This window comes from Bubalus bubalis, chromosome 24 (assembly GCF_019923935.1).
Source record: "Bubalus bubalis isolate 160015118507 breed Murrah chromosome 24, NDDB_SH_1, whole genome shotgun sequence".
Classification (NCBI taxonomy): Eukaryota; Metazoa; Chordata; class Mammalia; order Artiodactyla; family Bovidae; genus Bubalus; species Bubalus bubalis.
The window spans coordinates 32963004-33107182 of record NC_059180.1 but is presented as its reverse complement, the minus strand read 5'-3'; the positions used below and the strand labels follow the sequence as shown (position 1 = coordinate 33107182).

General features: G+C 41.5%; 1 protein-coding gene across 10 annotated transcripts; it reads left to right on the top strand.

The window, feature by feature from the left end:
• Positions 1-32632: 32632 nt before the first annotated feature.
• ATF7IP2 (activating transcription factor 7 interacting protein 2) lies at positions 32633-112477 on the top strand. Of its 10 annotated transcripts, none has more exons than XM_045164232.1 (13): positions 32633-32764; positions 33901-34046; positions 34131-34246; positions 56699-57555; positions 58561-58685; positions 64481-64615; positions 65159-65254; positions 68178-68335; positions 95279-95349; positions 96527-96588; positions 97022-97091; positions 110194-110279; positions 110891-112477. In XM_045164232.1, the coding sequence occupies exons 4-13, from the start codon at positions 56709-56711 to the stop codon at positions 111302-111304; spliced, it is 2064 nt and encodes a 687-aa protein (XP_045020167.1). In that variant the 5' UTR covers positions 32633-32764; positions 33901-34046; positions 34131-34246; positions 56699-56708; the 3' UTR covers positions 111305-112477. The 10 variants fall into 10 exon arrangements, with proteins under 10 accessions (XP_045020167.1, XP_045020165.1, XP_045020174.1 ...); XM_045164234.1 differs by lacking the exon at positions 32633-32764 and adding an exon at positions 32803-33103 and having other exon boundaries at positions 34143-34246; XM_045164231.1 differs by lacking the exon at positions 32633-32764 and adding an exon at positions 32803-33103.
• Positions 112478-144179: the final 31702 nt, after the last annotated feature.

Here is a 144179-nt window from a genome sequence, read left to right as displayed (position 1 = left end):
AATTTGGAAAACTCAGCAGTGGCCACAGGACTGGAAAAGGTCAGTTTTCATTCCAATCCCAAAGAAAGGCAATGCCAAAGAATGCTCAAACTACCGCACAATTGCACTCATCTCACACGCTAGTAAAGTAATGCTCAAAATTCTCCAAGCCAGGCTTCAGCAATACGTGAACCATGAACTTCCTGATGTTCAAGGTGGATTTAGAAAAGGCAGAGGAACCAGAGATCAAATTACCAACATCCACTGGATCATCGAAAAAGCAAGAGAGTTCCAGAAAAACATCTATTTCTACTTTATTGACTATGCCAAAGCCTTTGACTGTGTGGATCACAATAAACTGTGGAAAGTTCTGAAAGAGATGGGAATACCAGACCACCTGACCTGCCTCTTGATAAATCTGTATGCCGGTCAGGAAGCAACAGTTAGAACTGGACATGGAACAACAGACTGGTTCCGAATTGGGAAAGGAGTACATCGAGGCTGTATGTTGCCACCCTGCTTATTTAACTTATATGCAGAGTACATCATGAGAAACTCTGGGCTGAATGAAGCACAAGCTGGAAATAAGATTGCTGGGAGAAATATCAATAACCTCAGATATGCAGATGACACCACCCTTATGGCAGAAAGTGAAGAACTAAAAAACCTCTTGATGAAAGTGAAAGAAGAGAGTGAAAACGCTGGCTTAAAGCTCAACAATCAGAAAACTAAGATCATGGCATCTGGTCCCATCACTTCATGGCAAATAGATGGGGAAACAGTGGAAACCGTGGCTGACTTTATTTTGAGGGGCTCCAAAATCACTGCAAATGGTGACTACAGCCATGAAATTAAAAGACGCTTACTCCTTGGAAGGAAAATTATGACCAACCTAGATAGCATATTGAAAAGCAGAGACATTACTTTGCCAACAAAGGTTCGTCTAGTCAGGGCTATGGTTTTTCCAGTAGTCATATATGGATGTGAGAGTTGAACTACAAAGGAAGATGAGCGCCAAAGAATTGATGCTTTTGAACTGTGGTGTTGGAGAAGACTCTTGAGAGTCCCTTGGACTGCAAGGAGTTCCAACTGGTCCATCCTGGAGGAGATCAATCCTGAGTGTTCATTGGAAGGACTTCTGTTGAAGCTGAAACTCCAATACTTTGGCCACCTGATGCAAAGAACTGACTCACTGGAAAAGACCCTGATGCTAGGAAAGATTGAAGGTGGGAGGAGTAGGTTGGATGGCATCACCGACTGAATGGACATGAGTTTGGGTAAACTCCGGGAGTTGATGATGGACAGGGAGTCCTGGTGTGCTGCAGTCTATGGGGTTGCAAAGAGTGGGACACGACTGAGCCACTGAACTGAACTGAACTGTTTTTCCTCAAGGTTATTTTGATTAGTTAGCTTCTAACAACTGGGGCAAGGAATTCCTAAGACCAGCCAGAGACTGGGACCAGCTGGGAGCTGAATGTAATCAATCTTAATGTTCATTCCTTTCGTCGGGGGAGAAAGTTCTTTATTCTTTATAGAATGGGGGGGGGGGGGGTGAATCCAGATGCGAGTTTTAACTCCAGGCTATTTTTGAGCCATGTAGCTTTTCTTCAGTCCCAATGGCCAGAAAACCGAACTCTTGATTATAATACTCTACGGGACCTCAATAACTTCTGCTGGCGCAATGGCAAGTGGTTAGAAATCCCTTATGTTCAGGCTTTCTTTGCTCTCCACTCTCAAGCCTCCCTCTGTGAATCCTGTTCTACTTCTCAAATACTCTTAGCCCACTCTGGGCCGCATCCTCCTAACACAATGTCTCCGGATTCCTGTTCAGACTTTTCTTCTTCCTTTGACCCTTCGGACCACAGCCCATTCCCTACCGCTCCCAATCCCCTTGCAGCCGCTCCAGATCCACTTCCACAACCTCCACCTTACACCCCCTCCCTCCCTCCTTCTCAAGTGCGGGCAGTCACCACCACCACCACCACCACCTACAGCTCCCAACCCTCCTCCCGGGCTTGTGCCAGAGGCAAGCTCTGAGACCTCAGCTCCACCCTCTACCCGAGGGTCCCAGGGCTTTACCCTGACCTCCCTAGATCCCCTCCCTGTACCAGGTCAGGAACAACTTTAAAACAGGAAACTCCACAACAGGACCCTACTCCTTTCCCAACTCCACCCCTCCCTTTATGGGAAGTAGCCAGAGCAAAATACATTGTTCAGGTTCAAGTCCCATATTCCCTCAACGATCTATGTCAGACTGAACAGCATCTTGGCTCTTTCTCCTCAGACCCAGATAATTATCTAAAAGAATTCAAGTATCTTACCCAGTCTTACAACTTAACCTGGCATGGTATTTACATCATCCTTTCCTCCACTCTTCTCCCAGAAGAGAAGGAACGAGTATGGCAAGTGTCTCAGGCGCATGCTGATGAGATACACAGGACAGAGGACACTAAGCCCGCAGGGGCAACGGCTGTCCACCGAGATGATCTCAACTGGGATTATCAGGCAGGGAGACCTGGATGAGCAGCCTGTAATCATAGGGTTGCTTGCCTTATTGTGGGCCTTCAAAAGGCAGGGCATAAAGCTGCCAACTTTGATAAGCTCCGGGAAATAACAAAGACTAGATGAAAACCCGGCACAATTTCTAGCCAGGTTAACGGAAGCACTACAAAAATATACAAAATTAGACCCCACTTCAGCAGAGGGCACCATTGTCCTTAACACTCATTTTATCTCCCAGTCGTCCCCAGATATCTGAAAGAAACTAAAAAAGGCAGAATAAGGCCCTCAAATCCCTCAACGAGACCTTTTAAATTTAGCCTTCAAGATTTTCAATAACCGGGAAAAACAGGCAAAGCTAGAGAAGGCCCAACGAGATCAGGCCAAAAGCCACCTTTTAGCCACTGCCCAACATGGCTCCAAACCTCCATCAACCAACAAAGAAAGGAAGCCGCCTGGGCCCTGCTTCAAATGCACAAAGAAGGCCAGTGGGCCCATTCATGCCTAGAGTCAAGGCCCCTTCCAGGTCCAGGTCCCAGCTGAGTCATAAAGGGACACTGGAAGGTCAACTGCCCAAATCACCCTCCAGGGATCTGGACATCCCCTCCTGGTCCCGAGCAGGAGTCCTCCAACCCAGCTCTGCCCAGCCTCCTCGGACTCACTGCTGAAGACTGAAGGTGCCCAGGGCCCCAGACCCTGACTCTCATCACCATTACAGGGCCCAGGGTAACTCTTACAGTGGCAGGCAAGTCAATCTCCTGTCTCATTGACACAGGGCCACTGATTCTGCTAATGCCTGCCTACTCCAGAAAAACCAAAGTCTCCCAGATCTCTGTTATGTGGGTTGACAGTTTAATATCTACACCACGAATAACCGAACCTCTACCTTGCACACTTCAAGATACCCCATTTTCCCATTCTTTTCTCATCCTCCCAAAAGGCCCCACTCCTATTCTTGGGAGAGACCTTCTCTTAAAATTCAAAGCCTCTATTACTATCCCAAGCCTACCATCTGATCTAGCCTGGTTACAGTTCCCCAACCCCACCTCCTCTTCCCCTGCCCCATTGTCTTCCTGGTCCGTAAATCCCATAGTTTGGGATACAGATAACCCATCTGTTGCCTCTCACCATGCTCCAATTCATATCCATCTCAGTTCAGTTCAGTTCAGTCGCTTGGTCGTGTCCGACTCTTTGTGACCCCATGAATCACAGCACGCCAGGCCTCCCTGTCCATCACCAACTCTCGGAGTTCACTCAGATTCACATCTATCGAGTCAGTGATGCCATCCAGCCATCTCATCCTCTGTCGTCCCCTTCTCCTCCTGCCCCCAATCCCTCCCAGCATCAGAGTCTTTTCCAATGAGTCAACTCTTCACATGAGGTGGCCAAAGTACTGGAGTTTCAGCTTTAGCATCATTCCCTCCAAAGAAATCCCAGGGCTGATCTCCTTCAGAATGGACTGGTTGGATCTCCTTGCAGTCCAAGGGACTCTCAAGAGTCTTCTCTAACACCACAGTTCAAAAGCATCAATTCTTCGGTGCTCAGCCTTCTTCACAGTCCAACTCTCACATCCATACATGACCATTGGAAAAAACATAGCCTTGACTAGACGGACCTTTGTTGGCAAAGTAATGTCTCTGCTTTTGAATATGCTATCTAGATTGCTCATAACTTTCCTTCCAAGGAGTAAGCGTCTTTTAATTTCATGGCTACAGTCACCATCTGCAGTGATTTTGGAACCCAGAAAAATAAAGTCTAACACTGTTTCCACTGTTTCCCCATCTATTTCCCATGAAGTGATGGGACCAGATGCCATGATCTTCATTTTCTGAATGTTGAGCTTTAAGCCAACTTTTTCACTCTCCACTTTCACTTTCAAGAGGCTTTTGAGTTCCTCTTCACTTTCTGCCATAAGGGTGGTGTCATCTGCATATCTGAGGTTATTGATATTTCTCCCGGCGATCTTGATTCCAGCTTGTGTTTCTTCTAGTCCAGCATTTCTCATTATGTACTCTGCATAGAAGTTAAATAAGCAGGGTGACAATATATAGCCTTGACGTACTCCTTTTCCTATTTGGAACCAGTCTGTTGTTCCATGTCCAGTTCTAACTGTTGCTTCCTGACCTGCATATAGGTTTCTCAAGAGGCAGGTCAGGTAGTATGGTATTCCCATCTCTTTCAGAATTTTCCCCAGTTTATTGTGATCCACACAGTCAAAGACTTTGACATAGTCAATAAAGCAGAAATAGATGTTTTTCTGGAACTCTCTTGCTTTTTCAATGATCCAGCGGATGTTGGCAATTTGATCTCTGGTTCCTCTGCCTTTTCTAAAACCAGCTTGATCATCTGGAAGTTCACCGTTCTCGTATTGCTGAAGCCTGGCTTGGAGAATTTTGAGCATTACTTTACTAGTGTGTGAGATGAGTGCAATTGTGCGGTAGTTTGAGCATTCTTTGGCATTGCCTTTCTTTGGGACTGGAATGAAAACTGACCTTTTCCAGTCCTGTGGCCACTGCTGAGTTTTCCAAATGTGCTGGCATATTGAGTGTAGCACTTTCACAGCATCATCTTTCAGGATTTGGAATAGCTCCACTGGAATTCCATCACCTCCACTAGCTTTGTTTGTAGTGATGCTTTCTAAGGCCCACTTGACTTCACATGCCAGGATGTCTGGCTCTAGGTGAGTGATCACACCATCATGATTATCTGGGTCGTGAAGATCTTTTTTGTACAGTTCTTCTGTGTATTCTTGCCACCTCTTCTTAATATCTTCTGCTTCTGTTAAGTCCATACCATTTCTGTCCTTTATCGAGCCCATCTTTGCATGAAATGTCCCCTTGGTATCTCTAATTTTCTTGAAGAGATCTCTAGTCTTTCCCATTCTGTTGTTTTCTTCTATTTCTTTGCATTGATCACTGAAGAAGGCTTTCTTATCTCTTCTTGCTATTCTTTGGAACTCTGCATTCAGATGCTTATATCAAAGACCCCTCTAAATTCCCCAATCAACTACAACACCCCATCTCCAAAAAACATCAACAAGGATTAAAGCCTATCGTCACTAAACTCCTACATCAGGGTCTCTTGCACCCAACTCACTCTCCCTATTAACACCCATATCCTACCTGTCAAAGAGCCAAATGACTCCTATCACCTGGTCCAGGACCTGAGACTTATCAATGCGGCCATTATCCCCATACACCCAGTAGTTCTAAATCCTTATACTCCTCTCTCTCAGTCCCTCTTCCAGCACCCACTTCACTGTTCTAGACTTCAAAGAGGACATCTTTACTATCCCTTTACACTCACTCTCAAGACCTCTGTGCCTTTACCTAGACCGATCCAGACAATCATTGCTCCCAACAGCTGACAGGGACAGTCCTCCTACAAGGCTTTCATGATAGCTCTCATTTCTTTGGCCAAGCTCTAGCATCAGACCTAACCTCTTTTGATCTTACTCCGAGTACTGTCCTCCAATATGTGGATGATTTCCTCTTTTGTAGTCCTTCACTTACACACTCTCAACAACACACTAGACAACTTCTCAATTTTCTAGGTGATCGAGGCTATTGAGTGTCTCCCACGAAGGTTCAGCTCTCTCTTCCTAGAGTCACCTATCTCAGAGTCCTTTTAACACCAACAAAAAGATATATTATTACCGATAGAAAGTCCCTTATATCCACCCTACCACTCCCTACATCAAAAACTGAGAGCCTGTCCTTCTTGGGGTTAGCTGGATATCTACACCTCTGGATTCCTAATTTTGCCCTCTTGGCATAACCCCTATATCCAGCCACCCGAGGAGATCTTTCAGAACCCCTAGAGCTAAAATCAAACATCCCTTCAGCCTTTAACACCCTTAAGCAAGCCATTGTCTCAGCCCCAGATCTAACACTTCCTGACCTTTCTCACTCCACACTACTAAGAGACAAAGAATTGCCCTAGGAGTTTGGGGACAAAACCAGGGCCCCTCCTTCACCCCTGTCGCTTATCTATCAAAGCAATTAGATTCTACAGTTAGAGGATGGTGGGCCTGCTGACATGCTCTGGCAGCAGCTGTGCGCCTCGCTCAGGAAAGTAAAAATCTGACTTTTGGAGCACCCATTGTCATTTGTTCACCACAAGACTTTCTCACAAATCCATGACCCTTCCTATCTCCTTCACACATCCAACTAATTCATGTCACCCTTCTCGAATCTCCCGAGTTCTCCTTTGAACACTGTCCTACTCTCAATCCTGCCACCCTTATCCCTACTTCTGAGCCCCACATCCATACTTGCAAAGAGGCATTAGAAGACCTGATGCCCTACTTCTCCCACATTTCCTCAACTCCTTTAAATAACCCTGACTTTACTTGGTATATTGATGGCAGTTCCTCTTCGACATCATAAGGAAAAAACGTAGCTGGATAATGTAATTGTCTCTGACACTGAAATTACTGAATCCCAATCTCTCCCCTTGGGAACCTCTTCCCAAAAGGCAGAACTTATTGCACTAACTAGAGCCCTTACCCTCGCAGCTAACAAGAGAGCAAACATATACATTGATTCTAAACATACTTTCCACATCATATACTCACATGCTGCCATCTGGAAGGAATGAGGGCTCCTATCTATTAAAGGCTCTCCTACAACTAATGCCTCACTTGTACTTCGACTTTTAACAGCAGCTAACACGCCAACTGAAGTAGGGATCATTCATTGCCGAGGTCACCAGGTGGCCTCAGGCCCCATTTCCTGGGGCAATGACACCGCAGACAGAGAAGCAAAACAAGCCTCACTTTGATCATCAGCTCAACAACATATAATAATTGCCAACATAAAGCCCCTTTACCTCCCTGAGGGAAAAACACGATTATGACAGAGGGACCACAACCACAAGGAGACTGGTTACAAAAACAGGGCCGCTATGTCCTTCCCCAATCTCAGGCCACACAGATTCTTACAGATATTCATCAGGCCCTACAGGTCAGTTCAGTTCAGTCGTGTCCAACTCTTTGTGACCCCATGAATCGCAGCACACCAGGCCTCCCTGTCCATCACCAACTCCTGGAGTTCACCCAAACTCATGTGCATTGAGTCAGTGATGCCATCCAACCATCTCATCCTCTGTTGTCCCCTTCTACTCCTGCCCCCAATCCCTCCCAGCATCACGGTCTTTTCCAATGAGTCAACACTTCGCATGAGGTGGCCAAAGTATTCGGGTTTCAGCTTCAGCATCAGTCCTTCCAATGAACACCCAGGACTGATCTCCTTTAGAATGGACTGGTTGGATCTCCTTGCAGTCCAAGGGACTCTCAACAGTCTTCTCCAACACCACAGTTCAAAAGCATCAATTCTTTGGCACTCAGCTTTCTTCACAGTCCAACTCTCACATCCATACATGACCACTGGAAAAACCATAGCCTTGACTAGATGGACCTTTGTTGGCAAAGTAATGTCTCTGCTTTTCAATATGCTATCTAGGTTGGTCATAACTTTCCTTCCAAAGAACAAGTGTCTTTTAATTTCATGGCTGCAATCACCATCTGCAGTGATTTTGGAGCCCCTTAAAATAAAGCCTGACACTGTTTCCCCATCTATTTGCCATAAAGTGATGGGACCAGAATCCATGATCTTAGCTTTCTGAATGTTGAGTTTTAAGCCAACTTCTTCACTCTCCTCTTTTACTTTCATCAAGAGGCTTTTGAGTTCCTCTTCACTTTCTGCCATAAGGGTGGTGTCATCTGCATATCTGAGGTTATTGATATTTCTCCTGGCAATCTTGATTCCAGCTTGTGCGTCTTCCAGCCCAATGTTTCTCATGATGTACTCTGCATATAAGTCAAATGATCAGGGTGATAATATACAGCCTTGACGTACTCCTTTTCCTATTTGGAACCAGTCTGTTGTTCCATGTCCAGTTCTAACTGTTGCTTCCTGACCTGCATATAGGTTTCTCAAGAGGCAGGTCAGGTGGTCTGGTATTCCCATCTCTTTCAGAATTTTCCACAGTTTATTGTCATCCACACAGTCAAAGGCTTTGGCATAGTCAATAAAGCAGAAATAGATGTTTTTCTGGAACTCTCTTGCAGTTACAGAAGACTGACCTTCGCCCCTTATCCTAAATCAAAAAAGCTGGTAAGATAGGGCCCCATGGGGGCTCATTGATAAGATGGCTTATTACATTGACCTTGCAAACTAAGAAGAAAATCACAGAGATCCTTGAGACTGACCAAACTGCCCTAAATGACATTCTGTTTTCTCACTGGTGCCTATCTTCTCAAAGCTACAAGACCACCAGATTCCAGACCTCCAGCTACATGACCACAGGACTCAACTACAGGCTAAAAATTAACCACACCTTCAGAGAATTTTTCATTGGTGGGGTATAAGAAAGACCCTGTCAGAAAGGGAGGATGCTGGTTCTCCTTAAAGGCCAGTAACCCTCTCTTTTCCCTCTAATAAATTTCCCTTTTCTTGCCTGACCGCCCGGCTTGCTCTCTTTTTCTCTGCACTCGCCTTACTTTATTTCTACACAGCTGACAGGCCAGGGCCTTCTCACTGGCAGCTGTTCTGGGTGGTTGAGTGGCTAGGATCCAGCTCACTCACTGCCATGGCCTGAATTCAATCTTGGGCTGGGAACTGAAACTCTGCTTCAAGATGCCACAGGTGGAGGTCACCTGTGATCTTATTGGTGCCAAGACTGGGAATTCAAAGTAAACCCAGCTTATTCCATCTGCTCCTTTAGGCCTCTGACTTTTACTCTTGCCCTCTTCCTCTTGCTCGCTGCTTTACCTTCTATTGAAGTCCAACCCCGCAGGCCTTGTCCTGCCCTAGGACCCTTGCCAAAATGCCTGCACACTTTTTTCCCAAGATGGATTCCAAGTCAGAGGACAATGGAGGTGGTGAGGGCTTCACAGCATTTATTATGGGGTGCTGCCCCTCCTCCTTTTTGACCTCCAAGGAGCCTTTCTGCATATGTGCAATGTCTCCCTTGCCCCAAGGATGGGAAATATGTGACCTCTTGATCTCTTGATCCCTTTTGATCTCTTCCATGGCTGTTATCTTAAAGTGTCCTCAAGAGACAAAGCCTGGCTATTGACCTGTTTCTGTTGTTATTTCAAAGAATAGCAAGGAGAGATAAGAAAGCCTTCCTAAGTGATCAGTGCAAAGAAATAGAGGAAAACAACAGAATGGGAAAGACTAGAGATCTCTTCAAGAATATTAGAGATACCAAGGGAACATTTCATGCAAAGATGGGCACAATAAAGGACAGAAATGGTATGGACCTAATAGAAGTGAAGATATTAAGAAGAGGTGGCAAGAATACACAGAACTGTACAAAAAAGATCTTCATGATCCAGATAATCACGATGGTGTGATTACTCAACTAGAGCCAGACATCCTGGAATGGGAAGTCAAGGGGATCTTAAGAAGCATCTCTACAAACAAAGCTTGTGGAGGTTATGGAATTCCAGTTGAGCTATTTCAAATCCTAAAAGATGATGCTGTCAAAGAGCTGTACTCAATATGCCAGCAAATCTGGAAAACTCAGTGATGGCCATAGGACTGGAAAAGGTCAGTTTTCATTCCAATCCCAAAGAAAGGCAATGCCAAAGAATGCTCAAATTACCGCACAACTGCACTCATCTCACATGCTAGCAAAGTGATGCTCAAAGTTCTCCAAGCCGGGCTTCAACTGTGCGTGAACCATGAACTTCCAGATGTTCAAGCTGGATTTAGAAAAGACAGAGGAACCAGAGATCAAATTGCCAACATCCGCTGGATCGTTGAAAAAGCAAGAGAGTTCCAGAAAAACATCTACTTCTGCTTTATTGACTACGCCAAAGCCTTTGACTATGTGGATCACAACACACTATGGGAAATTCTTAAAGTTATGGGAACACCAGACCACCTGACCTGCCTCTGGAGAAACCAGTATGCAGGTCAAGAAGCAACAGTTAGAACCGGACATGGAACAACAGACTGGTTTGAAATTGGGAGTACGTCAGGGCTGTATGTTGTCACCCTGCTTATTTAACTTCTATGCAGAGTACATCATGAGAAATACTGGACTGGATGAAGCACAAGCTGGAATCAAGACTGCGCCGAAGAATTGATGCTTTTGAACTGTGGTGTTGGAGAAGACTCTTGAGAGTCCCTTGGACTTTAAGGAGATCCAACCAGTCCATTCTAAAGGAAATCAGTCCTGAATATTCATTGGAAGGACTGATGTTGAAACTGAAACTTTAATACTTTGGCCACCTGATGTGAAGAACTGACTCCTTGGGAAAGACAGTGATGCTGGGAAAGATTGAAGGCAGGAGAAGGGGAGGACAGGGGATGAGAGGGTTGGATGGTATCACTAGCCTCAATGAACATGAGTCTGAGTAGGCTCTGGGAGTTGGTGATGTTCAGGGAGGACTGGCATGTTGCAGTCCATGAGGTCACAGAGTCGACACTGCAGAAGACTGAACTGAACTGAACTGAACTGTTATTATTTCTATTTTGAAGTGCAGATGAGAGGCTGATCGTAAATTCTTAGCCTGGACCCCACCTTCCTCTTTCCTCAGGAAATGTAAATAAGATGCTATTTGTAAATGCATAGCCTGGAGCCTCAGCCAGGCTATGCTATCTATCTTGCCTCAGCCCCAGATAAGGAAGCAGCTCACAACCCCTGACCAAGTCCCAACCCACCCCACCCCCAACCCCTCAGGGAGTGACCAAGGGAACCTTTATTTCTTTTTACTCCCTCCTGCTTCAGTTGTTGTTGTTCAGTCGCCCAGACTTGTCTGACTCACTGCAACCCCATGGACTGCAGCACCCCAGGCCTCCCTGTCCCTCACCATCTCCTGGAGTTTGCCCAAGTTCATGCTCATCGAAGCTCCAATACTTTGGCCACCTGATGTGAAGAACTGGACTCAATGGAAAATGTGGCCACTTGACTCATTGGAAAAGACCCTGATGCTGGGGAAGATTGAAAGCAGGAGGAGAAGAGGGCGACAGAGGATGAGATGGTTGGATGGCATTACTGACTTGATGGACATGAGTTTGAGCAGGCTACGGTTTTGTGGAATCCAGAGTTGCAAAACACACCTCAGAGGACACTCAAGACAGAGAAGTACAGTTTATTACACCAGCAGGTCCAAGGGAAATCAGCTCCCAACAAGGACCCTAATGACTTCGGAGGGCTCGGTTTTATACTCACATTATGTGATTGGTTACATGTACTTAGTTTTACAACATCAAATTGCAGGGAGAATTAACAATTAAAGTTAAAAGGGACTATACATCAAGGGGACATCGCTATCGTTAATCTAATTGAGACAACCAGACCTTCACTTCCAATCTTTGTTTGCCATCTGTGAGGAGGGGGTTTCCATGGAGACCTGGTTTTTCTTTAACAATGGTTTCCTCATTCCTGAACAAGGTTCAGGCCCAGTTCACATCGTGACTTAAGATGGTTGACAGTCTCCAAGAGGGATTCCCTCTTGTTCTCCTCCCAGTGGCACCCAACACCAGGAACTGGTGACGGACACGGAAACTTGGTGTGCTACAGTCCATGGGGTCACAAAGAGTTGGGCACGACTGAGTGACTGAACTGAACTGAACGTGAAGGAGTCTTTGGCCTGGAAAAGAAAACAAGGGTCTCAAAGGCCCTTGCTGAATCATCTAACTTTGGGGAAAACAAAACCAAACTTTGAGTCCTGCCCTGATGCTCCGGGCCAGTTTCATCTGCCTGGGACTCATCACGCCCCGCTCAAAACCTCCCACCCCCTGTTCAACTACAAATGCCATCTCAACTAAAGATTACCCAAAACGTCCCGCCTGACTAACATTTCCCTCATCGCTTCTACAACTTTGCTTTAAACATGAAGCCTCCCTGGTCCCTCTCGCGCTAGGCTGACTGTTGCCCCTCCTTGCCTGAATAAAGGTAACCTACCTCCGCTGAGGTTGTCTCTCCTTTTCTGCCTCAGCCTGAGCTATCCTTTCATTCTTGGTGCTGAAACCGAGGAGAGAGGGCGAGGCAATCCTCTCTCTCTCTCTCTCTCCCCCTCTCATTGTTTTCCCTTTACCTGGAATCTGGGAACGTGAACACCCTCAGAGCTCCCTTTCTGCCAGGGCTCATAAGTTCCCTTCAGGGACGCCTAGTGCCTTCGTGAGCGGTGCAAGCCTTGTCCTAAGACTTTATTGGTGCTTTACGTACCTCCAGGCCTCCGGCTCTATCCTCTTTTCTCTCTCTCTCTCTCTCGCTCTCTCTCTCTCTCTCTCTCTCTCTCTGAAGACCTCTGGAACAGGGAATTCTTGCCATTCGACTGCTCTACATGCAACACTCCACTCAAGCTGGCCCCTAGATTAAGGTAAGATCTGGATGGTGTTCTAGAGGTGCTCTAGAACCCAGTCCTCTCCAGGTCCCGGGGAATTCCGGCCTAAGGCCACTCTGTAGGCAATGGTGGGGGATGCTCCACCTTGTCACAGAGCTCTCTTTTCATAACTCTTATTGCGACTACAGGTGACAATTCGAACTCTCAATAGGAGCCTCTGCTTGCCTTTCAATTATAGGGTCTGGCCAATCTGTCCCAAAAGATTCCCCTCTGGCCTGTGTTCTCAAAAATCTCAAACCACTCTTACTCACTGAACTCAAAGCTAACCGCTTAAAACAACTCTGTATACAGATCTGGCCTCAATACCAATTGGACAATTAAGACTGCTGGCCTGAATTCGGCACATTTGACTTTAACATTCTTCAAAATCTCACCGACTTCCTTAAACAGAATGGCAAGTGGTGGGGGGTCCCATATACCCAAGACTTTTGGGTCCTTCAGAGCAGGCCCTCCCTATGCAAGGCCTCCTCCACCCACAAGGTCCTTCTATGCACCTGGCCTCCCAAGCAAAAGGGCTCTCCTTCTTCAACTAACCACCGATCGCGACCTTCTGCACCGCTAGAGTTCAACCCCATGGACGAGCCCCCTCCCTACCAGCCACACTGCCAACCCTCTCCATCCACCTCACCTACTGACTCTGAAACCTCTCCTGACCCTTCCTCAACCCCGCTACCCCATCTCCCCAACTCCCCCTCCCCACTTCGCTCCCCCCCCACAACAGGGTCAAATACCCAACACATGTGTCCCCTAAGACAGGTGGCAGGACCAGAGAGCCCCACTCAAGTCCACGTGCCATTTTCATTGTCAGACGGAGCCAGATAGAAGAAAAGTTAGGATCATTTTCTAAAAATCCTACCAGATACAGAAAAGAATTCCTGAGACTCTCCCAGGCCTATAACCTCACATGGAGTAAAACATATATATCCTAAATTCCACTATCACCCCAGATGAAAAAAACCATATCTGGTAAGCAGTGAAAGCCCATGCAGATCACTTACATAAGCAAGACCGGGATAGACCAGTTGCTGATGAGGCAGTGCCTCAGTTAGATCCCCACTGGATGTACCAACCCAGTGACCCAGGTATCAGGAGACTCAATCCTATGATTACCTGCCTTCTAGAAGGAATGCAGAAAAATACTCACATCCAGGTCAATTATGATAATAAAGTCAGGGAAATCACCCAAGGAGTGGATGAAAATCCAGCCTTATTCTTGGCACGCCTCAGAGAGGCAGTCCAGAAGTATACCAACCTAGATATCACTACCCCTGCTGGGTTACTCTACCTTCATGTTCAATTCATCAGCCAGTCCACCCCTGACATTAGATGCAAGCTTCAACAACTAGAGCAGGGCCCTGAGACCCCCACAAAGAGACCTTCTAGAAGTAGCTTTCAAGATGTTCAATAATAGAGAGGAGGAGGCTAAGAGAGAAAAAGACCATGAGAGAAAAGCTAAATATGTCTTTTTGGTGGCAGCAATTAAGGGAAGAGATCAGCCCAGCCCAAGTCATCCCAAAGTGGGGCTTAAGATCCCCTGGGACCCTGCTTCCAATGCAACCAGTCAGGACATTGGGCAAAGGCATGCCCGAACTCACGGCCCCCCACAAAAGCATGCCCAATCTGTGGTCAATGGGGACACTGGAAGATGGACTGTTTCCAGGGATGTCCTGGCACCCCTGGGGAGGTCCCCACCTCCCAAACCTGGAGAGTGGAATGTCCACAGGGATGCCCCGGCGCCCCTGGCAAGATCCCCACATCTCCCCAGAACCCCAGCCCAACCCTACGAGAGTTGTTTCAATGATGGGACCCAGGTTCCAGCACCCCTGCCCATGTCCCAGACACGAGCTCGGAACTTTGGGTAGATGGGGTAGTGGCCGGGAAAGAGACCTTCTTTATAGTAGACACTGGAGTTGCTTTCTGGCTCTTAACTTCCTACTTTGGCCCAACTCAAGACTCAGAACTCAAAATCAAGAGGGTCTCTGGAGTTCCCTTAAAGCCAAAAGTCAGCTCTCCATTACTCTGTCAATTTGGAAAATCGTTCCTCATAATGCCTCAGTGCCCGATGGCACTCCTAGGGAGAGATTTGTTATACAAATTGGGGGTCTTTATTACCATACCCCTCCTCGATACAGTCTCTATATTCTGCATGCAGATGGCACCTGGACCATCCCTATACCTCACCCCTGACCTTCCCTTGGATGTACCCGCCTTAGACCCCCAAGTCTGGGACACTGATCACCCATCCATAGCCAAACACGATCCCCCAGTCCACATCACCCTAAAAGACCCCTTGACTATAATTACCCAACAACAGTACTCTCTCACCCCGGAGGCCCACAGGGACTTAAGCCTATCACAGACCATCTTCTTCAAGCTTCCATCTTAATTCCTACTTATTCACTACACAACACCCCTATTCTGACAGTAAGGAAGGGACCAAACTCTTGGAGACTGGTCCAGGATCTGGGAAAAATCAATGAAGCCGTCATGCCGACAGTCCCAGTAGTCCCTAACCCTTACACCCTTCTGTCCACCATACCCCCGACTGCAACCCACTTCACGGTATTAGATCTCAAAGACACCTTTTTCACCATCCCCCTCCACCCCCTCTCCCAAGCCCTTTTCACCTTCACCTGGCAACACTCAAGACTTATGTTTCCCAACAACTAACATGGACAGTTCTCCCCTAGGGGTTCAGAGATAGCCCCCACTTTTTTTGACAGGCTTTAGAAAAGGACCTACAGACACTCAACCTAGCCCCGAGTCATCTCCTTCAATATGTAGATGACCTCCTCCTTTGTAGCCCAACCCGAAAATTCTGCCTCCAACATACTGTCAAACTCCTTGGGGCCCTGGGATCCTGAGGTTATGAGGTGTCCCGATCCAAGGCCCAAGTAGTACAGACAAACGTCACCTACCTGGGGCTCTCCATATCCCACCAACAGAGAACTATTGCCCCAGATAAAATCCAGGCCTTAATTAACTATCCACTTCCAAAAACGAAAAGGGAGCTCCTGTCTATCCTCGGCCTCCTCAACTTTTTCCGTATCTGGATCCCTAACTTCTCCCTCATTGCAAAGCTGCTCTATGAGGCAACTAAAGGATGTCTGGGTAAGCCCCTCTTTAACCCCTCCTTGCTGGCCAATCCTCTCGCCAGCTTACCCAAAGCCTCCTCTGAGTGCCAACTCTCCACCTGCCAGATCACACCAGACCATTCTTTCTCTTTGCCCATTCCAATCAAGGACAGGCCCTGGGACTTCTATGTCAGCAGGCCAGAGACACCTGGACTCCCATAGCCTATCTATCAAAACAGCTTGACATGGTGACCAAGGGTGGCCTCCTTAGCTCTCATTCTCCCCCTGCTCTCCCCTTAACCCCACCAGCTTATTACCCACGTCCTCTATAATAGACCCTCTCCTACATAGCTGCAGCCTAACAGTAGATCTTACTCAAAACCCCTTCCAACATTTAACAGATCAGCTCATCCTAGACCCAGACACCCCACACTGGTTCACTGATGGCAGCTCTCAAAACTCCCCACCCTTTGCAGCAGGATATGCCATCATCCAGGCATATCACATTCGTCACAATCACGGGACCCAGACAACTGAAGCTTCACCTCTGCCACCTCACACCACCTCCCAACAGGCAGAACTGATAGCTCTCACCAGAGCTTTGACTCTGGCTAAAAATCGAAGGGTTAACATCCACACAGACTCCAAATATGCCTATAACATACTTCACTCAAACATCCTAATATGGAGAGAAAGAGGTTTCCTAACCCCAAAGGGATCCCCTATTATTAATTCAGACCTGATCCACAAACTTCTAGAGGCAGCACTCTTACCAAACAAAACCACCATCCTCCACTGTAGGGGACATCAAAAAGGAAGTCTCATATCAACCTACAACAATGCTGCAGACCAGAAGACAAAGGAGATAGCCCTGCTCTATCCCTCTCTCCAGTCCCCTGTCATCTTAGCCCTGTCTCCATCTGACCCTCCCACCACCAGAGAAATCCTGTCTTATCTACACTCACTCTTTCATCCCTCATCCAAGACACTCTACCTGTTCCTCCGTAACCACTTCCCCATATCGACTGCTGACCAACAATATTTAGATAACCTTACTGGCTCCTGTCAGACATGTCAACATACTAATCCCAATTTCAACCTTAAACTGACATCATTTCCAACCCATCAAATGAGAGGCAACCTCCCAGCACAGGATTGGCAGATAGAGTTTACTCATATGTCCCTGGTTTGGAGATTCAGATACCTCCCCATCCTTGTGGACACCTTTTCAGGATGGGTAGAAGAGATAAGGAAGCCTTCCTCAGTGATCAATGCAAAGAAATAGAGGAAAACAACAGAATGGGAAAGACTAGAAATCTCTTCAAGAAAATTAGAGATACCAAGGGAATATTTCATGCAAAGATGGGCTCGATAAAGGACAGAAATGGTATGGACTTAACAGAAGCAGAAGATATTAAGAAGAGGCAGCAAGAATACACAGAAGAACTGTACAAAAAAGATCTTCACGACCCAGATAATCATGATGGTGTGATCACTCACCTAGAGCCAGACATCCTGGCATGTGAAGTCAAGTGGGCCTTAGAAAGCATCACTACAAACAAAGCTAGTGGAGGTGATGGAATTCCAGTGGACCTATTCCAAATCCTGAAAGATGATGCTGTGAAAGTGCTGCACTCAATATGCCAGCACATTTGGAAAAGTCAGCAGTGGCCACAGGACTGGAAAAGGTCAGTTTTCATTCCAATCCCAAAGAAAGGCAATGCCAAAGAATGCTCAAACTACCGCACAATTGCACTCATCTCACACGCTAGTAAAGTAATGCTCAAAATTCTCCAAGCCAGGCTTCAGCAATACATGAACCGTGAACTTCCAGATGATCAAGCTGGTTTTAGAAAAGGCAGAGGAACCAGAGATCAAATTGCCAACATCTGCTGGATCATGGAAAAAGCAAGAGAGTTCCAGAAAAACATCTATTTCTGCTTTATTGACTATGCCAAAGCCTTTGACTGTGTGGATCACAATAAACTGTGGAAAATTGTGAAAGAGATGGGAATACCAGACCACCTGACCTGCCTCTTGAGAAATTTGTATGCAGGTCAGGAAGCAACAGTTAGAACTGGACATGGAACAACCGACTGGTTCCAAATAGGAAAAGGAGTACGTCAAGGCTGTATATTGTCACCCTGCTTATTTAACTTCTATGCAGAGGACATCATGAGAAACACTGGGCTGGAAGAAGCATAAGCTGGAATCAAGATTGCCAGGAGAAATATCAGTAACCTAGATATGCAGATGACACCACCCTTATGGCAGAAAGTGAAGAGGAACTCAAAAGCCTCTTGATGAAAGTGAAAGTGGAGAGTGAAAAAGTTGGCTTAAAGCTCAACATTCAGAAAACGAAGATCATGGCATCTTGTCCCATCACTTCATGGGAAATAGATGGAGAAACAATGGAAACAGTGTCCGACTTTATTTTTGGGGGCTCCAAAATCACTGTAGATGATGACTGCAGCCATGAAATCAAAAAGACGCTTATTCCTTGGAAGAAAAGTTATGACCAACCTAGATAGCATATTCAAAAGCAGAGATATTACTTTGCCAACTAAGGTCCATCTAGTCAAGGCTATGGTTTTTCCAGTGGTCATGTATGGATGTGAGAGTTGGACTGTGAAGAAGGCTGAGCGCTGAAGAATTGATGCTTTTGAACTGTGGTGTTGGAGAAGACTCTTTCGAGTCCCTTGGACTGCAAGGAGATCCAACCAGTCCATTCTGAAGGAGATCAGCCCTGGGATTTCTTTGGAAGGAATGATGCTAAAGCTGAAACTCCAGTACTTTGGCCACCTTATGCAAAGCTTTGACTCATTGGAAAAGACTCTGATGCTGGGAGGGATTGGGGGCAGGAGGAGAAGGGGACGACAGAGGATGAGATGGCTGGATGGCATCACTGACTCGATGGACGTAAGTCTGAGTGAACTCTGGGAGTTGGTGATGGACAGGGAGGCCTGGCATGCTGCGATGGGGTCGCAAAGAGTCGGACATGACTGAGCGACTGAACTGAACTGAACTGAGCTGAGAAGCATTTCCCACCACAAACAAAAGAGGCCACACTGTGGCCCAAATCCTCCTCACTGAAATTAGCCCCAGGTTTGGCCTACCTTCATCCCTACAGTCTGATAATGACCTGGAATTTACATCCAAGGTCACCCAACAACTTGTCCAATCCTCACAGACACCTGGGAAATTTCACATTCCATATCGTCCCCAGTCCTCAGGAAAGGTAGAAAGGAAGAATAGAATAATCAAAGAAACTCTTACCAAACTATCCCTCGAGGTACATCTGGATTGAACTAAACTTTTGCCAATGTTCTCAAAGTATGGGCTTTGCTCAGAAAGCCCCTGGGGCTGAGCCCCTTTGGGGTGATGTAAAGGAGGCCCACGCTCCCTCTTGGACTCCCCCCAAACTTCCTCCCATACCAAGCTTCCTACACTCCCCTCTGATGGAACTCTACAATGCCCTCAGGAAATACATCAACCATAACTTGCCTGCCCCTGACCCTCAAGGCCCCTTGCCTTCTTTACAAATTGGGGACATGGTCTACCTGTCTGATAATCCCCAGGGTGACCTAACCCCAAAGTGGCAGGGACCATTCAAAATCATCCTCCTTACCCTGACTGCAGCTTAACTCGAGAAGGTCACCTCCTAGGTACACCTCTCTCACCTAAAACAGGTCACCTCTGATCCTGCACAGCCATCCTTAACTGACGCCTTTAAGATCTCCCTCACAGGGCCCACCTCCTTAAAAATCACCTGGCAACAACCCCTGCCAACCATCCGAGAGGACACTGAATGATCTGGACACTCCTTAACCTACAACTGTTCCTGACCCAACTACTACAAGACCTCTGCCCTGACCGGAACCTCCTTTAAAGATCTGACCACACAGGTGTTTCATCCGTGGCTCCAGAGGACATTCTACAAAATTGATTTCTTTACTCTCATTCTCTACATAATTCTACATCCTAACGAACACTGTTCCTCCTCAGATTCAAGCAACCACCAACTTGGGGCCTTCTGCCCCTCGTCCTGACTGGCCTCTCCCTGTTTCTCTAACCATAACTGCACTCTTAATCTTAGTCCTTGCTATAGGCCTAGTAACTGTCTCCCCTCAGGACTGGTCACCTAGCCTTCGTCTCTTCGTCGGTGTTGCCTAGGTTGTTAGCTGTGTTCTACTCCTAGGGTGCTATTTCCTCTGCACTGCCTAACTAACAGACCCAGGACTCCCCTGTTCCTTATCCTTGCTGCACTCCCCTGCCTTCTGGCTAGTCCCTGCCCCTGCTCAGACATTTATTCCTATGTTCATTCCTCATGTTATAATATGGCTCCAAGACCATGCACCATGAACCTCAGGGCGGAGGTCCAAATCCCTACTCACTGTTAAAGTACAGAAGAGAGGGAGTTTCGTGAGCACTTGCCATAAGCCAAATGGAAGAAACATATGTTTCTACCCCATTACCCACTGGGGGTACTCAGACGGGGTAGGGTACCAGATCAATATTGGGAAAAGAAAGAAGAACAAGTCATAAAGAACATAATTTCCAAGTTACAGGTGACCCTTGAGCCTTACAAATGCCTAGACCTCCTTTCCCAATTACAGCCTCTCCTAAAACCTCCCTCTGGCAACCAACACCTTACCCACCTTCTCAACTCTTCCTTCCAATTCTTCCAGTACACACAACACACATCCCAGTGTTGGATATGCATGTCACTGTCTCCCTCACCACACATAGCAATTCCCTTACCCTCAACCTGGCTATCACAGGGCAACTATACTTCCCCTCCCCAACAAAAAACTACACAACTCACTCCGCCAGTCTCTGACAATGTCCTTCTCTCAGCCTCTTCAAACCTAACTTGTATCAACTACTCTAGTGCCAACTACGCTGGTCTTACAAACTCTGCTCCCTCCTTCTGCTCCACTTGGGTTCTCTGGAACAGCACAAAAAATTGCACCAACCCAGGAATCTTCATTCTCTGCGGGACCTACGCATATACCTGTCTCCCCCTTGAGCCCCCTGGACCTTGCATTTTGGTCTTCCTGACCCCGGGTCTAACATTCCTCAAAGAAGCAGAGATAGAACAAATAGTCTACCGCCAAGAGGAACTTTCCCACAGAAAAAAAAAGAGCCACTCCTGATTGGGACCAGCATAGCTGTAGCCCTAGGTACCAGGATTGGGGGCATCTCGACCTCAGCCCATTTCTACTACAAGCTGTCCCAAGAACTTAATGAGGATATGGAGCACGTGGTGGAGTCCTTCGTTTCGGTCCAAAGACAAATTAACTCATTAGCCTCTGTGGCCCTACAAAATAGGCTAGCCCTGGACCTTCTCACCGCGGAAAAGGGAAGGACCTGCCTTTTCCTAGAAGAGGACTGCTGCTACTTTGTTAATGGAACAGGCATAGTCCAGGGCAGAGTCAAAGAACTTAGAGACAGAATCCAATGCTGCAGAAAAGAGTTACAAAACCTTTACACTCCCCAAAACCTGTTCTAACTGGTCCTCCCTTGGTTGCTCCCTTTCTTGGGACCACTGGTACTTATAATTCTATTTCTCTTATTTGGACCCTGTCTCTTCAATCTCTTTGAAAGGTTTCTCCAAGAACAGATTCGAGCCATCTCTTGAGACCAGGTCAAGACCATTCTTCTTCTCAAGAGCTTCACCCAGGAAAAGGAGAAGGAGACCCTGGGCCCTAGGACAATCCTCTGTTCCAGACCCAGAACCATCGCCCCTATCCAGCAGGAAGTAGCCAGAGAGATACGGAGCCCTTTTTCCCATTTTTTATGATTTCAAGGTCTGGAATGAAGGAGTCCTTGGGCATAGAAAAGAAAACAACGGTCTCAAAGGCCCTTTCTGAATCATCTAACTTCGGTGAAAACAAAACTAAAATTTAAGTCCCGCCCCAGTGCTCCAGGCCAGTTGCATGTACCTGGGACTTATCACCCCCTGCCCCAAACCTCCCAACCCCTGTTCAACTACAAATGCCATCTCAACTAAAGATTACCCAAAATGTCCTGCCTGACTAACGTTTCCCTTATGGCTTCCACAAACCTCCCTTTAAATATGAAGCCTCCCTGATCCCTCTCGAACTCAGCCTGATGGTTAGGCCAACTGTCACCCCTCCTTGTCTGAATAAAGGTAACCTACCTATGTTGAGATCGTCTCTCCTTCTTTTCTGCCTCGGCCTGAACTATACCTTACACAGAAAACTAAGATCATGGCATCTGGTCCTGTCACTTCATGGAAAATAGATGGGGAAACAATGAAAACAGTGACAGACTTTATATGGGGGGGCTCCAAAATCACTGCAGATAGTGACTGCAGCCATGAAATTAAATGATGCTTGCTCCTTGGAAGAAAAGTTATGACCAACCTAGACAGCATATTATAAAGCAGAGACATTACTTTGCCGACAAAGTCCATCTAGTCAAAGCTATGGTTTTTCCAGGAGTCATGTATGGATGTGAGAGTTGGACTATAAAGAAAGCTGAGTGCCAAAGAATTGATGCTTTTGAACTGTGGTGTTGGAGAAGACTCTTGAGAGTCCCTTGGACTGCAAGGAGATCCAACCAGTCCATTCTGAAGGAGATCAGCCCTGAACATTCATTGGAAGGACTGATGCTGCATCTGAAACTCCGATACTTTGGCCACCTGATGTGAAGAACTGACTCACTGGAAAAGACTCTGATGCTGGGAAAGGTTGAAGGCAGGCAGAGAAGGGGACAACAGAGGATGAGAGGGTTGGATGGCATCACCGACTCAATGGACATGAGTTTGAGCAAGCTCTGGGAGTTGGTGATGGACAGGGAGGCCTGGCAATGCTGCATGGGGTTGTAAAGAGTCATACAGGACTGAGTGACTGAACTGAACTAAACTGTTGTTATTTCTATTTTGAAGTGCAGATGAGAGGCTGATCGTAAATACTTAGCCTAGACCCCACCTTCCTCCTTCCTCAGGAAATGTAAACAAGACACTATTTGTAAATGCATAGCCTGGAACCCATCTATCTCCTACCTCAGCCTCAGATAAGGAAGCAGTTCACACCTCGCTGCCAACTCCCAACCCACTCCACCCCCAACCCCTCAGGGAGTGACCAAGGGAACCTTTATTTCTTTTTACTCCCTCCTGCTTCAGTTGTTGTTGTTCAGTCGCCCAGTCATGTCTGACTCACTGCAACCCCATGGACTGCAGCACCCCAGGCCTCCCTGTCCCTCACCATCTCCTGGAGTTTGCCCAAGTTCATGCTCATCGAAGCTCCAATACTTTGGCCATATGATGTCAAGAACTGACTCATTGGAAAAGACCCTGATGCTGGGAAAGATTGAAGGCAGGAGGAGAAGGAGGTGACAGAGGATATGATGGTTGGATTGTATCACCGACTCAATGGACATGAGTTTGAGAAAGCTACGGTGTTGTGGAATCCAGAGTCTCAAAACACACCTCGGAGGACACTCAAGACAGAGGAGTACAGTTTATTATGCCAGTGGGTCCAAGGGGAATTGGCTCCCAACAAGGACCCCGATGACTTAGGAGGGCTTGGTTTTATACCCCGATTATGTGACTGGTTACATGTACTTTGTTTTACAACATGAAGTTACATGGAGAATAAACAATTACATGGAGAATTAATTAAATTAAAGGGACTTTACGTCAAAGGGACACTGCTATCATTAATCTAACAGAGATTAACAATTAATCTAATTAATTAGAGATTAATTAATCTAAGAGATTAAGCAGAGATTAGTCTAATGAGATTAATCTAGTCAGAGATTAATCTAACTGAGACAACCAGACCTTTACTTCCAATCTTTGTTTGCCATCTGTGAGGAGGGGGTTTCCATGGAGATCTGGTTTTTCCTTAACAATGGTTTCCTCATTCCTGAACAAGGTTCAGGCCCAGTTCACATCCTGCCTTAAGATGGCTGACAGTCTCCAAGATGGAGTCCCTCTTGCTCTCCTCCCAGTGGCCCCCAACACCAGGAATTGGGGATGGACACGGAAGCCTGGTGTGCTGCAGTCCGACACGACTGAGTGACTGAACTGAACAGATGTTCACTGCATCAGTGATGTCAACCAGCCATCTCACCCTCTGATGCCCTCTTCTCCTTCTACCCTCAATCTTTCCCAGCATCAGGGACCTTTCCAGTGAGTTGTCTGTTCATATCAGATAACCAAAATACTGGAACTTCAGCCTCAGCATCAGTCCTTCCAGTGAATATTCAGGGTTGATCTCCCTTAAGATTGACTGGTTTTATCTCCTTGCTGTCCAAGGGACTTTAGGGAGTCTTCTCCAGCACCAAAGTTTGAAAGCATCAAGTCTTTGGTGTTCTGCCTTCTTTACAGTCCAACTCTCACAACTGTATATGAACACTGGGAATACTATAGCCTTTGACTATGTGGACCTTTATTGGCAGAGTAATGTCTCTGCTTTTCAACACACTATCTAGGTTTGTCATCACTTTCCTGCCAAGAAGTAATCATCTTCTGATTTCATGGCTGCAGTCACCGTGTGCAGTGATTTTAAAGCCCAAGAAGAGGAAATATGTCACTACATCCACCTTTTCTCCTTTTATCTGCCATGCAGTAACGAGGCCAGATGCCATGATCTTAGTTTTTTTAATATGTAGTCTTAAGCTGGCTTTCACTCTCTTCCTTCACCCTCATCAAGAGGCTCTTTAGTTCCTCTTTGCTTTCTGCCATTAGAGTGGTATCATCTGCATATCTGAGGTTGTTGATGTTTCTCCCACCTATCTTGATTCCAGTTTGTAATTCACCCAGCTGGCATTTCTCATAATGTCCTCAGCATATAGGTTAAACAAATAGGGTGACAGTAGACAGCCCTGTCATACTCCTTTCTTGATCTTGAACCAACCAACTGTTCCATACAGGGTTCTAACTGTTGCTTCTTAATCCGTATACAGGTTTCTCAGGAGACAGGGAAGATGGTCTGGTGCTCCCATCTCTCTAAGAGCTTTCCACAGTTTGTCATGATATACACTGTCAAAGGCTTTAGTGTAGTCGATGAAATAGAGATAGATGTTTTTCTGAAATTCCCTCGCTTTCTCTGTAATCCAGCGCATGCTGGCAATTTGAACTCTAGTTCCTCTTTCTTTTATAAATCCAGCTTGGACATCCAGAAGTTCTTGGCTCACATAATGCTGAAGCCTAGCATGCAAGATTTTAAGCATGAATGCTGCTGCAGTAGCAGCCCCAATATAGCCATGTCTGAATTTCATGTCTGGCCTCTTAAATTTCTATTGACTAAGGAGGCCAAGAACCTCGGTCAGTCACAGACTAGCAGTATCTTTGACATCTAGGAAGCCTAGTTGTTGTAAACCCCATATTATCTGTTCATTACATGCACTATTATATACACAGCAATACAAATGAAAGGTAGGACCCTAAAGGGCAATAGTTAATCTTGCCTAAGAATAAACACACTTGCTTAGACAACCCTTTGTATTTATATCTCCTTTATCCTCCCCCAAACCAATGCACAAACACATACATATGCTCAAAGGAGTAGTTTGGCCAAATTAATATTTCTTATTAATCTGAACAAAAAGTAATTTACAAAATGTTATTTTACTACCTCTACTTTTAATATATATTAGGCACTTCAGAACATCTAGAAAGACTAGATATTTTTAAAAAGTACTTAGCATTGTCAACTATATATACTGAGGAATAAAATGGACATATGGAACAGTGGTTTTACTAGGAAAATATCTTCCAAATTTGGCCAGTCTGGCAGAGAAGCTTCTTCTCTTCCTCCTCACACCTTCTGCTCCATGTCCTCTAAACTACAGAAAAAAACGTGGACGTTGTGTGCACCTAACGTGGCTTCTAGAGGTCATCTTAACAACACCCTTTCAAAAAGCCATTCCAGAAGACAATTTTATTATTTTTTTTAAACAAATGGCTCTGTAATGACTTTCCTTCTTTAAATTAAAAAAAATTTTTTTATGTAGACCATGTTTAAAGTTTTTATTATATTTGTTACAACGTTGCCTCTGTTTTGGTAGTTTGGCAGTGAGTCATGTGAAATCTTAGCTCTCCATTCAGGGATTGAACCTGCACCCTCCACATTGGAAAGTGAAGTCTCAACTGCTAGATCGTCAGGGAGGGCTCCAAGTCATGTGATTTTCTAACCCTACTTCACCATATGTTGGGCAACTGCTTTACAGCTGGAAGGCCTAGATGAAGCAGAAGTCTTCCTTTGAAAGGCTGGGAGAGAAGTGAAGAGCAGCGTTTCTATAATCTATGTACAGGTCTTTCATAAATGGCCAGCAAATCTCCCTCAAGGATGGTAGGCACCTCCTATTGGCCCAATGCAGTCTGTGTGTGTGTGTGTGTGTGTGTGTGCATGTGTGTGTGCGTGTGTGTTAGTCACTCAGTCATGTCCAACTCTTTGCAACACCATGGACTGTAGCCCTCCAGGCTCCTCTGTCCATAGGATTTCCCAGGCAAAAATACTGGAGTGGGTTGCCATTTCCTTCTCCAGAGGATCTTCCCGCCGAGAGATTAAACTCATGTCTCCTGCACTGGCAGGTGGATTCTTTACAGCTAAGCCACCTGGGAAGCCCAGCCCAACACAGTACGCTATTCTATTATCTCTGGCTTCCAGTGTCAAGAACCAAGGGCCACCAGTGCCCCAACTGTAATTGCCACAGTTCACTCCCGGGCCCTGAAAAGCTTCATCCACATTGTTTGGGACCAGTCAGTCGCCCCAGGTGCTGGATTGGTGTGATAACTTGGCCTGATACTGAGATAGCCAAGCTTATGCCAGCCTAGACCAGCCTTCTCTGTCCTGGGTGTCCTTCCAGTGGTCACCTTTGTTCTTGCTCCACCAAGCATACCACCCCAAGACCCGTGTCCTCTGCAGGCTGGTCGGGGTTCACCTCGGCCCAACCCAGACAGGGCAGCCTCTGCGACTTGATGCCAGGCTCACAGAGGCCTGCGGCCATCAGGGAATAGGGATGGAGGAATCCCTGCTGCCTTGGGACCTAGGGGTGGATGCAAGGGATGGGTGGGCATGGGTGTGGGAGGTGGCAGGGCTGGGGGTGGGGTGGGAGGAGCTAAAGCCCTAGGTCTTGCTGGGCTTCTTATCTTTTGTCTACCAGAAATTGGGGCAAAATTCCCCTTCCCCTTTTTAAACTGCAACTGAGCTAACAAAGTCGGCCAAAGTTGTTATCATTAAATGATCTTGTGCTTCCACCTCAAAATTCCAAGTTATTCTGAATCCACAGGATCTTAGTCAGTGTACTAGGGAGATGAAAAGAAACGCTATTTTTCAATTGCTACTTTTTTCTTAATATTTGGGCTACTTAGGGTTTTCTGTCACTTGCAAAACATCCTAACCAATAAAAGTCTAGTCCTTTCTTTCTGGAACAACTTCCCTTTTAGACCAACTTTCCTGTGAATCCAACATTTGGCAATTATTGTCAAATTTTAATACACAGTTACCATTTATTAAAGCATTTTTTCCCACTTATGGTTCCTTAATTTACAGAACAAGGGAACAAGACAGAAAGGTATTCATTGCATAATGTGTATAAAAGAAAATAGGAGCGAGCATCATGCTAGGTCTAAAAGTTGGGAATTAGCTAAATAAGTTACTGTACATCCGCACAACAGAATATGGTGCCCTAGTTTTTAAGAAGAATGAGCTACATTTATGCAGACATGGAAAGAACTTCATGATATTATGTCTTTAAAAAAACCAAACAAATAGCAATTACTTATTTATTTGGCTGTGCCAGGTCTCAGTTGCTGTACATGGGATCTTTAGTTGCAGAATACAGATTCGTTTATGTGCAGCATGTGGGATCTATTTCCCTACCAGGGATTGAACCCAGGCCCCCCGGATTGGGAGTATAGAGTCCTAGCCACTGGACCAGGGAAGTCCCAGGGTATTGTGTCTTGACTGATAAACAGAATGGTAGGATAGGCCCATTCATGTACTAATAAAAGCTCTAAATTTGTACGTGCCCTGTGAACAGATGTGTGTATATATGTGTGTAAGTAGGAAAAAAGCTGTAAAGTCATGGTAGGAAGCTTAGAGTGGGATTGTAGGTAAGTTTAATTGCGAACATGCGTGCGTGCATACTAAGTCGCTTCAGCTGTGTCTGACTCTTTGCAACCCTAGAGATTGTAGCCCACCAGGCTCCTCTCCGTGGGATTCATCAGGCAAGAATACTGGAGTGGGTTGCCATGGCCTCCTCCAGGGGATCTTCCCGACCCAGGGATCCAACCTGGGTCTCCTGTGGCTCCAGCATTGCAGATAGATTCTTTACCACTGAGCCATCAGGGAAGCCCTTAGATGCAAACAGGGGATTTCAAATTTTACTGTGTAGAATATGCTTGTATATGGTTTGTATTTCATAATAATGCATACAGAGAGTCATTGGGTATATTTTAAAAAATCAAAATCATTTAATGGGTTTGTGGTGATGATTTTAAAATCAGCCCACAATTTCTAGAATACTCCTCCATTTAAAAGGTAAAATTTAATTCCCCTCCCCTCGATGCTCCAGGCTAAGTTGTACTTTCCTGCTGAGAACTGGAATCAACTATTTTTCTCAGAAGCTCAAGCTTCTTGGAGTGGAAAATAACACATAGACTGAATCTTGGGGGAGTTCACTGCCATTAGATTGGTCATTATTTCTTGGATTTTTCAATGGGGAAAGTTAGAAATGCGTATTTCTTTTGCTTTCAAAAGAGAAAATAGATTATGAATTCAGTGTATAAAAAAGTTATTCGGATGACGGTGCTTTCATGGTATGATGAATATGCAGTTTCCCATTCTTCTTTTTCTTCAGTTGCTTTTTAAAAATTTAGTTGCTACGGACACATCATCAAATAATTTTTTTCTTTTGGTAATGAATCTTCTATTTTAGTTAGAAAGACAGAAACAATTATCCTCCTTTTCTAATATAGTTACTTGTCTCTGAATCATTCAAATTAAATTGAGTTGTTGCATAACCAAAATTAGTATCTTTTTTTGGTCTAACTAAATATTTTTTAAATAATATTTTTGAGACAGAGAAGTAAAAAGAACAAAAATATTCTATAATCTCAGCCCTCAGAAGATTACCACTAATATTTTTAATAAAAATTATACATATACATGTTAATTGCTCATGGATTGGAAGACTTGATATTGCTAAGATGTCAATTCTCTATACTTGTCTATGTATACAATACACTCAAAATCAATATCAGTGCGGTTTTCTTATGTAAAGTGACAAGTGGATTCTATAATTTATATGGAAATGAGAAGGACTTGGAATAGGCAAAACAATTCTGAAAATGAAGAACAAAGTTGGAGGATTTATACTCGCTAAATTAGAGGCCTACTATAAAGCCACAGTAATCAAAACTATGGGATATTGGCATGAGGATAATTATATAAATCAATAGAAACAAACAATGAGTCCAGAAATAGACTTGTACATGGTTAAATTGCTTTTTGGTAAATATGTCAAGCAATTCAAAGAGGGAAAAGAACAGTCTTTTCAAAAATGTTATTGAAATGAGAAAAATAGCATGAACAAAGAAGTGAACCTTGATCCTACCTTATACCATCAACAAGAAGTAACTCAACATTGATTTAGATCTATATATAAAAGCTATAGTTATAAAATGTTTAAAAGAAACATAAATGTGAATCACTGCCATGTTGTTGACTGTTGGGGTTCTGCAAACTATGGATTGCTGACCAAATCAGAGCCACTATCTGTTTTTGTAAATAAAGTTTTATTGAGACACAGACATGCTCATTCAATTAAATATTGCCTATGGTTGCTTTCACACTACAGGAGCTGACCTGAGTAATTATAACAGAGACCTGGTAGCCCACAAAGCCTAAATTATTACTTGTTTTTTTGTAAAAACTCCTATGTATCTTGGCTCTTCCATTACCTCTTTGGAAAAGTCCCTCAGAGCTATCTGAGAGGCTGTATCCAGGCTTACATGCTCAGTAAAGCCCCAAATAAAACATACTTCTCAACTCTCAGGTTGTACATTTTTTTCAGTTGACATCTATAAGGATGTAATAATGTTACCACAATCATCCCTGATTTCAGTAATGTGACTGAAATCATTCTAAATTCCATATCCGGTTCCAATTCACTTGTCTCATGCTTCTCTCACACCACCCTTCTCTCTCAGCAACTCTATATATAGTCTTTAACTATATTCAAAATTGCTATTTTCTCAAGAGATCAAATTTGTGGGTGGGATGGGGGAGGCAAGAAAAGGGGTGGAGAAGCAGCAGGAATAAGATGAACCAAGTCAAAAGGTACAATCTTCCAGTTATAAGACAAATAAGCATAGGGATGTAACATACAACATGCTAAATACAAACAACACTGCTATATGTTCCAAACCCGGAAAGGAGTACATCAAGGCTTTATATTGTCACCCTGCTTATTTAACTTACATGCAGAGTACATCATGCGAAATGCCGGACTGCATGAAGCACAAGCTGGAATCAAAACTGCTGGGAGAAATATCAATAACCTCAGATATGCAGATGACACCACTCTTATGGCAGAAAGTGAAGACGAACTAAAGAGCCTCTTGATGAAAGTGAAAGAGAAGAGTGAAAAAGTTGGCTTAAAACTCAACATTCAGAAAGCTAAGATCATGGCATCTGGTCCCATCACTTCATGGCAAATAGATGGAGAAACAATGAAAACAGTGAGAGATTTTATTTTGGGGGGCTTCAAAATCACTGCAGATGGTGACTGCAGCCATGAAAGTAAAAGACGCTTGCCCCTTGGAAGAAAAGCTATGACCAACCTGCTGCTGCTGCTGCTGCTGCTGCTAAGTCGCGTCAGTCGTGTCCGACTCTGTGCGACCCCATAGACGGCAGCCCACCAGGCTCCACCGTCCCTGGGATTCTCCAGGCAAGAACACTGGACAGGGTTGCCATTTCCTTCTCCAGTGCATGAAAGTGAAAAGTGAAAGTGAAGTCGCTCAGTCGTGTCTGACTCCTAGCGACCCCATGGACTGCAGCCTACCAGGCTCCTCCGTCCATGGGATTTTCCAGGCAAGAGTACTGGAGTGGGGTGCCATTGCCTTCTCCCAATGACCAACATAGACAGCGTATTAAAAAGCAAGGACATTACTTTACTAACAGAGGTCTATCTAATCAAAGCTATGGTTTTTCCTGTAGTCATGTATGGATGTGCGAGTTGGACTATAAAGAAAGATGAACACCGAATAATTGATGCTTTTGAACTGTGGTGTGGAGAAGGCTCTTGAGAGTCCCTTGGACTGCAAGGAGATCAAACCAGTCAATCCTAAAGGAAATCAGCCCTGAATATTCATTGGAAGGACTGATGCTGAAGCTGAAACTCCAATACTTTGGCCACCTGATCCAAAGAAGCAACTCACTGGAAAAGACCCTGATGCTGAGAAAGATTGAAGGCAGGAGGAGAACGGGACAACAGAGGATGAGAGGGTTGGATGGCATCACCTTCGTGATGGACATGAGTTTGAGTAGGCTCCAGGAGTTGGTGATGGACAGGGAAGCCTGGCGTGCGCCAGTGCATGGGGTTGCAAAGAGTTGGACAGGACTGAGTGACTGAACTGAACTAAACCAAGCTATACATGAAGTTTTTAAAAAGTAAATTCTAAGAGTTCTAATCACACACACAGATAACTTTTTCTATTTCTTTAATTTTGTATTTATATATGACAGACGTCCATTAAATTTATTGTGGTAATCATTTCTCTAGGTAAGTCAAATTGTAATGCTGTACACCTTAAATTTATACAAGGCTGTATGTCAATTATATCTCAGTAAAACGGAAGAAAAATTATTTAATGAAGCAAAAAAAACCTGTGCAAAGGATGGCAATATTTTACATTTTTCCCAGTTTCCCTAGTGTTTGACATAAAACAGCTGGATTCTTATATCTGTTTCTGCATTCAACTTGTAGCAAAAGACTTGTTAATCTTCTAGAAGCTTCTGGAAAATTCGATTTAACTTCTTGAGATTATGTGAATAAAAAAGGCCAATAACATCTTCCTATTGTTAAGAAAATAGCTTTGACCTTATAGACCTCCAGGGATCCCTGGATCACATTTTTTGGGAACCAACTGGATTACAGTACCTATTTCTATGAATAATCTATTTCCAGATCGTCCAGTTTTTGCTCTTTTTTCTCGTAGCCAGTAGTTACTAGTACAAATAAGCAGCTCTGTCCTCCATGATGAGGAGGCCTTAAACTAGATCGAGGGTGCTTAATTAGATAATTCACTTTAATCGCTAAAAAAGAGGTTATCGGCAGCGGAGTAGGTCTCTTGACGTTTGACGCGGCCTAGTGTGGCAAATCCGTTTAGGCAACGCAAGAAAATATGACCACTGGCCTGTGTCACAAAATTTAAGTTGTCAAAAAAACCGAAATCGAGATCTACAGAATTTTATTTAAGTATTTTAAAACTTTAAATGCCTGCAGACGAGCCGCCTGTTTTTGTAAAAAGTGATTTTCGGAAAACTTTCAGTCACTCAAATGCAAGGCCTGGCTCAGGAGGCTAGTCGCGCGACTCGCGAGTGACGCAACACGCTGACAGAAAGTCGCTTGCCTGAAGGCGAACTCTCTGCACCCCTCAGCCGACTTCCACTTACCTGCCCCTTCCACCAGGTCGTCTCTGATTGGCTGGGCTGCCGCAAGTTCGCTCCGCCATTGGCCGGAAGTCCGTCGGAGGTGGGCGCAGAGAGACTTACCTCGGCCGCTTTACTGAAGAGCGTCATTGTGCTCGGCGGTTGCAGTCCCCAGAGGTAGAGCTTGTGCAGAAGCGGCCAGCGCGGCGCCGCTCTAGGTACGTTGGAACCGGGCGAGAGCCCCGCGCGAGCGGCGGTTGGCCGGGACGGCAGTTTCTCCGGCGCCGCGTGCCTCCCTGAGGGCCGGTCCCCGGAAGCCTCGGAGCCCCGCGCGAGCCGGGCGGTTGTGGCGGGGTTGACTCCAAGGAGTCTGTGGAGTCGCTAGAGCGCCGACCTGTCTGGGAAAACGCCGGCGAAGGGCGAGAGGACGTGTCTCCTCCCGCTGTCGGAGTGGGCGGCTAGCGGAGTGGGCGGCTAGCGAAGCGGGAGTGGCGGGCGGCCGCGTGTGCAAGTCGGGGTCGCAGAGGCACGTCCCCTCAGGGTTTGGTACTCGGCGAGTAAGTACAAGCTTGGGCCTGACGGGACTACTTTTAGAAACTGACGGAGAAAATGTAGTCCCCCGCCCCATCTTTGGGATTCCGTTGCCACATTTCCAGGAGTTGTTTTAGTTATAATTTATCTGAAGAAACCAGGGGCCAGAAATTGTGTTCTTGTCCTGGCGGCGGGGAGGCTTTCCTTGATGTATGTTGTTCGAAGGCACTAGAACATTTGATGCCCAAATGCCTTTTTAAATTAAAGCACCTGGAGCACTGACGTGTGACGTACACCTGTGGAGCTCATCCATGTAGGGATGCTGTGATTGAAGGATGAAAGCCGTGTACCAGCAGGCGTGGTTCTTTAACACAGTTTATTTTTAAGTAAATTAAAAAAAAAAAAAGACCATATCCTGCTTCTCGCCACCCCCCGCCCCCCTACTTACTTTCTCCAAACGCCCCTCTCCCACCTACTTTCTCCTTTTTGGCAAAGTTCAAGAATGTGTTCTGTACAGAGGAAGCAGTTATTTTGCTTTTTCTCTCTAAAATCTCACTGTGCTTGGAAAACTGCTATGTTGAAGATGAAATTTCCAACATTGTAAGCCAGCACGTGTTGCTTCTTTTGTGAAGAGCTAGTATTCACTGCTCTAAAGACTTGAGTATGGTCAAGACCTAGGAAAAGATGATCGTATAGAATAATTCATTAGAAACAAAATGTTAAAAAGTAGAAGAATTATGTGAAATCCAGTTAAGCGGGCTATTATACTAGATTGGGATTTAATACTCTCTTCATGATGATTTTGTCATATATTTACTTATAGCCAGTAAAATGATCGGCGACATAAGTATTTGCCAAACAAATGGGGAAGAACATTCAAGATAATTTATGTCACAGGAAAGCTATTGAAAAAACAAAAATGAAGCTTCTGGCTGAAGGACTAATTACACTGAATTCAGCTCTCGTGAAGTATGTCTTAGTTTGTTCATCTTTCAATACAATTTTGGGAATGTTGAGTCTGACCATAAGCAAATTAATCTACTTAACTCTCAGTCTTATCTGCAGATTTTTACAGACTACATCCTAAGATTGACTTCTGCCTCAACAGAAATGCATGAACAGTGTGTTATTGGAAATGATTTGCATCCTTTAAGAACTGGTGTATCTAGGTACATCTTGAATTTTCTGCTCTGCTTTCCTTATTGATTCTTGTACTTCACCTCAACCTTCAATTCTACTGTATTTACTTGCTACATAGAATCTTGAATTCTGGTCTGAAAATATTGCATGATCCCTGCATTGTTCCCTGTGCATATCATGTAGTTCTGTTACAGTGGATGTGTACAGATGTATTTCATTTGATGTAATCAAATTTTAAATAACATAGTTGTTAAAAATAAAAATATACTTTGATTTTAAATGCACAAGAGTATTCTCATTAAGTTGAATGAGATTATTACATATAAAATACAAATAACCTTATTCTGTCTCATATTCTTACATCATTTAAATACTTATTCTATTCTCTGAGACTTAATTAACCTCAACCCATACCTTTCAAATGTATTACTATAGAGTCAGGTAACTTTGTATCCCTTTTTAGCTTTACCAATCTAAGTAGGACAGAAAGCTTGTAGTCAGGCCATATCTAGAGGGAAGTAACCATAACTCTCTCAATTGGGTAGATAATTGAATATAATGTGAAATTTTGAACTTCTCATTAAATTTCTAGGGGTATAAGGGGTTTGTATATAGAAAACTATGTAGAGGTATTATAGTATCTGTTAAAAGTGGTACCATTAGTATATGTTTGAGGTTCTACGGTGTATAGTGCTGCTTATGGTATAGTTACTGCAAAAGTTACTGAGGTCTGTTCTTGTCCTCTTTATTAAGGAAAAAGTAGCAGCATTAAATAAAGCTTCTACATGAAAAGCATCTCGCTGAGAATTTAAAAATAAGACACATCTCAGCCCACAAAGATCATGACTAAAATATATATTTCTAATGGGAAATTCAGATGAAGAAGTAGTTCTCTTAGGGAAAGATGTTTGCTGAAGAAATGATCTTTAAACATGACCTAAAAGCGAGTGGAGAATAAGGGAGAATGTTGGTATATGGTAGTTTTGATGAGTTTGAAAAAAGTGAAGGCTAAATTTGTAGGAAATTTGGAGATAAAATTTGATAGCTTTAGGGAAAAGGAAATACAAAGAAGATAATGCAATCATGATTCTCTGGTTATTTGCTTGTAACAACTCAAGTACTGATTTAATTATATGTGATGAAAAAGGTGTATAGGTATAGAAAAGAGGTAAATTCTCATCTGTAAGTATAGGACCATGATAGTGGTCCTATACAAATAAAAATTTGTAACTCAAGTGAAATACAAGTGAGCATATTTTAAAATACTGAGATTAATTTTTAAAAAAGTTATATTAAAAGTGATTGCTATAGGGAGTAAGTGTTGACAACCAGCTGTTTCACTGTGAACATTTTATATACTGCTTAATTTTATGCTATTACATTGATAAAGAAAATTTTTAAGTAAAAGCAAAATTCTCCTTGCACCTATTAGATGTTAATGCTGCTGGTCTGTGGACCACAGTTAGAGTAGTAATAATATTCATGCTCATTGTAAGACCTGACACAAGTGGGTCATGTTTTGTCATTTTCTTGATCACTGTATATCCCTTAACAGTAACCTTGTCACATCATAGTATCTGATTTTTACTTGTGATAGGAGATTTCTTTGAATCTCAAGATCCTTGATTTAAATACTGGCTCCTGAACTGTGTATGTGTGTGTGTTTAAACTTTTTTTAAAGTTATACAACCTATCTTAGATTCATTTTGATAATTTAAATGTAAAATATAACAATTGTGCTTTATTTAGTATTGATAATACATATTAAGGTAGAATTTCAACAAGAAGCAACCCAAGTGAGAGATATTTTGTAATGAAGAAAACCAATCCACCACCAAAAGTACAGAAAATAAATGCAATCCTTATGTACCCATACCTTTAAACTTTATAAGAAGGGGGAGCGAGTGATTTAATTGAAAGAAATAGACAAATTGACAACAGTAGTAGACCACTCTGAAAACACTCTTAATAGCTGGAAGAATATGGACAACACAGCAAAGAAATTTGAACTGGTTGACATCAACATAGAATAACACTGCACCCAGCAATGTTGGAATACGTGTTCTACTCAAATACAGGTGGACCTTTTGGAAAAATTAGCCATGAAAATAGCCTCAACAAATATTACAGGATTGAAATTATTCAGAAAATTCTGTAATTACAGTGGAATTAAATGAAGCTAACCTTCAACAACAAAAATGCAACTTGGAAATCCGTAATTCCCTGGAAATTAATGTATTTCTAAATAATGGACAGATCATTATTTACCTCCACAGAAGGAATTACAATGGAAATTAGAAAGTATTTCAAATGAGAATCAAGAGGGTTTATCGGAATTTATGAGACTCAACTAAGGTAGAGCTTAGGAAGTTTTGTGGCTTTAAATGCAAAAGAAAAAAATGAAAAAGGGAATGTGACTGAAAGTTAAAAGATCTGAATTTTCATCTTAATCTAGAAGAAAATCAGGCCTGAAGAAAACTGAATCATTGGGCATCCCTGGTGGTCCAGTGGCTTGGAATCCTCCTGCCAGTGCAGGGTACACAGGTTCAATCCCTGGTCCAGAAGATCTACATGCCATGAGGCAACTAGGCCAATGCACCAGAACTACTAGCCTGGATCCCATGAGCTACAACTACTGAGCATACTTGCCACAAATTCTGAAACCCTTGAGCCCTAGAGCCTGTGCTCCACAACAAGACAGCCCACCACAACTAGAGAAAGCCTACCATGCACCAAAAAGACTCAGCCCAGAAAAAAGAAAAACTTGAATCATAAAACTAACAGGAAATGATGAAATGTTTGGAGCACTACATGTAATAGAAAACTAGAAGTCAGTGCTATGAGAGTATTGATTAAATGGATAATAGTCTAGTGACCAAGAAAAGGAAAAAAACACCTCCCTAATATCAAGAATAAAAAGAGACATCACTACAGATCTTGATTACATTACAAGTGTAATTAGAGGATATTATGAAGAACCTTATAAACCAGGAATTCTGTTAAGTTTTGAAGTATGGAGAAACAAAATTAACAGAGAAAGGCAAAATATGGATGATCCTGTATTTTAAAAAATTCATTCATAATTTAAAACCTTTATCTCAAACTTAATTCCAAGCCCAGATGGCATTATGATGAATTATTTCTAAAATTTAAGGAAGGAGTGATACTACTTGCAAAGACAAACTCATCAGAATTAAAAAAAAAAAAAAAAAACTTAACAGTTTTTATATGAATCCTGAATAACTTTGATTTCAAAACCTGATGACTCATCATTCTTGTAATATTGATACAAATTCCTGAACAAAATGTTACCAAGTTGAATACAGGAACATGAAGCAATTTTTTTTAAAAAAAGGACATATGACTAACTGAGATTTATTTCAGGAATAATCTAGGTTTAATATTTTGAGAGTTCAACCAATATGATACACATTGGGAAAATGAGGTTATATGATCATCTAAACATATGAAAATGATAAAATCAAAAATACATTAATGATAAAATCTTCTGGGAATAGAAGGATATTTTATATTTAATGGTGTTAGTGAAACCACATACCCTCTTCAGGATTGATAATGAGAGACCAATGCCCATTAACAGCATACCTATTCATAGCACACTGTTCAGTTCGCTCAGTCATGTCCGACTCCTTGCAACCCCATGAATCGCAGCACACCAGGCCTCCTTGTCCATCACCAACTCCCGGAGTTCACTCAGACTCACGTACATCAAGTTGGTAATGCCATCCAGCCATCTCATCCTCTGTCGTCCCCTTTTCCTCCTGCCCCCAATCCCTCCCAGCATCAGAGTCTTTTCCAATGAGTCAACTCTTCACATGAGGTGCCCAAAGTACTGGAGTTTCAACTTTAGCATCATTCCTTCCAAAGAAAACCCAGGGCTGATCTCCTTCAGAATGGACTGGCAGGATCTCCTTGCAGTCAAAGGAACTCTCAAGAGTCTTCTCCAAGACCACAGTTCAAAAGCATCAATTCTTCGGCACTCAGCTTTCTTCACAGTCCAACTCTCACATCCATACATGACCACTGTAGGTTCTAACTAATGCAGTAAGAAAATGATAATTAGTACAAATATAGGAAGTACAGAGGAGAAGGCAGTGGCAACCCACTCCAATACTCTTGCCTGGAGAATCCCATGAACGGAAGAGCCTGGTAGACTGCAGTCCATGGGGTCGCGAAGACTGGGACATGGCTGAGCGACTTCACTTTCACTTTTCACTTTCATGCATTGGAGAAGGAAATGGCAACCCACTCCAGTATTCTTGCCTGGAGAATCCCAGGGATGGGGGAGCCTGGTAGGCTGCCATACATGGGGTCACACAGAGCCGAACACGACTGAAGCAACTTGGCAGCAGCAGCAGGAACTTCAAAAGAATTTATTAGGTTTAATAAGTGAGTTCCTTATGATTATACAGTGGAAGTGAGAAATAGATTTAAGGAACTAGATCTGATAGAGTGCCTGATGAACTATGGTTGGAGGTTCGTGACATTGTATAGGAGACAGGGATCAAGACCATCCCCATGGAAAAGAAATGCAAAAAAGCAAAATGGCTGTCTGGGGAGGCCTTACAAATAGCTGTGAAAAGAAGAGAAGCGAAAAGCAAAGGAGAAAAGGAAAGATATAAGCATCTGAATGCAGAGTTCCAAAGAATAGCAAGAAGAGATAAGAAAGCCTTCCTCAGCGATCAATGCAAAGAAATAGAGGAAAACAACAGAATGGGAAAGACGAGAGATCTCTTCTAGAAAATTAGAGATACCAAGGGAACATTTCATGCAAAGATGGGCTCGATAAAGGACAGAAATGGTATGGACCTAACAGAAGCAGAAGATATTAAGAAGAGGTGGCAAGAATACACAGAGAACTGTACAAAAAAGATCTTCATGACCCAGATAATCACAATGGTGTGATCACTCACCTAGAGCCAGACATCCTGGAATGTGAAGTCAAGTGGGCCTTAGAAAGCATCACTACAAACAAAGCTAGTGGATGTGATGGAATTCCAGTGGAGCTATTTCAAATTCTGAAAGATGATGCTGTGAAAGTGCTGCACTCAATATGCCAGCACATTTGGAAAAGTCAGCAGTGGCCACAGGACTGGAAAAGGTCAGTTTTCATTCCAATCCCAATGAAAGGCAATGCCGAAGAACGCTCAAACTACTGCACAATTGCACTCATCTCACACGCTAGTAAAGTAATGCTCAAAATTCTCCAAGCCAGGCTTCAGCAATACGTGAACCATGAACTTCCTGATGTTCAAGCTGGTTTTAGAAAATGCAGAGAAACCAGAGATCAAATTGCCAGCATCCACTGGATCATCGAAAAAGGAAGAGAGTTCCAGAAAAAATATCTATTTCTGCTTTATTGACTATGCCAAAGCCTTTGACTGTGTGGATCACAATAAACTGTGGAAAATTCTGAAAAAGATGGGAATACCAGACCACCAGACCTGCGTCTTGAGAAACCTGTATGCAGGTCATGAAGCAACAGTTAGAACTGGACATGGAACAACAGACTGGTTCCAAATAGGAAAAGGAGTACATCAAGGCTGTATATTGTCACCCTGCTTATTTAACTTCTATGCAGAGTACATCATGAGAAACACTGGGCTGGAAGAAGCACAGGCTGGAATCAAGATTGCCGGGAGAAATATCAATAACCTCAGATATGCAGATGACACCACCCTTATGGCAGAAAGTGAAGAGGAACTCAAAAGCCTCTTGATGAAAGTGAAAGAGGAGAGTGAAAAAGTTGGCTTAAAGCTCAACATTCAGAAAATGAAGAATATGACATCTGGTCCCATCACTTCATGGGAAATAGATGGGGAAACAGTGAAACAGTGTCAGACTTTCTTTTTTGGGGCTCCAAAATCACTGCAGATGGTGATTGCAGCCATGAAATGAAAAGACGCTTACTCCTTGGAATGAAACTTATGACCAACCTAGATAGCATATTCAAAAGCAGACACATTACTTCGCCAACAAAGGTCCGTCTAGTCAAGGCTATGATTTTTCCAGTGGTCATGTATGGATGTGAGAGTTGGACTGTGGAGAAAGCTGAGTGCCAAAGAATCGATGCTTTTGAACTGTGGTGTTGGAGAAGACTCTTTCGAGTCCCTTGGACTACAAGGAGATCCAACCAGTCCATTCTGAAGGAGATCAGCCCTGGGATTTCTTTGGAAGGAATGATGCTAAAGCTGAAACTCCAGTACTTTGGCCACCTCATGCGAAGAGTTGACTCATTGGAAAAGACTGATGCTGGGAGGGTTTGGGGGCAGGAGGAGAAGGGGACAACAGAGGATGTGATGGCTGGATGGCATCACTGACTCAATGAACATGAGTTTGGGTGAACTTAGGGATTTGGTGATGGATAGGGAGGCCTGGCATGCTGCAATTCATGGGGTCACAAAGAGTAGGACATGTCTGAGTGACTGAACTGAACTGAAGTGAGTTTAATGAATTAGACATGGCAATTATATTTCTCTGTGGTATGAGGCAGAAAAAAATGAAATTTAAAATGATGCCACATACAAAGCATTACAAAATGAATATGGCAGTAAAGGAATAGAGGAACAACAGATGCGAGACATATAAAACAAAAAGTAAAATGGCAGCCATAAATCCAATTATATCAATATCAGGTGTGACTGGATTAGACAATTCAAATACCAGATTGTCAGACTGAATGAAACATAACATCCAAGTAATGCTATCTATAGGAGACACACTTAGATTGAAAGATACAGTTATGTTGAAAGTAAAAGGATTTTAAAAAGCCATGTGAATAGCAATCATAAAGAATCTAAGTATACTAGTTTAAGACAAAATAGTCTTTCAAGATTAGAGGTAAAAAGGGACATTTTATAATAAAAGTTGCAGTCTCATAGGTAGTTAAAACAATGAGAAAATATGCAACTAAGAACAACACTAAAATAGGTGGAGTGAATACTGACAAGAATGGAGAAAGAAAATTCAACAATAATGGTTAGAGACTAAAACACTTTATAAGTAACAGATCAGTTAGAAAAGACTTGAGTAATTCTATGGACCAACTAGCCTGAAGAAGCATCTTTTGAACATTCAGCCAAATGAAAGCAGAATATATTCTTCTCAAACGTACATAGAAAAAGTTCCAATGTAGATATTATGTTAAGCTTAAGACAACTTCAGCACATTTTAAAGGACTGAAATCACAACAAAGTATGTTCTCTGATCACAGTGGAATGAAATTAGAATTGAAGCAGAATAAATTTGAGAAATTCACAGCTATGAGGAAATTAAGCAACACTTTCCTAAATATTAATAACTAGTAGGTCAAAGAAAAAATCATGAGAGAAGTTAGAAAATACTTTGACATTAAAGAAAAGACAACAAAACATTTCGGATGCAAATAGTTTCTCAGGAAATTTGTAGTGATAAATGCCCACATTTTTTTTAAGACTTCAATAAACTAACTTTTAACTTTAATACAAAAAGAAGAAACTAAACCTTAATAGAATGAAGAAAATAATAAGAATTAGAGTGGAAATTATTAATAAAATCAAGGAAGAAAAAAAGTAAAATTAAGGAAATCCAAAAGTTGTTTTCAAAAAGATAAACCACATTGACAAACCTTTACCTAGAGTGACCATGAAAAAGATTCAAATTACTAAAATATGGAATGAAAGGGTGCATTACTACTGATCTTATAGAAGTTAAAAAGATTGTAAGAGACTACTATAGAATGATACACTTATATACCAATTAATTAATGAATTGGACAAATTCTTAGGAAGACTGAAATGAACAAAACTGATGCAAGAAGAAATAGAAAATCTGAAAAGAGATTGAATTAAAACACAAAGAAAAACCCATTATCAAATGGTTTTACTGTTGAATTCTAACAAACGTTTAAAGATACCAATTTTTTACAAATTTTCCAACAAATAAAAGAGGAAGGCAGGCCAGTATTATCCTGATAACAAAAAGAGTTACAAGAAAACTGCAGAGCAATATGGTGCAAAGATTGTCAACAAAATGCTAGGAAGTTGAGTCCATCAGTGTCATGACCATGTGAGATTTATACCAGGAAAGCATGTTTTTCTTTGGTGCTCAGCCTTCTTTATTGTCATGGTTCAGCTCTCACATCTATACATGACTACTGCAGAAACCATAGCTTTGACCATAGGGATCTTTGTTGCAAAGTGATGTCTCTACTTTTTAGTACGCTGTCTACGTTTGTCATAACTTTTCTTCCAAGGAATAAGCATCTTTTAATTTTGTGACTGCAGTCGCTGTCAGCAGTGATTTTGGAGCCCAGGAAACATCTGTCACTTTTTCCTGTATCTATTTGCCATGAAGTGATGGGACCAGATGCCATGATGTTAGTTTTTTGAATGTTGAGTTTTAAACAGCTTCTTCATTCTCCTCTTTTCATCTTCATCAAGAGCCTTTTTAGTTCCTGTTCACTTTCTGCCATTAGGATGATATCTGCATATCTGAGGTTGTTGATGTTTCTCCTGGCAGTCTTGATTTCAGCTTGTGATTCATCTAGCCCTGCATTTTGCATGATATACTCTGCATATAAGTTAAATAAACAGGGTGACAATATACAGCATTTTTGTACTCTTTTGCCAATTTTGAGCTAGTCTGTTGTTCCATATCTGGTTCTAATTATTGCTTTTTGACTTGCATACAGGTTTCTCAAGAGGCAGCTAAGGTGGTCTGGTATTCCCATCTCTCAAAAAGTTTTCCACAGGTTTTGATCCATACAGTCAAAAGCTTTAGAGTAGTCAGTGAAGCAGAATTAGATATTTTTCTGGAATTCTCTTTTTCTATGATCCAACAGATGTTGGCAGTTTGATCTCTGGTTCCTCTGCCTTTTCTAAATCCAGCTTGAACATCTAGGAGTTCTCAGTTCATGTACTGTTGAAGTCTAACTTGAAGGATTTTGAGCTTAAGTATCTTACTATCATCTGAAATGAGCAAAACTGTATGGTAGTTTGAATATTCTTAGGCATTGCCTTTCTTTAGGATTGGAATGAAAACTGACCTTTTCCAGCCCTGTGGCCATTGCTAAGTTTTCCAAATTTGCTGGTATATTGAGTGCAGCACTGCAACAGCATCGTCTTTTAGGGTCTTTTAGGATTTGAAATAGCTCAGCAGGAATTCATCACTTCCACTAGCTTTGTTCGTAGTGATGCTTCCTAAGGCCCACTTGACTTCATACTCCAGGATGCCTGGCTCTGGATGAATGAACCCATCACGTGGTTATCTGGGTCATTGTGGGAATTCTCTTCCCGGGACTTGGAAACGGCAAGCCTGAAAGAACAACACTCGGACAGTCTCTGCAAGGACTGACAATTTTATTTCTGCAGTCAAGCCTTTTTATAGAAGCAAGAAACAAAGAACTCAGAGCATACGGCAAGCAGAGCACGTACAAAGTTAAAATATAATCAGTAAAAGATATTTCAAGGACCAGCGCGTTCTTAATGACCGATGTGTTTATCCCATGACCCATTTTTCTCAAGCAACGTCTTTAATGTCTAATCATTAAATCTTGGTGCCGAGCATAGCCAAAGGCAGGAAATGTTTTCCAGCTATCAGTACACAATGCCTGGGTACTTCTGGCCCATTGCCATTTTCCCAAGGACCTTCTCCTTCAAGGCTATTTTGCACTGTGCCTCCCAACAGTCATTAAGACCTTTTTTTAATAGTGCTGTGTGTTCTTGCCACTTCTTAATATGTTCTGTTTCTGTTAGTTCCTTGTCCTTTCTGTCCTTTATTGTGTCCATTTTTGCACGAAATGTTCCCTTGCTATCTCCAATTTTCTTGAAGAAATCTCTGTTCTTTCCCATTCTATTATTTTACTCTATTTCTTTGTGTTGATCACTTAGGAAGGCTTGCTTATCTCTCCTTGCTATTCTCTGGCACTCTGCATTCATTTGAGTATATCTTTCCCTTTCTCCTTTGCCTTTTGCTTCTCTTGTTTTCTCAGCTATTTGTAAGGTCTCCTGAGACAACCATTTTGCCTTCTTACATTTCTTTTTTTGGGCGGATGTTTTTGATCCCTGTCTCCTGTACAGTGTTGTGAACCACTATCCATAGTTCTTCAGGCACTCTACCAGATTTAATTCCTTTAATTTATTCATCATCTCTGCTGCATAAGCATAAGGGATTTGATTTATGTCATACCTGAATCATCTTAGTGGTTTTCCCTACTTTCTTCAATTTAAGCCTGAATTTTGCAATAAGGAGTTCATGATTTGAGCCACAAGCAGCTCCAGGTCTTTTCTGCTGACTGTAAGGAGCTTCTCCATCTTCAGCTACAAAAAATATAATCAGTGTGATTTCAATATTGACCATCTGGTGATGTCCATGTGAAGAGTCCTGTCTTGTGTTGGTGGAAGAGGGTGTTTGCTCTGACCATTGTGTTCTCTTGGCAAAACTGTTAGCCTTTGCCCTGCTTCCTTTTGTACTCCAAGGCCAAACTTGCCTGTTACTTCCGGTATCTCTTGACTTCCTGCTTTTGCATTCCAGTCCCTTATAAAAAGGACATCTATTTTTGGTGTTACTTGTCTTGTAGGTATTCATAGAACTGTTTGACTTCAGTTTCTTTGGCATTAGTGGTGGGGGCATAGACTTGGATTACTGTTACATTGAATGGCTTGCCTTGGAAACATAGTGAGATCATTCTGTTGTTTTTGAGATTGCACCCAAGAACTGCATTTTGAAGTCTTTGGTTGACTACGAGGGCTACTCCATTTTTTTCTAAGGGATTCTTGCAGTATCTATCATCTATCACAGTAGTAGATGTAAGTCATCTGAATTGAATTTGCCCATTCCTGTCCATTTTAGTTAACTAATTCCTAAGATGTTGATATTCACTCTTGCCATTTCCTGCTTGACCCCATTTAATTTACCTTGATTCAAGATAATCACAATGGTATGATCACTCACCTAGAGCCAGACATCCTGGAATGTGAAGTCAAGTGGGCCTTAGAAAGCATCACTACAAACAAAGCTAGTGGAGGTGATGTAATTCGTGAGCTATTTCAAATCCTGAAAGATGATGTTGCGAAAGTGTTGCGCTCAATATGCTAGCAAATTTGGAAAACTCAGCAGTGGCCACAGGACTGGAAAAGGTCAGTTTTCATTCCAATCCCAAAGAAAGGCAATGTCAAAGAATGCTCAAACTACCGCACAATTGCACTCATCTCACACGCTAGTAAAGTAATGCTCAAAATTCTCCAAGCCAGGCTTTAGCAATACATGAACCGTGAAATTCCAGATGTTCAAGCTGGTTTTAGAAAAGGCAGAGGAACCAGAGATCAAATTGCCAACATCCGCTAGATCATAGAAAAAGCAAGAGAGTTCCAGAAAAACATCTATTTCTGCTTTATTGACTATGCCAAAGCCTTTGACTGTGTGGATCACAATAAACTGTGGAAAATTCTGAAAAAGATGGGAATACCAGACCACCAGACCTGCCTCTTGAGAAACCTATATGCAGGTCAGGAAGCAATAGTTAGAACTGGACATGGAACAACAGACTGGTTCCAAATAGGAAAAGGAGTATGTCAAGGCTGTATATTGTCACCCTGCTTTTTTAACTTCTATGCAGAGTACATCATGAGAAACACTGGACTGGAAGAAGCACAGGCTGGAATCAAGATTGCCAGGCGAAATATCAATAACCTCAGATATGTAGATGACACCACGCTTTATGGCAGAAGTGAAGAGGAACTAAAAAGCCTCTTGCTGAAAGTGAAAGAAGAGAGTGAAAAAGTTGGCTTAAAGCTCAACATTCAGAAAACGAAGATCATGGCATCTGGTCCCATCACTGCATGGGAGATAAATGGGGAAACAGTGGAAACGGTGTCAGACTTTATTTTTCTGCCCTCCAAAATCACTGCAGATGGTGACTGCAGCCATGAAATTAAAAGACGCTTACTCCTTGGAATGAAAGTTATGACCAACCTAGATAGCATATTCAAAAACAGACACATTACTTTGCCAACAAAGGTCCGTCTAGTCAAGGCTATGGTTTTTCCTGTGGTCATGTATGGATGTGAGAGTTGGACTGTGAAGAAAGCTGAGTACCGAAGAATTCATGCTTTTGAACTGTGGTGTTGGAGAAGACTCTTGAGAGTTCCTTGGACTGCAAGGAGATCCAACCAGTCCACTCTGAAGGAGATCAGCCCTGGGATTTCTTTGGAAGGAATGATGCTAAAGCTGAAACTCCAGTACTTTGGCCAGCTCATGTGAAGAGTTGACTCACTGAAAAAGACTCTGATGCTGCGAGGGATTGGGGGCAAGAGGAGAAGGGGACGACAGAGGATGAGATGGCTGGATGGTATCACTGACTCGATGGACGTGAGTCTGGATGAACTCCAGGAGTTGGTGATGGACAGGGAGGCCTGGAGTGCTGCGATTCATGGGGTCACAAAGAGTTGGACACGACTGAGCGACTGAACTGATGGACCTAACATTCTAGGTTCCTATTCAATATTGTTCTTTGCAGCATCGAACTTTACTTTCACCACCCAGACATATCCACAACTGAGCATTTTCTCCTTTGGCCCATTCTCTTCATTCTTTCTGGAGCTATTTCTCTGCTCTCCCCTAGTAGCATATTGGATACCTATTGACTTGGGGGTCTTATCTTCCCATGTCATATCTTTTTGTGTTTTCATACTGTTCATGGTGTTCTCAAGACAAGAATACTGAAGTGGTTTGCCATTGCCTTCTCCAGTGGAGTGCTTTTTGTCAGAACTCTCCACCATGACCTGTCCATCTTGGGTGGCCCTGCACAGCATGGCTCATATCTTTATTAAGCATGTATAAACCTATGGAAAGCAAATGTAGACCTTAAAAAATAGGACGTTTTCACACTAAAATGACATGGAGATAACATAAATAAGAAAATGTAAAACATAACAGCAGCAAGTTATAAAAATCTAAGGGCATAAAACCAAATGTAAAGTATTAATGTGTGATTAATTAATATGATAAATACAAATTGGATTAAATTCTCCTATTAAAAGATTCTTTTGTTTAAAATATTCTCAATAAATTTTGTAAGGAACATCTAAATTTGGTGGGATGGAAAGCAATATATTCAGCTGAATTACATCGTCAGATAAAATAGAATAAAAGGGGCAATTAGGTTATGTTTTTAAAGTTTAAAATTAACAGAATGTTTTCAAACAGTTACAGGCATACCTTGCTTTATTGCACTTAATTGTTGCTTCACAGATACTGTGTTTTCTACAAACTGAAGGGTTGTGGCATCCTTGCTTGAGCAACTCTGTGAGCACCATTTGTCTAACAGCCTTTGTCCACTGGTGTCGGTCGTATTTTGGTTGTTATAATATTTCAAGCCTTTTCATCATTTTATTTGTTATGGTGATCTATGATCATTGACCTTTGATATTCCTATTGGAATTGTTTTGGCATTTTTTGGGAGTAAAGTATTTTAAAATTGAGGTATGTACACTGTTCTTTTACTCTGTCATACACTAAGCATGCGTACTAAGTTGCTTCAGTCATGTCTGACTCTTTTTGACCCTATGGACTGTAGCCTGCCAGACTCATGTGTCCAGGTGGCACTACTGGTAAAGAACACACTTGCCAATGCAGGAGACTTAAGAGACTTGAGTTCAATCCTTGGGTTGGGAAGATCCCCTGGAGGGGGGCACAGCAACCCACTCCAGGCTTATTTTCAGCAAAGGATTCAAGGTGGTTGAAAAGTCAGCATGGTGATGTCAGTATTGCCCAATTAGACTGAGTTATGGGCTTCCCAGGTGGCACTAGTGGTAAAGAACCTGCCTGCCTATGCAGGAGACATCAGAGACGCAGATTCGATCCCTGGGTCAGAAAGATCCCCTGGAGAAGGGATGGCAACACACTTCAGTATTCTCGCCTGGCGAATACCATGGATAAAGGAACCTGGCAGCTGCAGTCCATAGTGCCACACAGAGTTGAACACAACTGAAGCAACTTAGCACACATGCATTCATGCATTGCTTTTTATGCTCCCAGTAACAAATTTCATTCTCTCAATCTCTCTACAATATGTAAGCCATTTCTTCATGTTGTGGGCAGTTACCAGTACAGATGAGCCTTGACAACTTTGGGTTTAGAGGTACTGACCCTCCACACAGTCAGAAATCACCATATAACTTTATAGTTGGCACTTCATATCCTCAGACTCAACCAACTGTGGATAAATCCAGTAGTACAGTAATATATATTCAGTGAAAAAAATCTGAGTATAAGTGAACCCACCTGTTTCAAACACATTGTCCAAGTGTCAGCTGTACTTTTCTGAGCCTTTTAAAAGTTTCGTTTGTAACCTTAAGCATTTTGATTCAGAGGTTTTCCTATGTATCTAAAGTTTTATCAACTACACGTTTCAGACTGTTATGATGAAGTATTTTTTTGGTAAACTTTATGAGTAATTCACTGTGAAAAATCATACCAATTATATGTTCATTTTGAGTTCTGCATTCCTCTTATATTTTTATCATTGTGATCACTGTGCAGCCCATAGTGTAGCTCCATGTTCTCCAATAAATTAAATCAGAAAGCTTCTCTACCACCAGTAGGCCTCCCTGTTTCACACATATCCATGGGGTAGGGAAGAAGTTCTCAAAGAAGAGAGATTACGTTTTAGCATGAAAAGAAGTAGTCGATAAATCTTTTCTCTGTTAAAATTAGGAGTAAAGACAAACCACAGAATGAGAGAATATACCCATAACTCATATCAGTTCAGTTCATTTCGGTTCAGTGGCTCAGTTGTGTCCGACTCTTTGCAACCCCATGAATCGCAGCACGCCAGGCCTCCCTGTCCATCACCAACTCCCAAAGTTCACCCAGACTCATGTCCATCGAGTCAGTGATGCCATCCAGCCATCTCATCCTCTGTCGTCCCTTTCTCCTCCTGCCCCCAATCCCTCCCAGCATCAGAGTCTTTTCCAATGAGTCAACTCTTCTCATGAGGTGGCCAAAGTACTGGAGTTTCAGCTTTAGCATCATTCCTTCCAAAGAAATCCCAGGGCTGATCTCCTTCAGAATGGACTGGTTGGATCTCCTTGCAGTCCAAGGGACTCTCAAGAGTCTTCTCCAACACCACAGTTCAAAAGCACCAATTCTTCGGCACTCAGCCTTCTTCACAGTCCAACTCTCACATCCATATATGACCACAGGAAAAACCATAGCCTTGACTGGACGGACCTTTATTGGCAAAGTAATGTGTCTGCTTTTGAATATGCTATCTAGGTTGGTCATAACTTTTCTTCCAAGGAGTAAGCGTCTTTTCATTTCATGGCTGCAATCACCATCTTCAGTGACTTTGGAGGCCAGAAAAATAAAGTCTGACACTGTTTCCCCATCTAGTTCCCATGAAGTGATGGGACCGGATGCCATGGTCTTCATTTTCTGAATGTTGAGCTTTAAGCCAACTTTTTCACTCTCCTCTTTCACTTTCATCAAGAGGCTTTGGAGTTCCTCTTCACTTTCTGCCATAAGGGTGGTGTCATCTGCATATCTGAGGTTATTGATATTTCTCCCGGCAATCTTGATTCCAGCCTGTGCTTCTTCCAGCCCAGCGTTTCTCATTCTGTACTCTGCATATAAGTTAAATAAACAGGGTGACAATATACAGATTTGACGTACTCCTTTTCGTATTTGGAACCAGTCTGTTGTTCCATGTCCAGTTCTAACTGTTGCTTCCTGACCTGCATACAAATTTCTCAAGAGGCAGGTCAAGTGGTCTGGTATTCCCATCTCTTTCAGAATTTTCCACAGTTTATTGTGATGCCCACAGTCAAAGGCTTTGGCATAGTCAATAAAGCAGAAATAGATGTTTTTCTGGAACTCTCTTGCTTTTTCCATGATCCAGCAGATGTTGGCAATTTGATCTCTGGTTCCTCTGCCTTTTCTAAAACCAGCTTGAACATCAGGAAGTTCACGGTTCATGTATTGCTGAAGCCTGGCTTGGAGAATTTTGAGCATTACTTTACTAGCGTGTGAGATGAGTGCAATTGTGTGGTAGTTTGAGCATTCTTTGGCATTGCCTTTCTTTGGGATTGGAATGAAAACTGACCTTTTCCAGTCCTGTGGCCACTGCTGAGTTTTCCAAATGTGCTGGCATATTGAGTGCAGCACTTTCACAGCATCATCTTTCAGGATTTGAAAGAGCTCAACTGGAATTCTATCACCTCTACTAGCTTTCTTTGTAGTGATGCTTTCCAAGGTCCATTTTTCTTCACATTCCAGGATGTCTGGCTCTAGGTCAGTGATCACACCACTGTGATTATCTGGGTCATGAAGATCTTTTTTGTACAGTTCTCTGTGTATTCTTGCCACCTCTTCTTAATATCTTCTGCTTCTGTTAGGTCCATACCATTTCTGTCCTTTATCAAGCCCATCTTTGCATGAAATGTTCCCTTGGTATCTCTAATTTTCTTGAAGAGATCTCTCGTCTTTCCCATTCTGTTATTTTCCTCTATTTCTTTGCATTGATCGCTGAGGAAAGCTTTCTTATCTCTTCTTGCTATTCTTTGGAACTCTGCATTCAGATGTTTATAGCTTTCCTTTTCTCCTTTGCTTTTCGCTTCTCTTCTTTTCACAGCTTCATAGAACTGTTTAACTTGAGCTTCTTCAGCGTTACTGGTTGGGGCATAGACTTGGATTACTGTGATATTGAATGGTTTGCCTTGGAAAGGAACCGAGATCATTCTGTCGTTTTCGAGATTGCATCCAAGTACTGCATTTCGGACTCTTTTGTTGACCATGATGGCTACTCCATTTCTTCTAAGGGGTTCCAGCCCGCAGTAGTAGATATAATGGTCATCTGAGTTAAATTCACCCATTCCAGTCCATTTTAGTTTGCTGATTCCTAGAATGTCGATTTTCACTCTTGCCATCTCTTGTTTGACCGCTTCCAATTTGCCTTGATTCATGGACCTGACATTCCAGGTTCCTATGCAATATTGCTCTTTACAGCATCGGACCTTGCTTCTATCACCAGTCACATCCACAGCTGGGTATTGTTTTTGCTTTGGCTCCATCCCTTCATTCTTTCTGGAGTTATTTCTCCACTGATCTCCAGTAGCATATTGGGCACCTACTGACCTGGGGAGTTCCTCTTTTAGTATCCTATCATTTTTCCTTTTCATACGGTTCATGGGGTTCTCAAGGCAAGATACTGAAGTGGTTTGCCATTCCCTTCTCCAGTGGACCACATTCTGTCAGATCTCTCCACCATGACCCTCCCGTCTTGGGTGGCCCCATGGGCATGGCTTAGTTTCATTGAGTTAGACATGGCTGTGGTCCTAGTTTGATTAGATTGACTATTTTTCTGTGAGTATAGTTTCAGTGTGTCTGCCTTCTGATGCCCTCTTTTAACACCTACCATCTTACTTGGGTTTCTCTTACATTGGGCGTGGAGTATCTCTTCACGGCTGCTCCAGCAAAGCGCAGCCGCTGCTCCTTACCTTGGACGAGGGGTATCTCCTCACCGCTGCCTTCCTGACCTTCAACGTGGGATAGCTCCGCCACCGCTCCTTGGACGTGGGGTTGCTCCTCCCGGCCGCCGCCCCTGGCCTCGGGCGTGGGGGCGTGGGGTAGCTCCTCCTGGCCGCCCCTGACCTCGGACACGGGGTAGTTCGTCCTGGCTGCCGTCCCAACCTCGGACGCGGGGTAGCTCATCTTGGCCGCGGCCCCAGACCTCAGATGCGGGGTATCTCCTTTCTGCTGCCGCCCCTGACCTCGGACGTGGGGTAGCTCCACCCGGCCACCACCCCTGACCTCGGACTTGGGTAGCTGCTCTCGGCTGTTCCTGTGCTGTCACAGCCAGGCGCTCTCGGCCACTGCCCCTGACCTCGGATGTGGGGTAACTCCTCTTGGCCGCCACCCTTCGGGCATGAGGTCCTCCCGGCTTCTGCCCCTGACCTCGGACGTGGGGTAGCTCCTCTCATTTATATAGTATAGTCATAATTTATTGAGTTCTCTTTAAAAATAAGACAACCCAGTAGAAGAAAATGAGCAAAACATAACTAGGAATTTTGCAGACAGGGAAACAGGTATAGCCAGTAAACATGAAAAAATACCAGTTATTAGTGAGATACAAATTAAGGCAGTGAGATAGGCATCTATATCCAAGTAGATTGATAAAAATTAGGTCTAGCAATACCAGGGGCTCAAGAGGATGTGAATAATGGTTACTTGTACACATCTCCTGCAGGGATGTAAGTTGGTACAACTACTTTGGAAGGTAAGTTGGCTTTCTTGAGAACTTGAAAATTTGTGTAACTTATAGCTACCCAACAAACCCACTGAAGAAATGCTTACAGATATACACCTTGAAGCAAATATGTTCACAGCAGCAGTGTTATTAAGAAAAACAAAAAAGATGGAAATGACTCAAATATCCTTCATGGGTAACTGAATAAACAAATTTTGTTTTACTGACCTAGTGCTTTATTATAATATTATGAAAATGTATGAAGTATTGCTGTATATAATCACATGCATAAATTAGGGGAATATGAGTGAAAAACAAGTATTAGGAAACTATACTTTGCTCAAAAACAAGTATAATCAAACTTCATTGTTTTTGCATGACATTTGTAATGAAACTATAATTCATAAGAGACAATAGATATATAAACTCAACAGTCAGGTTACAGATTACCTCAGGATGGAGAAGAGGGAAGGGGCACGGTATGGAAAACATAGGTAAATGCAAGTTGCTAGTCGTATTTGGTTAAATGGTGGATGGATCAGAGATACTCAGTATCTTCAGAATGTTGTTATACATTATAATATATATTACATGTATTTTTTTTTAATTTGTTTCTCTTTTACCACACTGGGTCTTCACTGCCGTGTGTAGTCTCTAGTTGCAGCAAGCATTGGCTTTTCATTGCGGTGACTTCTCTTGTGGAACATGGGCTCTAGGTATGTGGGCTTCAGTAACTGTGGTGTGGGCTCAATAGTTATGGCTCACTGGCTCTAGAGCACTGGCTTAGTAGTTGTGGCACAGAGGCTTATTTGCTCCACAGCACGTGGGATCTTCCTGGTGTGCATGTGTGCATGCTCAATCATGTCAGACTCTTTGGGACCTTATGGACTCTAACCTACCAGGTTGCTGTGTCCGTGGGATTTTTCAAGGCAAGAATATTAGGGTAGGTTGCCATTCCCTTCTCCAGGGTAACTTCCCAATCCAGGGATTGAACCTGTGTCTCCTGCATTGTCAGGAGGATTCTTTACCACTAGACCACCAGGGAAACCATACAATACATGTCTTTATGCATCAAATGTAGAAGCATTTTTATCTCAAAATTTTTCACAGCTTTTCGCTGCTGCTGCTGCTGCTAAGTCGCTTCAGTCGTGTCCAACTCTGTGCGACCCCATAGACGGCAGCCCACCATGTTCCCCTGTCCCTGGGATTCTCCAGGCAAAAACACTGGAGTGGGTTGCCATTTCCTTCTCCAATACGTGAAAGTGAAAAGTGAAAGTGAAGTCGCTCAGTCATGTCCAACTCTTAGCGACCCCATGGACTGCAGCCCACCAGGCTCCTCTGTCTATGGGATTTTCCAGGCAAGAAGTTTGGGACTTTTCCAAAGGCCCTGAAAAGGACCACAGGAATGTGTTCCCTTGGTTGGTGTTTGCAAGGTTTACAAAAGTAAGATAGTTTAACTGTAATCATATAAGACTGTTGTCTCTCATTTTAATTTCATCTTACCCTTGCTTCACCCAGCAGAAGAATTGCTTCAGGCATTTTGTGATTGGGGATATACTTAGTGTGTCTTTAATAGGATACATTTGTGGCTCACAGTCACTTTTGAGTGTTTTCAGTTACTGCTATCAGCTTTATTGTGGTGGGAATGTGTTCTGTGGTGCCTGGCTCCTGGAGTATCTGAGTAATGAAGAAGTTAAAGATTGTAATTTATGAAGTCAGAATATAGAGAAAATTTTTTCCAATTATTTGATGTTTAAAATTTTAACTAGGGAATTTAATTCTCATAGATTTCCCCTCAAATGATAACTTTTATTAGAAATATATTCAATAACAGATTCAAGTAGAGAAATTCACTATACATATTTTTCCTTTTGATAGAACCCTACCTTTCAAATAAAAGATTTTTTTGTTGTTGTTTGTTTTTAAATGACACAAAGCTGTAGCATTGTCAATAAGAATTTATATTTTTAGATGAAGTTGATTGTTGTATACATCCTGATTTTTGGTTTAAAATTAATCAGCCCAGAACAGATGGACAAACTGTGGCATATTCAAATGATAGACTACTGTACAGCAATGAGAAAGAATGATCTACAATTAAACAGAGCATGCATGAATCTCACAAATATAAGCAAGAGTGAAAGAAGCCAGACACTGCTGCTGCTGCTGCTGCTGCTGCTAAGTCCCTTCAGTCGTGTCCGACTCTGTGCAACCCCATAGACCACAGCCCACCAGGCTCCCCCATCCCTGGGATTCTCCAGGCAAGAACACAGGAGTGGGTTGCCATTTCCTTCTCCAATGCATGAAAGTGAAAAATGAAAGTGAAGTTGCTCAGTTGTGTCCGACTCTTTGCAACCCCATGGACTGCAGCCCACCAGGCTCCTCCGTCCATGGGATTCCAGGCAAGAGTACTGGAGTGGGGTGTCATTGCCTTCTCCGAAGCCAGACACTAAAACATGCTTATTATGTAATTTCATTTATATAAAATATAAAAAGTGGCTTAAATTCATCTATGCTGTTAGATTGCAGGCTGCTGATCATCCCTAGGAGACGGGGAGCCAGTGACTAGAAGGAGAAGTATGAGGGGACTTCCAGGGGACTGGAATTATTTTTTTTATTCTTTTATTTCTATAACCTTTTTAAAGAGTAGTTTTAGACTCACAGCACAATTAAGAGGAAAATAATAGATTTCTCCTAGATCTCTTGCCCCATACATGTATAACCTCCACCATTATGAACATCCCCTACCAGAGTGTGTTGTATTTGTTGTAACTGATGAACCTATGAATCATTCTCTTTTTGATCTAGATTTTATTTAAAGGGGTGTATTCAGTTTGTGAAAATTCTTTTAATTGTGTACACATGATATGTGCACTTTTCTGTAGTACTATACTCAGTAAAAAAGTTTGGAAAAGAAAAAAACAACAAAAAAACCTCAAAATAAAAGAATTAAAAATTAATCAACCTTGCTCTAGGAAAGACTTGGTTTCTCCATTTTTTCTATGGTAAATATTACAAAAACTGTATTCATAAAGAGGCAATCAAATATATAGTCAAATAGGGAAGGTAGAATTCTATCTTGTATCAGGCCCTTAATTAATGAAAGTGTGCTATTTTTCTGGATTTTCTGATTTTTAAGTATGCATGACAGGTTTTTGAAATTTGAATTTATGGGTTTTTTTTCCCCCTGCTTTTAAGTAAGATTCACTCAGCCTTCAGGTCTCAAAAATCCTGGAATTGTTCCTGATCAAATGATATACTGAATGAAAAGAATATATATAGTCAATGAAAGCTTCAAGTAGGAAAATAGATAAGGATAAATCAAAAAATTATTCTGGTAGCTTTGAATGGGTTGCTAAGTTGTGTCCAAGTCTCTGCAATCCCATGGACCTTACCCCGCCCCACTGGGTTATTTGTACCTTGAAAGTACAAATGCTTTCTACCTCATAGACTGTGTCTTTGAATTTAGTAAGTGTGCTCTATAGTTTGTTAGGTAACTGGTCTACCATGTATTATATAGTTGTTTGTTTTGCTTATATTTGCCTTGTAATTTGGCAGTTTTCTTCTAAATCATTTACCTATCTATGGTTTAGATTGGACTTAATGTGAATACTTAATGTGAATAATGAGAAATACAGATAAATACTGTTTTTCTCTGCTATGTAGTAGATTTTTATTTAACAGAAATAATTCAGGATTAAGAATGTATTGAAAGCTAACTTGGTTTTCTTATTTGAACTAGCATCATGTTGTGTATCTTAGTGCTCATTTCATACTGATAACTGTTGGGAATCAGCTCTTGCAATACCATTAATTTGAAAATTGGAATATTAGGAAAGCTTTAATAAAGGTACCACATGATACAGAAAATGGAATATTCCATACAAAACATTGTTTATCTGTTTTTATGGAAAAATGTTTTAAGTATGGCCTGTTTGGATTATTTAAATTAGAACTCACTGGTTATAGTAGTGAGGTGTCATAACAAAAAGTGGCCTGATAAATGATCAGACTTAGTATCAAATAAAGGCTTACTGGCAGTATAAATTTTGACTTTATATAGTTAGAGTTATAGAACAATGTTTAATTATCAGTGACACAGATGAAAATGGATATAATTTTCAATAAAAATAATCTAAATCTGGCACATAGTCTCAACATTATTTTAATATTGTAAATAAATGTTAGCTTTTGTCTGTTAGAGAAATGCATTCAAATATGGTATTTTACATTCCAGGATATAAAAGATGGCAAGTCCAGATAGAAGTAAACGGAAGATTTTAAAAGCCAAGAAAACAATGCCTGTAAGTTGCCGGAAGCAAGTAGAGATCCTGAATAAGTCAAGGAATGTTGAAGCACTAAAAACAGCAGCAATTGAGAATAATATATCAAGTGGTAATCAGAATTCAAGTACTGATGTCATAAGTAGCAAATGTAGACATTCTGAAAATGATGCTTCCTCATTGAACTCCATCAAAAATTCAGTATGTGAACCAAAAAGTAAAGAATTTTCTCAGAATTTAATAAAACCACTAGAAATTATTGATTCGGAAACAAGATTGGAATACACAGAAGAACAAGTTGTGTACCCTTATGAAAAGCCAAGTAAAACAGTAGAATTTCCTGGGAAACTCTTTATACACAAGGCAAAAGCGTCACAAAATACTTCTGAAAATCATTTTGAATGTCAGGCAAGTGTAACAAGATCCTTTTTTGAACATAAAGAAGATTGTAATCTGAAATCCATTTGCCATTTATCCAGTGTATTGAGTGATATAGTTCAAATTCCAAAGTCTACAAAAACAAATACCTTGGATGATAAGAGAATTGACAAGATAGTTTCCTATTTAGAAGCAAATTCCAGTGCTGAGTTATATGATAAAAAGCAAAGTGACATTTTAATTTTCAGTTCAGATGACCCTTTTGTGCCTGGTGATAAAATACCTAAATTGGTGAATTCAGTCATTTCAAGTAACTGTGCTGATGACATTTTGAAAAGTGAAGAATCCTGTAGAACCTGTCTTTCCAGCATTTTAAGTTGTGAAAATATAGACGCAAAGTGGCTGTCCTCACTTGACACTGATAGTAATAACAGTAAGTGAATACTTATGTATCTCTTGGAGAAATTAAAATAGTTACTTTGCTTGGGGGAATTTCATTATCTCAGATATAGATACAGTAGAATCCTTACAGACAGGAAAACAGTAAATGATGACAATAATTATTTCAGAGTATCTTGTTTCTGAACCATTCTTAGCAGTGATGGGGAATGGTATCCTCTGTCTCCAATGGGAAGTAAGTTCTAGCAAAGAAGGAAATCAACCACTTTCCTTTGAAAGTACAACAGGATTAAAAGGTGGTTTATAGAGATTATTTGCTTCATTGACACCTTTTCTGTTTTTGGAGTTTTATTAATAAGGCTATTTGAGAGAGTGGGTTTTTAAAATAGTTGATGAGCCCATTTCTTTCTGTAGAATTGACCTATATATCACATGCCAAGTATAAGCTGATAGATAATAAGCATACATATACATACAGGTTTGTGTGTATGTAGTGTAAGAAATACATCAAATAATTAACCAATGAAGTTTTAGGATTATAAAATCATTAAAATAGCAGAAGTTTATTAAAAGTAGGGTGTGTTATAGTTTAATGAGATATAAGAAAAAAATGATTTCATAGGAAAAATATATTTGTTTTCTTGTCTAGGCTACAGAATAATCATTTAACAAGGTGAATTTTAAATTGCTTAGAAGTAATATAGGGTCACCTATTAAAAATATGTTGGACTGCCTAAAAACTAAAAATAATGTCAGACCACTCAACTGTAAATAGAAGATCTAATGCTATAATTTATTCAGTTATTATTATTATTAAATAAGCATTAAATGTGTATTAAGATGGGAGGAAAGTATATCCCAGACCAGTACTAAGATTTTTTAATTTGTTGGAATTTTTTATACAATTACGTTTTCTGAAAAATGGTCCTGTGGTCACATTTTAGTTTTTAATTTGCTTAGGGGTCCCTAAATTAGAAAATCCCCCTGTTTCTTTCATTAGAAGGAAAATTTTTATCTCTGATCTTTTCATCTTCCCAAGGCCATAATCAAAAGAAGAGGATGTTTTCAGAAAACAAAGAAAATGTTAAGCGTATGAAAACTTCAGAGCAAATTAATGAAAATATTTCTGTAGCTCTGGAAAAGCAAACAGCTTTGCTGGAACAGGTAAAATATTGGGCTTAAATATTTGCTTCAGAAGCTTATTTTTTTAAAGATAGTAAAAGTTAATTGATCTACATGGTGAGTACAGATAACTTTCATGATGAAGGACTGGTACATGAAAACTGAATTAGCAGGTGGAGATACTAGGAAAAAATAATTGTTTACATCACATCTCTAGATCCTTGAAAATGGTCCTTTACGTAGAAGCCTACAGAATCATGTGAAGGGAGAGGCTGTGGTATTAATATAGAATAGGCTTTTCATTCAGTATTTTGCTCAAATCTTTCAAGTCAGATACCACATGACCTTGAGTTTCATTCTGTCTCTTTTGTACTGGTCATGGGATTCTTTGATCTCCAGCTATAGCTGTTTGTTATCACAGTTGATACTTCATAGAGTCAGGCAGCCCAGACATTCATTGTAAAGTCCTGCTACCTTTGGGTTCACTTGCTGTCATTTCCAAGTTTGTACAGATAATGTTGCATTATCTGACATTTTGCTTTTCTGGCATCATTAAATGTACTTTTTCTTTTCTTTTTGGCCTATTTCATCTCATTGTATTACAGTTTCTATACATGTCTGATTTACTCTGAGTTTGAGTATCAGTTCAGTTCAGTTCAGTTGCTCAGTCGTGTCCAACTCTTTGTGACCCCAAGAATTGCAGCACGCCAGGCCTCCCTGTCCATCACCAACTCCTGGAGTTCACCCAGACTCACGTCCATCGAGTCAGTGATGCCACCCAGCCATCTCATCCTCTGTCATCCCCTTCTCCTCCTGCCCCCAATCCCTCCCAGCATCAGAGTCTTTTCCAATGAGTCAACCCTTCAGATGAGGTGGCCAAAGTACTGGAGTTTCAGCTTTATCCAAAGAAATCCCAGGGCCAATCTCCTTCAGAATGGACTGGTTGGATCTCCTTGCAGTCCAAGGGACTCGAAAGAGTCTTCTCCAACACCACAGTTCAAAAGCATCAATTCTTCACGCTCAGCCTTCTTCACAGTCCAACTCTCACATCCATACATGACCACAGGAAAAACCATAGCCTTGACTAGACAAACCTTTGTTGGTGAAGTAATGTCTCTGCTTTTGAATATGCTATCTAGGTTGGTCATAACTTTCCTTCCAAGGAGTAAGCGTCTTTTCATTTCATGGCTGTAGTCACCATTTGCAGTGATTTTGGAGACCCAAAAAATAAAGTCTGACACTGTTTCCACTGTTTCCCTATCTATTTCCCATGAAGTGATGGGACCAGATGCCATGATCTTCGTTTTCTGAATGTTGAGCTTTAAGCCAACTTTTTCACTCTCCTCTTTCACTTTCATCAAGAGGCTTTAGAGTTCCTCTTCACTTTCTGCCATAAGGGTGGTGTCATCTGCATATCTGAGGTTATTGATATTTCTCCCGGCAATCTTGATTCCAGCTTGTGCTTCTTCCAGCCCAGCATTTCTCATGATGTATTCTGCATATAAGTTAAATAAGCAGGGTGACAATATACAGCCTTGACGTACTCTTTTTCCTATTTGGAACCAGTCTCTTGTTCCATGTCCAGTTCTAACTGTTGCTTCCTGACCTGCATACAGATTTCTCAAGAGGCAGGTCAGGTGGTCTGGTATTCCCATCTCTTTCAGAATTTTCCACAGTTTATTGTGATGCCCACAGTCAAAGGCTTTGGCATAGTCAATAAAGCAGAAATAGATGTTTTTCTGGAACTCTCCTGCTTTTTCCGTGATCCAGTGGATGTTGGCAATTTGATCTCTGGTTCCTCTGCCTTTTGTAAAACCAGCTTGAACATCAGGAAGTTCACGGTTCATGTATTGCTGAAGCCTGGCTTGGAGAATTTTGAGCATTACTTTACTAGCTTGTGAGATGAGTGCAATTGTGCGGTAGTTTGAGCATTCTTTGGCATTGCCTTTCTTTGGGATTGGAATGAAAACTGACCTTTTCCAGTCCTGTGGCCACTGCTGACTTTTCCAAATGTGCTGGCATATTGAGTGCAGCACTTTCACAGCATCATCTTTCAGGATTTGAAAGAGCTCAACTGGAATTCCATCACCTCCACTAGCTTTGTTCATAGTGATGCTTTCTAAGGCCCACTTGACTTCACATTCCAGGATGTCTGGCTCTAGGTGAGTGATCACACCATCGTGATTACCTGGGTCATGAAGATCTTTTTTGTACAGTTCTCTGTGTATTCTTGCCACCTCTTCTTAATATCTTCTGCTTCTGTTAGGTCCATACGATTTCCGTCCTTTATCGAGCCCATCTTTCCATGAAATGTCCCCTTGGTATCTCTAATTTTCTTGAAGAGATCTCTAGTCTTTCCCATTCTGTTATTTTCCTCTATTTCTTTGCATTGATTGCCGAGGAAGGCTTTCTTATCTCTTCTTGCTATTCTTTGGAACTCTGCATTCAGATGCTTATATCTTTCCTTTTCTCCTTTGCTTTTCGCTTCTCTTCTTTTCACAGCTATTTGTAAGGCCTCCCCAGACAGCCATTTTGCTTTTTGGCCTTTCTTTTCCATGGGGATGGTCTTGATCCCTGTCAATGAGCTTCAAATTTAGTAGGTCCTGTACCAGGACTTGTATGGTCATGTTTTGCTATTTTATTACCACTGAAATGCTTCAACTAAAAGTCATTATGTGATTAATGTCTGTCATTAGCAATAATGGATCATAATGTCTCAATCCAAACTATCCTACTGTTTCAGAAACAAAAACACTACTGTTTCTAACACATGCCATTACAATTACATAGTTGCATATTATATGAATATACATTTGCATAATAAATGGAAACCTTTTGAAAAACTCAAACAGAATCAGCTTAAAAGGTGAAGCAACACTTTCACCCTTTCTACCTCTTACTTTCTTCTGCAAGACAAAGGAGACATTAAAAAAAAACGTAAATATTCTGTTGTTTGCAAGAATGAGGTAGCAGAATTATGTTAAGCATGCGTGCGCGCATGTGTGTTTGTGTGTGTGTGTACGTGCACATGTGCATGCATGCTCAGTCTCTCAATCGTAAGTAGCTCCATAGATTGTAGCCCACCAGGCTCCTCTGTCCATGGGATTTCCCAGGCAAGAATACTGAAATGAGTTGCCATTTCCTATTCTGGGGATCTTCCTGACCCAGGGATCCAATCCGTGTCTTTTGCGTGGATGTAGCCCAAGAGGTTGGGGATTGCAGATGTGTTGTTCCCAGTGAGTTAGTAGCTGAATTCAGTAATAAGTTCTGATGTGGACATATAAAGACAAAATTTATTCTTTTAACATTTTGATTTTTCTGGCATGGAAAAATCAAGAGTTTCATTCACTGCTGTTATCTGCCTCACAAAATAGTTGGTCCACATTGACGCAGAATACGGTCCTTTCCCATTGAGGTTTAGAGAATGCAGTTTATTTGTTATCCTCCCAAGCCACTACCACCAGAAGTTTCTTGCATTGTCCAGAGACAAAGGTTTTTAGCTAATTCCTTTTATCTGTCTCCCAGTAACTAACTCTCACTCACTTGATACTTTAATTCCTGTCTAAACAGTTGACTCTCTAAACCACATCTGTTTTCCTTGTTTGAATCCCAGTGGAATAGGGCTTCCCATTCTGACATTGTTCTTTCCAACTGAGAGAGTCCAAAAGCTGTTGACTCATCTTTTGAGGTTTCAAAAGGATCTTGTCCTGGTATATTCCAATTAAATTACTGAAGTAGATGGGGTTTTCTTCTGAAGTCTAAGTTATTCACCCTATGCACCATTGTAGAAAGTTAAGTCAGATACATAATTGCCAGTCTTTCTCTAATATTTAGGCCACTTTGCCTGCCATATGCAAATTGTAGCTAGAACTTCATCTGATTCCATAATTTCAGTCACATTACCATCGGTAGAAGTCAGTTATGAGGTATTTGGTGGAGGTTATTGTGCCTGCCTTCTGTATGAAGAATGTCACCACTAAGTGAGAACGAATATCTCTCTACACCATAGGAATCATGCCTTAATGAGCAGTTAGTCCAAAGTAACGAAGTTTTAAGAGTCTGCCTTCATCTGAATCATCAAGAGTACTTGTTTAAATTGTGTTTATTTTACACTGAGCTCACTAATAATTGTTTTAAGCTTCTTTTTTCTCAAACTTACCTGATGAGAATCAGTAGTGGTGCCTATACAACTTTCCAGGCCCCTTTCCAGGAAATTGTTTGATGAATCCAGGTTAGGGCCTAAGAATTTGTGATTTTTATCAAGTATTCCATGTGATTGATTCTCCTTACCAGGGAAGTTTGATGAACACTGTTCCTTTTGTTTCTTAACAAAACAGTATTTCCCTAAACAGAACTGACATGTTTTTCCAAAATTTCATTGGGGTATGAGCTTCACATATTGACCTTAGTCAGTGAACTGGCAAGCATGCAGTAATGCATAAAAACCTTACATGGGTTAATAGGTAATGGCTGTCAGTAAAAATAGTATGAGTTTTTGAGCATTTACTTACATAATACATTTATTTTAAGCAGTTAGTTTAATCAGATATTCAAAAATTGTAAGAGTACAAGTGATAATCATGTCTGATAATGTTGAAAAACCACTTAAGAAATGTTAATGAAGCACTACAGAAGAAATAGAGTAGACAGAAATTTTGAGGAGCAAGAACAATTGGGAATGAGAAGGGAAAACCTTGGGAATAATCAAAAGTAAATTTTTGATTATGACTAGTCATCCAAGTGACATAAGTATAAATGAGTTTAACATAGAAACTGTTCTAATTTTGAACCCCAAGTTACAAGATATTAGGGGAAGATATAAATATTACTAATAAATACCTTAATTATATCATGACAGGTTTTGTACTAAAAGAGACTACTCTTGTGAGAGTTGCTTAAAGGAGCATATACATTGAGCAAACACCTGTAGTGAATATTTCTGAACGTATGGCTCAGCAGAGCTGTTCATTTCCTTGGGCATTGAAATTAATTATGCTCCCTGAAAATAGGCCAATCTATTTTCTGAAAACCAGCCAGATAATGAAATTCATTAGTGTTTCATGTGCTAACTACTATAATCTGATAGAATAGCATGCATTATGCCAGATAGCACTAGTCACATAATTGTCACTAGTATCTTACAATTTTAACAATAAGAAGTCCTCCCTACTCCTCATCCCCACCCCCAACATAAAACTATGTATGGAGATTATTTTGCATATTTATGTCCTTTCTTTAAATTCAGTGTTTTCCATTTTATAGAGCTCTTATGCATATTATCTTTTTATGTTCTTAAGAAAATCCTACGAACATCCCTTTTTCAACACTGTATGACATCTGTCCATTTGTGGACAGGGCAAATGAAGCTCAGAGGTGTTGTGACTTCCCAAAGGTCATAGTTAATGACAGGGTCAAGGCTCAAATTTTCATAATTTGCTTTATATCTACTACAGATCGACCAGCCATTTGAAATAAGTATAGTCTCTTTTCATAGAGTACTAGGTTTCAGTTATGGTCATTAAAAAAATACATAAATGGGACTAAATAGGCTTTAATTTGTATTACGGAATTCAACTGAAACTGTAGGAAACTAAAATTAGTATTGGGAGAATAAACTTAATTTCTAACTTATCCATATATTTAAATGTTAGATGTGTTCTGCTGAATTTGATTTTTAACTTTTATAAAACTTACTGATATAGTAATACAAATATATAAATAAAGTACATTTTACTAGTTACAGTAAACCTAGAAAAATGCAAAGCTGTTTTCAAGAAGTAGAAAATAAATTGCTTTTAAATTTGAAACATGGGGTGTTTTGTATTTTTAAATTCTAGGTCAGATATTTGGTTCGACAGGAGATCTATAGTATAAGTTACAAACTATTTGATAACAAACTGAGAGAATTGACTGAACGCATCGGGAAGACACAGTGCAAGAATAAACATGAAGCAATAGCGGATGAACTCTTCGTAAGTTGCTAATTTCATTCGAGTCCTTTTAAAAAGTAGAATTTAATGATGTTGTACATGTTAGGAAAGAAAAACAAAGGTAGACTGAAATCTGATTCCTGGCCACAACCTGATATATTAATACTATACATAGAATTTATTATACCTCAGCTGTTTGGTCCTTGAGAAATACTTGTAGAGCCATCAGCCATTTGGTGTCAGTTCAAAAACATTTTGTATTAGCGTTTGTATAACCCGTTTCAGACTTTCTTTAGGGTTTTTTTTTTTGTTTTATTTTACTCTTTTAGGGTTACTTGTGGATTGGCATTTCTATCACCATTAATTTTATGGTGAACTAATTAGAAGTTTCATTTTCTTTTTTAATCTTCCATTCTTGGACATATTATACTGGCATCAAACCTGATTTAAATGTTTGTCTTACATAAGAATTTCTCGTATATTTGATGGATGCCTAAGTCTCAAAAAACTACATGGGCAAATAGTTTTCTCGCCATCTCTATATGATATATATTTTGGTACTCCGGTTTGTTTGTTTTTTCCTAGGCAAAAATAGCAAAACTTCAAAGACGTGTTAAAGCGGTGTTATCTCAAAGGCATTTTGTGGAACCAAATGTGGTATCCAACAATACAGTTTGTAAGGTTGGTATAAATGTATAGGAGTTTTAATAACTTACTTGACCCACATTATAAGTAGTTGGATTGTAAGAAGAGAATGTACTTCCAGATGAAGACATGGGTTTAAAAGATAATAAATTTATACTTAAATTCCTGTGACTCTGGAGAAGTGGCCAAAACTAATGCCACTTGTATTTATTTTATAAAATGAGTAGAGAGGTGATTTATGATCTCCTAGACTCCCTCCCTCTCTGTCATTTTATCAGGATGAAAAATTTCAAACGTACACAGAAAAGCTAAAAGAATTTTACAGTGAATGCTTATATAGTCAATGTCTATCTTCTACCTTTATTTTTTTAATATATTTATATTTGTCATGTATCTGTCATTCTACTCATCCCCCAAGCCATCTTTATATTTGGTCCATTCGTAAGTACTAATATATTTTATATCAAACTACACTTTGCAGTGTCCACTTCAAAATATCTTAACATGAGTGTCATTAAATAGAGTTTAGGATCTGTTTATAGTTTTTATATAAAACTTAAAATAATCTTAAGTATACATTCACTGAATTTTTTTTTCTATCTTTATTCCCTTCAGTATCATATATGCACTAGCCTCAGTAACTCAATTGCAAAGCATTTTCTTCCCTGTTTGCTGAAAGTTTGTGTAAGATTTTTATTACTTCTTTAAATATTTGATAAAATCCACCTCTGAAAACCATTTGGGCCAAAAGTTTTCTTATAAGAAGACGTTTTCCTGAAAATATAATTCTTTAATAGTATAAAGCAATTAAGATTTTTGGTTCATCTTGTGTATTAGTTTTGTAAGTTATCTTAGCAAGGAATTTGTCCATTTTATATAAGTTGTTGGTTTTGTTGGCATAAAGTTATTGATAAAATTCCCTTGTCATTTTAATACTTGTAAATCTGTAGTGATGTACTCTTTCATTTCTGTTACTTGTATAATCCATGTTTTCTTTTTTTTTTTTTTTGATCAATCTTATTTAAGATATTTCTTTCTTCAGCTTCTTAAAAGAGAAAGAGCTTTAATTTTTAACCTTCTTTTCTACTAGAAAATATTTAAGGATACAAGTTTTTTTCTAAGCACTGCTTTTTCTAAGCATCCTCTTAGCACTTATATACTTCTCAGTGTGGAGAGTATAATAATAATCTGTATTATACTGTATTTTTGTTTTCCATTAGTTCAAAATAATTTATTTCTCTTGTGGTATCGTTCTTTGATCTGTGGATTATTTAGAAGTATGTGTTTAATTTTCAGACATTTCTAGCTATCTTAATTTTATTGATATCTGTTTTGGTCAAAGAACATACTATGTAAAATTTGAACCTTGAGTTATTGACACTTAGTTTATGCCCAAGATATGCTTTCCCCTGGTGAATGTTCCATGTACACTTAAAAAGAATATTGGGTGTAATATTCTATAAGTTTCACATCAGTGCTAATTGTATCAAGATGGTTCATAGTGGTGAATCATGACTCCCAAAAGATGTCCTGACCTAATTCCCAGAACCTGTGAGTATGTTATTAAAAGAAGCTTATCAATGAGAAGATTATCCTAGTGGGCTCAATATGATCACTGGGGTCCTTATAAAAAGGAGTGAAGGTTAAAGACAGAAAATAGAGATGGGACAATGAAAGCAGAGGTTGGATGATTGCACTGAAGATGGAGGCAAGGGCTACAAGCTAAGGAATGCTGGCAGCTCCTAGAAGCTGGAAAAAAGGAAGTGGATTCTCTCCTGAAGCCTCCAGAATGGGATCCAGCCCTGCTAACAGCTTGATCTTAATAAAACCAGTTTCGAACCTCTGGCCTTCAGAAGTGTGATAGAATAAATTTCTGTTGTTTTAAACCACCTACTTTGTGGTCATTTGTTATCACAGCCTCCAAAAACTAATACAGGATATGGTACCAGGAAGTATGGTGTGCTGTTGTAACAAATGCCTAAAAATGTGGAAGTGGATTTGGAATGGTAGAGGCTGGAGGAATATTGAGGAACATGATTTTTCAAAAGCTTGGATTGCCTTGAACAGACTTAGTAGAAATATAGATGTTAAAGTCTGCAAATAAGGGCTCAGGAGGAAATGAGGAACATCTTAGAGAAACTTTATATATTTTAAGAAAATACCTAAATCTTCATAAACAGACTGTTGGTAGAAATATGGACATTTAAAAGCACTGTCCGTGAACTCAAATAAGGAACATATTATTAGAAATTGGGGAGGAGGGAGTTCTTGTTACATTGTTGGAGAAAGCTTAGCCGAAATGTAACCTACAGTGATATAACATGGAAAGCAGAATTTATAAGTGATAGCTTGTATTTTTATTAGGCTGTTGAGATTTTTGAGCAAAGTGTTGAAAGTTTGGCTTGGTTTCTTGCTTCTTACAGTAAAATGTGAGAGAGAAGAGATAAATTGAAGGAGAAACTGTTTAGCAAAAAGGAACCAGTATTTGATTTGGGAAATTATTAGATATCCAAAACTCATCAATTAGAGAAGAACAAGTTAGAAAATTGATTCATTTCTGGTCTTCACTTTATTACTATAAGTATAAAAAATAAAATTTTCTTTGTTAAAGCCGAATGTTTATTAATTCCTAAAATTCAGTGTAATAGGAATAAAATATATTCTTCTTTCTTCTGTGTCTAAGTACTTAGGTATTTGTTTTTCCTTCTTTTAAAGCTAAGAAGTTGCTTCATGTTGTCATTATTTTTATTTCTTTTGATGTATTTTTTAAAATTTTTTTTGGCAGAGTAACTGCAATCATGATCATCAGCCATTGATATACATATAATTTGTTTTACCATATGTATGCAGAAATAGTTTGAGAACAATTTCCAAGTGAAATTTTAACCTATCAATTTTGTGTAGAAGACCACAGTTGGTAACCCTCCCCTCAACTGCTTTTTCCTCACCCAATTAACAGGTTGCAAATTCAGAAACAATGAATTTGGATAAGAATCCAGAGTCAGTTAATAGTCCACAGGAAAGGAAAACTGTGAAATCTGAAACTTCTAACTATTCAGAAAAAGCAAGTGAAAAGATTAATTGGTCACGGGAACCTAATGAAGCTGTTTCTGAAAGGTAAGCATATCTATAAAAGTGCATGAACTTGCTTATCTAAATGTGTTTGTAAACACATGTACTCTTTTTCTCAATGTAAAATAGCTTAAAGCTTCCTATTTATATGAAAACTATTTTTGTCCATCATGAAGAAATTGGTTCTTCAGAAGTTTAATTGTTGTTTTAACTGTACTAAATAAAACTCTGAATTGGTTAGATGATCAGGTTTTTCACTGTGATGATTTCTATCTTTGATATGGCAACCAGAGTGATAAACTGGATCATTCCAGTAGTTTCCACTTCTACACATAGAAGAATCAAGGCCCTATGAAACAGTGATTTTTAAAAAATTACACAAAAGAGTAAGATTAGGAAAATAGTACAAGGAAAAAAGTGACTAAAATTAGTTCCCTGCATGTTGGAAGTATATAGTATCACGATAATGTCAAATTAGAGTGAATAGACTAACTTATTCATCTAATTGATCACAAAGCAACTGAGACACACCTGACCTGCAGTCTAGTTTAATAAAAGATTTGGGACTGCCAGGGAAGAAGTAATTTAGTTTAACAGAGAAGCTTGATTAGTGATCTTGGCCTGGATTGATGTTCAAGGGTAGAGGGGTGGGGACATTTTAATGAATTATTTTCACTGGTGCCTCTCAACAGTTTTTGAGCTTTATAATACTATTTATTTACTTAACATTCACTCCTTAAAATATCCTATGATTTTGCTTTTATATGGTAAATTATACCACAGCTTTTAAAAAGAGGAAACTATATAACCAAAAATAAGTGAGTTAAATAATGGCCGTTGAATAGAGACTATCACTCTTCTTCCCCAAATGACTGTGCATACTCAAGGATGCTATAAAATTGAAGAGAAGCATTTCAGATCTATGCCATTTACATGCAGTTCTGACTCTTGAGAAGAAATCCTAATGTTCCATGATATTGAGGTCTGCATTCTAGTTTGAGTCAGGAAGCTGCTGTGAAGAAGACATGTACTTAGTTGGCAAAGAAAAAAGTCACATTTCTTTTTTTTTTTTTAAGAGTCACATTTCAATGAGTCTTTATTACTGCCACTTACTGATGCCTGTGCTGAGACTCATAAAGTGACAAAAAAGAAAAATAAAATGCTATTAATAGAAGAAAAACGTGAAGACACCATTAAAATAACATTTTATATGCTGATATGCAAAATTTATCAATGGCTTATATCTATGATACGAACAAGTCACCTTTCCATGCTCTATAATGAAAGCAGAATGTACAATGTATGAAACTATATTAGGCAGCACTCTCAGCCCAAGGTGAGTGTGAGAATAGATGTATACAAGAAATGTGCAACTTGACCCTGTAAGTAAGTAGGTGAGGTTCAGTGGTGAGTTTTAAAAAACATTTAAGGAAGAAATAATACCAGTTTTAAACAAACCATACCAAATATAAAAATAAGAGGGACTATTCTCCAGTTCATTTCATGAGACTAGATACTAAAGTGTATTAACTCTGACACATTGATAATGAAATCAATTGTAGAATTTTACAGAGATGGAAATTACAGTTTATTTTTACCCACAGAATGATTCAAATAATCCTAAACAAGAGATCAGTAAACCAAATTCAACAATATATAAAAGTTGAGTTTGTTCCAGGAATGCTGCAATGTTGGTTTAACAATAATGAGTTAAGTAATGTGCTAGGAGAGTCATCATCAGCTCACAATAGATGTAGGATTTGATAAAATATCTGTTTTATGATTAAAAACAAATTCTTAACAAACTTGGAATAAGAGGTAACTTCCTTAATCTAATAAAGAGTATCTATGCTGCTGCTGCTAAGTCACTTCAGTCATGAAGTGCTGTGCGACTCTGTGTGACCCCATAGACGGCAGCCCACCAGGCTCCCTCATCCCTGGGATTCTCCAGGCAAGAATACTGGAATGGGTTGCCATTTCCTTCTCCATTGCATGAAAGTGAAGTCGCTGAGTTGTGTCCAACTCTTAGTGACCCCATGGACTGCAGCCTACCAGGCTCCTCCGTCTGTGGGATTTGCCAGGCAAAGAGTACTGGAGTGGGTTGCCATTGCCTTCTCTGAAAGAGTATCTATAAAAACCCTAAAACTAATCTGATAGTGAAATATGGGAAATATTCCCTTTGAGATAAAAATAGAAGGGTGCCTGCTGTTACCACTTTAATGTTATGCTGATATCTTGGCTAATGCAAAAAAGAAAGAAAGAAAAATATAAAAGATTAAAAAAAACAGTAAATATTATTGCAGAGATGATTGGGGTATTATATATATGTAGAAAATCCAATGGAACTTACAGATAAATTATTAGGATTAATTAGGGTTTAGCACAATTGCTAAACTCAAGTATATAAGAAATCAGTTGTATTCTTATATACCAAATACGGGCTTCCTGATGGCTAACACAGTAAAGAATCTGCCTGCAATGCAGGAGAGCCAGGTTCTATCCCTGTGTTGGGAAGATCCCCTGGAGAAAAGAATGGCTATCCATTCCAGTATTCTTGCCTTGAGAATTTCATAGACAGAGGAGGCTGGTAAGCTACAGTCAGTGGAGTCCTAAAGAGCTGGACACGTGACTGAATGGCTAGCACACATACGAGATATAAAAAATTAGGAAATGAAAAAAATTTTAACATAATAGTATTAAATATATCAAGTACCTAGAAATACAATTATCAGGCATGTAATAACTCTGAAGAGAAGAGAATTTGCTCAGTCGTCTCCGACTCTTTGCAACCCCATGGACCGTAGCCCACCAGACTCCTTGGTCCATGGGATTTTCCAGGCATGAATACTGGAGTGGGTTGCCGTTTGCTTCTCCAAGGGATCTTCCCGACCCAGGGATCGAACCCAGGTCTCCCACATTGTAGGCAGACGCTTTACCATCCAAGCTACCAGGGAAGCCAATAACTCTGAAGGAAATTACAAAACTTTGAGATATTAAAGAAGAATTCACTAAGAAATGTACCATGTTTATGCTTTGGACAATGCAGTATTTGAAATTGCTGTTACTTTCATTCAAATTAATTTATAGAGTAAAATTTCAATAAGTTTCATAGTGTGCAATTTTATGGAACTTGACAAGTTGATTTAATTCTAAAATGGTAAGATAAATGCAGTGGGTTAAGAGGTCAAGATACCTTTTAAACAGAGAAACAAACTAAAAGGAGTTTGGCATCAGACATCAGAACGTTATGAAACTGCAGTAATTAGGATAATGTGATATTGGCAAGTGCTGGAATAGAGCTATGTAACAGTACCTGGAAACCTCTACATCGATATATTTGTGGTTTGTGTTGGAGATTGTACAGCAGATCATTGGGGAAATGATTAACGTTTCAGTTCAGTTCAGTCTTAGTCGTGTCCGACTCTTTGTGACCCCATGCACTGCAGCATGCCAGACTTCCCTGTCCATCACCAACTCCCAGAGCTTGCTCAAACTCATGTCCATCAAGTCGGTGATGCCGTCCAATCATCTCATCCTCTGTCGTCCACTTCTCCTCACGCCTTCAGTCTTTCCGAGCATCAGGGTCTTTTCCAATGAGTCAGTTCTTTGCATCAGGTGGCCAAAGTATTGTAACTTTAGCATCAGTCCTTCCAATGAATATTCAGGACTGATTTCCTTTAGGATTGACTGGTTTTATCTCCTTGCAGTCCAAGGGACTCTCGAGTCTTCTCTAATACCACAGTTCAAAAGCATCAGTTTTTCAGCACTCACCTTTCTTTATGGTCCAACTCTCACATGCATATAAGACTTCTGGAGAAACCATAGCTTTCATGAGAGCTTTGTTGGCAAAGTAATGTTTCTGCTTTTTAATATGCTGTCTAGGTTGATCATAGCTTTTCTTCCAAGGAGCAAGCATCTTTTAATTTCATGGCTGCAGTCACCATCTGCAGTGATTTTGGAGCCCAAGAAAATAAACTCTGTCACTGTTTCCATTGTCTTTTTCCACCTATTTGCCAAGAAGTGATGGGACCAGATGCCATGATCTTCGTTTTTTGAATGGTGAGGTTTAAGCCAGCTTTTTCACTCTCCTCTTTCACTTTCATCAAGAGGCTCTTCAGTACCTCTACGCTTTGTGCCATAAGGGTGGTGTCATCTGCATATCTGAGGTTATTGATATTTCTCACCCAATCTTGAATCCAGCATGTGCTTCATCCAGCCCAGCATTTCCCATGATGTACTCTGCATATAAATTAAATAAATAGGGTGACAATATACAGCCTTGACGTACTCCTTTCCCAATTTGCAACCAGTCCATTGTTCAATGTCTGGTTCTAACTGTTGCTTCTTGACCTGCATACAGATTTCTCAGGAAGCAAGTAAGGTGGTCTGGTATTCCCATCTCTTTAAGAATTTAACACAGTATATTATGATCCACACAGTCAAAGGCTTTGGCGTAGTCAGTAAAGCAGAAATAGATGTTTTTCTGGAACTGTCTTGCCTTTTCTGTGATCCAACGGATGTTGGCAATTTGATCTCTGGTTCCTCTGCCTTTTCTAAATCCAGTGTGAACATCTGGAAGTTCATGATTTATGTACTGTTGAAGCCTGACTTGGAGAATTTTGAGCATCACTTTGCTAGCATGTGAGATGAGCACAATTGTGTGGTAGTTTGAGCATTCTTTGGCATTGCCTTTCTTTGGAATTGGAATGAAAACTGACCTTTTCCAGTCCTATGGCCACTGTTGAATTTTCCAAATTTGCTGGCATACTGAGTGCAACACTTTCACAGCATCATCTTTCAGGATTTGAAATAGCGCAACTGGAATTCCACTAGCTTTGTTCGTAGTGATGCTTCCTAATTCCCACTTGACTTCACACTCAGAGATGTCTGGCTCTAGGTGAGTGATCCCACCATCATGTTTATCTGGGTCATTAAGATCTTTTTTGTACAGTTCTTCTGTGTATTCTTGCTGCCTCTTCTTACTGTCTTCTGCTTCTGTTAGGTCCATACGATTTCTGTCCTTTATCGAGCCCATCTTTGCATGAAATGTTCCCTTGGTATCTCTAATTTTCTTGAAGAGATCTCTAGTCTTTCCCATTCTATTGTTTTCCTGTTTCCTTGCACTGTTCACTTAGTAAGGCTTTCTTATCTCTCCCTGTTATTCTTTGGAGCTTTGCATTCAGATGGGTATATTTTTCCTTTTCTCCTTTGCCTTTTGCTTCTCTTTTTTTCTCAGCTATTTGTAAGGTCTCTTCAGACAACCATTTTACCTTTTTGCATTTCTTTTTCTTGGAGATGGTTTTGATCACCACCTCCTATAAAATGTTAAGAACCACTGCCCATAGTTCTTCAGGCCCTCTGTCTATCAGATCTAATCTCTTGAATCTATTTGTCACTTTCACTGTATATTTGTAAGGGAGTTGATTTAGGTCATACCTGAATGACCTAGTAGTTTTCCCTACTTTCTTCACTTAAGGTCTGAATTTTGCAATAAGAAGTTTGTGATCTGAGCCACAGTCAACTCCCGGTCTTGTTTTTGCTGACTGTATAGAGCTTCTCCAGTTTTGGCTGCAAAGAATATAATCAGTCTGATTTTGGTATTGACTATCTGGTGATGTCCATGTGTAGAGCTGTCTCTCATGTTGGAAGAGGGGGTCTTCTATAAATGGTCAATAAACATATGACAAGGTGCTCATCTTAACTAAGTAATCAGGGAAATGTGAATTAAAACCACATTGAGATACCATTTCATATTGGTTAAGGAAAAGCTTCCCTCATAGCTCAGTTGGTAAAGAATCCACCTGCTATGTGGGAAACCCTGGTTCAATTCCTGGGTTGGGAAAATCCACTGGAGAAGGGTACCCACTCCAGTATTCATGGGCTTACCTTGTGGCTCAGCTGGTAAAGAATCCACCTGCAATGCAGGATACCTGGGTTGGAAAGATCCCCTAGAGAAGGGAAAGGCTACCCACTCCAGTGTTCTGTCCTGGAGAATTTTACAGACTATGTATAGTCCATGGGATCGCAAAGAGTCGGACACGACTGAGTTTACTTTTTCAAGAAAAAGTAAAACATTTTAAATTCTGACAGTACCAAGTATTGATGAGGGTTTGAGATAGAGAATTGGTTTTATTTAATATTTTGTTGTTGGGTGAGTAAACTGGTATGGTTCTTCAGAAAAAATTTGGCATTATCTAGAAATATTGAAGATATGAATGTCCTTTGTCCTAACAGTTTTATCCCTTGATAAATACCCTAGCTAGAAACATGTACACATGTGCAATAGGATATATATATATATTTAGGAATGTTTATTAGCAGCATTTTCATAGTAGCTAAAAACCAGAAGGAAAAAAGTCCATCTACAGTATACCAGAAGAATAATTGCTGTAAATCTATACAGTGGAATTCTGTACATTAACAAAAATGAACTACAGTCAATGTAACCACATGAATTACTTGCACAACAAACATGATTGAAAGGAGTATACAAGGAATAGTGTGATTCCAATTCAAATGAAGTTCATCCAGCAAAAACTATGTTATTTATGGATTCAGAGGTAGATAGTGAATCCAAAGAGTAAAAAACGGGATTAGTACCACAAATGCTATTTATGGAGGAGATTTATGATTCAGGATAGAGGCATGTGGATTTCTGCAGTGCTAATAGTTTCAAATATATTTATCTAAGTAGGGGCTATGTGAATACTAGCTTTATAATTATTAAGCTGAGCATGTATTTTTAATCCAACCTGAATATAATTATTAATTAGAAATTTTAGATTATGTTTAATGTAATCCTACTGCTTTATGTTGGCTCATAACTGTAATCTTTAATACTTGTTTTCTATTTGTCCATTATTTTTGATACTTTTCCCTCATCTATGTATTTTTCTCTACTTACGTGACTCTTCTTTTGGATTTCTTTTTTTTTCCATTCCACATTTCCTCATTAATTACACATCTTTCAACCTTTAGGAAAACACATCTTTCAACCTAAAGGATAACCTTTAGAAGTTTTCCTGAAGATCATGATATGTATTCTTGACTCTAACATTAGAGTCTAATATGAATTGCTACTTTTACCATTTTATAGACAGTGCGTGACCTTAGAACACTTTTTAACTCCATTCACTGCTTCCTTCCCTTTGTTTGTTTCATGCATTTGAGTTTTACATTATTTTAAATCTCATAAGACAATATCATTACTTTGTACAGTCGTTCAGTTCAGTTCAGTCGCTCAGTCGTGTCCGACTCTTTACGACCCTATGAATTGCAGCACACCAGGCCTCCCTGTCCATCTCCAACTCCCGTTGTTTACCCAAACTCATGTCCATCGAGTCAGTGATGCCATCCAGCCATCTCATTCTCTGTCATCCACTTCTTCTCCTGGCCCCAGTCCCTCCCAGCATCAGGGTCTTTTCCAGTGAGTCAACTCTTCACATGAGGTGGCCAAAGTATTCGAGTTTCAGCTTCAGCATTAGTGCTTCCAGTGAACACCTAGGACTGATCTCCTTTAGAATGGACTGGTTGGATCTTCTTGCAGTCCAAGGAACTCTCGAGTCTTCTCCAGCACCACAGTTCAAAAGCATCAATTCTTTGGCACTCAACTTTCTTCACAGTCCAACTCTCACATCCGTACATGACCACAGGAAAAACCATAGCCTTGACTAGACAGACCTTTGTTGGCAAAGTAATGTCTCTGCTTTTTAATATGCTGTCTAGGTTGGTCACAACTTCCCTTCCAAGGAGTAAGCATCTTTTCATTTCATGGCTGCAGTCACCATCTGCAGTGATTTTGGAGCCCCAAAAAATAAACTCTGACACTGTTTCCACTGTTTCCCCATCTATTTCCCATGAAGTTGTGGGACCAGATGCCATGATCTTCGTTTTCTGAATGTTGAGCTTTAAGCCAACTTTTTCACTTTCCTCTTTCACTTTCATCAAGAGGCTTTGGAGTTCCTCTTCACTTTCTGCCATAAGGGTGGTGTCATCTGCATATCTGAGGTTATTGATATTTCTCCCGGCAATGTTGATTCCAGCTTGTGCTTCTTCCAGCCCAGTGTTTCTCATGATGTACTCTGCATATAAGTTAAATAAGCAGGGTGACAATATACAGCCTTTTCCTATTTGGAACCAGTCTGTTGTTCCATGTCCAGTTTTAACTGTTGCTTCCTGACCTGCATATAGGTTTCTCAAGAGGTAGGTCATTCACTTAAAGAGTTCCTCAAATATGATTGACTCTTGAACAATAACAGTTTGAACTGCTCAGTGTTCTTATATACATGGATATAATGGATTTTTTCCCAGTAAAAATTGTACCTGTAAGCAAATATGAATCTCTCAGTTTCATTTTTGATGTCTAATGTTAATAATACATATACTATCTATGGTATTTTGTATCTTATAGGACAAATATTGATGTAGGTATTGACAGACAATTCATCTTGTAAACAGACTATGTAAATTTACAGTATCAGTAAATACAGAAGAGTACTATAACTGTATTTTCCTTATGATTTTCTTAATATTTTCTATAACCTGCTTTATTGAAAGAATACAGTATATAATATAACATACAAAATATATGTTAACTGACTATTTATGTTACCAGTAAGGCTTCTTGTCAATAGTAGTCTATTACTAGCTTTTGTTTTTGTTGTTGTTTAGTCATAAAGTCTGGAGAAGGCAATGGCACCCCACTCCAGTACTCTTGCCTGAAAAATCCCATGGATGGAGGAGCCTGGTAGGCTGCAGTCCATGGGGTCGCTAGGAGTCGGACACGACTGAGCGACTTCACTTTCACTTTTCAGTTTCATGCATTGGAGAAGGAAATGGCAACCCGCTCCAGTGTTCTTGCCTGGAGAATCCCAGGGACGGGGGAGCCTGGTGAGCTGCCGTCTATGGGGTCACACAGAGTCCGACATGACTGAAGCGACTTAGCAGCAGCAGTCAAAAAGTCATGTCCATGTTTCATCATAAAGTCGAAAGTCACGTCTTTCAACACCATGGACGGTAGCCCACCAAGCTCCTCTGTCTATGGAATTTCCCAGGCAAGAATAATGGAGTAGGTTGCCATATCCTTCCTCAGGGGATCTTCCCAACCTGGGGCTCGAACGTAGGTCTCCTGCTTGGCAGGCAGATTCTTTACTACTGAGCCACCTACGAGGCCCATTACTAGTTTTGAGGGGAGTCAGAAGTTTATACTTGGATTGCAACTGCAAGGGGGGCTGGCACCCCTAACACCCTCATTGTGTAAGAGTGAACTGTATTGACCTTTTCTGTTGTTCTTCATTTCTTCCTGTATTTCCATCAAGGATACTTTTTCTTCTGCCTCAAGAATTCCATTTAATTTAAATTTTAATTTTAAATTCCATTTAAAATTTATTTTTAAAATTCTGCCCAGGACATTTTATTTGTCTGGAGAAAATTTCATATGTCTTTATTTTTAAATGTTTTAACCTGGTATTGAATTATAAGTTGGAAAAAAAAAAAAGAATTATAAGTTGGCAGTTATTTTTAGCACTTTCAAGATGTCATTACCTTGTTTTCAGACTTTTATAATTGCTATTGAATAGTTAGATATCCATCTTATTGTTCATTCTTTGAGGATAGTGTGTGTATTTCTGTAGCTGTTTTCAAGATAGTCTGTATATATCTTTGATTTTCATCAGTCATATTCTGTCATGTGGAGGGAGAATAGTTTATCCTGATTGGAGCTCAAAGTTCTTGAATCTGTAACTTCATGTCTTTCCATTATCTTTGAAAACTTCTTGGCTATTTTCCTTTTAGATACTGGTTTTGCACCATCCTGTCTCTTCTCCCCTTCTGGTATTCCAGTTATATTCTTCTCTGTACACTCCATCTTTTTTGTTCTCTGTGCTAGTTCCACTATTTTCTAATTTATTTATTCTCTCTTCAGCTGTATCCAAGTGGCTGTTAAGTACTCATGTATTTAGTTCTTAGTTTCAGTTTAATTTTCCAATCTCCTCTTCCCATTGGATCCATTTTTAATAGATTTAAGTAAGTCCTGTGCTAAAATTCATCTTGTCATCACATGTTGAACATTTAATTGCTATTATTTTCTGATTTATTTTTTATTACTCGTATCTGGGTCACTCTGAGCTCTTTCTGTTTACTGAACGTCGTCTTTGCCTTGTTTCTTTTATTTATATACTTATGGCTGCACTGGGTCTTCATTGCTTTGCACGTGCGTTCTCTAGTTGTGGCAAGTGGTAGCTGTTCTTGGCTGTGGTCCCCTGGCTTCTCATTGTAATGGCTTCTCTTATGGCTCTAGGCCCACGGACTCCAGTAGTTGCAGCATGGAGGCTCAGTAGTTGCGGCTTGTGGGCTCTACAGCACCAGCTCAGTAGTTGTGGTACACAGGTTTAGTTGTTCTGCAGCATGTAGAATCTTCCTGGACCAGGCAGGGGTCGAACTTTTGTCCCTTGCACTGAGAAGTGGATTCTTATCCACTGTGCCACCAGGGAAGTCCGCTCTATTTCTTATTATACTTACTGATTTTTGTTGTTTGAATCTTGGACATTATGTATTAAAAATTATGGAGGCTCTAAATGATATTATCTTTTATCAGAGTGAATTCATCCTATATTCTGGCAGGAGGCAGAGACAGGGACACAGCCTCTTTTACTGGTTTTAAAATGTACCCATAAATTCTTTGATAGTCCTGGTGGCTCAGACAATAACCCACCACAGTATTCATACCTGGAGGATCCCATGGACAGAGGAGCCTGGCAGGCTACAGTCCATGGGGTCCAAAAAATCGGACATGACTGAGCGTCTAATACTTGAACTTTCCCATTATAAGGTAGAGCCTAATTCCTGGCTTGGGCTGTACTTAGTAGTGACAGCAAATAAGATACAAAAGTGGCAAAGTGACACTATGTAACTAAATCACTAAAGACATTGTAGGTTTCTCTCTCTTGGATTGCTTGCTCTGGGGCAGGTTAAATACCATAATAATATGGGGACAAGATAGGTTTCTTGAGGACATCAAGCAGCCTGTGCTGTCACACATGGTGAAGCGCCTGGCCAAGTCATGGCCAGGACATGCCGCCCCAGTCATGTCTTCCAATGACTGTAGCCCCTGCCAGCATGCTGACTGTGAGCTCGTGAGATATCCTGAGCCTAAACCCCGCAACTATACAGTTCTCTACGTTTCCTGTAGAAACTGTGAGGTAATAAATGTTATTTTTTATAGCCATTATGTTTGGGGATAAATTGTTATATAGCAATAGGTAAATAGTACAACATTTCAATCCAATTGGGAATTGAGCAGACCTGAGGCTGGTTTCCAGTTTTTGGACTCAACTTATTCTGATTTTCCTCCATTCCTGTGGTCTAGCTGTTGTTTTTTTTTAAGCTGATCTTGGTATTCCAATTTTGTCCCCCCGGTACAATTCACTTTGATATCAGTCACTTTGCTCTTGGCATCTTTGTATTCCTGTGTGGTTTAGTTGGCAGATGCCTTGAGAAGACATCAGTGGTAAGTGTCTAGCCCACTTCTTTCTGGGATCTTTATAGTTCCTTATATCCTGGCTTTCATCAGAGCTTTCTGATGTCTTCAAACAGATATTTTAATTTTTCTTTCTTAAAAAAAATTTTTTAATATAGCTTCTTAAATTGTTCAAATGTGGGGGCCTCCCTCCATCGTAGCTATTCTACATAGCAATTTATGTATGTAAATTTTCTATACATAGTAATTTATTTAAAAATTTTTAGAATATTTGAGAAATAAAGGAGCTTTTTAAAAAGTAAAGGGAAAATATTCTTTCTTTTTTATAACTCTAGAGAAAGCTATGAGACTTTATTTTTTTTTAATTTTATTTTATTTTTAAACTTTACATAATTGTATTAGTTTTGCCAAATATCAAAATGAATCCGCCACAGGTATACATGTGTTCCCCATCCTGAACCCTCCTCCCTCCTCCCTCCCCATACCATCCCTCTGGGTCGTCCCAGTGCACCAGCCCCAAGCATCCAGTATCGTGCATCGAACCTGGACTGGCAACTCGTTTCATACATGATATGAGACTTTGTAATTGTTTCTTCTGATACCTCAGGTGTTGAAGGAATTAGTGCCACTTCTAACTTTCTGTGTTTATAGTAATGGTTTAAGTATTTTCTTTTTAGAGTGTGAAAAAAAAAAAAAAAGGCAGTAACAGCTGAGCCAGAAAGCTCATAGAAGAGAAGGCTTGTGAACCAGAATATGTATGTGATGCATACATATTTACTTGCGTAAATAGAAAGAAAATGCCTTTATATGCAATCGTTTCCAAAGATGAAAAGCATCACGGTCTAAGGCACCCAAAAACAGACCACTTCACCAGTGTTGATGCAATGAAACATTACTATTGTCTAAAAAATAAGCCTTACATTGAACTTCATGTGAAGAAATGTTTGCAGAGATACAAAGGAGAAAATAGTAGTTACCAGCCATAGTATAAAACTTTCTGCTATTTTGCATGTGCTCCTTCCTATTCATTATTAATACTTATTTAATCTTACATATATCTCTTTAACCAAGTTTCCTGCCCCCCAAACACTCAGCTAGTTAAATAAATGGCAGAGCCAGGATTTAGACCCAATTTTGTCTCCGGATCCCTGCTACTAGGCTACTTTATTGTAACATTACCTGGAGAACTTTAATTACTAATTTTAGACACAGAAGTTTTTCTCCAAGGTAGAGTATAAGTAGAAACATAGGTGCATCTAGAAGACCATGAAAATCATCAGTGTCCTCAGTTTTCCTCCCAGGTATGGTTTCTTTAGAAAAGAGCCATCACTGGAACCAGTCAGTGGAACAGTTACATATGAAAGTTACATACATTAAATGTTTGTGGAATTACAGTCTTTAGTGGAATTCATATAGATATATAAATGAATTTCTCAAGGTAAGCATTAGTAACTTCACATGTACTCACAAATTTTAAAATAACATTGACATATAATGCCTACTGAAAAGTGCACAAATAGTAAATGTATAGCTTTGACAAAGTAAACACATATTGAAAATATCACCCAGATGAAAAAAAACAACAGTGACATCTGTTCTGCCTCATGCCAGTCACCAGCCCCACCCTTAGTGCACTGACATCAGTAAACATCATCCTAACTTCTGACCCCATGAATTGTTTTTATTTCCTTTTCATCTTTATGTAAATGGAATCATACTTAATGAACTTTGATTTCTTGCCTCTTTTACCCAGATTTGTGTGTTGAGAGATTCATCCATGCTGTTGCTTAGCAACAATGATTTGATCATTTTTATTGCTGTATAATGTCCATCATATGAATATACCACAACTTACTCCATTCACAACTCTTGATGGACGTCTAAGTTATTTGCAGATGGGAAAATTATGATTAGTGCTGCTCTGAACATTCTTTTGCATGTCTGTTGGTGAATGTGTGTGTGTGTGTATATATATATATATACATACACACACATTTCTGTTGGACGTTTGACTAGAAGTGGAATTGGTAGATCATAGAATATGTGTATTCTCAGATTTGATACTACTAAACACTTTGCCAAAGAAGTTGTATCAAGTTACTCTCCCAATGAGAGTATATGAGGTGTTTGTTATTCCATGTCCTTGCCAACACTGGTATTATCTGCCCTTTTCACTTTAGCCTCACGGTATGTTTATAGTGTCACTTATGAGCATGCCTTGTTTCATCATGCTTTGCTTTATTTTGCTTCACAGATATTGTTTTTTTTTTTTTTTACACATTGAAAGTTCATGGCAGCCCTGCATCAGACAAGTCTGTTGGCACTATTTTTCTAATAGCATTTGCTCACTTTGTGTCTGTGTCATATTTTGGCAGTTCTCACAATATTTCATACTTTCCCATTATTATTATATTGCTATGGTGATTTGTAATAAGTGATCTTTGATATTACTATTCTATTTGTTTTCAGTTGCCACAAACCATACTCATATAAGACATCAAACTTAATAAATATGTGCATTCTGACTGCTCCACTGACCCCATCTGTCTCCCTCTCCTTGGGCCTTCCTTCTGCCTGAGATTTAACAATATTGAAATTAGGCTAATGAATAATAACCCTACAATGGCCTTTTAAGTGTTGAAGTGAAAAGAAGACCCACATATCTCTCACTTGTAAGTCAAAGGCTAGAAATGATTAAGCTTAGTGAGTAGGGCATGTTAGAAACTTTGAGATGGGCAGAAAACTAGGCCTCTTGCACCAAATGGTTGGCCAAGCTGTGATTGATGAGTGCAAAGGAGAAGTTCTCTAAGGAAATTAACCGTGCTACTCCAGAGCACGTGAATGACAAGAAAGAAGCGACCTTATTGCTGATATAGAGAAAGTTTTAAAGGCCTGGATAAGATCAACCAGAACATTAGCTTAAGCCAAAGCCTAACCCAGAGCAATGCTCTAACTTCAGTTCTGTGAAGGATTAGAGTGATGATGAGGAAGCTGCAGAAAAAATGTTTCAGAGGTTGGTTCATGAGGTTTAAGGGAAAAAAACCATATCCATAACATAAAGTGGGAGGTTAAGCAGAAAGTGCTGATATAGATGTTGCAGTAAACTATCCAGAAGATCTGCCAAAGATAATTAACAAAGATGGTAACATTAAACAAAAGTGTAGATGAAGCAATCTTATTTTGCAAGATGACATCTAGGACTTTCATAACAGAGAAGTTAATGTCTGGCTTCAAAATTTCAAAGGACATTGGGACATCCTTGCTGGTCCAGGGGCTGAAACTCCAACCTCCCAATGCAGGTGGTCCAGGTTTGATCCCTGGTCAGGGAACTAGATCCCACATGCCACAACTAAGTTCGCATGTTGCAACTAAAAGATCCTGCATGCTGCAATGAAGATTGAAGATCCCGAGTTCTGCTACTAAAACACAGTGCAGCCTAATTAATTAATTTTTAAAAGTCTGACCTCCTTGGGCCCTGACTTTTAAAAGAAAAAAAAAATTCAAAGAACAAGCTGACTCTCTTTTTGAAGCCTAATGTAGCTGGTGACTTTTAAATTGAAGCCAGTGCTCATTTACCCTTCCAAAAATCTCAGGGCTCCTAAGAATTAGGCTAAATATATTTTGCTTGTGCTGTATAAGTAGAGCAACAATGCCTGGCTGACAGCATACCCAGGCTTAAATTACTGAAAGTTTTACTCAACTGCATGTTTGAGATCTACTGCTCAGAAAAAGTTTCCTCTTGAAATTTACTGCCTATTGACAATGCACCTGGCCACCCAAGAGCTCTGATGGTGATCTACAGTGGGATTAATGTTGTTTTCATGCCTGCTAACAGAACATCTTTTCTGCAGCCCATGGATCAAGAAGTAATTTCAACTTTTATTATTTTACATATTTTGTTTAGCTATTGCTGCTGTAGATAGTGATTCCTGCAATGGATCTGAGCAAAGTAATTTGAAAACTTTCTGGAAAGGAATTACCATTCTAGATACATTAAGAACATTCATGACTCATGACAAGAAATCAAAAGGTCAACATTAACAGAAGTTTGGAGGAGGTTGATTTTAAATTTCATGGATGGCTTTGAGGGGTTCAGGACTTCAGTGGAGGAGGTAACAGTAAATGTGGTGGAATAGCAAGAGAACTAGAAGCGGAGCCTGAATTGCTGCAATCTCATGATAACCTTAGATGGACAAACAAACAAATTGGTATCTTGAGATGGATCTATTCTTGTTGGAGATCCTGTGAAGACTGTTGAAGGGACAACAAATGATTTAGAATATTACATAAACTTAGTTGATAAAGCAGTGACTAAGTCTGAGAAGTTTGACTCCAATTTTTAAAGAAGTTTTTCTGTGGATAAAATGCTAATAAAATGCTACAGAAACACCAGTTGCTTTGTGATGGGATGAGTTAATTCATGCAGCAGATTTAACTATTATCTTAAGAAATTGCCATAGACACCCCAGCATTCAGCAACCACCACCACCCTGATCGGTCAGCAGCCATCAACATTGACACAAGATCATCCATCAGCAAGAAGATTACAACTTACTGAAGGCTCACATGATGGGTTAGAATCTTTTAGCAATTAAATATTTTTAAATAAAGGCATGTACATTATTTTTTTAGACATAATGCTTTTTCACACTTAATAGACTACTGTGTAGTATACAGCACAGTATAGTATAGTAAACATAGCTTTTATATGCACTGGGAAATCAAAAAAATTCATGTGATCCACTTTATTGAAGTATTTACTTAATATTACTATGATCTGGAATCAGACATGCTATGTCTCTGTGGTATGCCTGTATTTGTTTTAATTGTTTCCTTCTAATAATGAAATTAAATACTTTATGTTTGATAGTAATTTGGGTAACTTCCTTCATTAAGTTTCTCTAAGACTTTTGTGTGTTTTCCTTTTGAGTTGCCTGTCTTAAATTTTTGTCAGATTTATTTACCAAGAATATCTTTTCCCTTTCCAAGTCTTTCCACTTCTCCAGGCAAGAATACTGGAATGGGTAGCCATTCCCTTCTCTAGGCTTAGAGATTTCCCTGGATTTTCAGCTTTTCAGATTTTCCTGACCCAGAGATCAAATCTGGATCTCCTGCATTGCAGGCAGGTTATTATTTTTCTGATAAGTGTTCCATCTGGTTTTAACTATTTTCTCTATCTTTCCTCAATATTTTAAAAACTAACTTTCATAGTTTGGTTTTTTTTTTAATGTTCTTGTTTTATAACTCCAGTATCACAATCATCTGTGTATATGTTTTTCTCTCAGTTTCCAGTCATTTGATTCTGTCAGTGTACTTGATAATTTCTGAAGAATTGGTGAGGCTCTGGATAATATCTTCCTATAGACAAGATTTATTCTGTCTTCTGGCAGATAGAGTAGGGCCTGGTCACCTAATCTGCTCAGAGAATGGTATAAATTCAGGCCTGTTACTTTGGTTAGTCTGCTTCAACATCTAGTTCACTCTGACTTTGGAGATGTAGCCCTCAGTGGCTTCTCCAGCTGAAAACTTGTACTGTTCACCAGGGCCTCTCCTCTTTGGCAACTTCTAAATCTTTACCTTACCTCCCCAAACCAAAATTTCAATGAGACTGACAAAAATTTTACTCTGCTTTTTAAAGTCTTTCTGCTTAATGTCTTAGACTCTTAAATAACATTATGTTTGATCTACTATAGCAGCAAATATTAAAAACAGTAGAGATATCAAATGAAGCATTTTGAGCTTGAAAAGAGAGTTTTGTCTGTAGTGTAATGAATATCTGAAAAGAGTTGCTTATAGTTTTTTGTAGTTAAGCAACAGAGTTAAATACAGCTATTAGTCTTCCATATACTATATGACTAGTAGAAAAAAATATATACAAAATAAACTTTGTAAGTTTTGTTCGAGTCCAAAAATGAATAGAAGAGTAAAATATCATTGATAAAAAATTTGGATCTGAACACTTTTTTATTTATTGAACTTAGAAATAATAGCTTTTGTCAGAATATCTTATTGATAATTTTGATATAAAAATTATTCAATTAAATCTGAGTTTAAAAGTGTACTTAAAAAACAGTTGATTTCACAGAAGTGGAAGTCACTGTATGGGGAAATGTCTCCTGTTCATGAAGTATTACCTGCTAAAGGAATTGTTCTTTTGTTGTAAACATCCAGAAGACTAGACCAAAGAAAAAAATTGTGTTCAGACATTGTTCAACAAGGAACACAAGACTTGATTCCTGTGAGAAAGGAAACAAATGAAATGCACTAAACAATTATGCCAACTCTGCCTGGAGGGATTTTCCAAGTTGAAAAATGGGGGTGGGAGGAGCCCAAACAACCTGCCTGGTCTTAGTACATTTAGATCAGATATTGGAGAATCTGAATTACCTAGAAGTTTTGAAGCAGAATAATGAAGAAGAGGTAATTACATAAAGGCAGAATTCAGTCTCCAAAGGGAACCCATTAAATCATTGACTGATCACAGATCTATACAAGCAAAGAATAGAAAAACGAGAGGGTTAGGTAAGTACTAATGTAAGGAAGAGGGCCAGACATTTTCTGGTGATTGCACAGAGCTGGGAACATTTTTTCTTTCTCACTGGCTATAATGAAGAGACTTAAATGGAACAACAGGTCGAGTTCTTGGACGTGTATAGCTGTAGTGGGCTAAATTAGTCCTAGACTAAAAGACTGCAGTGGACCTATCCCAAGAAGCTAAAAGGACTCAAAGGAGTGAAACTAATCCTCAGTAATTTAACTTTATGTGAGAATAAAGTCCAATACACTCTGATGGAATGAAACATCATACAACAGTGTGAATTTTACAGTATCTGACATCTGCTAGAAAATTACTAGGCATGCAAAATATGAAAAATATAACCCATAACTAGGAGAAAACCAAAATGATAGAAACAAACCTAGAATTAGCATGGTTGATGGGCTTACCAGATAACAACATAAAATAGCAATTATCAATGTACATTCTTCATATCCAACAATATGGAGCAAAATGTCACTATGACAGGAGAAATGGAAGATATAAAAAAAAGCAAATGTACTTCTAGAGATGAGACAGACTAAATTGAAAAATATATTGGATAGGATTAATAACAAAATAGATAACTACTGACTTTTTAAGAATCAGTGAAATATCATCAGAAACTGTTCAAACAAAAGCATGAGGAGAAAAAGCACAGAGCATGAGAAACTCGAAGAATAGTATCAATCAGTCTAATGTATGTATATATATATATATATATATATATATATCATTGTAGTCATCACTAGGTGGGGGGCAGGAAAATACATCTAAAATTTTTCCAAATTTGATGAAAATTCTAAACCCATAAATAGAAAAGAACAAAGGTTGACAAACCTAAGAAGAAGCAGCAAAAGGAAAGCACATCAAACCAGATTGCTAAAAATCAGTGTTGACAAGGAAATCTTAAAAGCAGCCAGAGAAAAGACACATTACATGGAAAGGAACAAAAATAGAATGTGGATTCTCACTGTAAACTATTCAAACTTTAAAGATGTTGAAAGCAAGACGTCTCTAAAGTACTGAAGTGGAGCGACATCTCTAATTGATTAAAAGAGAAACTGTCTCAGTTTCTGCAGTTCTACACTCAGTGAAAATATCTTTCAGACGTGTACAAGAAAAACAGACTTTTTCACACTAAAAAAAAAAAGTGAAAATACCTCAGCAGCAGACCTGAACTACAGGAATACAAAGGAGCTTCATCAGGTAGAAGGAAAATAATACCAGATGGAAAATTGGATCTATGCAAAGGTAAAGTAATGAAGAGTGCTAGAAGTTATAACTATGTGGATAAATATAAAATATTTTATTGTGTTTCTATATAGGGTATCTGTGTGTGCTCATTCATGGACTATAGCCTGCCAGACTTCTCTGTCCATGAAATTTTCCAGACAAGAATACCGTAGTGGATTGTCGTTTCCTGCTTTAGGGGATCTTCCTGACCCAGGCATCGAACCCACATCTCTTGGATCTCCTGCATTGGTGGACAGATTCTTTACCACTGCTCCACCTGGGAAGACCTGTATAGGGTCTATGTCTGTGTATATATCACACCGTTCCTCTGTACTATGTGCTGTGTGTATATATGTTATATATAATACTGTTTTCTTATAGTATTTCTATATACAGGCAATAAACAATTTAATATTTTAAATTAATGCCACTTATGAACATAATATCATCAAAGAATGTGGTATTCATAGGAGTAAATTACCAGAATATATATATATATAAGACCTAATTTCAGAACTACAAAGTAGACTTCAGATTTCTGATCTAGCATGTGAAGTGTCATCACTCCATACTAACAAGTAAAAAGCTGAACAAACTGAAAAAAAATCAACCACTCATCTCTGATCCACCATAGAAGTAAGGTCATTGAGCAAACTGCTGCCCCTCAAATTGGAGATAGAATCAGGCAAAAACGGAGAATCAAAACATCCTGGAACAGGATCAGAAACCTCCACGGCAACCACTGCTGGGGTAGGGAATCCCAAATTGTAATTGCTGAAGGCTCAGAGTAGATAAATCTCAGAGTTAAAAACTCCAAGGCAGGAGGAAGGCGGAAGTGGGGCAGTGTCCTGGTATTGGAGAAGGCACAGTTTTGTGAGTTTTACCTATACGAGCTCTACTGATCTTCACTGGAAAAAAATTCTTTCATGCTTCCAGCAATGGACAAGGTAAAAAAGCTTTTGAATAGGCCTACCCTATGACACCACCCTTATGGCAGAAAGTGAAGAGGAACTCAAAAGCCTCTTGATGAAAGTGAAAGTGGAGAGTGAAAAAGTTGGCTTAAAGCTCAACATTCAGAAAACGAAGATCATGGCATCCGGTCCCATCACTTCATGGGAAATACATGGGGAAACAGTGGAAACCGTGTCAGACTATTTTTCTGGGCTCCAAAATTACTATAGATGGTGACTGCAGCCATGAAATTAAAAGATGCTTACTCCTGGGAAGGAAAGTTATGTCCAACCTAGATAGCATATTCAAAAGCAGACACATTACTTTGCCAACAAAGGTCCGTCTAGTCAAGGTTATGTTTTTTCTAGTGGTCATGTATGGATGTGAGAGTTGGACTGTGAAGAAGGCTGAGCACCGAAGAATTGATGCTTTTGAACTGTGGTGTTGGAGAAGACTCTTGAGAGTCCCTTGGACTGCAAGGAGATCCAACCAGTCCATTCTGAAGGAGATCAGCCCTGGGATTTCTTTGGAAGGAATGATGCTAAAGCTGAAACTCCAGTACTTTGGCCACCTCATGTGAAGTGTTGACTCATTGGAAAAGACTCTGATGCTGGGAGGGATTGGGGGCAAGAGGAGAAGGGGACGACAGAGGATGAGACGGCTGGATGGCATCACTGACTCGATGGACGTGAGTCTGAGTGAACTCCTGGAGTTGGTGATGGACAGGGAGGCCTGGTGTGCTGCGATTCATGGGGTCGCAAAGAGTTGGACACAACTGAGCAACTGAACTGAGCTGAACTGAACCCTCAGGAGAAACTATTACCAGAGATTAACCTACCTGGGGGAAAGAAAACATCCAACATGTGCTCCCTTTAGCATTACACATGGAGGAAGAGAAATAGACAACTCCAGCCCCTTCTCGCCATCCTGTCCCACCTAAGAGGGCTGTGGGGACAGAGACGCACTAGTGAATTTCACATTCTAGGGGCACAGGCTCACTAAAAGGCCTAATCATAAGAAAAGTAGAGTGCCTCCTCTTCCCACACATTTTACCACTGCATTACTGAAGGCCTGTTTACCATAGTTCCTTTTAACCAGTACATCATGTCTACCTTTCAACAAAAAAATGACCCGACTAAAAAGCAAAAACAACAATTTGAAGATACCAAACGAGCATCAGAACCAGAGTCAGATATGGCAGGAATGTTGAAGTTATCAAACCAGGAATTTTTTAGAAACTATGATTAATGTACTTTAATGGAAAGAGACAAAATCCAAGAACTGGTTGGTAATGTAAACAGAGAGATGGAAATTCTAAGAAAAATGCTTGAGATAAAAACTACTGACAGAATTGAAGAAAGCTGTTTATGGGTTTATTAGTTAGACATTGCTAAGAAAAGCAATGACTGACTTTAATAATATGACTAAGAGGGGGAAAAAAATGACAATAACAACCCAGAATATCCAAGAGCTCAGGTCGCCTACTACAAAGGGAATTACATATGCGTAATGGGAATTCCAGAAGGAAGAAAGAAAGGAACAAAAGCAATGTTTGAAGTAACAGTTACTAAGAATTTCTCCCAAATAAACATTAAAGACCAAACCACAAATCCAGGGAGCTCAGAGAACACCAAGCAGGATAAATACCAAACACATACACCTAAATATAGTTTAAACTTCAGAAAATTGAAGCTATCTTGAAAGCCAAGGAAAAAGCACCTTATCTATGGAGGAGCTAAGGTAAGAGTTACATCAACTTCTTTAAACTATACAAACAATAAGAAAGTAGAGTGAAGTATTTCAAGTGTTATGAGAACAAAATTTACCAACCTAAAATGCTTTGCACTGTGGACATCCTTCAAAGTTGAAGGAGAAATAGTCTTTCTCAGACAAACAAAAATTTAGGGTATTAGTTGCCAATAGATCTGCTTTACAGGAAATGTTAAAAATTCTTCCTAGAGAAGGAAAATGGTATGTCAGAAAATCAGATCTACATAAAGAAAAGGAATGCGTGAACATAAAGTAGAACCTTTTATTTTTCTTCTTAGTTGATTTAACTGATAAGAGTTTGTTCAAATTAATAGCAACAGTGTATTTGATTGTGTATGCATGTGTGTGCTCATTAACACACTTACTATAAGTGAAATGAGTGGCAGCAGTGATTCAAGGAACAGAAAGAGGAATTAGGAATATTTTATTATTATAAGGTACTTGTAGGGGCTTTTATCAGTGACACAACAGAAAAGAATTTGCCTGCCATGCAGGAGACGCAGGTTCAATTCCTGGGTGGGGAAGATCCCCTGGAAGAGGAAATGGCAACTCACTCCAGTATTCTTGGGAAATTCTATGGACAGAGGAGCCTGATGGGCTACAGTTAATGGGATCACAAAGAGTCGGATGTAACTGAGAACGAAGGTACTCCTTTTGAAGCAGTGTAGAATTTATTTGACAACTGACTTGGAGTAGTTGTCAATGTATATTGCAAACTCTAGGGAAGCTACTAATTAAAATAGTATAATATGCTAAAAAATAGAAATAGAAAATAAAATAAATAGATAAAATAAATAAATAAAATAAAATAAAAAATAGAAAATAGAATAATATAAAATGTGTTTTGTTCATAATTGCCAAAACTTGCCCCAGGATGTCCTTCCATAAGTGAAGGGATAAACAAATGTGGTACATTCAGACAATAGAATACTATTTAGTGCTTAAAAAAAAAAGAAATGAGCTATCAAGCTATGAAAAGACCTGGAGGAAACTTAAATGTGTATTATTAAGTGAAAAGAAGCCAATATGAGAAAGCCATATACTGATGATTTCAACTACATGACATTCTAGAAAAGGTAAAACTGTGGAGATATAAGCATCTGAATGCAGAGTTCCAAAGAATAGCAAGAAGAGATAAGGCCTTCTTCAGTGATCAATGCAAAGAAATAGAGGAAAACAACAGAATGGGAAAGACTAGGGATCTCTTCAAGAAAATTAGAGATACCAAGGGAACATTTCATGCAAAGATGGGCTCGATAAAGGACAGAAATGGTATGGACCTAACAGAAGCAGAAGATATTAAGAAGAGGGGCAGGAATACACAGAAAAACTGTACAAAAAAGATCTTTACGACTCAGATAATCATGATGGTGTGATCACTCACCTAGACCCAAACATCCTGGAATGTGAAGTCAAGTGGGCCTTAGAAAGTATCACTACAAACAAAGCTAGTAGAGGTGATGGAATTCCAGTGGAGCTATTTCAAATCCTGAAAGATGATGCTGTGAAAGTGCTACACTCAATATGCCAGCACATTTGGAAAACTCAGCAGTGGCCACAGGACTGGAAAAAGTCAGTTTTCATTCCAGTCCCAAAGAAAGGCAATGCCAAAGAATGCTCAAACTACTGCACAATTGCACTCATCTCACATGCTAGTAAAGTAATGCTCAAAATTCTCCAAGCCAGGCTTCAGCAATACGTGAACCATGAACTTCCAGATGTTCAAGCAGGTTTTAGGAAAGGCAGAGGAATCAGAGATCAAATTGCCAACATCCACTAGATCATGGAAAAAGCAAGAGAGTTCCAGAAAAACATCTATTTCTGCTTTATTGACTATGCCAAAGCCTTTGACTGTGGGCATCACAATCAACTGTGGAAAATTGTGAAATAGATGGGAATACCAGACCACCTGACCTGCCTCTTAAGAAATTTGTATGCAGGTCAGGAAGCAACAGTTAGAACTGGACATGGAACAACAGACTGGTTCCAAATAGGAAAAAGAGTACGTCAAGGCTGTATATTGGCCCCTGCTTATTTAGCTTATATGCAGAGTACATCATGAGAAACGCTGGGCTGGAAGAAGCACAAGCTGGAATCAAGATTGCCGAGAGAAATATCAACAACCTCAGATACGCAGATGACACCACCCTTATGGCAGAAAGTGAAGAGGAACTAAAAAGCCTCTTGATGAAAGTGAAAGAGGAGAGTGAAAAAGTTGGCTTAAAGCTCAACATTCAGAAAACGAAGATCATGGCATCTGGTCCCATCCCTTCATGGGAAATAGATGGGGAAACAGTGTCAGACTTTATTTTTTGGGGTTCCAAAATCACTACAGATGGTGACTGCAGCCATGAAATTAAAAGGTGCTTATCCTTGGAAGAAAAGTTATGACCAATCTAGATAGCATATTCAAAAGCAGAGACATTACTTTGCCAACAAAGGTCCGTCTAGTCAGGCTGTGGTTTTTCCAGTGGTCATGTATGGGTGTGAGAGTTGGACTGTGAAGGAAGCTGAGTGCCGAAGAATTGATGCTTTTGAACTGTGGTGTTGGAGAAGACTGTTGAGAGTCCCTTAGACTGCAAGGAGATCCAACCAGTCCATTCTGAAGGAGATCAGCCCTGGGACTTCTTTGGAAGGAATGATGCTAAAGCTGAAACTCCAGTACTTTGGCCACCTCATGTGAAGAGTTGACTCATTGGAAAAGACTCTGATGCTGGGAGGGATTGGGGGCAGGAGGAGAAGGGGATGACAGAGGATGAGATGGCTGGATGGCATCACTGACTCGATGGACGTGAGTCTGAGTGTACTCCAGGAGTTGGAGATGGACAGGGAGGCCTGGTGTGCTGCGATTCATGGGATCACAAAGAGTTGGACACAACTGAGTGACTGAACTAAACTGAACTGAATGGAGGTAGTAAGAAATCAAATGTTGTCAGAAGTTAGTAGGGAGGGATGAATAGGCAAAGCACTGGGGATTTGGGGGCAGTGAAACTATTTTATATTATACTGTAATGGTGGATACTTGTCATTATACATTTGTCAAAATCCATAGAACATCCTAACACTAAGAATAAATGCTACTGTGGGACTTCCCTGGTGGTCCAGTGGCTGACTCTGTGCTCCCAATGCAGGGACCCCGGGTTCAATCCCTGGTCAAGGAACCAGATCCCACAACGAAGAGTACAGTGCCTATGCCACAGCTGGAAATCCTGCCTGCCACAACTAAAGATCCCCGTTCCACAACTAAGACCCCATACAGCCAAATAGTTGTAAAAGAGAGTGAATGCTATTGTAAACTCTGAACTTTGGCAATAATGGTAATGTTAGCATAGTTTCATCAGTTGTAACAAGAGTGCCACTGTGGTACAGGATTTTGTGGGAGGTTGTGTGTGGGAGGGGTTAGGACGTATATGGGAAAACACTGTACATTCTACTCAACTTTACTATAAACGTAAAACTGCTATTGGAAAAGTTATTTAGTAATTTTTAAATGTACAAAATATTACTGAGACAAAGGAGGTATAAATATATAGTGAGATGCCATGTTTACAAATCAGAAAATTCATTGTTGATGTCACTTCACCCGGATTGTTCTATATATTTAGTGCACTCTTAAAATCTTGGCATCCTTTTCTGTAGAAAGTAACAAACGGATCCAAAACTTGTGTGAAGTGTTTCCTTGGTGCCTCAGTGGTAAAGAATCTGCCTGCCAGTGCAGGAGACAGTGGGTTCAATCCCTTGTCCAGGAAGATCACACGTGCCACAGAGCAACTAAGCCCATACATACACCACAAATATTGAGCCTGTGCTCTGGAGCCCAGGACCCACAACTACTATGCCCATGTGCTACAGCTTGTGAAGCCCTCATATCGTAGAGCCTGTGCTCCACAGCAGTGAGACGCCCATGCACCACAACTATAGAAAAGCCTGTACAGCACTGAAGACCCAGCGCAACCAAAAATAAACTAACAAAAACAACGACAAAAAAAAACTTGTGTGAAATGCAAAAGACCTAGAAGATGAAAACAGTGTTATAAAAGAATAACGTTGGAAGACATATACTACCTGAGTTCGACTTAACTGTGAGGCTATAAGAATTAAGAGAATGGTATTGGCATGAGGAAAGAAATATAAATCAGTGGACAAATTAAAGTATACAGAGAGTCCATTGGTTTTCAATGAAGTTGCCAAAATAATTTAATAAGGAAGAGGTAGTCTTTTCAACAACTGTTGCTGGAGTAACCAGAGAGGGAAAGTGAACCTCTTACAACATATACAAAAATAACTTGAAATGAATCAAGACCAAATAGCAAAGCTAAGAATTAAAAGCATCTATAAGAAAACGGCACAACCTTGTGTACCAGTCACGTGAAATTAATGTAGCAAATTAAATTGGCTTACTAAAATTTGTGTTAAGATTTTTCTTAACAAAAATTCCAATTTTAAATGTCAGATTCAAAAAAGTGCAGTCAGAGTAAAATGGAGCAAAAGACAGTCTTCTGACTCAGAATATTCTGTAACCATAATCAGCATCATTTATCATCCTTTCCTCAGTTTCTTACCTGTGGTAAATGTTGCTACTATAGTGATACAATGTAAAGTAGTGGCAGAATTAATTTTTAAGTATATTTTTTATACTTCTTCATCTGTAACAAAGAGTTTGTTTCTTTTATACATTGTTTCATTTTCACAAAGGCACATATGTGTGCTAGAGTGACATTTGTATATTTTGTACACGTATAGATCTTGTATACTTATAGATTGTACATTTGGCTTTATTATAAATGAATCTCTACTAAATTTTAAGGATCTCTACTGAATTCATTGTGTATCTTGAACTTTTGATTATATAAATAATTGGTTATACCCAGGGTTTCTTCAGTACTTGGTTAATCATCATTCTGACTCCCCCCCACCAGTTGTTAGATTAAAACATATCAGTTATGAAATGATAAAATAGAATAATTATAACCATTGATTACATGTCTCAACATAATAATACATATTTGTTTCATTTTAGTAATGATGATGTCCTGTTGATTTCTGTGGAAAGTCCTAATTTGACAACTCCAGTTATATCAAATCCAACAGGTATGTTAAGTTGATTAAAATATGATCTGTCAAATCAGAAAGCCTCAAATCAGTATTTAAAACAGAATTGAAAATTCTATTCTTAAAAATGTTTAATTTATATCTGTGATTAACCTGAATAAATCAGTTGATTGTTTAATAAAGTTGAGGTTCTTTTTAACCTTGTGTTAATCAATCTATGGCCTTTTCTTTCTTTACTTGTTGTTTCTTTGTTTACTTGGTTGAGTGGCTTTATAAATTATAAAACTGCTTTCATATCTGTTATTTGTACTTGTTTGTTCTGGTCTTGGTGGTGGTAGTGATATACTTAGGATTTAAAGTTTGGCTAATCTGGGACTTCCCTGGCAGTTAAATGGTCAAGACTGGTCTCCCAATGCAGAGGGAACAGGTTTGATCTCTGGCTGGGGAACTAAGGTCCCACATGCTGCACAGCACAGCCAAAAAAGCAAAAAATAAAGTTTGGCTAATCTTTAGTTAATCTTTGATTTTTTTTAACTTTAAAAAAATAACACCAATGTTACTCTTTAGAGTTTCTCATTATACTTAGGTAAAAATCTTTAACCTTAGATTCCCAATCAATTTCTTTTCCCTTAAAATAGCTATCTGTTGGCTCATAATTTCTTCTTCAAAATTCCCCATTTCGTTTTCATTTTTAGTATATATTAAGAGAATTTAATTTGCATCTTATTTTCAGAAAACTTTATCTCCACTTACATAACTACTTAATTGCCCTCATGATTTGGGCTGTTAAGATTGTAAATCAGATAGTTAAGGGATATTATGCATTTATCTGATGCCTTTACCAGTTGTATGAAGAATCCTCTTCAGCCATTGCAGGTGGTCTAATCTAAAGATACTATAAATTACAAAAATGTGTACATTTACAAGTTTATTTCCTCAAAAGCTACAGTAGTTTACAGACAGATACTCAAAAAAGAGTTACTAATACAGTTGTAAAGGTACCAAAACCTTTTGAACCAAAATTAGATTTTGCTTTTTTTGGACTGGTTCATTGGTCTTTGGAATATGTCAGTTGAGTTACAATTTTTTATGATTATATAATGGTTAGTTAGCATCCCCATTATTATTGTTTCAGCATTTGTATCTTATAAAGTCCATAAATATTTAATAGTTAGTAAACTTGTCAAATGTTCATATTTTAATAATTTTCTTTCAGCTACTGGAAAAATTGCATCAGGAAATTCTAACAATTCAGCTGATGCTGAAAAGAGAGCTATGGTAGGTGGTAAACATTGTCTCAATATTATTTATTTGAATATGTTAGTTCTAGGAACTTTAGTGTTGCTACATGTTGGATGACTCATCTTTGTCATTCATTCTTTGGGAGGGTCATTCTCTGAGGAATTAATATCTGATTAGTTAGCATGACCAGGTTCCAGTCCAGTTTAAACATTAAAAAGCAAGTAGCTAATGATAAACATGTTTCACAACTGTATTTATTACCAGATTAATTCATTTAGACTCTCCTGTCATCCTCACAGAAACTGGATAGTATTTTACGAGCTTCTCTTTCATAGTAGAGTTGAACTAAACTGTAAAACTTAAAGAATGTTCAATCTCTAGCTTATAAATGGTAATTTGAAATAACATGTTTTATTTTTAAAAAACATTTTCTGTTGAGGCAAAATCTTATTTTTTAACAACTTTCCAGACTATAGAGAAGAAGAAACATGATTCTGTGATTGATCTGACAAAAGAAGACCTGTCAAACTGCAGCACAGGTAAAGGGTTTTTCTTTTTCAAGAACGTGGGAAAGGGTAACAACTCAAAATACATTTGACCCATTTATGAAGTTTTTTGTGTGTGTTAGTGTACATTAATTTTATCACGTGTAGCTTTATGGGGCTGCCACTACAATCAAATTACACAGCTGTTACATCACTCCCAAGTTTCCCTCATACTACCCGTAAGGATTTTTTTAGGGTTTTCGCCCAGTCCCTAAACCCTGGCAACCACTAATTTGTTCCTCACTATTATATTATTGTGTGAATGTTTTATAAATGTGATATAATATGTATCCTTCTTTCACTCAGCATAATTTCCCCCAAGGGTCATTTAAGTTGTTGAGCAAGTATTCCTTTTTATTGCTGAGTAGTATTCCATGGTGTGAATGTGCAGTAATTTATCCATTCACTTATCTGGGTTGCTTGGGGCTATTGGAAATCTCTGTTTTACCTGTGAGACACACCTGTTCCTTAAACAATAGTGGCTATGAGGGGATGCTAGGGCATAACATGAAAATGTGACAGCAGTGCCCTCTTTCTCAGATTTAAACAAAAAGAAGTAAAATACAGTGTTCTTGCCTGGAGAATCCCAGGGACAGGGGAGCCTGGTGGGCTGCCGTCTATGGGGTCGCACAGAGTCGGACACGACTGAAGTGAGTTAGCAGCAGTAGCAGCAGCAGGGCTGCTAATAAATTACAAGGTTTCATCTCTTAATTGCACTTGTGTGTTTATGGTACTGTTTTAAATATTCAAATTCCACTTATTAGGATTGGTAAATTATGTAATACTTAAAAACAGAGATTACTATAGGAACTATACAGTCCAATTCATTCTCCCATCACAACTGTGGATCCAGACAAAGGTTGGAACCATTGAAATCTTCAGGAACTTCATGATAGAATCAAAAACCCTTCAGTTTCCAATTTCAAAAAGATTAAAATGAATTGGAGTCCATAATGAATCTGGTTATATTTTTGTCTTTAGAGTAAAATCCAAATTCCTTAACAAGATACACAGAATTCTTTTATTAAATACCTTTAAATATTTTTTAAAAATTTTAAATGGTAGATAATTGCTTTACAGTGCTGTGTTGGTTTCTGCCATACAGCAGCATAAATCAGCCATAAGTATGCATATGTCCCCTCCCTCTTGAAAGTTCCTCTCACCCTATACAGAATTTTTAATGACTTAGACCTTGAAAACTTTTTTAGCTTTATCTTCTACAAATTCCTTCCCTCTGCCTTAATAGCGTCTCAGTAAGCAGTGCTGCTCCTCTCCTTGCCATCACTGCATATGCTGTTCTCTCTGCCAGGAATGCTCTCTGCTCTGTGCCTCCCCAGGCTTGTCTGATGACCCCACTTCTCATACTTTAATATATTCAGTTTAGACACTTGTGCTGAACTGTTCATCCGCTGGATCATCAAAAAAGCAAGAGAGTTCCAGAAAAACATCTATTTCTGCTTTATTGACTATGCCAAAGCCTTTGACTGTGTGGATCACAATAAACTGTGGAAAATTCTGAAAGAGATGGGAATACCAGACCACCTGATCTGCCTCTTGAGAAATTTGTATGCAGGTCAGGAAGCAACAGTTAGAACTGGACATGGAACAACAGACTGGTTCCAAATAGGAAAAGGAGTTTGTCAAGGCTGTATATTGTCACCCTGCTTATTTAACTTCTATGCAGAGTACATCATGAGAAACGCTGGACTGGATGAAACACAAGCTGGAATCAAGATTGCTGGGAGAAATATCAATAACCTCAGATATGCAGATGACACCACCCTTATGGCAGAAAGTGAAGAGGAACTAAAAGCCTCTTGATGAAAGTGAAAGAGGAAAGTGAAAAAGTTGGCTTAAAGCTCAACATTCAGAAAACAAAGCTCATGGCATCCGGTCCCACCACTTCATGGGAAATAGATGGGGAAACAGTGGAAACAGTGTCAGACTTTATTTTTCTGGGCTCCAAAATCACTACAGATGGTGACTGCAACCATGAAATTAAAAGACACTTACTCCTTCAAAGGAAAGTTATGACCAACCTAGATAGCATATTGAAAAGCAGAGACATTACTTTGCCAACAAAGGTTCGTCTAGTCAAGGCTATGGTTCTTCCTGTGGTCATGTATGGATGTGAGAGTTGGACTGTGAAGAAGGCTGAGCACCGAAGAATTGATGCTTTTGAACTGTGGTGTTGGAGAAGACTCTTGAGAGTCCCTTGGACTGCAAGGAGATCCAACCAGTCCATTCTGAAGGAGATCAGCCCTGGGATCTCTTTGGAAGGAATGATTCTAAAGCTGAAACTCCAGTATTTTGGCCACCTCATGTGAAGTGTTGACTCATTGGAAAAGACTCTGATGCTGGGAGGGATTGGGGGCAGGAGGAGAAGGGGACGACAGAGGATGAGATGGCTGGATGGCATCGCTGACTCAATGGACGTGAGTCTCAGTGAACTCCGGGAGTTGGTGATGGACAGGGAGGCCTGGCGTGCTGCGATTCATGGGGTCGCAAAGAGTCGGACATGACTGAGCGACTGATCTGATCTGATCTGATGGGCTTCCCTGGTAGCTCAGATGGTAAAGAATCTGCCTTCAGTGCAGAAGACCCAGGTTTGATCCTTGGGTCAGGAAGATCCCCTGGAGAAGGGAATGGCTACCCACTTCAGTATCCTTTTCTGGAGAATTCCATGGATAGAGGAGCCTGGTGGGGTTATTGTCATGGGGTCACAAAGAGTCAGACATGACTGAGCGACTTCCACTTTCACTTTTAAACACAAACTTTAAAAATCATGTCTATAATATAAATATTTACAAGTGAATACATGCAGCAAAGGATCTGGAAGGTCAAACACCAAAGGATTAAGTTGAAATTGGAAGCCACAATTCTCCCCTAGCAATTTAATGAGAAAGAACATTAAAATAATGGGGTGCTTGCTACTGTTGTTTTGAGAATACAAAGTTCTAAAGTAACCATTACGCATTTTTATGTAGATAAGGATAAAAGCTGCAGAGTATTCACAAGACATTGACATTGATGGTGCGGAGGATCTAAACATTAACTGATTTGGGATAAAAGTCCTGCTTTGTTTCTAACCTGTTTAAATTTGCTAAGGGCTTGTTGACCTACCACCTTGAAAGAAGGAATGTTAGTTATGGAAAGCTATTATCTGTTGGAATTTTTTTTTTGTATGAAACTGTTCACTTGAAAATATAAAGAAGGTTATTTGTATCGGCTCTTGTGAGTCAATAAACCTGCAGATTATGATTTCACAAATCTAGTTCTAATTAACAAACCCATTAAAAAGGCTGTGCAAGGGGAGGAGCCAAGATGGCGGAGGAGTAGGACGGGGAGAACACTTTCTCCCCCACACATTCATCAAAAGAGCATTTGAACATCGAGTAAATTCCACAAAACAACTTGTGAATGCCGGCAGAGGACATCAGGCACCCAGAAAAGCAACCCAACTCTTCGAAAGGAGGTAGGAAAAAATATAAAAGACAAAAAAAGAGACAAAAGAGGGAGGGACGGAGTTCCGTCCCTGGAAGGGAGTCTTAAAAAGAGAAGTTTCCAAACACCAGGAAACCTTCTCACTGCTGAATCTGTGCCGAGCTTTGGAAGCACAGAGGGCAACATAACAGGGAGAAAAAATAAACAAACAATTAAAACTCGCCGAGTGAGCCCTACGGTAACTCCCCCAGCGGAGAAGCAGCGCAGACACCTGCACACTCCGTTAGCAAGCGGGGGATGGGCAGGGAGGCGCGGCGCCGGCTGCATCACTTAGAGTAAGAATCTGGCCTAAATACCCTGAGCGCTATCTGAGCGAAATAATTTGGGCTAGCAAACCAGACTGTGGGATATCTACCACGCTAAAAGCCAGCCCTAACCTAAGACACCGCCAGGCCTGCGCACGGAACAAAGGACTGAACAGAGATAGCCGGCTGCAGACCTTCCCCCTCCGGTGACAGGCAGCCAGAGCCGGAAGGGGGCAATCGCAGCCCCAGAGAGACATTATCTATAAAACTGTAAGCAGGCTTCTTTGCTAACTAAAACTTCTTGGGGGTCTGGACGGTCAACATCTGCCTGAGAAGGTGCGCCGGTTTTACACCCAGATAACTGAGTGGCGGGGAGGCGATAAGTCGCAGCATTGGCGCTCGCCAAACACCTCATCACCTGAGCTGCTCGGACCTGGGAAGAGCACAAAAGGCAGGCCCAACCGTGTCTGCACCTCTGAGGACTACCCGAGTGCCTGAACCTGAGCGGCTTGGACCTGGGAGGATCATGCTGCCCAGGGCTGGCCTCGGATTGTTCCCGGCAGAACAACCTAGAGCCCGAGCAGTGTGGGCAGGGAGGCTACACGCGCCGTGAGCAGGGGCAGACCCAGTGTGGCTGAGGCACTGCGAGCGCACACCAATGTTATTTGTTTGCAGCATCCCTCCCTCCCTCCCCACAGCGCGACTGAACAAGTGAGCCTAAAAAAAAAAAAAAGTGTCCTCCACCGTCCCCTTTGTGTCAGGGTGGAAACCAGACACTGAAGAGACCAGCAAACAGGAGAAGCTATAACAGAGGGAAACGCCTTGAAAGCTACAGGCAATAGATTAAAACCCTGTGGTTACTACGGACTACATAGGAAGGGGCCTATAGATCTTGAGAAATATAAGTCGGACCAAGGAACTAGCCAAAAATGAACTGAACTCACAATACTCACAACAAAACCAGAGAAAGTCCTAGATATATTTTTACTATTTTTACGATCATTCTTTCTTTCTTTCTTTTTTAATTTTTTTAAAAAAATTTAAGTCCTCTATTGTTCCTTTAATTTTCACTTTTATAACCTATTACTTTGCAAAAAAAAAAAAAAAAAGACCCTATTTTTTTCTTCTTCAGCAAACTTCATATATATATATTTTATAGTTTTTTGACCTTGTTTTTTTTTTTTTCTTCTTTTCTTTAACATTGTAGTTTTGAAATTCCAAACTCTACTCTAGATTTTTAATTTTAGCTTTTTGGTATATGTTATCAATTTTGTACCTAGAGTTTTTTTTTATAATTTCTGTGACTTTTTTTTTCCCCTTCTGTTTCTTTCTCTTCTTCTTTTATATAACATTGTATATCTGCAATTCCAAACTCTACTCTAGATTTTTAATTTATGCTTTTTGGTATTTGATATCAATTTTGTACCTGTATTTTCTTTATAATTTTTGCGACATTGTTTGTTTTTGTTTGTTTGTTTGTTTTCTCTATTTATTTTTCTTCTTCTTCTTCTTTTTTTTTTTTAACATTGTATTTTTGAAATTCCAAACTCTACTCTAGATTTTTAATTTTTGCTTTTTGGTATTAGTTATCAATTTTGTACCTGTATTTTCTTTATAATTTTCGCGACCTTGTTTGTTTTTCTTTGTGCGTTTTTTCTCTCTTTCTTTTCCTTCTTCTTTTATTTAACATCGTATTTTTGAAATTACAAACTCTACTCTAGATTTTTAATTTTAGCTTTTTGGTATATGTTATCAATTTTGTACCTAGAGTTTTTTTTTATAATTTCTGTGACTTTTTTTTTCCCCCTCTGTTTCTTTCTCTTCTTCTTTTATATAACATTGTATATCTGAAATTCCAAACTCTACTCTAGATTTTTAATTTATGCTTTTTGGTATTTGATATCAATTTTGTACCTGTATTTTCTTTATAATTTTTGCGACATTGTTTGTTTTTGTTTGTTTGTTTGTTTTCTCTATTTATTTTTCTTCTTCTTTTTTTTTTTTTTTTTAAAATTGTATTTTTGAAATTCCAAACTCTACTCTAGATTTTTAATTTTTGCTTTTTGGTATTAGTTATCAATTTTGTACCTGTATTTTCTTTATAATTTTTGCGACCTTGTTTGTTTTTCTTTGTGCATTTTTTCTCTCTTTCTTTTCCTTCTTCTTTTATTTAACATCGTATTTTTGAAATTCCAAACTCTACTCTAGATTTTTAATTTTTGCTTTTATGTATTTGTTACCAATTTTGTACCTTTAAGAACCCAAACTTCAGGACCCATTTTTCACTAGGGAGCGAGATTACTGGCTTGACTGCTCTCTCTCCCTTTGGACTCTCCTTTTTCTCCACCAGGTCGCCTAGTCTCCTCCCTAACCCCTCTCTACTCTACCCAGCTCTGAATTTCTGTGTGTTCCAGACGGTGGAGAACACTTAGGGAACTGATTACTGGCTGGATCTGTCTCCCTCCTTTTCATTCCCTCCTTTTATCCTTCTGGCCACCTCTGTCTCCTTCCTCCTTCTCTTCTCTGTATAACTCCGTGAACATCTCTGAGCGGTCCAGTTGTGGAGTGCACATAAGGAAGTGACTACTGGCCAGCCCACTCTCTCCACTATTGATTCCACCTCATCTCACTTGGGTCACCTCTAACTCCCTCCTCCCTCTTCTCTTCTCCATGTAACGCTGTGAACCTCTCTGAGTGACCCTCAGAGTAGAGAAACTTTTCATCTTTAACGTAGATGTTTTATCAGTGGTGCTGTATAGAAGGATAAGTTTTGAAACTACTGTAAAAATAAGACCGATAACTGGAAGCAGGAGGCTTAAGTCCAAACCCTGACTCCAGGGAACTCCTGACTCCAAGGAACATTAATTGACAGGAGCTCATCAAACGCCTCCATACTGACACTGAAACCAAGCACCACACAAGGGCCAACAAGTTCCAGGGCAAGACATACCAAGCAAATTCTCCAGCAACAAAGGAACACAGCCCTGAGCTTCAAGATACAGGCTGCCCAAAGTCACCCCCAAACCATAGACATCTCATAACTCATTACTGGACATTTCATTGCACTCCAGAGAGAAGAAATACAGCTCCACCCACCAGAACACCGACACAAGCTTCCCTAACCAGGAAACCTTGACAAGCCACCTGTACAAACCCACACACAGCGAGGAAATGCCACAATAAAGAGAACTCCACAAACTGCCAGAATACAGAAAGGACACCCCAAACTCAGCAATTTAAACAAGATGAAGAGACAGAGGAATACCCAGCAGATAAAGGGACAGGATAAATGCCCACCAAACCAAACAAAAGAGGAAGAGATAGGGAATCTACCTGATAAAGAATTCCAAATAATGATAGTGAAATTGATCCAAAATCTTGAAATTAAAATGGAACCACAGATAAATAGCCTGGAGACAAGGATTGAGAAGATGCAAGAAAGGCTTAACAAGGACCTAGAAGAAATAAAAAAGAGTCAATATATAATGAATAATGCAATAAATGAAATTAAAAACACTCTGGAGGCAACAAATAGTAGAATAACAGAGGCAGAAGATAGGATTAGTAAATTAGAAGATAGAATGGTAGAAATGAATCAGAGAGGATAAAAGAAAAATGAATTAAAAGAAATGAGGACAATCTCAGAGACCTCCAGGACAATATTAAACGCTACAACATTCGAATCATAGGGGTCCCAGAAGAAGAAGACAAAAAGAAAGACCATGAGAAAATACTTAAGGAGATAATAGTTGAAAACTTCCCTAAAATGGGGAAGGAAATAATCACTCAAGTCCAAGAAACCCAGAGAGTCCCAAACAGGATAAACCCAAGGCGAAACACCCCAAGACACATATTAATCAAATTAACAAAGATCAAACACAAAGAACAAATATTAAAAGCAGCAAGGGAAAAACAACAAATAACACACAAGGGAATTCTATAAGGATAACAGCTGATCTTTCAATAGAAACTCTTCAAGCCAGGAGGGAATGGCAAGACATACTTAAAGTGATGAAAGAACATAACCTACAGCCCAGATTATTGTACCCAGCAAGGATCTCATTCAAGTATGAAGGAGAAATCAAAAGCTTTTCAGACAAGCAAAAGCTGAGAGAATTCTGCACCACCAAACCAACTCTCCAACAAATACTTAAGGATACTCTCTAGACAGGAAACACAAAAACAGTGTATAAATTCGAACCGAAAACAATAAAGTAAATGGCAACGGGATCATACTTATCAGTAATTACCTTAAACGTAAATGGGTTGAATGCCCCAACCAAAAGACAAAGACTGGCTGAATGGATACAAAAACAAGACCCCTACATATGTTGTCTACAAGAGACCCACCTCAAAACAGGGGACACATACAGACTGAAAGTGAAGGGCTGGAAAAAGATTTTCCATGCAAATAGGGACCAAAAGAAAGCAGGAGTAGCAATACTCATATCAGATAAAATAGACTTTAAAACAAAAGCTGTGAAAAGAGACAAAGAAGGTCACTACATAATGATCAAAGGATCAATCCAAGAAGAAGATATAACAATTATAAATATATATGCACCCAACACGGGAGCACCACAGTATGTAAGACAAATGCTAACAAGTATGAAAGGAGAAATTAACAATAACACAATAATAGTGGGAGACTTTAATACCCCACTCACACCTATGGATAGATCAACTAAACAGAAAATTAACAAGGAAACACAAACTTTAAACGATACAATAGACCAGTTAGACCTAATTGATATCTATAGGACATTTCATCCCAAAACAATGAATTTCACCTTTTTCTCAAGCGCACATGGAACCTTCTCCAGGATAGATCACATCCTGGGCCATAAAGCTAGCCTTAAATTCAAAAAAATAGAAATCATTCCAAGCATCTTTTCTGACCACAGTGCAGTAAGATTAGATCTCAATTACAGAAGAAAAACTATTAAAAAATCCAACATATGGAGGCTGAACAACACGCTGCTGAATAACCAACAAATCACAGAAGAAATCAAAAAAGAAATCAAAATTTGCATAGAAATGAATGAAAATGAAAACACAACAACCCAAAACCTGTGGGACACGGTAAAAGCAGTCCTAAGGGGAAAGTTCATAGCAATACAGGCACACCTCAAGAAACAAGAAAAAAGTCAAATAAACAACCTAACTCTACACCTAAAGCAACTAGAAAAGGAAGAAATGAAGAACCCCAGGGTTAGTAGAAGGAAAGAAATCTTAAAAATTAGAGCAGAAATAAATGCAAAAGAAACAAAAGAGACCATAGCAAAAATCAACAAAACCAAAAGCTGGTTCTTTGAAAGGATAAATAAAATTGACAAACCATTAGCCAGACTCATCAAGAAACAAAGGGAGAAAAATCAAGTCAATAAAATTAGAAGTGAAAATGGAGAGATCACAACAGACAACACAGAAATACAAAGGATCATAAGAGACTACTATCAACAATTATATGCCAATAAAATGGACAACGTGGAAGAAATGGACAAATTCTTAGAAAAGTACAACTTTCCAAAACTCGACCAGGAAGAAATAGAAAATCTTAACAGACCCATCACAAGCACGGAAATTGAAACTGTAATAAAAAATCTTCCAGCAAACAAAAGCCCAGGTCCAGACGGCTTCACAGCTGAATTCTACCAAAAATTTAGAGAAGAGCTAACACCTATCCTGCTCAAACTCTTCCAGAAAATTGCACAGGAAGGTAAACTTCCAAACTCATTCTATGAGGCCACCATCACCCTAATACCAAAACCTGACAAAGATCCCACAAAAAAAGAAAACTACAGGCCAATATCACTGATGAACATAGATGCAAAAATCCTTAACAAAATTCTAGCAATCAGAATCCAACAACACATTAAAAAGATCATACACCATGACCAAGTGGGCTTTATCCCAGGGATGCAAGGATTCTTCAATATCCGCAAATCAATCAATGTAATACACCACATTAACAAATTGAAAACTAAAAACCATATGATTATCTCAATAGATGCAGAGAAAGCCTTTGACAAAATTCAACATCCATTTATGATAAAAACTCTCCAGAAAGCAGGAATAGAAGGAACATACCTCAACATAACAAAAGCTATATATGACAAACCCACAGCAAACATTATCCTCAATGGTGAAAAATTGAAAGCATTTCCTCTAAAGTCAGGAACAAGACAAGGGTGCCCACTTTCACCATTACTATTCAACATAGTTTTGGAAGTTTTGGCCACAGCAATCAGAGCAGAAAAAGAAATAAAGGGAATCCAAACTGGAAAAGAAGAAGTAAAACTCTCACTATTTGCAGATGACATGATCCTCTACATAGAAAACCCTAAAGACTCCACCGGAAAATTACTAGAACTAATCAATGACTATAGTAAAGTTGCAGGACATAAAATCAACACCCAGAAATCCCTTGCATTCCTATACACTAATAATGAGAAAACAGAAAGAGAAATTAAGGAAACAATTCCATTCACCATTGCAATGGAAAGAATAAAATACTTAGGAATATATCTACCTAAAGAAACTAAAGACCTATATATAGAAAACTATAAAACACTGTGAAAGAAATCAAAGAGGACACTAATAGATGGAGAAATATACCATGTTCATGGATTGGAAGAATCAATATAGTGAAAATGAGTATACTACCCAAAGCAATTTATAGATTCAATGCAATCCCTATCAAGCTACCAACAGCATTCTTCACAGAGCTAGAACAAATAATTTCACAATTTGTATGGAAATACAAAAAACCTCGAATAGCCAAAGTGATCTTGAGAAAAAAGAATGGAACTGGAGGAATCAACCTACCTGACTTCAGGCTCTACTACAAAGCCACAGTTGTCAAGACAGTATGGTACTGGCACAAAGACAGAAATATAGATCAATGGAACAAAATAGAAAGCCCAGAGATAAATCCATGCACATATGGACACCTTATCTTTGACAAAGGAGGCAAGAATATACAATGGATTAAAGACAATCTCTTTAACAAGTGGTGCTGGGAAATCTGGTCAACCACTTGTAAAAGAATGAAACTAGAACACTTTCTAACACCATACACAAAAATAAACTCAAAATGGATTAAAGATCTCAACGTAAGACCAGAAACTATAAAACTCCTAGAGGAGAACATAGGCAAAACACTCTCTGACATACATCACAGCAGGATCCTCTATGACCCACCTCCCAGAAAATTGGAAATAAAAGCAAAAATAAATGGGACCTCATTAACCTTAAAAGCTTCTGCACATCAAAGGAAACTATTAGCAAGGTGAAAAGACAGCCTTCAGAATGGGAGAAAATAATAGCAAATGAAGCAACTGACAAACAACTAATCTCAAGAATATACAAGCAACTCCTACAGCTCAACTCCAGAAAAATAAATGACCCAATCAAAAAATGGGCCAAAGAACTAAATAGACATTTCTCCGAAGAAGACATACAGATGGCTAACAAACACATGAAAAGATGCTCAACATCACTCATTATCAGAGAAATGCAAATCAAAACCACTATGAGGTACCATTTCACACCAGTCAGAATGGCTGTGATCCAAAAGTCTACAAGTAATAAATGCTGGAGAGGGTGTGGAGAAAAGGGAACCCTCTTACACTGTTGGTGGGAATGCAAACTAGTACAGCCACTATGGAGAACAGTGTGGAGATTCCTTAAAAAACTGGAAATAGAACTGCCTTATGATCCAGCAATCCCACTGCTGGGCATACACACTGAGGAAACCAGAAGGGAAAGAGACACGTGTACCCCAATGTTCATCGCAGCACTGTTTATAATAGCCAGGACATGGAAGCAACCTAGATGTCCATCAGCAGATGAATGGATAAGAAAGCTGAGGTACATATACACAATGGAGTATTACTCAGCCATTAAAAAGAATACATTTGAATCAGTTCTAATGAGGTGGATGAAACTGGAGCCTATTATACAGAATGAAGTAAGCCAGAAAGAAAAACACCAATACAGTATACTAACGCATATGTATGGAATTTAGAAAGATGGTAACAATAACCCTGTGTACGAGACAGCAAAAGAGACACTGATGTATAGAACAGTCTTATGGACTCTGTGGGAGAGGGAGAGGGTGGGAAGATTTGGGAGAATGGCATTGAAACATGTAAAATATCATGTATGAAACGAGTTGCCAGTCCAGGTTTGATGCACGATACTGGATGCTTGGGGCTAGTGCACTGGGACGACCCAGAGGGATGGTATGGGGAGGGAGGAGGGAGGAGGGTTCAGGGTGGAGAACACATGTATACCTGTGGCGGATTCATTTGGTATTTGGCAAAACTAATACAATTATGTAAAGTTTAAAAATAAAATAAAAATTAAAAAAAAAAGGCTGTGCAGATTATCTTAGAATTAAAAGCATAAAATCATTACCTCCTCTAGAAAGATTTTTTTAATACCAGTAAATAATGTGACTAATAAGGTATCTTTGAAACACTATGTAGAATCTTAATTATCCTTGTCAGTTAAAAGGAAAACACAAATGAAAGAAATTTTATTTGAGGAGATTCATAAAATATATTAAAGTTATTAATATATCACAGCACACACAATGAATCTAAAATGGTTTTTGCTGCTTATTTATGTTCAAATTTCTGAAATTTCTAGCTGTCGGGCCCTGCTTTCCAACATGAAGCCCTTTTTCTTAGTATCCTCTTAATACTCTCCCCAGTTGTCCTCAAACTATTCTTGTACCTACTCAACTTTCTCTCCCTCACACCCACATTTTCTCTATTTTTCTCCTTTTCTTTCTTCTTCTAACCATCTCTCTCTCTTCCATTCTCTGTTCTGTCTCTTCTTCCTCCCCTCCCTTTCAATAGCACACAGTTTATGTCTTATTCCCCCCTGGGCTACATGGCCCTCAGCAGTAGATATACTTGCAACCCAGATCTGCGTGAGTTCTAGTCTGAATTCGCAAATCTTGGTTGTATCGCACCTTCATACAGGATTGTGAACCGTTCTGTGTTTACAGACAATCGTGCTGACCTAACGGCAGCATCCGCCCCCTGAGACTGCTAAGCAAGAATCCCTCTTCTGTGGGTAATGTTTCCTAGTTCCCAGCTGCACCATGATGTACACGTTTACCTTAAAGGGGGACTTTTTGTCATATAAAAGAGAAATTATCTATATTTGATACCTTTGGGTCTCAAACTTTTAGCAAAAGTTTATCTTATTTCACAGTTTTATAATTTTAATTTACATTTACTTATTACACAAGATGTAAACTACTGTTGGCTTTAAAGGTTATGGAATTGATTATTGCAGATAAATTTTACTTTTAAACTTTGTGTTGTTCACAGAAAGCCCAGTATCCACCCTTGAGTCACCTGTAAAAGCTGTTTCAGTCTCAGGAGAGACAACTCCAGTGTCACAAAATGCAGCCCAGGTACTGATACAAAATGTTCTGTAAGGGTTATTTGTTCCAAGTTGAGTGAAAGCACCCATTTCACTAATGAAGAAACATTGGGTAACGTTTCAGCTTCGAAGGCACTTTAGTATGCTTTTTAAATGTGCTGTTATGAATCTACTTACTTACTCAATTAAAATAATGTAGTTGAATTTTCCAGAAGCTACAGAATTAAAACAAGTCCATTTTTTAATCCAACAAATTGGAAAAGATTTTTAAGAGTAGTTGCCATTGTTAATGAGGGTGGAGGGAAATGGGTGTTCTCCTACACTTGTACTTTTCATGTGAATTGGCACAGTGTTTGGGAACACAGTTTGGCAATGAGATGGAATATTTCTCCAGAAGGTCTGGGACCTAACCCATTCTAGATTAGTGATATTCCAAAGTGTACAGATCTTAACTCGAAAAGAAGCTAATGTTTGAAAAAACTGGAACCAGCCTCACAAATCCTTGAAGCATCCTTTTGCTCTTATGATTTTGATAAATGGATTGAGGAATGGGAAACATATTGTAGAACTGTGGTTGACCACTTTAAAAACGATCAGAACCCACCCGCCCCTCTTGCTGAACTTTGTATGAATGTGTTTCAGGTTTGTGAGTCCTTTGAGCACCTGCCACCTCTCCCGGAGCCGCCGCTACCACTGTCGGAGCTGGCAGACAAAGTCCGCGACACGCTTCCTCCGCAGAAGCCTGAGCTCAAAGTAAAACGGGTGCTGCGGCCCAGGGGCATCGCCCTGACATGGAACATCACCAAAATCAACCCCAAGTGTGCCCCCGTGGAAAGCTACCACCTCTTCCTGTGCCATGAGAACCCTAGTGATGAGCTGATCTGGAAGAAAATTGGAGAAATTAAAGCTTTACCACTCCCAATGGCCTGTACTTTATCTAAGTTTTTAGCTTCCAGCAAGTATTATTTTACTGTCCAATCGAAAGACATTTTTGGGCGATATGGACCATTTTGTGATATAAAATCCATTCCTGGGTTTTCTGAAAATCTTACCTAAAAGAAAAAAATGTATTTGCTAATTGTACATTTTGCGTTTTCATATTTGAATTATTTGTTTACAATGTTTCTGTAACACTATTCATTGTCTTAAAGGGCCAGTTCAGATTGTGAACCCTTCATACAGGGACAGTCCTTTTTCCCGTGTTGCAAGTGGCCTCTTATTTAATGAATTCTGATTTACGTTCAGGAAGTACTTCAATAGATATCATGGACCCATGCCACTCAGCCATAGGTACAATAACTTTGGTACTATGGAGCTGTTGCTTCTATGAGAAGCCCTAGGATGCAAGCAGCCCCCATTTTCTCTGTTGACAGTCCACTTTTGGTGACTTTTTGTGTTCCCATAGAGGTACAGGGAAATTCAGCTGTTTACTGAGGCCAGATCATCCCCTAGGGTGCATCTCCACCAAGGTTTTATGAGACTAGATGTCTTCCCATTCTGTTCATATTTGAAGGGCTATGAATTTGTACCCCCTCAACTCCCCCCTTTTGTTTTGGGCCATGTCAATCATTTGGGGAAACAGTTTAGAGGTTTTTCCTAAATCAGTTTGTATACTTAACATGTAATAAAGCTAGTTAAACGTTGTGTGCTGTGTACACAAAAAATAAAATAGCTTTTGTAAAATAAAAAATCCAACCAGCTATTTGAATTGAGGAAAATGAAGTTGTGTGCCTTAAATTTAAGGCTTTAATTTGCTGAACCCCTTTGTTCATTTCCTGGCTGCCATCATTACTCAGAGAAAGAATGTAACACAGAGGGCTCCCATAGATGTATCCGGCTTACCTCTGTCTTAGAGATCACTGATGTGATGCTGCGGCTCCTACAGATAGCCTAAGAAACACAACAGGTGAGCACAGTGGACAAGTGTCAGTCAGGACCCAAGGGGAAAAACTGGATGAGAAACACAACAGGTGAGCACAGTGGACAAGTGTCAGTCAGGACCCAAGGGGAAAAACTGGATGAGTAACACTAGGACGTTAAGAAAACAGAAAAATAGCTGTTAGTGGGAAACTCCATTCCCACAAAGAGGCATTCTTGGCTGGTATGTAGTGAAAGTTCAGATGTCAGAGGCTCTGAGATTTAAAAAACTGAACCAGGGAATGGCTTTCCTTGGCATTTTGTGAATGCTGTCACATCTTCAGTCATAAATAAAGATGTTGTTTTTCAGTCTCCTGTGTCTTTACCTTTTCAAACAGTATGGCTGGGAGAGCCAGATTCTGAACTGAATTTGAAGAGATGAGCGCCCCCTGTGAGGTCTTGTTTCCGGCCCAGAGCTGTGGAGGGCATGCTGCAGCAGAGGACAAGAGCTTCACCTAGGGGATGATGGCACCTTTGGGTTGGTATCAGCTGGAGTTGGACTTCACCAAGCGAGGCCCAGCGCCCTGACCCCATAGCAGGACTTCCGTGTGCATCAGCAGAGTGAAACTGCACCCCACCCAGCAGATCTTCTGGCCTGCTAATAGGTAAACAAGCCTTCAGGAAGAGAACTGTTCACAATAACAGGAAGAGGAGGCATCCAGATGGCAAGCATCCTCAAACTGCTGGCTCAGAAAGCATTAGTGTTTGTTGCGTTTTTCTGGGTCAAGGGCAAGATTCTCAACTGTTATCCAGCAGGGATACCAGAACAGACCCGGCCTGGGGACAAGATCAGGACGTGTACAGTTACACAGTACAAAGTAAACACCCCACCCCCACCCAGGAAAAGTCTCATGTTCTTTTGGTGGGAAATCTTTATGCCTCTTAAGCCACAGAACCAACCAAACTGATTGACAGGCTAAAATTGACTATATTGAGAAAAGGCTGTGGGTAGTTTATGGAATTCCAGGGAGCTGAAAGACTCTGGCTTGGAAAACAGGAAAGGGGAAAAGAAAACTTTGCAACAAATTCCCGTGAGGTTTCAGATTTGAGATGGTTTATGCAATTTATATTCTACCACATAATAATATGTTGACTTTTAAAAATGCACAACTGTGATACGTCGACTTCAAAAAAATTCACGATGTGAGAGTTGCAAGTCTTATTTGGGGTAAAATGAGAACTGCAGCCCAGGAGACAGCATCTCAGGTAGCTCTGCGAAACTGCCCCAAAGAGGCAGGGGGTGTGATTTGGGTGAAGGGGAAATACATGCAATCAAGCACTTACATTTCCAAAAGGTTTCTATAGTCTTAAGAAGATTTTGCTAGTCATGAAGAACAGTCACCATGAAAGATTTTAGTGGTTTTCTAGATGCGAGAAGATACAAGAATTGGGCTCATAAAATCACCTGCTGAAAATACCTATGTGAAGACCTGTTCTGCCAGTTCCCCAACCCCTCAAAGCACAGAGGGACTCATTTCTCATCTCCACCCTGAACTCCTCTCAGGGGGGTTGAAGGTCAGCAGCTGCAGCAGCACATGATTTAATCCTTGTAGGTGACAAGTGCCAATTTGTAGCTGACAGTGAAGACGTTTTCTGCCCGTTTCAAAGATGTGGAAACAGCCCCTGGGAGCTACGTTGGCTTGCCCAAGGCATGGAGACCCAGCCCATTTACACGCAATGCTCTGGTCCTGGGTTCCGCCTATACACACCGGTTGTGCTGCCCAGAGGGGACAACAGGCAAAACGAAACCTTCCACACTGTCCTTGCTGCCTTGTGGCAGAGTCAAAACCCCAGACACACATCTCCTCTGGCATTGGCGGTCCATGAGAGGTGTACTCTGCTGCTCTTAATAAGGTAGATGTGCTGGCTTCGGGTCCTGTCTGCATCTCTAGGCTGGAACTGCCTTCCCGGGATGTCCTTCCCTGGCTGGTCCAGGTTTAGTGTCACAAGACTGCATGAGACTCAGAGCAGAAGCACAGCATCAGTTCCCTGTTGTATGTTCTGAAGATGGATGCAGGGCATCAGGGCGTGGCAGCTCCCAGGCTCTGCTGGCTACAGACTCTCAGCTCCCACCGCTTCCACCCGCACCTGTCCAAGTGCAGGGCACGTCGGTGTGCTGCCCTGGGCCCTTCTTACTGGACGTGTTTCCTGTGGCTTCAAGGCTGGAGGTGGTGACACAGAGATGTGCTTCCAGTTTGTACTTGCTCTTGTCCACATCCTTCCTTCCTTCCTGTCGACCACCTGGCTGACCTCTGGCGACTCCAGACTCGAGTAGACTTGGAGGGAACAGCTTGCATAGACTTCATGAGCTCTCCCACAGTGGGCCAGGTCTACCCAGTTCTACAACTTCAACGGCTCCCTCACTGAGACCATGAGGCCCCCACACAGCGGAGGCGCATTCTCACCCCAGGAGCTGAGTAGGGCAGTAGCTTGTCTGACTGTCCTAGAAATGGAGTGTCTTATATGTTGTTCTCCTGGAATTAGGAATTCACAGAAAGACCCTTGAGTCTGAAAGCCAGTTCCAGCCTTCTTCACTGTGAGGTTAACATCTGAGCCTCCTGTTTCTCAATGTGTTGACTCCTTCGTCTCCCTCTTTCTTCCTCTTTCATTATTTATAACTGGGGCTCTGCTGCCTGAGCTCAAGAACTGTGAGAGATTCAGGGTCATTGTAAGGAGTCAACGATGTAACAGAATACCTTGAACAAAGCAAGTCCTTTATTAGCAAATAGTTGAAATCAAAAACATTTAAGTCTATGCTAGGGGCTAGGGAAATTAGAAATACCTTGTTTCTGAGGTAACCACTAATTTACTGGGGTGCAAGGGTCAGCAGGAGATGGCATGTCACATAGAAGAAAATATATGGACATAGAAGAAAATCTTTTAAAGATTTTAAAATCCTTTTAAAGATTCTCAGGAAGACTCGAGAGTCCCTTGCACTGCGAGAAGATCAAACCAGTCAATCTTAACAGAAATCAACTCTGAATATTCATTGGGAGGACTGATGCTGAAGCTGAAGCTCCAATACTCTTCCAGTCGATGCAAAGAGTCAACTCATTGGAAAAGACCCTGATGCTGGAAAAGACTGAAGGCAGGAGGAGAAGGGGACGACAGGACAAGATGGTTGGATGGCATCACCAAGTCAATGGACATGAGTTTGAGCAAACTTCGGGAGATAGTGGAGGACAGGGAAGCCTGGCGTGCTGCAGTCCATGGGGTTGCAGAGTCAGACACAGCTGAGTGACTGAACAACAACAACAATGTGAACATGTTTCCAGTATGGAAGACAGAAGCAGAGACAGAGGCAGGGCCTGGAGTGAGGCAGTCACAAGCCAAGGAGCTCTGGAGCCACCAGAAGCTGGAAGAGGGGAGGAGAGATGGTCCTCCAGAGCCTTCAGAGGGAGCATAGCCCTGCCAGCATCTTGATTTCAGATTTCCAGCCTCTCAAGCTGTGAGAAAATCCATTTCTGTTGTTCCAAGCCACCGAGTTTGTGGTAATTTGTTAAGCAGCCTTAGGAAAATTAATCCAGTCACTCATCACTGGGGACCATGATTTGTTTAAAACAATGACGCCTGGCCTTTACCCAATAATTTGTGGAGCTGGGACTTCCAAGGTGTGTTGCAGGAAGGAGGACCCCTTCCAGGGTTCCAAAGGGAGCATTTGTCTAAAACTCAGAAATGAATCGTCTGAGTAGACACACGTGTACACAAAGCAAGAGACTTTATAGAGAAGTGGTGCCCAGCTGGAGAGCAGGAGGGGGAAGGAACACAGGAGGCCTGCCCTGCCACATGGCTCAAAGTCTAGGGTTTCATGGTGATGGGATTAGTTTCCAGGTTGCCTTAGGCCAATCATTCTGATTCATTCTGATTCAGGGTCCTTCTGGTGGCACACACATCACTCAGCCAAGATGGATGCCAGTGAGAAGGATTCTGGGAGGTAGCAGAACACGTGGCATCTCCTTTTGACCTTTCCTGAATTCTTCCATTGATGTTGGCTTGTTAGTTCCATGTTCCTTATCTGGAGCTCCTGTTGTGAAATAACTCACCTAAATGGTCACTGTGCAGCCTGGCCAAGGTGAGTGGCCTCAGTCAGTGTTTCCCATAACAAGTGCCTGTAAGACACTCTCATTAGCTGTTGTTCAGTCGCTAAGTCATGTCTGACTCTTTGTGACTCCATGAACTGCAGCATGCCAGGCTTCCATCCTTCACTATTTTCCAGAGTTTGCTCAAATTCATGTCCATTGAGTCAGTGATGCCATCCAACCATCTCATCCTCTGTCACCCCCTTCTCCTCTTGCCCTCAGTCTTTCCCAGCATCAGGATCTGGCTTGATCTGGTTTGATCTCCCTGCCTTCCTCAGCGATCAATGCTAAGAAATAGAGGAAAACAATAGAATGGGAAAGACTAGAGATCTCTTCAAGAAACTTTGAGAGACCAGGGGAACATTTCATTGCAAAGATGGGCTCAATAAAGGACAGAAATGGTAGGGACCTAGCAGAAGCAGAAGATATTAAGAAGACGTGGCAAGAAGAACTGTACAAAAAAGATCTTCATGACCAAGATAATCATGATGGTGTGATCACTCACCTAGAGCCAGACATCCTGGAATGTGAAGTCAAGTGGGCCTTAGAAAGCATCACTACAAACAAAGCTAGTGGAGGTGATGGAATTCCAGTGGAGCTATTTCAAATCCTGAAAGATGATGCTGTGAAAGTGCTGTGCTCAATATGCCAGCAAATTTGGAAAAGTCAGCAGTGGCCACAGGACTGGAAAAGGTCAGTTTTCATTCCAATCCCAAAGAAGGCAATGCCAAAGAATGCTCAAACTACTGCACAATTGCACTCATCTCACACGCTAGTAAAGTAATGCTCAAAATTCTCCAAGCCAGGCTTCAGCAATACGTGAACTGTGAACTACCAGATGTTCAAGCTGGTTTCAGAAAAGGCAGAGGAACCAGAGATCAAATTGCCAACATCCCTGGATCATGGAAAAAGCAAGAGAGTTCCCGAAAAACATCTATTTCTGCTTTATTGACTATGCCAAAGCCTTTGTGTGGATCACAATAAACTGTGGATAATTCTGAAAGAGATGAGAATACCAGGCCACCTGACCTGTCTCTTGAAAAACCTATATGCAGGTCAGGAAGCAACAGTTAGAACTGGACATGGAACAACAGACTGGTTCCAAATACGAAAAGGAGTACGTCAAGGCTGTATATTGTGCTTATTTAACTTCTATGCAGAGTACATCATGAGAAACGCTGGGCTGGAAGAAGCACAAGCTGGAATCAAGATTGCCGGGAGAAATATCAACAACCTCAGATATGCAGCTGACACCACCCTTATGGCAGAAAGTGAAGAGGAACTCAAAAGCCTCCTGATAAAAGTGAAAGAGGAGAGTGAAAAAGTTGGCTTAAAGCTCAACATTCAGAAAACGAAGATCATGGCCTCTTGTCCCATCACTTCATGGGAAATAGATAGGGAAACAGTGGAAACAGTGTCAGACTTTATTTTTTGGGCTCCAAAATCACTGCAGATGGTGACTGCAGCCATGAAATTAAAAGACGCTTACTCCTTGAAAGAAAAGAACCTAGATAGCATATTAAAAAGCAGAAACATTATTTTGCCAATAAAGGTCCATCTAGTCAAGGCTATGGTTCTTCCAATGGTCATATATGGATGTAAGAGTTGGACGGTGAAGAAAGCTGAGTGCCAAAGAATTGATGCTTTTGAACTGGGGTGCTGGAGAAGACTCTGGTGAGTCCCTTGGACTGCAAGAAGATCCAACCAGTCCATCCTAAAGGAGACCAGTCCTGGGTATTCATTGGAAGCACTGATGCTGAGGCCAAAACTCCAATACTTTAGCCACCTCATGTGAAGAGTTGACTCATTGGAAAAGACCCTGATGCTGGGAGGGATTGCGGGCAGGAGGAGAAGGGGACGACAGAGGATGAGATGGCTGGATGGCATCACTGACTCAATGCACATGAGTTTGGGTGAACTCCGGGAGTTGGTGATGGACAGGGAGGCCTGGCGTGCTTAGACTCATGGGGTCACAAAGAGTTGGAGACGACTGAGCAACTGAACTGAACTGAACTGAACTGATCTCCCTGCTCTTCAAGGGACTCTCAAGAGCACCACAGTTTGAAAGCATCGTTCTTTGGTGCTCAGCCTTCTTTATGGTCCAATTCATACATGACTAATGGAAAAACCATAGGTTTGACTATACATCTCTGCTTTTTAGTACACTGTCTACATTTGTCATAGCTCTTCTTCCAAGGAGCAAGTGTCTTTTAATTTTGTGGCTACAGTCACCATCCACAGTAATTTTGGAGCCCAAGAAAATGAAATCTGACACTGTTTCCACTTTTTCCCCAGCTGTTTGCCTTAAGGTGATGGGACTGGATGCCATGATGAATGTTAAGATTTAAGACAGCTTTTTCACTCTCTCCTTCACTCAAGAGGCTCTTTAGTTCCTTTTCAACTTCTGCCATTAGAGCTATATCATCTGCATATCTGAGGTTGTTGATATTTCTCCTGGCAATCTTGATTCCAGCTTGTGAATCATGCAGCCCAGCATTTCTCATGATGTACTCTGCCAATAAGTTAAATGAACAAGGTGACAATACAATAGCCTTGATTTACTTCTTTCCCAATTTGGAACCACTGTTGTTCCATGTCCAGTTCTAACTGTTGCTTCATGTCCTACATACAGATTTTTCAGAAAGCAGGTAAGGTGGTCTGGTATTCTCACCTCTTTAAGAATATCCCCCAGTTTGTTGTGATCCACACAGTCAAAGGCTTTAGCGTAGTCAATGAGGTGGTGTTATGTCTTAAACTTGGAAGACTCAAAGTCCCTGTCAATCATTTCACAATGTCTTCCCATCACTGAGATATGTCTAACACCATGAAGTCAGGTGGTGGTTTTATCTTCAACTGGTAGATGGCAATGTCAACTACAAATTGGCACTTGCCAAGAGCATTGCCAGCAACTGAAAAGCAAGGGCATTTGCTGTCTGCCTCTGGAGCGACTGAGCTACTGTAGCTGTTGACCTTCAGCAGCCCCTGAGGGAGTTCAGGGTGGACTGAGACACTCGGTGCTCCAGGGTATCCAGTGGGACAGGTCTTTAGATAGTCAGATATTTTCAGGAATTGATTTTATGCTCCCAATTCTTGCATCTCCTCATATCTAGAAAAGCGCTAAATCCCTTCATGGTGACGTCAGATCCTTGTGACCAGCAGAAAATCTTTTGTAAAATGAGTGCTTAATGGTATTGAACTTCCCCTTCACCAAAGCCTTATATATTGACCTTCCCCCTCTGCCTTTTTGGAGCCGTCTCTCAGAGCTGTCTGAGGTGCTGCCTCCCGGGCTGCACCTCGTTTTGCTCCAAATAAAACTTAACTCGCAACTGTCACATTGTGCCTCTTTTTTTAGTCAGCAGCAACTATCGAACAATAATTCCTATCAAGGCTTCAAAGAACAAAGAGCCTTATTTAGGGTCCTAAGAACTGCAATTCGGGAGACACAGATTCAGGTAAACTCAGAAGTGTTCTGGAGAAGAGGGCATCAGGGCCTTAGAAAGACAAAAGTCACAAGGTTATTCAGGCTCCAGGGCTGGCAGTTATCTGGAGTTTCTGGAACATCGTGCAGATGTCCTGGGTGCCTGCATTAAAAGAGTAAGTGATCAAAGGGTCAGATTCCAACCAGAATGAGACGTGCATGAGTCCCACTCCCCCGATGGCCTCCCGGCTCCATCAGAGAGCAGTGCTCTCTTAGCAATGCTCAGTCCATCTTTTTTTAAATACAATTTTATTTATTTTTGGTTTTGGCTGTGCAGGGTCTTCGCTGCTGTGCGGGCTTTTCTCTAGTTGCAGCGAGTGGGGGCTGCTCTCTTGTGGAGCAGGGGGCTCTAGGGCACCCAGGCCTCAATGGCTGCAGCTCCTGGGCTCCCACGCACAGGCTCAATAGCTGTGCTCACGTCCTTAGTTGCTCTGCGTCATGCAGGATCTTCCCAGATCAGGGATCGAACCCGTGTCTCCTGCATCGGCAGGCAGATTCTTTATCGCTGAGCCGCCTGGGAAGCTCCTCCCTCCATCTTGATGTCCCTTTGACAGAGCTGAAGTGGATAAAGCTTGCTGCTGCTGCTAAGTCACTTCAGTCGTGTCCGACTCTGTGTGACCCCATAGATGGCAGCCCACTAGGCTCCTCTGTCCCTGGGATTCTCCAGGCAAGAACACTGGAGTGGGTTGCCATTTCCTTCTCCAATGCATGAAAGTGAAAAGTTAAAGTGAAGTTGCTCAGTTCTGTCCGACCCTCAGCGACCCCATGGACTGCAGCCTTCCAGGCTCCTCTGTCCATGGGATTTTCCAGGCAAGAGTACTGGAGTGGGGTGCCATTGCCTTCTTAGACATATACTTATGTTAGCTATTACCACAAATCCAGAGGATGGAGTTAAATCATTGAATTTTAAAAAACAGGAGTCCTGTAACGCAGACGAATCTAATTCAGTCACTTCCTACCTTTTAGCCTCCTGAGATTTTTCTCAGGCAGAGGATTGTAGCTACTGGATTTTTTTTTTTTATGCTAATCCCATGTTGAAAGGGATCGGCATTTGCTACAACAAATATGCCACTTCACCATAGAATAGATTATGTTGAGCAGAAGGCATTAGAGAAAACCGAAGACAGGGGAAGAACTCACTGCCTTCCCCCATCTGCCTAAAATCGGGGCATAAATTTCCATTTGTAAAGATGGAAATTTCCCTCTCCAGTACCTAGAAGACCTGAGATCAATCTGCATAACAGACCCTACTAAGCAAATCCTTTGTTGTTTTTGTTCAGTCCCTAAATCGCATCTGACTCTTTGCGACCCCATGGACTGTCTTATTTACTATATATTTCTTAGTCTGTGTGTGTTAGTAACTGTCATGTCCAACTCTTTTGTGACCCCCCCCCCCCTCCCCGGGCCGTAGCCCGCCAGGCTCCTCTGTCCTTGGGATTCTCCAGGCAAGAATACTGGAGTGGGTTGTCATTCCCTTCTCCAAGGGATCTTCCTGACCCGAGGATTGAACTCACATCTATTATGTCTCCTGCATTGGCAGGCAGGTTCTTTACCACTAACGCCACCTAGGAAGCCCTTAACGTACATAATTTCTAAGCAATCAGTTTAAAGGCCGCCATATCCAGTTTGACATCTTTATGGCTTCTTTTGGTGCCCAGTTCTAAGTTTCCTCAGACACTGAGTCGCCATCCCGTGACCCTTTCTCATGATCCCAGGCCATTATTTAGGGACCAGATGTAGGGGCTAAGAGTTAATGGTCCACCTGGTATTTTTCTTCCTGATAAGCTGGACAGCAGCTAATAGATGTCCTGTCCTGGTTCTGGATATTTTATGAGCCGCCAGACCAGGGAGGCATTCTTCAGAATGCCAGGAAATTGGAATAAAGGATATATAGATTTAGGTTAATGGAGCAAGAGGTTTATGGAAAAAAAAGACCGAGGTCTCAGTGTCTTATGCTGACTGCCTAGCAGTTTCTACCTCACTCTGACATCACCTTGCTATCTCACCATTAGCCAGTCAGAGACTTGTGTGTGAGCTAACCACAGACCCTGGGACATCCCACCCCCATCTCCACCACAACCTGGCTATTAAAAGTGCTTTGCTGAAACCCTTCAAGGAGCTTGGGGCTTTTTAGGTCATGAGCCAAACCCCATCTCCTTGCCTGGCCCTGCAATAAATCTTGCTCTGCTCAAATTCCAGTGTTTCAGTTTGGCCTTACTGTGCATCAGATATACAAGTTTGCAATAACTCACACACCAGAATCTAAGCCTCCAAAGGCACAGGTAAATTCTAAGACAACAGTGTGTATGTGCTAAGTCATGTCCGACTCTTTGGGCCCCATGGACTGTTGCCTGCCAGGCTCCTCTGTCCATGGGATTCTCCAGGCAAGAATACTGGAGTGGGTTGCCATTTCCTCCTCCAGGGGACCCTCTTGACCCAGGGATTGAACCCATGTCTCTTGCATTGGCTGGTGGATTCTTTACCACTAGTGCCACCTGGCAATAGAGACCACAGGAATTATGAGTGGCGCAAGATCTGGACAGATTGGCTCTTTAGATGGTGGAAAAGGACAAAAATTAGTTAAACCATCACTAGTCAACAAGCAACAGCTCTTACACACAACAAACAATACTCCAGACACCAGGATGTTTTTCTCAAATTTCATTGAAAGGAATGTTGCAGTGAAAAGGTGAAAAGAGAAGTGAGTTTTCTGTCCCTTTCCTGAGAACAAAGAAGATAAAGAGAACAGTGAGCAGGGCTGAGCATTCCTAGTTTTTTTTTGTTTTTTTTTTTACCTCAACTGCTCATGAAGAGGAAAAGTTAAAATTTACAGTAACTTCCTGCTCGTTCTGCTTCTGTAATTTAGTTTGCTCCCTGCAAAGTCTGGATCACGTAGGTCACGTAGTCTCGGGAAAATGGGGACTTATAACAATGCTAGGAACTGAAACTTCTCTCTCACTCACCTTTGCCCCGCTTTTGCAATTACCCAGCCCCTGTAATCCTCCTTAACCATGCTTGGTCTGTGTAAAAGGTCAGGCATTCCACACCCCAACCCTCCCCACCCGCCGCCCAGATCCTAACCGGTGTTCCTGTGCGAGAAACCCCTAGTTCAAACTAGCCTATTAACAGTTAGCATTGCCCACTATAGCCTGATGTCCCGCACTGCCTATAAAAACTCTGTAACCCCTTTGTTCAGGGACTCAGAGCTTTGGCGTGCTAACTCCTCTGGGCCCGCCGGCGTAATAAACCTGAGTTCTGCAACTCTCCGAGTGTGGTGCTTGGTTTCTCAACGATATGACTTGTGTAACACTCCTAACTCTGCAGGTAACTAAGTTTGCTTTTCTGTCCCCTAACTCTGCAGGAGCTACAATTCACATCTTCTCCTTTGACTCAATGCTAAATACATCCCCTATCTGATGTTTACCCCTACAACACTCTTCCCCTTGCAGTTACACATCAGAAGGAAGGCTGTAGAGCCATCAAACCACCAGACTCAATCACTGGGTTACTGGCGCCATTTTATGACTGTCTTTGAAACAATGCAAGAAGAAACCAAGATCCCACCACCTTGTTCCTCATCACCAACTCCTGACTGTGAGCCCTTGCCTTATATAAGCCCCTAGACTCCGTAAGGGTGCTGGGGGGTGCAGTTCTTGAGGCACGAGCCTACTGTCTTCCCCTCTCCGCTGGCTGAGAATTACAACCAACTTTCTATGTCCTCCGAACTCTGTCTCCATATTTTTCATTTGGCTTCAGTGGGCAGAGAAGTCCAATGATTTTGGCCGGCAACAGGAATTTTGATATCAGGGCCAAAGATTCGTGAGATTGAAACCGAACAGGACCCCGTGGGTACTTCCTGGTGGCAGATTCTTCTATGTCCCATGTTTTTTTTTTGTTTGCAGGAGAAAGGTTTTAGCCTCACAGGTCTTCCCCAGAATCCAAAGAGCAGACTCAAGCAGTTACTAATTAGAGAAGAGAGGGAATGCAAAAACAAGGCAAAGGCAGTCAAGCCAGAAAGCTAGTGATAGCTTGAACAACAGGTCAGCCATAAAACAGTCATAGCACCCCGGATCATCCTCCAGGGATATAGATAACAATCTGGCACGTATGTCAAGCTGTTCACAGAAACCAGGGCCTCACTGGATAGAAACTGCTGACCACCAGCACGTAGATGCCAGACTGGTTGGAGTCAGAAGATTGATGGCTAAGATTCCCTGAATATCTCCCTGTTACCTCACCAACCACGGCAAGAACGTCCTCAAGCTGATCACATAACTGCAACCCTCACCCCTAATGTTGCCTTTGTTGCTGTTGTTCAGTCACTCAGTTGTATCCGACTCTTTTTTAGCCCCATGGACTATAGCCCCTCTACCCTCCCAGGCTCCTCTGTCCATGGGATGTTCCAGGCAAGAATACTGGAGTGGGTGGGTTGCCATTTCCTTCTCCAGAGGATCTTCCCGAACAGGGATCAAACCTGCATCTCCTACATTACAGGCGAATGCTTTACTGCTGAGCCACCAGGGAAGCCCTGTTAAGAGGTTTACGACATGGTAGAAGTTTGGTAAAGACATGCAGCCTTGTCAACCCCAAACTCTATTGTCATCCATTGGTGAAATTTTCACAGTAAAATATCCATGCATTCATTCATCAAGAAATCTGCTAGATGTCAGACACCGTGCCAAGTGCTAGTATGGAGGACATGACTGGTCACTGTCCCTGCCCTCTAGGAGCTGACCTGGCAGGAGACACAGGAGTTAACAAGTAAAAAGTGCACACGTGAGACTTTCAGAGAGTGACACAATGTGGTCCATGTGAAAATAAGCAGGGAGATACCGCGTGGTGTGACAGCTTCCTCCTGAGGACTTCCCTGGTGGTCCAGGGGCTGACACTCCGAGCTCCCAATGCAAGAGGGCCTGGGTTCGATTCCTGGTCAGGGAACCAGAGTCCGCATGCCGAGACTAAGAATTCACATCCTTCAGCGACAAGATCCTGCACGCTACAACCAAGACCCCAGATCCCACGTGCCACAACTAAGACCCCAAGCAGTCAAGTAAATAAGTATTAAAAGAGAAGCAGGATAACTTCCTGGAAGAGGAGGCACTTAAGCTGAGGGATCCTAAAGAGAAAGACATGAGACTGCCTGGGGGAAGGGCCCCCGAGGGAAGTCCTCTGAAGGAAAAGGATTTGGATTTAAAGGGGGACCTCATTGGACAATGAAAGGCAATGCATGACCCTCAGCAGATCCTGGATTTAGAGGACATTATTTGGACCTTGAAGAAGTCTGACCCTGGACTCTATGGATAAGTGTTAAATCACCTGAAAGTGACCATCGTATTGGACTTACATGCAAAGACACTCTTGTCCTTAGGAGATACTGCTGAAGTCCTTGGAGGCAAAGTGCCTTGGAGGCAAAGCTGACTCACAAAGGGCTCATAAAATATTTACACACACACACACACAAAGAGAATAATAAAAGCAAATGTGACCAAAATGTTAATAGTTGGTGAATCTAAGTGGAAAGTAGGGTTATTCTTGCAACATTTCTGCAGGTTGAAAATTTTCATAATGAGCAACTGGAGGGACAAAATAACAGATCGTGGATTCTTAGAGTCTGTGGAGGGTCGGGTGAGACCATCCCCTGGAAATCCCGGTTTAGCTGAAATCTACAGGATGAGATGGTTAGACAACATCACTGACTCAGTGGACATGAATTTGAGCAAACTCTGGGAGATACTGGACGACAAAGGAGCCTGGCGTGCTGCAGTCCATGGGGTCAACAAAGTGTCAGACATGACTTAGCGATTGAGCAACAACAATAGTAGGCTGGGTAGAACACACCAGGTGAAGTGCACAGGGAAGAACGTTTGCAAGAGGCAGGTGGTTCAGGAGAGTCCAGGGTGGGGACCAGACCTAGTCCTACTACCTAGCCTAGTACCTCCCAGGCCACTTGCCCTTCTGCAGTGTGGCCCTGCCTCCCTCCCACTCTGGAGGCGGTGTCTGTCTCTCTACCTCCTGGACTCTGGGGCTTCTAGGATGACTTTGACCAACAGAATACAAGGAAAGCAATGCTTTGCCAGCTCTGGGAGCCAGCCAGGTGGCTTCTACTTTCTGTTTCTCGGATACCAGCTACCATCTAAGAAGTACAACAACCCTGAGATCACCTGTGGCTGGGAAGCCCGGGCCACAAGACCCTGGAGGACAAGATGCCACATGGAAAGAGGAGGTGGGGGGAAGGGAGCCCTGAGGTGGAAGATCTGTGAGTATGGGAGTCATCTTTGGATCAGATCCTGAGTTGCAAAAGCCCCAGCTGAAGTCACATAGAGCAGATGAACATCCCAACTGAATGCTAGCCATATGTGGACCCACAAAACTGTGGGCAAAAAAAAATTTATTTTAAACCACTAAGTTTGGGGCTCCTTTGTGAGGCAGCAACCAGCACCTGGGATGCTGTTAAACACTGTTGTCTGTGTTAAGAATTTCGGTCATCATCTTGGGAGCAACAGAGAGCCACTGAAGCTTTCAACCCAGATGGCTGATAGGCCCAGGCTGGAGGTTGCAATCACTCTGGCTGCCACGTGGAAAATGGGCTGGGGGCAGGGGGGTGATGAGTAGGGGGAAGCCCGGGGGACAAATTAAAAGACTATGGTGGACTTCCCTGGTGCAATGGATATAGTCTTGAGGCAGTCTGAGCGTGTGTTGGAAAAAGAATCTCCAGACACAGAGCATTTCAGAAAGGAGTGAGTTTATTAAGAACAAAGGGCAGAGATAATGTGGGCACTGCAAACGCAGCAGGCTGACTTCCTACTAGACCGAGGAGAGTCAAGGCTTTTCAAGGTTTAATAGCCAGTTTTTATAGCCTCAAGACAAAGAAAATTCCTGCTGGAAGGTTGGCATTAGGTAATTGGCTAGGGTGCGATAGGGTGACTACCAAGGTGGGCATTTTTGCCTAATTTGGGATCAGGAAGCTTGTTAATGATGATCACGGGGGCTTTTGGCAACAGTTACAGAGGGCCTCAGTCAGCTTTGGAGTTGACCTTGGTTCTGGACTCTGCTTCTATGACCTTGGTATCAAAGGCCTCCCCCGTGGCTTTGGGGCAGGACTCAACAGATAGAATCCACCTGTCAATGCTGGGAACACAGGTTTGATTCCTGCTCTGTGAAGATTCCACACGCTGCAGAGCAACTAAGCCCGTGCACCCCAACCACGGAGCCCGAGCTATAGAGCCCACAAGCTCAACTACTGAGCCCATGAGCCACAACTACTGAAGCCCATCAGCTTAGAGCCCATGCTCTGCAACAAGAGAAGCCCCTGCAATGAGAAGCCCATGCTTTGCAACCAAGAGTAGCCCCAGCTCCCCGCAACTAGCGAAAGTCCACATGCAGCAACAAAGACCCAGTACAGCCAAAAATAAATAGATTCATAACTTTTAAGAACTGTACAAAAAAGTTATTCACAACCCAGATAATCACAATGGTGTGATCACTCACCTAGAGCCAGACATCCTGGAATGTGAAGTCAAGTGGGCCTTAGAAAGCATCACTATGAACAAAGCTAGTGGAGGTGATGGAATTCCAGTGGAGCTATTTCAAATCCTGAAAGATGATGCTGTGAAAGTGCAGAAGGCAATGCCAAAGAATGCTCAAACTACCGCACAATTGCACTCATCTCACACGCTAGTAAAGTAATGCTCAAAATTCTCCAAGCCAGGCTTCAGCAATACGTGAACTGTGAACTTCCAGATGTTCAAGCTGGTTTTATAAAAGGCAGAGGAACCAGAGATCAAATTGCCAACATCCGCTGGATCATCGGAAAAGCAAGAGAATTCCAGAAAAGCATCTATTTCTGCTTTATTGACTATGCCAAAGCCTTTGACTGTGTGGATCACAATAAACTGTGGGAAATTCTGAAAGAGATGGGAATACCAGACCACCTGACCTGCCTCTTGAGAAATTTGTATGCAGGTCAGGAGGCAACAGTTAGAACTGGACATGGAACAACAGACTGGTTCCAAATACGAAAAGGAGTACGTCAAGGCTGCATATTGTCGCCCTGCTTATTTAACTTATATGCAGAGTACATCATGAGAAACGCTGGGCTGGAAAAAGCACAAGCTGGAATCAAGATTGCCAGGAGAAATATCAATAACCTCAGATATGCAGATGACACCACCCTTATGGCAGAAAAGTGAAGAGGAACTAAAAAGCCTCTTGATGAAAGTGAGAGAGGAGAGTGAAAAAGTTGGCTTAAAGCTCAACATTCAGAAAACGAAGATCATGGCATCTGGTCCCATCACTTCATGGCAAATAGATGGGGAAACAGTGTCAGACTTTATTTTTTGGGCTCCAAAATCACTGCAGATGGTGGTTGCAGCCATGAAATGAAAAGATGCTTACTCCTTGGAAGGAAAGTTATGACCAACCTAGATAGCATATTCAAAAGCAGAGACATTACTTTGCCAGCAAATGTCCGTCTAGTCAAGGCTATGGTTTTTCCTGTGGTCATGTATGGATGTGAGAATTGGCCTGTGAAGAGGGCTGTGCACCAAAGAATTGATGCTTTTGAACTGTGGTGTTGGAGAAGACTCTCGAGAGTCCCTTGGACTGCAAGGAGATTCAACCAGTCCATCCTAAAGGAGACCAGTCCTGGGTGTTCATTGGAAGGACTGATGCTGAGGCCAAAACTCCAGTACTTTGGCCACCTCATGCGAAGAGTTGACTCATTGGAAAAGACCCTGATGCTGGGAGGGATTGGGGGCAGGAGGAGAAGGGGATGACAGAGGATGAGATGGCTGGATGGCATCACTGACTCGATGGACGTGAGTCTGAGTGAACTCCGGGAGTTGGTGATGGACAGGGAGGCCTGGTGTGCTGCGATTCATGGGGTCACAAAGAGTCGAACACAACTGAGCGACTGAACTGAACTGAATAACTTTTTTTAAAAGGCTATGGCAGTGGTCAACAGGAAGCAGGGTGAGACTGGGACATGATCTCCAGAGGCGGAGGAACTGAAGAGTAAATTCTTTCCTGGGAAACATCAGTGCGCATGCCAGCCTCAGGGTTCAGCTACTCTGCCCCACGGCTACTAAAGAGGACAAAATAAATGTACACACCCTTCTTCCTCCCAGAGGAAATAGCAAGGCAGAAGGAAATGTAGAATGGCCACAAGAGGAATCCTGTAATGATTTCTCTTCTCTGAGGAATATCCAATTTGGAAAAAAAAAAAAAAGAATTTTTGTCTGACTGGACCAAACTAAATTGCTTTGGTTTCTGATTGAGATTGTAATTGAATATAGAGATGCATAGAGTCCAGGTCAATGGTTAAATGCTGAGATTTTGGAATGTTTGCAGTTTACTGCCCGCCTGGAAAATCCCACGAACGGAGGAGCCTGGTGGGCTGCAGTCCATGGTGTCGCTAAGAGTCGGCCACGACTGAGCGGCTTCACTTTCACTTTTCACTTTCACGCATTGGAGAAGGAAATGGCAACCCACTCTAGTGTTCTTGCCTGGAGAGTCCCAGGGACGGGGGAGCCTGGTGGGCTGCCGTCTCTGGGGTCGCACAGAGTCGGACACGACTGAAGCGACTTAGCAGCAGCGGCAGCAGCAGCAGCCCGCATTCAACTTCACAAATTTCATCCCTTCCAAGACCTGTTCGTTCAAAACCTGAACGAACAATTTGGAGCAATGGCCACCAGGGGGCAGTCACGCCCCTTCGCAGTAGTGTTGAAACTGAAACCTGCTTTTTCAGGAGATGGTCTGCAATGCAGGAGACTGCAATTTCAGTCCCTGGATGGGGAAGATGCCCTGGAGTAGGGAATGGCTACCCACACCAGTATTCTTGCCTGGAGAATTCCATGGATGAGAAGTCTGGCGGGCAACAGTCCACAGGATCGGGAAGAGTCAGACACGACTGAGCACCTAACATTTTCACTTGTCACTTTTGGCCTTGGAACCAATCGATGGTCAGAAAACTACCAAACAATGTATTTGAAACATGGTGCCAGCACAGCGAGACCTCAGCTAATACAGGTACAGCAAGGCCCTTTCCTCTCAGACCTCCACATGGATTCGCAGTTGATTTTGTGTCTGGGGTCAAACATTTCCACTGCAATTGCTTTTCTAAACTTAGCGTCAGAAGCTCTTCCTTGCCCATGCTCTCCACTCCGTAGCTTCAGGTCCACTTAGAAACAAAAGCCTTCGCAGGTGGATTTTATCAATCTCACTTCATTTCATTAAATTGGAATTGAATGGCATAGAGGCAATTAATTTAAGCTGCAAGTCCAATGCAAGTGGAAAAAGACTCAAATCCCAATGAGATTCTGCAAAGCAACTTACCCTTTGCTGTCTGTGATGGAAGTAGCAAAATGAACAGCACACACTTTCTGGTCCCCACCTAGCTCCTCCCCCCACCCCATGACAAACCCAGAGGACATAGCCTTCCAGAACTTTCCGGCAGCACGCGGACAAAGATGAAGAGAGAAACTTCAGAACTGTCTAGTGCAGCAGTCCCCAACATTTTGGCCCCAGGGGCCTGTTTGGTGGAAGACAGTATTTCCATGGACCAGTGGGGAGAGGTGGGGGATGGTCTGAGGATGATTCAAGCACATTATTTTTATTTTGCACTTGATTTCTATTATTATTACATCAGCTCCGCCTCAGATCATCATGCATTAGATTCCAGAGGGTGGAACCCACGGTCTACTGGACCAGAATTTCAGCAACAAGAGCATTTATGGGAGGAGCCTGGGGTAGCTCACAGAACTGTGTTGTCAGCTAGAGACGGCTCAAAGGGGGCCACAGTGGAGAATCAAAGGCCAGGAGCCAATGGAGACCATAAGATGTAGCTGCTTGAGGGTCATGTTTCCCACTCATGAGCCTAGGAGAGTCTAGGAAAGAAGTGTCCATTGACCCGGCTTGGGTCACGAGGCACCTTGATAAAGTGACATGCCTACCAGATTGCCCCCTGGCAGGTAGAGATGATTCCACAAGGGATTTGGGGTGTCGTTACCAAAGGAAAGGGAATAGCCGGAAAGAAAGCAACACATGTCAATATGATGAATGGGAATTTTGTAAATCTCCCAGGCGGTGCTAGTGGTAAAGACTTCACCTGCTGATGCAGGAGACATAAGAGATGTGTTTTCGATCCCTGGGTCAGGAAGATCCCCTGGAGGAGGGTATGGCAAGCCATTCCAGTATTCTTGCCGGGAGAATCCCATGGACAGAATGAGCCTGGAAGGCTACAGTCCATAGGGCTGCAAAGAGTCGGGCAAGACTGAAGCGACTTAGGACACATGGACCATGAAGTGAGATTTCCTTTCTTTTTAAACTTTATCGTTTTGGGGTTGGACTACATTGAAATCAGGTTATTGCATTTTCAAACCACCCCTTAGGCCTGCTTATCTCGATCAGTGGGACAAAGAAGAGAACCATCAGAGAAGAAAAGAAGTTTAGGTGAGATGGACCATAACCAGCTCCTAATTCAGGTTGGCTGGCCTAATTTACAGGGCTAAGCATCCCATGAAATATTCCCAGCTGTGATCCACTGACATCGTTTGGTCCAAATTCCTCGAGAACTCATTAACAGATTCCAGGGCCTCCACCCCTAGAGTGGGACCTTGAGGGTCCAATTCCACAAGTCTGGGGCAAGGCCCAGGAATCTACTCTCAACATGCTCCCGGGGGAATGCCAAGGCAGCCAGTCCTTGGATTTAGACTTTAAGAACTGCACCCTCCCACGCCCCTGCCACCAAATTGTAAATGCTTTTTCATGTGTATATGTGCTTAGTTGCTCAGTCATATTCAACTCTTGGCAACCCCATGGACTCCTCTGTCCATGGAATTCTCCAGGCAAGAATGCTGGAGTGGGTTGCCATGTCCTTCTCTAGGGGATCTTCCCAACCCAGGGATTGAACCCAGGTCTCTTGTATCTCCTGCATTAGCAGGCATATTCTTAACTACTGCACCACCTGGAAAACCCTTTCAAGTACCAGGAGATGGAAATTTAGGCTAAATTTGAAACCAGTTGAGCTGCTGGCAAAATCTGGCAAATCACACATTTTGCCCACTGGTTTTCTGCTTCCTCTGCCAGAAAACAAGCCAAGCAAGACAGAAGCTGGAACTGGAGGCTGAGTCATCAGTCCTTTAAATAAGCACTCCCGTTACAGCATCAACTCATGGGGGTGGGGGGTGGGGGCTGGGAGGCGGGAGTCTGCAGGCCACACCTTGCTAACAAGCGAGGCAACTCTCCAGCGGAGGCTGGCTGTCTGCAGTTCACACTGAAGGCTCCAGATCCTGACTGGGACCTCCTGGCAGCCCAACTCTCCCATTAATCCCTTGAGGAAGCCTTTCACTCCAGCAGCTGCTCCACATGCCGGGTCCATACTTGCCGCCTCCTCCAGGAAGCCCTTCTGATTCAGTCCCCCCTGTTTTCAGCCTCTGCTCACCCTGGAGCCTTCAGCACTCCCCTGAACTGCCTGTTTGACGTGTCTGTGTGTGTGTGTGTGTGTTTTAAGTTGTGGTAAAAAATAAAGCACATATCATGAAATTACCCTCTTCACAAAGAGTTTTGTTTGCTTTTTTAAAAACATCTTTATTTAGTTGGCTGCATCAGGTCTTCGTTGCAGCTTCCAGGGTCTTTCGTCTCGGCACAGGCTATGTATCGCAGTGTACAGGTTTCTCTAGTTGCGGGGCTTAGTTGCTCCAGGGCTATATGGGATCTTAGTTCCCCGATCGGGGATTGAACCCACATCCTCTGCTCTGGGAGGCAGATTCTTAACCACGGGACCACCAGGGAAGTCCCAGCAAAGTTTTAAGTGAACACAGCTGTACAGCTGGGCCTCCCTGGTGGCTCAGATGGTAAAGAACCCACCTGCCAATGGAGGAGACATGGGTTTGATACCTGGGTTGGGAAGACCCCCTGGAGGAGGGCATGGCAACCCACTCCAGTATTCTTGCCTGGGAAATCCCATGGACAGAGGAGCCTGGTAGGCTACAGTCCATGGGGTTGCAAAAGAGTCAGACATGACTTAGAGACTGCTGCTGCTAAGTCACTTCAGTCGTGTCTGACTCTGTGCAACCCCATGGACCGCAGCCTATCAGACTCCTCCATCCATGGGATTTTCCAGGTAAGAGTACTGGAGTGGGTGCCATTGCCTTCTCCGGACTTAGAGACTAAACAGCAACAAATGTACCTGTAAGGACCGTGTTTCAAAGCCTCTCTAGACCTCTTCTATCTTGCAGGACTGAAACCATACCCACTGAACAGCAAAGCCCCACATCCCCCTCCAGTCCCCTCCCCAAGTCCTTGGCAAGTCCCCTTCTACCTGCTGTTCCTATGAATCTGACGACTTTAAAAATACCTCATGTAAGCATCATCAAGAGATGGAAACCATCTAAATGCCTGTCGAAAGATGAGTGGAGAAAGGAGACATGGTGTTTTCCATAGGACGGAATATTATTCGGGCACGAAAAAGGGAATCTTGTCACAGGCTACAATGTGGACGAACCTGCAGGACATTATGCTCAGTGAGAAAAGCCAACCCTGGGAGGTCAGATTCTGCCCAAGCTTGACTCTCATTTCATTGGACCTGAGTCATAAGGTGGCATTTTCAAATCCCCTGGAGGTCCTCAACAACCTCCACACCTGGCTGCTCTCCAGACCAAGGAGATGGCGACCTCCGTGGGATCTGGGCTTCAGAAGCTGCCCAAGTGGTTCTGGCACATGGCAAGGTTGAGAACCCAGGATCTGGAGTCGGAAAATCTAATTTCAATCCTCAAGTCTGCTGCTTACTGGGTAAGTGGGCTTGGCCCTGTGAACCGTCATAAGAGACGAATAGTCCTCACCGAGTGCTGGGAGTAGGCCCCCTGCTGTTGCTGCCATGGCTGCTCCCATTTTACAGACAGCAGAGGCCCAGAGACATCAAGCAGCTTCCTGAGGTCACACAGCAGGGAACCGCGGGGACCAGGTTTGAATGCAGGCGGCCAGCTCACCAGGAAGCATTGGCATACAGGTCTCATTGGTCCTAGTGAGATACTTCTGGATGTCACACCTCATTCTAAGAACATCTGGGGGACTTTCGGGGACCCTTTATTTGGGAACAAAAGACCAGCCATCCCAGGATGACAGAGGAGGACAGAGAGGGAAAGCAGCCTTCAGGTGAGACAGCATCACTGACCCAATGGACGTGAATCTGAGCAAACTCCAGGAGATAGTGAAGGACGGGGAGCCTGGCGTGCTGGAGGCCATGAGGTTGCAAAGAGTTGGACATGACTCAGCGACTGAGCACCCCTAACAGGCTTCAGGGAAATGCAAACCGAAGCACGGCTAAGAAGGCAGAGACGTGGCGGCTGCCTCGTTACACCCCGTCCCGCGTCACCAACTCAGGGTCGGGGCAGGAATGCAGATGCTGTGCTCGGCTCCAGCGGCATTCCTCTCTGCATGACACGGTGGCACGTCATGGCAACTGAACTTCCCCTCCTGGCCAAAAAAAAGCTGTTACATTTCAGGGAGCCCTGTGCCAAGGTCCAGTCTCTTTCCTCTCTGGTGTGCAGTTCACCTCTGGAATTACACTGCTGTCCTTCTACAAACACGGAGAGGCCCTTCTTTCCTGGCTCCTCTGGTCTCTGTTCTAGCTGACGAATAGTGAGCCAATGTGCAGTTTAAGCTTTGGGACCAGGAACATCCCGTACCGCTCGGAGACAGGTCGGGGCCCACGGTGTGGCAGGCTGTCACTGGCTTCATCCTGTTCCTCCAACGCTGTGACCTGTTGTGGGCCCTGGTGGCTCCTCATGGAGGGCAATTACCGTATTTCCTGGTATATAAAGCCCTAGAGCGGAGGTGGCTCCCAGCTGGGGGCAATTTTGCCTTCCCTCCCCAGGGGACATCTGGCAATGTCTGGAGACAGTTTGTGCATGAGTGCTAAGTTGCTTCAGTCATGTTCAACTCTTTGTGACCCTATGAACTGTAGCCCGCCAGGCTCTTCTGTCCATGGGATTCTCCAGGCAAGAATACTGGAGTGGGTTGCCATGCCCTCCTCCAGGGCATCTTCCCACCCCAGGGATGAAACCCAAATCTCCAATGGCTCCTGTGTTGCACGCGGAGCCACCAGAGAAGCTCCAGAGACAGTTTCAGTCAGTTCAGTTGCTCAGTCGTGTCCAACTCTTTGTGACGCCATGGACTGAAGCATGCCAGGCTTCACTGCCCATCACCAACTCCTGGAGCTTGCTCAAACTCATGTCCATCAAGTTGGTGCTATCATCCAAACATCTCATCCTCTGTCGAACCCTTCTCTTCTTGCCTTCAATCTTTCCCAGCATCAGGGTCATTTCTAGTGAGTCAGTTCTTTGCATCAGGTGCCCAAAGTATTGGAGTTTCAGATTCAGCATCAGTCCTTCCAATGAATATTCAGGACTGATTTCCTTTAGGATGCACTGGTTGGATCTCCTTGCAGTCCAAGGGACTCTCAAGAGTCTTCTCCAAAACCACAGTTCAAAAGCATCAATACTTCGGCGCTCAGCTTTCTTTCAAAGAAGGCAATGGCAACCCACCCTAGTACTCTTGCCTGGAAAATCCTATGGATGGAGGAGCCTGGTAGGCTGCAGTCCATGGGGTCACTAAGAGTTGGACACGACTGAGCGACTTCACTTTCACTTTTCACTTTCATGCATTGGAGAAGGAATGGCAGCTCACTCCAGTGTTCTTGCCTGGAGAATCCCAGGAACGGGGGAGCCTGGTGGGCTGCCGTCTATGGGGTTGCACAGAGTCGGACATGACTGAAGTGATTTAGCAGCAGCAGCAGCAGCTTTCTTTATAGTCCAACTCTCACATCCATACATGACTATAGGAAAAACCATAGCTTTGATTAGACAGATCTTTGTTGGCAAAGTAATATCTCTGCTTTTTAATATGCTGTCTAAGTTGGTCATAGATTTCCTTCCAAGGAGCAAGTGTCTTTTAATTTCATGGCTGCAATCACCATCTCCAGTGATTTTGGAGCACAAGAAAATAAAGTCTGTCACTGTTTCCATTGTTTCCCCATCTATTTGCCATGAAGTGATGGGACCGGATGCCATGATCTTAGTTTTTTGAATATTGAGTTTTAAGCCAACTTTTTCACTCTTCTCTTTCACTTTCAAGAAGCTCTTATTAGTTCTTCTTTGCTTTCTTTCAAAAGGGTGGTGTCATCTGCATATCTGAGATTATTGATATTTTTCATGGCAATCTTGATTCCAGCTTGTGCTTTATCCAGCCCAGCATTTCACATGATGTACTCTGCATATGTTAAATAAGCAGGGTGACAATATACAGCCTTGAAGTACTCCTTTCCCAGTTTGGAACCAGTCCATTTTCTATGTTTGGTTCTAACTCTTCCTTCTTGACTTGCATACTGATTTCTCAGCAGGCAGGTCAGGTGGTGTGGTATTCCCATCTCTTGAAGAATTTTCCACAATTTGTTGTGATCCACACAGTCAAAGGCTTTGGCATAGTCAATAAAGCAGAAATAGAGTTTTTCTGGAACTCTCTTGCTTTTTCAATGATCCAATGGATGTTGGCAATTTGATCTCTGGTTCCTCTGCCTTTTCTAAAACCAGCTTGAACATCTGGAAGTTCACAATTCATGTACTGTTGAAGCCTGGCATGGAGAATTTTGAGCATTACTTTGTTAGCGTATGAGATGAGCACAATTGTGTGGTAGTTTGAGCATTCTTTGGCATTGCCTTTCTTTGGGATTGGATTGAAAACTGACCTTTTCCAGTCCTGTGGCCACTGCTGAACTTTCCAGATTTGCTGGCATATTGAGCACAGCACTTTCACAGCATCATCTTCCAGGATTTGAAATAGCTCAACTGGAATTCCATCACCTCCACTAGCTTTGTTCGTAGTGATGCTTCCTAAGGCCCACTTGACTTCACATTCCAGGATGTCTGGCTCTAGGTGAGTGATCACACCATCATGGTTATCTGGGTCATTAAGATCTTTTTCTGCATAGTTCTTCTGTGTATTCTTGCCACCTCTTCTTAATATCTTCTGCTTCTGTTAGGTCCGCATCGTTTCTGTTCTTTAATGGGCCCATCTTTGCATGAAAAGTTCCCTTGGTATCTCTAAATATCTTGAAGATATCTCTAGTCTTTCCCTTTCTATTGTGTGATAAGTCACTCAGTTGTGTAGACTCTTTGCAACTCCATCGACTGTAACCCGCCAGCCTCCTCTGCCCATGGGGATTCACCAGGCAAGAATGCTGAAATGGGTTGCCATTTCCTCCTCCAAGCCCATTCTATTATTTTCCTCTATTTCTTTGCATTGATCGCTGAGGAAGGCTTTCATATCTCTCCTTGCTATTCTTTGGAACTCTGCATTCATATGGATATATCTTTTCTTTTCTCTTTGTCTTTCACTTCTCTTCTTTTCACAACCTCCTAAGACAACTGCTTTGCCTTTTTGTATTTCTTTTTCTTGGAGATGGTCTTGATCACTGCCTCCTGTACAAAGTCATGAACCTTCATCCATAGTTCTTCAGGCCCTCTGTCTATCAGATCTAATCCCTTGAATCGATTTGTCACTTCCACTGTATAAACCATAAGGGATTTGCTTTAGGCCATACCTGAATGGTCTAGTGGTTTTCCCCACTTTCTTCAATTTAAGTCTGAATTTGGCAATAAGGAGTTCATGATCTGAGCCACAGTCAGGTCCCAGTCTTATTTTTGCTGACTGTATAGAGCTTCTCCATCTTTGGCTGCAAAGAATATAATCAATCTGATTTCGGTGTTGACCATCTGGTGATGTCCATGTGTAGAGTCTTCTCTTGTGTTGTTGGGAGAAAGTGTTTGCTATGACCAGTGAGTTCTCTTGGCAAAACTCTGTTAGCCTTTACCCTGCTTCATTCTGTACTCCAAGACCAAATTTGCATGTTACTCCAGGTATCTCTTGACTTCCCATTTTTGCATTCCAGTCCCCTAAAATGAAAAGAACAAATTTTTTGGGTGTTAGTTCTAGAAGGTCTTGTAGATTTTCATAGAAGCATTCAACTTCAGCTTCTCCAGTGGACTCCCTTCTCACAATTTGTCAGAACTCTCCACCTGACCCGTCCTTCTTGGGCAGGCCTACATGGCATGGCTCATAGTTTCCTTGAGTTAGACAAGGCTGTGGTCCATGTGATCAGTTTGATTAGTTTTCTGCGATTGTGGTTTTCATTCTGTCTGCCCTCTGATAAGGATAAGAGGCTTCTGGAAACTTCCTGATGGGAGAGACTGACAATGGGGGAAAATGGGCCTTGTTCTGATAGGCGGGGCATGCTCAGTAAATCTTTAATCCAATTTTCTGTTGGTGGGCGGGGCCGTGTTCCCTCCCTGTTATTTGACCTGAGACCAAACCATGGTGGAGGAAAGAAGATAATGGCCTCCTTCAAAAGGTCCCATGCAAGCACTGCTGCATTCAGTGTCCCGACCCTGCAGCAGGCCACCGCTGACCCACACCTCTGCCAGAGACTCCTGGACACTCACAGGCAAGTCTGGGTCAGTCTCTTGTGGGGTCCCTGCTCCTTTCTCCTGGGTCCTGGTGCACACAATGTGTTGTCTGTGCCCTCCAAGCGTCTGTTTCCCCAGTCCTGGGTAAGTTCTGTAATCAGATCCCACTGGCCTCCAAAGTCAAATTCCCTGGGGGTTCTCAGTCCCTTTGCCAGATCCCCAGGTTGGGAAATCTGTTGTGGGTCCTAGAACTTTCTTAACAGTGTGAGAATTTATTTTGTAAAACTCTTCTGCAGTTTGCGGGTCTCTGTGGGGGCTCTGGGTCCTGGTGCACCCAAGGTTTTGTTTGAGACCTCCGAGTGTCTCTGGAAGGTATGGGGTTTGATTCTAAATGTGATTTCGCCCCTCCTACCACCTTGCTGGGGCTTATCCTTTGCCCTTGGACATGGGGTATCTTTTTCTGGTTACATCCAACATTCTCCTGTCGATGATTGTTCAGCAGCAAGTTGTAATTTTGGAGTTCTCACAGGAGAAGATGAGCGCACGGACTTCTACTCTGCCGTCTTGTGTGTGCCCTCCATCCTTATAGTTTATTTATTATATACCGTATTTGGATGTGTTTACATTTCAAGAAGTTGGCTCAGAGTTTGGGATTAATATTCAGCCTTATATAATTTTCATAATTTAAAATAATGTGAAATACATTTCCTGTGCATGTTCTTGTATTAATACAATAAAGTCTGATTTTCAGAAATGAAATTATTGGAATTAAGTGGGAAATGCCTAGTGAGCATAGGAAGTAAAATCAGAAATTTTAGAGCTAAATTAGCACTCCTGCCCAGACAAAGAAGTCCGACCAACTTGAGCTCTCCTCTGAAGCAGTTTAGGTTGTCTCAATTGAGGAGTGTAGTTGGCGTCTAGTGGGTGGAAGCCAAGGATGCTGCTGAACATCTGACATGCACAGAACAGCCCTTGCAGCAGAGAATCACCTGGCCCCCGATGTCAATATAACATAGAGCTCTTACAAGGAAAATTCTTGCAAGAAAACATTCACAAGTCCTTTTCATAATACAATTATTCAAAATGACTTCAAAGTGGTTCTGTACTTAAAATATCTTCTTTTTAAGTGAGAATAGTAAATTCTACCCTGACATCCAGCTGCAAACTGTAAATTTCCTTCAATGTTGTCATATTCTACTGGCTGAAAAGGGTACGGATTTTAAAACTGAGCTGAAAATTAATAACTTGAGCTCAGTGAAAACAGCTACCCAGCCATGCCCTGGTAGTAATAGATTAAACTGTAAAGCTGTGAGAAATAACTCACATTAGCTTTTATCAGCTGTCTTGCATTCGGCTACATTGGACGTGAAAGAAAATATCTTTGCTTTATGGCTTTATATGCTAAGTCGCTAAGTCATGTCCGACTCTTCGAGATCCCATGGATTTGCAGCCCGCCTGGCCCCTCTGTCCGTGAGATCTCCCAGGCAAGAAGACTGGAGTGGGCTGTCACTTTCTCGTCCAGGATTACTGTCCATATTTAGCGCTTTATGGCTCTGTTGTGTTGCCACAAACCACCACTAGAGGGCGGTAGTATTACCATCTCTTTCACTCTGGCCACTCGGCCTTTAAGAAGCAGGATCAATTTTGGACACATGTTCTGGACGGAGGAGTAGAGATTCATATTCACGTCTATATGTAAAATACTTCTTGTTCCAGTATTTACCTCCAAATGTAAAATGAAAACCCATCTGATCTAGGGCCTGATCCCTTAAAATAATAGTTTGCAGACTTTTTATGATCGTCAGAATAAACTGAAGGGCTTATAAAAACCAGGTTCTGAGTCATGCTCTTAGAGATTTAACAGGCTTAGTTTAGAATCCGCACTTTCACAAATATTCCATGTGTGTGTTAAACGATTCAACTGTTTCACATACACATGTGCATGCGCACACACACACACACACACACACATACACAATTCTCCATTTTGTGACCCTAACAGAAGCCTGCAGTAATAGATTACATTAAAGACCCTAATTCTTTGCTTCTGCCCTCACCTCTGGATTCCTTTCCCTGAAGGAGGGAGCTGATTTCACCTCCTATGAACCTGGATAAGATTTGTAACCTGCTTGGCCAATAGAAGGCAGAGAATAATGGTATCTTAATTGCAAGCTTAAGAGGCTTTATGTTGCCACTTGCTCTCCTGCATCTCTGCCATCACATGAGACCACACCTGAGTCAGTCTGATACAGGACAGGAGACAGGAAGGAGGTTGAGCCGCCCCAGTCACTTCACCCAAGGGCATCACCAGCCAACACCTAGACCTGTGAGCATATCCAGCCAAGGTCAGCATACCCACCCATCCAAACCCTAGCTGGTCCCGGACATGTGAACAACGAACACTGATTGTCGTATGCATTGTGGCTGTGGTTACGCGGCAGTAGCTAACTCACCCGCTATCTTGCAAGCATCCCCCGTCAATCAAGGGCTTCCCTGGTGTCTCAGACGGTACAGAATCCGCCTGCAAATGCAGGAGACTGGGGTTCGATCCCTGGGTCGGGAAGATCCCCCGAAGAAAGGAATGGCAACCCATTCCAGTATTCTTGCCTGGAGAATCTCATGGACAGAGGAGTCTACAGTCCATGGGGGTCACAAAGAGTCAGATACGACTGAGCGACTAAGCACGCACGGACTGTCAATCAAAGCAGGCAAATTTTGGGAAGATCAGAGACAAAGGGAAAGGCTTTGCCTCCTTGCTGTACTTAACTGCTCTTCCCATCACTTTCCCACCAATCAAATGGGCACACCAGGGTCTGCCCTCTCTATTGGGTGGGTGGTCACAAGAATCAAATGATACAGTTCATACGAAGGCACTTCGTAAACTGAAGTTCTGGATTGGTCTGGAAGCACAGTGCCCCACAGGGTGACAGGTCCTGGGTGAACACTGCTGCACCATCTGTTTCATCCTCATGCCCCTGTATACAGACTGGCCCATTCCTTCCTGCCCTCAGCTCTCCTGGTCTTAGCTTCAGAGTCATCTCATCACTGAGTCCTCACCCAGCCCAGGTTGCTCTCTTTATAATACACTGTTTCCCTCACAGATTATATCCCAATGTGTAGCTTTTTCCTGTTTTCAAACTTCTTGAAAATTTATTTCAATTGGAGGATATTTGCTTTACAATGTGGTGTTGGTTTCTGCTGCCGACTTGTAATTTTACTTATCCTTTTTCTCGTTTATTGTCTGCCCCCCTCCCCCACGACCATGTAGGCTCCATGGGTGCATGGGGCTATTCTGTGTGATACAACCTGTGTCTTGGTGCCTAGCCCAATGTGTGGCACATGGTACGTGCTCCACAAATATTCAGGGGAGGAGAGACCCAGCGACTAAGTATCATTCTGGCTTTGCAGATTAGGACATGAGGTTTAAAGAGTCTAAGTAGCTGACTCAAGCCTCTTGGCTCCTAATTGCCCAGTCGGGTCGGAACTCCGGTTTACACTGCCTCCGAGGGAGGGTTTGGTTGGTCACAGAAGTCCCAGGCCATGGCCTTGGATGGGGGGCAAGGAAAGCAATGATCAGCTCCTGCCCCATGGGTGATGAGTCAGAAACCTCAGCTTCCTAAAGCCAGAGAGGCTCTGTAATCAGTGAGCTCTGGACACCTGGCAGGGCTGCCTCTCCCGCAGGCCATCTGTGCGGGGGCTGCGCAACGCGCTTCCTCCAGCCCCTTCCACCCGGAGCCCGAGCCCAGAAGCTCGAGGGAGAACTGTGCTCAGAGGAGGGAGAGAGGACGGGCTTTCTTGGAAGCTGGAAGCATCTGATCATACACCCAAGTGTGGCTAAACACTTGCTTCTTTTCTTTTTCTTTTTTTTCGGCCATGCAGTGTGGCAGGCAGGATCTCAGCTCCCTGACCAGGATGGACCCTACTCCCTCTGCAGTGGAAGCGGGAGTCTTAACCACTGGACTGCCGGGAAGTTCCCAAAATATATATTTCTAATTTCCTGTTGGATTGGGATGTCCTACAAGGTCAGCTTGAGAGAGGAAACCCAGTTCAGACAGAGGAGATGGAGGAAATCCAACAAGGGAGAAACAAATCACACGTGTGAATTCCCTTACACCCATGAGGACATCAGAGTTCACGCTTTCTTGTATTACACATGTCCGCCCCCAATGCAGGGCCTCCCTGGTGGCTCAGATGTTAAAGAATGCGCCTGTAATGTAGGAGACCCAGGTTCAATCCCTGGGTTGGGAAGATCCCCTGGAGAAGGAAATGGCAACCCACTCCAGCATTCTTGCCTGGAGAATCCCGTGGACAGAGGAGCCGGGCCAGCTACAGTCCATGGGGTTGCAGACACGACTGAGCAACTAGCACACTCTTCCAATGCATCCATATAAGAAAGACGAGATTGGAGGGGGTTGAGGTAGGTGAATCATGCCCCTCCCAAAAGATGTCCACTTTCTAGTTCCAGAAGCTGTGATGTATTACTTTACATGGCAAAGAGACTTTGAAGATGTGATTAAGTTAAGAATCTTGAGATTGGAAGTTTATCCTGGATTATCAGGGCGAGCCCAGTGTGATCACAGGGTCCTAGGAGGTCAGAGAGAAGAGACGATGCTTTGAAGATGGAGGGAGGGGCCATACACCAAGGAACGCAGGTGGATTTAGACACAAAGGGAAAATATGAATTCTTCTCCTGGACCTTCTAGAAGAAACCAGCCCTGCCAACACCCAAGGAAACTAATTTGAGACTTCTGACCTGCAGTAATGTGAGATAATAAATTTATGTTATTTTAAAGCCACTAAGGTTGTGGTGATCTCTTAAAGCAGCACCAGGAAACTATAACAGGTTTGAAAGTAAACTATGAAGCAAATACTCCCAGTGGCAGCGAACAGATTCACCTGCTACCTGAAGTCACATCACAAAAGAGGAAGTGATCCTTTTCTGTTCACTTACTGAGTAGATCAAGTAGGTATGGCCCTGATCATTTTTAACACCTGCGCTTCTGTTACTAACCTCTTTTCTTTATATATATATATATATTTTTTTTTTTTTTTTTCTAATTTGGCGTCACTCAGTCTTACTTGTGGCACACAGGACCTTCAATCTTTAGTCGCAGTATGTGAACTCCAAGTTGTGGCGTGAAATCTAGTTCCCTGACCAGGAATCAAACCTGGCCCCTCTGCATTGGCAGCACAGAGTCTTAGCCCCTGGACCACCAGGGAAGTCTCTAACCTCCTTTCTTAGTTAAAGAAGAGCAAGGGGACTTCCCTGGTGGTCCAGGGGCTAAGACTCCACACTACCAATGCAGGGGGCCCAGGTTTGATCCCTGGTCAGGGAACTAGATCTTCCATGCCACAACTCTGAACTGGTTTAGCCAAATAAATAAATATTAAAACTATATATTCTTTAAGAAAAAGAGAAAGAGTAGTCCTCAGACTCAAAACCTCCTACTAACAACCACTTGAAATATGCATTTAATAACATTCTTGGTTTTAATTGTATCTCATTTTTATTGCTCAGTTGTGTCCAACCCCTAGGAGCCCCATGGACTGTGTAGCAGGCTCCTCTGCCCATGGAATTTTCCAGGCAAGAATACTGGAGTGGGGTGCCATTTCCTACTCCAGAGAATCTTCCCAACCCAGGAATCAAACCCCCATCGCTTGCATCTCCTGCATTCGCAGATGGATTCTTTACCACTAGTACCACCTGGGAAGCCCATCTCATTTCTAACTGGGTGACTAATGACAACTGATGTTGGTCTCCAACTTTATGAATTTGAAATAAATTATCAATTTAGTTTTTCTTCTGAATAAATGCATTTATATAAAAGAGAGTTGATTTAAGGGGGAAAAATGTCCAGTCAATGATAGCACAGAATGTACATACCTATGAGCAAAGAGCATGCAAATGGCATATGGATGAATAACGTTTGGTAAACACTAGCTTAGCTGTGGGACGATAAGGAACTGAGTTTCTGATGGGGTTTAGCGGGCACCAGCCT

Bases quoted from the DNA above. Each gene is read 5' to 3' on its own strand.
- ATF7IP2 (XM_045164230.1), top strand. From the start codon at position 56,709: ATGGCAAGTCCAGATAGAAGTAAACGGAAGATTTTAAAAGCCAAGAAA. The intron at 64,616-65,158 runs GTAAGTTGCTAA...GTTTTTTCCTAG, and splicing joins CAATAGCGGATGAACTCTTC to GCAAAAATAGCAAAACTTCA. The intron at 97,092-110,193 runs GTAAAGGGTTTT...TGTTGTTCACAG, and splicing joins CCTGTCAAACTGCAGCACAG to AAAGCCCAGTATCCACCCTT.